Genomic DNA, 144,179 nt, shown 5'->3' with positions numbered 1-144,179 from the left:
CTTCTTGGGTTCTTCACATCCATCCCATTTCCTGTACATCCAGGCTATCTTTTGCCTTATTTCCACTCTCTAGTCTACTCTTTAACTCTCTCTAGCTCAATAAGGATGAAGCTTGGTATGAACTTGTTAAGAGAGATTAAAAATGCATCTAGGCACTGCATGGATCTTTATACAGACAACAATTTTAAGAAACTTCCAATCTTAGTTTTTGTGCATCTACACGACCTCGGCCCTTCATTCTGGTCAAACTTTACCTTTCCCCTGGGACACTGACACTCCACTACCTCCTATTCTAAAAAACTAGCTTCCCACCCCAGCTCTGAAAGTCATTTTCCAATCAGCTCAATATAGCTTTTCCCTCTGCCTAGGTGCTGCCAATAGCTCCTTATTCATCACAGGTTTCTAGGTTTACTTGTTTGTCTGTTTGACCCTGATGAAAGGTAGAAATAAGGGCAGCTTTTCCCAGGGAAAAGTCAATCAGGTTATTTTTGCACAAGCTGCTTAAAGACAGTGTTGTTTCATATCTTGGTTACATTTGAAGAAAGGAGAGAATGAATATTGCTCATCTTCAGTCTTATTGTTTGCATCATTGGAGGTAAGAGAGGATCAATAAATAATATCAAGTTCTCAAGTTAAGAATATATTGAGACTTTCTGTTTGAATAAAAAAAAAGAATATATTGGGAAACAAGACAAGGAAGACAGACAAACAGAGATCAAAACATCAGCTTTATTATTATTACTAATAAAACTGATTTGAGAATTTGGCTTGATGTTTGGGCACAAATGGACTTGCTAACACTACTTCTCGACTAGGCAGATTTACCCACCAATCACAGGCATCGCTACACTACTGTAGAACCCTCCCCACCCAGGCAGGAGCTGCTTCTGTAAGTTTCTAACATGTGTCAGTACCCTGTAGAATGGAGACCTCCAAGAAAGAAAGGTCTGAGTTAAGTAAGTTTAGTTCTTTCTCCTATCAGAAAATGCCAGGAATGTTATGATTGTTATGACAAAGGAAATCCATCCGTCATGAAAACATAAAGGCAGGAGAGTCCCTTGCATACAGCAACCACTCAAATCTATCAAAGCTTCCACCAAAGTCCCTAGTATTGTCCCAAGATCTGATAGCTCTGGATTCCCTTGGTGATTGCAAGTTTACCTTTTCATGTTGTTATGAAACAATATTTTAGGATTCCCATGAGGTGTTGTGGATCTGTTTGGCTTCATATGAGACTAAGGTAAGTTTTCCTTTAGCATTCAAACTAAGCCAGAAGGCTTGGAAATGGGTGTACTGGTTACTTGAATTCCCTGATGAGGAAGAAAGTCCTTTTTTTAAAATTTCAAACCAGATTCAAATGACAGTCTTTAAAAAAAGTCATCCATTTATTTTGCTGCTGCCATAAGCACACTAAATGTAATTTAATCTTTCTTTGATGATTCATGGTCTTTGAGAACCTCACATCATCATTATTCCTATGAATTCTCACAGTTTGGTACTGGATACACAGAAACACAAGATACAAAAATTGGATTGAATGGGCAAACTGTGGCTGACCAGGAAGCTCTCGGATGAGGTCAGACTCTTTAAATATATTTGAAAGATCACAAGAATGCATTAGAAATGATTATGGTGGTGCTGGTTGTGATAAGCACTTACTATGTACCAAACACTATTCTGAGCACTTTATGTGTATTAAATCATTGACTCTGAAGTCCTAGGAGGTAAGCATTATTACCTCCATTTTACAGGAGTGGTAAATCAGGTTCGGAGAGGTTAACTAACCTGCCCATGGTCTCACTGCTACAGGAAGTGGAACAGCCAGGATCTGCCCTTGGACTGTGTGGTTCCAGAGCCTTCGCTCATAACTAAATGCTAAAACAAGAGAAAATGTGCATAGGAGTGTTGAACTGAAAGAACATGATAGGAGAGTTAATCCCGCAATGCACTGTAGTGAATATGTTTATGTGAAATATGCTTAAGCCTTTCATCCACAAACTCAGAAACACACACACACCCCTTATCAGCTACAATCAAAGTAAAAAGGATGAATCTAAAAATCACACTCACTGCTTGGGGCACATGATACAACATTAACAAACAACAAAGAGAAAGTCATATATCTCAACTTCTGTTGTATTTCCATCTTCTTTATCAAGGAGAATGATCTTTAAACTCAGGAGGGTTGAATAAATGTAGTTTAGAAGGAATTGAAGTATGAGATAAGTAAGGTGATAGCAAGAGAACATCTTGCTGTTTTAAATGAGTTCAAGCCTCCAGGCCTAAACAAATTACATCCCAGAGTATGGAGAGACTTTGCAGATGTAATCTAAGCGTCACTGTCAGTAATCTTTACGGGAACATAGAGACTAAAAAAGGTACCAGGGCAATGGAGCTAGAAAAACAGTATTCCAATTTTTCAACATGAGAAGAACGGTGTATTCCGTGATGTACAGATCCACAAGCTTGACTTCGAAACTCGGTAATACTCTAAAATGTTTATATAAACAATTTGTGAGCCTTTAGAAGTGGTAATCACTAGTGGTAGGAAGTGGTAATCACTAGGATTCAGGATGAATTCACTGGGGAAAAGTAATAAAGATCCTGCATTCCTCTTCTTTATAGGTTTAAGGACTGGTGAAAGTGGGGATGCCATCTACACCATGAGAGATGTGAGAGCTACCTGGCTGAGGCTCCTATAACTCTTTGGGTTACCAGGGTTGACTCAGATGATCTGGCTGGCTGATGGGGTCCCCTTTGCTTTACATTCCATGAAGTCGTACATCTTCTCAGAGAGAAACACCAGAGAGAGAAAAACCTTCATATGAACAAGGGAATACAAATACTGTGCCTTCCCAAAACCCCCAAACAAGCTCAGATCCATCTGTGGTTTATATCAATTAGGGCAAGCATATTTACAAAGTCTCTTAATACTCTTGGCATCTGATGGGTAAGTAAGACATTGTTTTTAAGAAAATAAATGTCTGGTTGACCATTCATACCAAAAATGCTTGAATTTATAAATCAGTGTCCTTCTGACTAGAGCCTTTCCCTTCAGAGAGTAGCATAGCTCTCATCCTCCCTCCAACAGGACTCTCCCCAATGTCTCCTCCTTAGAGAGGTCTTCTCTAATCATCTAAGATAGCATTTGCCCCCTATCATACTCTGAGTACCTTGTTTTATTTGTCTACATAGTTCTTGCAATTAGCTAATGTCACATTATGCATTCTAGCTCTTACTACCATCTGACATTGTATTATGTACACTATGAGATGTGTGTGTGTGTGTATGTATGTATGTATATATTTATGTATGTATGTATGTATGTCCCCTCCTTTTGCAGAGCCAACAAATTCTATGTGAATGATGTCCCTACGTTATATGGTAGCCCTGCCCTTTTGAATGTCAGCTCCATGAGGGCTGGGATTTTGCTGTTTGTTTTTTTTTTTTTACCACTATACCCCTAATCACTAGAATAGTACTGAAGTATAGCTGTGCTCAATAAATATTTATTTCTCAATAATATTTGTCTAATTAACGGATGTCAACCTAGAGAATGGTCTCTAGAGGCTCTACTGCTCTGTTCTTAGCCCTATCCAACATATTAAATTTGACTCAGATAAGGAGAAAGAAAATAAGAGAATTGATTCTGAGTCCATGTCACAAAAACATTTATTATTATTATTATTACCAAAACCATCACCTACTCAGCAACAGGTACTTATATTATTGTGAATGCTCACAACAAACCTAAAAGGTAGAAATTGTTATCACCTTCATTTTGATATGAGGAAACTGGGCTTGGGGAGTTTCAATAACATGTCAACATTAGACAGCAAGTACAGGAAGCTAGGATTAAAAACCAAGATTGTCTCACTGCAAAATGCATGCTTTTTTTACAATACTATGATAACACTTACAAAAACATGGAAAAACCTACTTAAATGTGCAGCTGACAGGAAAGCCAGTACATTAGATGAAGAATCAAAATTTTACAAGAGTTTGACAGATTTGAATGGCAGGTCAGAATTCCAAAAATATATATATTAGGTATAAAGGTAAAGACCCATATGCCAATTTTAAGAGTCAAATGCAGGTACATGGTGCGGGAAGGAAGAGATGGGGAAAATGCTCATTTATTTGAAACAGACCAAGAGGCATCAATCGACCACAAGCTTAATATAAAACAACATTAAGATGTGGCTGTCAAATGAACTTAAATGATATTAAACTGTATTATTCAAGACTTTTTAAAGGGAGGGGGGATGCAGTTCTATTCTGCAGAAACTAGACTAGGAAAACCACAGCCAAAGTAGAGTGTTAAGGCCACTAGAATGGTGAAAATATTGTTATGAACATAAGGCTTGGTGAAGCTTGGCCTGGGGGAGAAAAGACTCACAGGGATAAAATAACCATCTGCCTATCTGAAAAGGACCATCACGACAAACAAAAGGACATCCTCTGTTGATCCAGATGAAACAGGTTTGACTAAAGATACAAAGCTTACTAATAATTAGGTGCCTTCTCCCCAGTCTATCAGGGAAGATATTCAAGCAGAGGCTACACGACAACCTGGCCCAGATACTTTAGTATCTCCCCAATGAGGTATGAAATTTAGTTGATTTTGTGTATTTTTGTTCAATCACCTCCTTCTACATACAGTGACATTATTTTCTGAACCCCAAACCAAGACCTGTGGTTCTAAACAGACTTTTGTGTTGTTTCTAGGTTCGAAAGACAGTCCAGCAGATATAGTGCTATTAGCTACCAGAATACTGAGTTTCTGGGAGATGTCAATGATTGAAATAATGGGGAAAATATTTGAAATTAGGACTTTCCTGGAAAAGGGAATTTGTAAAATCATTCTAGGGCAGGCATTTTTCTCTCCTTGAGTACTCATCTTTTACCCAAATAGGCAGAAACTTTTGGTTAGCGTTCACTCGTTTATTTCCTAGTACAGCAAGTTTTCTTGAACTATGGCCCCTTCTTCCAAAAGCTTAGAACGAAAATATAACTACTTCAATTCATTCATATTTAGAAAATCAAGCAGCCCTCAGAAAAGCTTCTTGGAGCATAGTAAAACTCCAAGGCCCTCCTACAGAAGCTATGCCAACACTTCCCTCATGATATCACTTCCACCATTGTGGGGATACTCTAGCCTGTGCAGCTAATCAAGCTCCCAAACTATCCTGGTTCCTCCAGCCTCCAGATCAGAGTGCCGCCCAACCAACTCCCCACCTTGGGATTCTTGCTTCAGAGGCGGGTGGGGCAAAAGAACCCTCACCCCCACCCTTGGCCAAATCTGGGCTCTCTCTCCTTCTGGAATTACAGTTCCAGAACTGTTCCCTACTAGACACCACGTTCTTTTCAAGAGACTACTTTGTTTCACACTGACAGTCATTTTTCACCCTGCATGGCAGAATTTCAAAGCCAAGAATCCTGTATTACACAGTAAACAATCAAAATTAGACTCAAAATTGCCTTTTTTTTAAACATCTTTATTGGAGTATAATTGCTTCACCATGTTGTGTTGGTTTCTGCTTTATAACAAAGTGAATCAACTATACGTATACATATATCCCCATATCTCCTCCCTCTTGAGCCTCCCTCCCACCCTCCCTATCCCACCCCTCTAGGTGGTCACAAAGCACCGAGCTGATCGCCTTGTGCTATGCGGCTGCTTCCCACTAGCTATCTGTTTTACATTTGGTAGTGTATATATGTCCATGCCACTCTCACATTTCGCCCCAGCTTACCCTTCCCCCTCCCCGTGTCCTCAAGTCCATTCTCTACATCTGCATCTTTAGTCCAGTCCTGCCCCTAGGTTCTTCAGAACCATTTTTTTTTTTAAGATTCCATACATATGGATTTTTTAAATAAGATTCCATACAGTATTTGTTTTTCTCTTTCTGATTTACTTCACTCTGTATGACAGTCTCTAGGTCCATCCACCTCACTACAGATAACTCAATTTCATTTCTTTTTATGGCTGAGTAATATTCCATTGTATATATGTGCCACATCTTTATCCATTCATCTGTCGATGGACACTTAGGTTGCTTCCATGTCCTGGCTATTGTAAATAGAGCTGCAATGAACACTGTGGTACATGACTCTTTTTGAACTATGGTTTTCTCAGGGTATATACCCAGTAGTGGGTTTGCTGGGTTATATGGTAGTTCTATTTTTCATTTTTTAAGGAACCTCCATACTGTTCTCCATAGTGGCTGTATCAATTTACATTCCCACCAACAGTGAAAACGGCCTTTTCTGATTTTGATATATTAATCAACTCTTCATGAAAGCTTCTAAACATTTTCAATTATATCAAAAATAGGCTGACAACATTTTCCAACTTCAAAAAAAAACAGGCTTAGTTAAAGGTTTGTTTTCTATTCCACGGATACTCTATATTACATATTTGCAACTGTTTCTGTTTTAGGACAGATTGATTAATAGCATCAGTTCTAAAATCCCAGCATGTCTGCAGGGGGAAAAAAAGTATTTCCATCTGTGATCTTTATTAACCAAGGCAGATACATCTATTCTGGTGTGTTTGTTTCTTCCTTCAACTGTAGCCTTGGGTACCTGCATCTCTCTGAGACTATAGGCTTCATTGTTGCCATTAAATGCCAATTGTTGGTCAGTTGTGCACTCTCACAGATAGTAGGCAAATAATGGGTCAAATGAGCCCAGGGGAAAGAGCAGTCTTGATACCCCAAAGACCCAGCCTCCCTCCTGTACTTTATGTCTTACTTGACTGGGCAAGAAAACTGGCATTTGAACTAACAATGAAAAGATCCTGAAAAACAAAACAGGAAGTAAGGTATAGTCAACAGAGATGTAAAAAAGAAAATGTATATAGCACAATTATATACTTAATAGATTAGCAGCTAAAGTGCTTAAATTATATAAGTCTATTACTTTAAGAAGTGGAAATCACAGGCAGAATGCTACTAAGGCTACTGAAATGTTTACACATCCTTCCCTAAATGTATTCCTTAAAAAAAGAGCTTAAGGCTGCTCCTGCTGTTAATTGCTAAAGTTTTTTGGTAACCTCTAAAGGACTATCTTATCTACTAATTAAAACTGGCAAGTTATAAGGATTTACTGAATCCCTGCAGTTTGCAGTATATCATGTGCAAGATACAAAAGAATTAGAATACAGAAGATTTGTTCACAAAAAGGCTTACATTATAGGATACAAACTGGACAAAAACACTTGCAAAACATGTAAGAATACTCTGAAATGTGGAAATGAATGTGATCTATTATATAATTAGATGGGGCTTTATGTGACCCTACATTGGAATTTCACCTCCCTTATTGAAATGAAACACAGAACTTAAAAGCTTTTAGCATTTGAAAAAGTTTCTCCCAGAGGACAGAGGGGCTAACAAGTGATCACTGCTCTGCCCTGTGATTTTTCACAGACACACACACACACACACACACACAGTTTTCTTGGCACTCCTTAATACAAATGAGACACACTAAAATTTTCAAAAAGACTTTACTATTTCACTTTGTGTAAGATGCATAAAAAGCAGTCAAGCTTATGGAGTCCATCATAATAGCTACATAAACCCCTTGGTCCCAACAAATATTCACATTCTTATTCCCCAAAGGAGCTAGTGATTCAACACTAATCTGAGGCTGTGGGCCTCATGGACACCATTAAAGACAGAATTTTTAGGGCCTGTCCTAATATTCTCCCAGATTATGGAAACCTCTCATCTCCAGCATAAACTGTACTTTAATTCTTTATATCAAGATGGGGTGGAAATTTCAGGATGCCAGAAGATTGAGACTCACATGATTTTTATTTCCTATCAAATGAAATGCCAAATAATATCTCAATATTACTCATAGTACTTCCAGAAGTCTGCCTGAAAGTGAAAGAATTTTAATCATCCAAAGCTGGTATTGCTCAATTAGGGAGTGAAGCAGAAAATGAAAAGACATTTCACCCCTACAGGTGAGTTTCTATAGGGACTGAATTGGAGGAAGTTTTCCCAGAAAGTAGACAGAATCCTGAAAAAGGTTTTGACTTGTCTATGGACAGAAATCGAAAACCCACAGTGACATCCTTCACACCTTTGTTTTGCCTTATATGGAACAGGAAAGAACAGTTTCTTCCCAGTCTCTCTCTACAGACATACCTACTAAAAGTGCTGGCAAGCAGGTGTTCTCAATTAACAGGCTTTAAGCAGGTATTTCTTAAGCTTTATGCAGATATTTCTTTTCTTCCTCCTCATTCTAAATATACAGCAGCCTTTCTACCAGAAAGGGGAATAGCGGTGCTGTTCTTTGATTAAGAACAGTGATCATAATCTATTAGTCTACAGAACACCAAGAAAAGAAGAAATCACTATACTGCAATGCCAAGGGCCCGGGTCCCACGTGAGTACTTTCCTAAGGGTCTCTCTGAACAGGCCCCATCTGTGCAGCTCATTCACAGTTTACTTTGCCTAGATGACTGATAAAATACCTAAGGGTACACTGTCACCCTTAACTGAGACCCCCATCCTCTAAATTCGTGGTCTGGTTGCTAATGACAAATCTCTTCATGGAACCTCCTTAAAAGAAAGGTTATTCCCCCTTTACTGTGAAACGGGGATACTACTCGGTCAGTAACTATACACAGTAAGAGTGTGTAAAGAGATAGTAGCCAAAACGGAGTGTCTTATTCAGGAGTGAAATTAATTAAGGAAGATTTCCTAAAGGTGGTAAGGCCTCCTTATAGAGTTGATCATTATCCAACTGTATTTATTTTATAAGGCTCCTATAAATTGTAACCCTGGTGATTTACATGAATGAATGAACACCTATGTCTAGTAATCATCCAGCAGAAAAATTAAATATATCTGAAATATATGTCAAGTTAATTTTTTGTTTCATTTATCACAACATGAATCCCAATTCACATATGTTCAGTCTTCTTAATCTACAGCTGCTAGTGCATGATTTTGTCCTCATGACTTTAAAAAAAAAGGAGGAAAGTTAATTTTAAGACGCCTAAGACACATTTTTAAGACCTAAGACACATTTTAAGGCACATTTCCGTTAGGAAAACACTATGTCAATTCAAAGGCGATGGCTGTGCTAATGTAACAAAAGATCTATAGCATTCGTTATACTATCTGAAGTAATCCCCCATTCAGGTTGGCCCCAGAATGACGATATCCAAAGAACTTAAGAGAGGAAATGAAATTGCAGCAAAATGCGATCCTATGAGATTAATAATTTTATAATTTAATATTTACATAATTGTACCTAAAACATTAACTCAAGGTATAAAGAAATATAACTGGTTAATGTAAGTTCAAATACTTACAGTTATCAAGATAGTGGTCATTGGCAAGTGAAACAACAAGAGAAGAGGCCCATGCTATGCCTGGTCCTGTGGAGCAATTTTCAGACTTCAGCTCATTCTGGCAACTACGATTAAAGAATACACAGAAACCAGAATTACAATTACATGACTTTACATTGTATCAATTAGCATGTTTCCATTAAAAATAGTAGAAGGCTGAGTAAAATTGGCTTAAACAATGACTTTTACTATATCACAAAACAGGACGTCCAGAGGTAGAATAGCTCCAGTGAGTTCACTGAGTAATTCAACAGCATCAAGAAGGACTCAGGGCGGAGCTTCAAGATGGCAGAAGAGTAAGACGTGGAGATCACCTTCCTCCCCACAAATACATCAGAAAAACATCTACATGTAGGAACAACTCCTACAGAACACCTACTGAACACTGTCAGAAGACCTCAGACCTCCCAAAAGGCAAGAAACTCCCCATGTACCTGGGTAGGGCAAAAGAAAAAAGAAAAAACAGAGACAAAAGAATAGGGACGGGACCTGCACCAGTGGGAGGGAGTTGTGAAGGAGGAAAGGTTTCCACACACTAGGAAGCCCCTTCGCGGGCGGAGACTGTGGGTGGCGGAGGGGGGAGCGTCCGAACCACGGAGGAGAGTGCAGCAACAGGGTGCGGAGAGCAAAGCGGAGAGATCCCCGCACAGAGGATCGGTGCCGACCAGCACTCACCAGCCCGAGAGGCCTGTCTGCTCACCCGCCAGGGCGGGCGGGGGCTGGGAGCTGAGGCTCCGGCTTCAGAGGTCAGATCCCAGGCAGAGGACGGGGGTTGGCTGCGTGAACACAGCCTGAAGGGGATAGACCGTCACAGCTACCGGGAGGGAGTCCAGGAAAAATTCTGGAGCTCCCGAAGAGGCAAGAGACTCTTTCTTTCTTGGCTCTTTGTTTCCTAGTGCTCGAGGAGACGGGATTTTAAGAGCGCCACTTAAAGGAGCTCCAGAGATGGGCGCTACCCGAGGCTATCGGCGAGGACACCAGAGACGGGCATGAGATGCTAAGGCTGCTGCTGCCGCCACCAAGAAGCCTGTCTGCAAGCACAGGTCACTCTCCACAACTCCCCTCCCGGGACCCTGTGCAGCCCGCCACTGCCAGGGTCCCGTGATGCAGGGACAACTTCCCCGGGAGAACACACAGTGCACCTCAGGCTGGTGCAAAGTCACGCCGGCTTCTGCCGCTGCAGGCTCGCCCCAAACTCCGTACCCCTCCCTCCCCCCCGGCCTGAGTGAGCCAGAGCCCCCTAATCAGCTGCTCCTTTAACCCCGTCCTGTCTGAGCGAAGAACAGATGCCCTTAGGTGACCTACACGCAGAGGGCGGGCCAAATCCAAAGCTGAACCCCAGCAGCTGTGCGAACAAAGAAGAGAAAGGGAAATCTCTCCTAGCAGCCTCAGGAGCAGCGGATTAAATCTCCACAATCAATGTGATGTACCTGCATCTGTGGAATACCTGAATAGACAACGAATCATCCCAAATTGAGGAGGTGGACATCGGGGGAAATGATATATTTTTTTTTCCGTTTTTCTCTTTTTGTGAGTGTGTATGTGTATGCTTCCGTGTGTGATTTTCTCTGTATAGCTTTGCTTTTACCATTTGTCCTAGGGTTCTGTCAGGGTTTTTTGTTTGTTTGTTTGTTTTTAGTATAGTTTTTAGCACTTGTTATCATTGGTGGATTTGTTTTTTGGTTTGGTTGCTCTCTTCTTTCTCTCCTTTTTTTTTTTTTACTTTAAAAATTTTTTTAATAATTATTTTTTACTTTAATAACTTTATTTTATTTTACTTTATTTTATCTTCTTTCTTTCTTTCTTTCTTTTCTCCCTTTTAATCTGAGCCGTGTGGGTGACAGGCTCTTGGTGCTCCAGCCAGGCATCAGGGCTGTGCCTCTGAGGTGGGAGAGCCAAGTTCAGAACCCTGGTCCACAAGAGACCTCCCAGCTCCACATAATATCACATGGCGAAAATCTCCCAGAGATCTCCATCTCAATGCCAAGACCCAGCTCTGTTCAACAACCAGCAAGCTACAGTGCTGGACACCCTATGACAAAAAACTAGCAAGACAGGAACACAACCCCATCCATCAGCAGAGAGGCTGCCTAAAATCATAATAAGGACACAAACACCGCAAAACACACCACCAGACGTGGACCTGCCCACCAGAAAGACAAGATCCAGCCTCATCCACCAGAACACAGGCACTAGTCCCCTCCACCAGGAAGCCTACACAACCCCCTGAACCAACCTTAGCCACTGGGGACAGACACCAAAAACGACGGGAACTACGAACATGCACCTGCGAAAAGGAGACCCCAAACATAGTAAGTTAACCAAAATGAGAAGACAGAGAAACACACAGAAGATGAAGAAGCAAGGCAAAAAGCCACCAGATCTAACAAATGAAGAGGAAATAGGCAGTCTACCGGAAAAAGAATTCAGAATAATGATAGTAAAGATGATCAAAAATCTTGGAAATAGAACGGAGAAACGACAAAAAACGTTTAAAAAGGACCTAGAAGAACTAAAGAGCAAGCAAAAAGTGATGAACAACACAATAAATGAAACTAAAAATTCTCTAGAATGGATCAATAGCAGAATAAATGAGGCAGAAGAACGGATAAGTGACCTGGAAGATAAAATAGTGGAAATAACTACTGCAGAGCAGAATAAAGAAAAAAGAATGAAAAGAATTGAGGACAGTGTCATAGACCTCTGGGACAACATTAAACACACCAACATTCAAATTATAGGGGACCAGAGGAAGAAGAGGAAAAGAAAGGAACTGAGAAAATATTTCAAGAGATTATAGTTGAAAAATTCCCTAATACGGGAAAGGAAATAGTTAATCAAGTCTAGGAAGCACAGAGAGTGCCATACAGGATAAATCCAAGGACAAACATGCCAAGACACATATTAATCAAAATATAAAAAATTAAATACAAAGAAAAAATATTAAAAGCAGCAAGGGAAAAACAACAAATAACACACAAGAGTATCCCCATAAGATTAACAGCTGATCTTTCAACAGAAACTCTGCAAGCCAGAAGGGAGTGGCAGGACATATTTAAAGTGATGAAACGGAAAAAGCTACAACCAAGATAACTCTACCCAGCAAGGATCTCATTCAGATTCTACGGAGAAATTAAAACCCTTAGAGACAAGCTAAGAGAATTCAGCACCACCAAACCAGCTTTACAACAAATGCGAAAGGAAATTCTCTAGGCAGGAAACACAAAAGAAGGAAAAGAACTACAATAACAAACCCAAAACAATTAAGAAAATGGTAATAGAAACATACATATCCATAATTACCTTAAATGTAAATGGACTAAATGCTCCAACCAAAAGACATAGACTGCCTGAATGGATACAAAAACAAGACCCGTATATATGCTGTCTACAAGAGACCCACTTCAGACCTAGGGACACATACACACTGAAAGTGAGGGGATGGAAAAAGATATTCCATGTGAATGGAAATCAAAAGAAAGCTGGAGTAGCAATTCTCATATCAGACAAAATAGACATTAAAACAAAGACTATTACAAGAGACAAAGAAGGACACTACATAATGATCAAGGGATCAATCCAATAAGAAGATATAACAATTGTAAATATTTATGCACCCAACATAGGAGCACCTCAATACATAAGGAAAATGCTAACAGCCATAAAAGGGGAAATCGACAGTAACACAATCATAGGAGGGGACTTTAACACCCCACTTTCACCAGTGGACAAATCATCCAAAATGAAAATAAATAAGGAAACACAAGCTTTAACTGAAACATTAAACAAGATGGACTTAATTGATATTTATAGGACATTCCATCCAAAAACAACAGAATACACATTCTTCTCAAGTGCTCATGGAACATTCTCCAGGATAGATCACACCTTGGGTCACAAATCAAGCCTTGGTATATTTAAGAAAATTGAAATCATATCAAGTATCTTTTACAAACACAACGCTATGAGACTAGGTATCAATTACAGGAAAAGAATATGTAAAAAATACAAACACATGGAGGCTAAACAATACATTACTTAATAACCAAGAGATCACTGAAGAAATCAAACAGGAAATCAAAAAATACCTAGAAACAAATGACAATGAAAACACGACGACCCAAAACCTATGGGATGCAGCAAAAGCAATTCTAGGAGGGAAGTTTATAGCAATAAAATCCTACCTTAAGAAACAAGAAACATCTCAAACAAACAACCTAACCTTATACCTAAAGCAATTAGAGAAAGAAGAACAAAAAAAACCCAAAGTTAGCAGAAGGAAAAAAAATCATAAAGATCAGGTCACAAATAAATGAAAAAGAAATGAAGGAAACAATAGCAAAGATCAATAAAACTAAAAGCTGGTTCTTTGACAAGATAAACAAAATTGATAAACCATTAGCCAGACTCATCCAGAAAAAAAGGGAGAAGACTCAAATCAATAGAATTAGAAATGAAAAAGGAGAAGTAACAACTGACACTGCAGAAATGCAAAGGATCATGATAGATTACTACAAGCAACTCTATGCCAATAAAATGGACAACCTGGAAGAAATGGACAAATTCTTAGAAATGCACAACCTTCCGAGACTGAAACAGGAAGAAATAGAAGATATGAACAGTCCAATCACAAGCACTGAAATTGAAACTGTGATTAAAAATCTTCCAACAAACAAAAGCCCAGGACCAGATGGCTTCACAGGCGAATTCTATCAAACATTTAGAGAAGAGCTAACACCTATCCTTCTCAAACTCTTCCAAAATATAGCAGAGGGAAGAACACTCCCAACCTCATTCTACGAGGCCACCATCACCCTGATAACAAAACCAAAAATGTCACAAAGAAAGAAAACTACAGGCCAATATCTCTGATGAACATAGATGCAAAAATCCTCAACAAAATACTAGCAAACACAATCCAACAGCACATTAAAAGGATCATACACCATGACCAAATGGGGTTTATCGCAGGAATGCAAGGATTCTTCAATATACGCAAGTCAATCAATGTGATACAGCGTATTAACAAATTGAAGGAGAAAAACCATATGATCATCTCAATAGATGCCAAGAAAGCTTTTGACAAAATTCAACACTCATTTATGATAAAAACCCTCCAGAAAGTAGGTATAGAGGGAACTTTCCTCAACGTAATAAAGGCCATATATGACAAACCCACAGCCAACATCGTCCTAAATGGTGAAAAACTGAAACCATTTCCACTAAGATCAGGAAGAAGACAAGGTTGCCCACTCTCACCACTATTATTCAACATAGTTTTGGAAGTTTTAGCCACAGCAATCAGAGAAGAAAAAGAAATAAAAGGAATCCATTTGGAAAAGAAGAAGTAAAGCTGTCACTGTTTGCAGATGACATGATACTAGACATAGAGAATCCTAAAGATGCCACCAGAAAGCTACTAGAGCTAATCAATGAATTTGGTAAAGTTGCAGGATACAAAATTAATGCACAGAAATCTCTTGCATTCCTATACACTAATGAAGAAAAATCTGAAAGAGAAATTAAGGAAACACTCCCATTTACCACTGCAACAAAAAGAATAAAATACCTAGGAATAAACCTACCTAGAGAAACAAAAGACCTGTATGCAGAAAACTATAAGACACTGATGAAAGAAATTAAAGATGATACCAACAGATGGAGACATATACCATGTTCTTGGATTGGAAGAATCAATATTGTAAAAATGACTATACTACCCAAAGCAATCTACAGATTCAATGCAATCCCTATCAAATTACCAATGGCATTTTTTACAGAACTAGAACAAAAACTCTTAAAATTTGTATGGAATCACAAAAGACCCCAAATGGCCAAAGCAGTCTTGACGGGCAAAAACGGAGCTGGAGGAATCAGACTCCCTGACTTCAGACTATACTACAAAGCTACAGTAATCAAGACAATATGGTACTGGTACAAAAAGAGAAATATAGATCAATGGAACAGGATAGAAAGCCCAGCGATAAACCCACACACCTATGGTCAACTAATCTATGACAAAGGAGGCAAGGATATACAATGAAGAAAAGACAGTCTCTTCAATAAGTGGTGCTGGGAAAACTGGACAGCTACATGTAAAAGAATGAAATTAGAACACTCCCTAACACCATACACAGAAATAAACTCAAAATGGGTTAGAGACCTAAATGTAAGACTGGACACTATAAAACTCTTAGAGGAAAACATAGGAAGAACACTCTTTGACATAAATCACAGCCAGATCTTTTTTGATCCACCTCCTAGAGTAATGGAAATAAAAACAAAAATAAACAAATGGGACCTAATGAAACTTAAAAGCTTTTGCAAAGCAAAGGAAACTACAAACAAGATGAAAAGACAACCCTGAGAATGGGAGAAAATATTTGCAAATGAATCAACGGACAAAGGATTAATCTCCAAAATATATAAACAGCTCATGCAGCTCAATATTAAAAAAACAAACAACCCAATCAAAAAATTGGCAGAAACCTAAGTAGACATTTCTCCAAAGAAGACATACAGATGGCCAAGAAGCACATGAAAAGCTGCTCAACATTACTAATTATTAGAGCAATGCAAATCAACACTACAATGAGGTATCACCTCACACCAGTTAGAATGGGCATCATCAGAAAATCTACAAACAACAAATGCTGGAGAGAGTGTGGAGTTAAGGGAACGCTCTTGCACTGTTGGTGGGAATGTAAATTGATACAGCCACTATGGAGAACAGTATGGAGGTTCCTTAAAAAACTAAAAATAGAATTACCATATGACCCAGCAATCCCCACTACTGTGTGTATACCCAGAGAAAACCATAATTCAAAAAGACACATGCACCCCAATGTTCACTGCAGCATTATTTACAATAGGCAGGTTATGGAAGCAACCTAAATGCCCATCGACAGATAAATGGATAAAGAAGATGTGGTACATATATGCAATGGAATATTACTAGGCCAGAAAAAGGAACAAAGGTGAGTCATTTGTAGAGACGTGGATGAATCTAGATACTGTCATACAGAGTGAAGTAAGTCAGAAAGAGAAAAACAAATATCGTATATTAACGCATATATGTGGAGCCTAGAAAAATGGTACAGATGAACCAGTTTGCAGGCCAGAAATTGAGACACAGATATAGAAAACAAATGTATGGACACCAAGGCGTGAAAGCGGTGGGGGAGTTGGGGGTGTGTGTGATGAATTGGGAGATTGGGATTGACATCTATATACTAATATGTATAAAATGAATAAATAATAAGAATCTGCTGTATAAAATAAAATAAAATTCAAAAAAAAGGAATAATAAAATACTATCTGAATATACTCAGACATACATCATTTAATTTTTTCATTTCATTCCAAATTCTTCATTTATTACATAGCCATCTCTCACACGGAAAAAAAAATAGTCATGATACTTGTTAAATATGTGTTCTTTTAAAAAATATTTTATCAATTCTAATGAGAAATAACACTAATGAAACATTTTGAATGCTATATCAAATATATTTAAGGGATGTCAGGAGAAACAATGTGGCACAACTATAAAGCAATCAACTGAGAGGTAAGAAACCTGAATTCTAATTCTAACAGCATTTATTCAGTACTCAATGTACACCAGGCACTGTACTAAATGTTTAACTCATATTCATTTATTTAATCCTTATAATATCCCTGCAAACTATGTACTAAGACTATCCCATTTTCAGATGTGGAAACTGAAGCACAGAGAGGTGATTTGACTTGCACAAGGTCACACAGCTAATAAGTGGCAGGGGTGCACTGTGGGACTTCAGAGCCAAAACACCTAGCCATGGTTCAACATGATCTCTCTAGTCCTGGAATTGCCACTAGCTGCTTAACTTTGTTGGAGCCACAGTTTCCTAATGAGTTAAAGAGTTGAGTAGAGATCTTTAAGAAAATTTCCAGTCCTAACACTTAAAACATCATGAAAACCATGACCTTACAGAATCTTCCTCTGCCAAATGCTTTATATTAAAGTTACATTTATCACACAACCAAACACCCATATCTGGACACTTACTTTCTAGCAACAACTGCAAGATAATCCAGAGGAAGAATTAACTAAAAAACCAATCATGGTATGTAAGTCACAGGAAAAATACATCTCCTTGGAGGAATAAGGTTGCAGTTTATCAATCCTAAACTCACGAATTTCCCCGGACACTGATGTGATACCTACCTAGAGGGCAGGTTAGAGAACTGGCTTTCCTACAATATGGTTTCTGAACTAACTAAAGAGCTTCCAAAGCATGTACATTTCCTGACATTAGGCGGCGGAAAATTCTTCCCCCTTCAGAGCAAAACGTCCCCCAGGACCTCCTAAAGGAGTTATAATTGATTTTAAACCATCTCACCAAACATAATTATAAGTACTTGTGTGCTCGCTTCGGCAGCACATATACTAAAATTGGAACGATACGGAGAAGATTAGCATGGTCCCTGTGCAAGAATGACATGCAAATTCGTGAAGCGTTCCATATTTTTATGTATATGTAGAGCGGATTCACGTTGCTATAAAGCAGAAACTAACACACCATTATAAAGCAATTATACTCCAATAAAGATGTTTTTTAAAAAAAAAGTACTTGTAAGATTCCTCAAAGTACCTCTTTGGAGTATCCATACAGAGACACAGAGTAGAGCTATACATTTGGAGAAGAATTAATATTAAATTTATTTCACCAAACACTGTGAACTACCCACTAGAGTGACCTACCATTCAGCTTACCTGAAGAGCAAAAATTTAAATCTAAATGATTAAAGTCTCAAATCTTATTTTAATAATACAAACAGGATTGGACAGTATCTTCCTGCAGTGTGTGAAGTAGTTCATACTCGCTGTACTTTTTCACTGTGTGTAAAGAGGGACATCAAGTGGTCTAAGTTCTGGAAGACGGGCATTTTCTCAAAAATCTTTTAAGCTCCTATGGCTCCCTGACAGGATGGATAGAAAAAAGGAGTGCAAAGGATAGAAAGTTTCAAAACACTCACCTTTTTAAAAAATTACTTGAATAATTTCAGCCAATTTTTGTAAGGATCAATTTTCCTTAGTTAGAGACAGTTTTCTTTTGGATACTCAGTCATATCTCAATTATCCCTAGTAGGTAAGGGATATAATACTGTTTAGAAAACATAAATAATTTATGTATCATAGTATGTGTGTATGTATTTTGTTATATAGGCTATTTTGCTTTCCTATTGCATTTTTTATGTTACATAATAAAGTTAATTTGTTATTCCTGAACAACAACAACAAAAAGACTTGAAAAAGCCCAAAGCATCGTGAATACTAAGGTAAAGTTGTGAAAAATAAATTTGCTACAGTATGCAAGGACTAAACCATACAACTTTTTTTAAAAGATAGTTATAGCTTGTCTACATCTATGATTTGAAATGTATCCCAAATAAAAGTGCTGGGCACTTCTATTCCCATACACTTGTAATCCCTTTGTCCTGTTTATGGAACAGATAAATGAAGAAGAGCTTTATAACAATTTTCAGCAAGAAAGAAAAGTTAGACTGCTGGATAACTGCACAGAAAGCCACTATTGACAAGAACCACCTGCCTACTATTATTTAAATGTTTCTCATATCAGAAAAGCATGAAGTTCTTTTGAGGTTGTTTCTCCCCTTAGTCCTTCAGGCCAGACTCTACAGATAAGGGGGGAAATGAGAGGCATTACTACTTGGTCTTGCCTGAGCTATTGAGTTTATAGTAAAATAAAATAAAATATAGTAAAATAAAAATTAAGTAAAATAAAAATAAAATATAGTAAAATAAAAATTATAGTGAAAAAAAATAAAATTTTATAGTAAAATAAAAATTAACCACTGGTGGCGCAGTGGTTGAAGAGTCCGCCTGCCGATGCAGGGGACGCGGGTTCGTGCCCCGGTCTGGGAGGATCCCACATGCTGCGGAGCGGCTGGGCCTGTGAGCCATGGCCGCTGATCCTGTGCGTCCAGAGCCTGTGCTCCGCAACGGGAGAGGCCACAGCAGTGAGAGGCCCGCGTACCGCAAAAAAAAAAAAAAAAAAATTAAGCTAATGTGGACACTAAGCAACAAAAGAGTTCAACAAGTATAAATTGAAATAACAAAACTCATTCTATAACAGTGACTCCTTCAGTTCTAAGTGTAGTGGAATGATCAATGAAGTACATGGGCAGGGGAGTCCCACCACCTCACTTCCAAGCCAGGTCAGCCTCTTCCAAACTCTACCAAGCTATTTAACTGATCAAGATCATGTTTCTTCCTATATGAAATGGGAATACCCACCTCAACGGGTTATGGTGAGAAACAATCAGATTGAAAGCATTTGTCAAAGTGTCTGGCACATAGCCAACACTCTGTACATGCTAGCTGCTACTCTTATTAACCCAGGAGTGAGATTATCCAACTGAAGGACAATATTTGGACAGGACATCCTGATCTGAGAATGTCTCTCATTTCTCATACTGACATAATTTAAGTTCTCCCTTTCATGAATTCTTTTTTGAAAACTTAATTCCAAAAGTAATACACATATATTTTATAAATAAAAAACACTAAAGAATAGGTTCAAAGTGAGTCCTATACCCATCTCCAATACCAACTGTGATTATTCTTATTTTAAAAGTCACAACTGCTCTTGGTTTGAGAAACAGTTTTGTTCTTCATTTTATATGTGTCTATCCCTTTATATGTTTAAACAAAAACAGATGTAGTTATTTATAATATGTTAAAATAGAAATTGAACCATGTTATAAAAATTATTCTAATATTTGCACTTTCACTTAACAACATATCCAGGATATCCTTCAGTATATGTTAGTGTGTGAAGATTTATGCTGTTGACATAAATTTAATAGTAAATTTTAAATAAAGAGACAAGATAAGGACACAAAGTGTTCTTTCATCACTGTTTAACTTTTAAGAGCAATGACTGCGTTAAGATTATGTTGATTTTTTTAAGTCCTTTACCATTTAGAGATATCTACTGAAATATTTACAGATAAATTATATGATGCCTAGGATTGGCTTCAGAATAACTGGAAAAGGGATAGAGAGAAGGAAAATGAGGGGATAAAAATAAAACAAGATTGGCCATGAGTTAATAATTAAGCTGGTTGGTGAGTATATGAGTGTTAGACTATTCTCTTCTCTGTACTTTTAAATATTTCTGAAATTTTCCATATTAAAAATTTTTTAATATTTTCTATCCTTAAAATTTAGCTATTAAATTCCAAACAGCTATGCATTTAACTTACAGCAATTAATTTCTGATTAGTTTAATCAACAAAACCAATGGTTCCCAACACCCATCCCCTAAACAGCACAAACAAAAAACAACTTAGCTTCCTTGTAGTTTGAATGTTGCTATAAAAATCCAAATACAATAACCAGCCCAGAGAAGCAGTGTTCACTAATGTTATGGGGATATTTATCAACAGGTGTAAATTATAAACTATTATAATTATTGCTTTTTAGAGTTAATGAAGAAGTGTTTTTTCTCTTATGTTGAAATTATAGCAGCTGGTTGAAAACAGAAAAACAGTTTAGTCTATGTACAGCCAAAAAAATCAAGAAGATAATGTTGTGTGCTTTATTCACCCAGATAAAAAGACATACAATCTAGAGTGTACTCACCAAAAGTCTGCCCTGCTGAAGCCAAGAGGAGGCCTTTGTTATGCCACTGGAGTAGAATAATTTTTTGAATCTTTGATTTGTATTTTGCTCTATGTACACCTCAATAGTTTCAAGAAGGCAGACAAACGCTTAATATCTTAAAGGGCACAGAACACAAGCTGCTTGGATTCTACAGCTCTTCCTGACTCTTGGCAATGTCTACACTCACTGAAGAGGTAGGTCCATGTGGGCTGAAGGCAGATGGGATAGCCAGAGTACCTTCTAGGGCAGCAAAAGGGAAAAGGAAAAGTTTTCTCAATATTGGAAAGAGGTCAGGATTCAGAAGGTGCAGTGAGACACAGAACCTGGCAAGACAAGAGGGTGTCTGTGTGGTGCACCCAGAGAGGCTGAATGGTTGGCCCCCCAGTCCTTTCAAAGATTCCTAACACCAAGCATGAACTAGAAACAGTGGAGGAGCAGAGTCTAGTAGGACCAAGCTAGCTGGACAATGGCCATCTCCATATTATCCAGTGAGAGCCAATGATCAATGACAAGAGCTATGATCTTCACTATGGTTTGGCACCATTTAAGATCCTGAATCTTTGCACAATGTTTGGGACAAGAGAGCACTACACAAATATTTAGACTTAATTCCTGCCAGCCCAGAAGTATGATGAGATTTTACCTAGATTTGGGTTTAAGTGACTTTAAAGAAAATAAACATGTGCAATAGTTTTTACAGATCTGGGTTTGTGTTTGTTAATTCACACAGATGACTCCATTTAAAAAGCAACCATGCCAATAAAAGTGGCTATAAAAGCAACCTGCATCCATGCTGTAATAATAACCATCTTTCACATCTGCACAGCTTTGTACATTTGGTAAGGTGTTTTCACATGTTATCTCATTTGATCCTCACAGAGTTAAGAGGGTTCAGTGGCTCTCAAGCTGTTGAGAGTAGATGCGCAGGAGCAAATGGCTTAATGGAAGAGAGGATTTTTCTCCCAGGCATCTGTCTGGTCACTAGATATTTCCTTTGCTCAGCTGCATTCTCATTCTCTCTCTCTGTCTCTCTCTGTCTCTCTGTCTCTCTGTCTCTCTCTCTCTCACTCCCTTTCTCTCTCTATCAGAACAAGAGGAAAAATTTATTCAACTCTTCCTTTAAAAACATCTGTACAAAGTTGTCATTTCTCAGATGAATTTCACAGAACCCAATGCCAAGGATGACTTGACTTCTTAAGGGGTTGCAATTTAGGCTGCCACCCAATGGTGGTAGTAAGTCATGGTGAAACCTTCTCATGAAACAGAAAAACAGAACAAAACAACAAAACAAATACTATTTGAGAAGGAAAAGAGATTATAACACTTTGCAATGCCTTCTTACTATCAGAAACAGATACCTTTCTTAAAACAACTCAACAGATGTAAAGGTTATTTAAAAAGTATTTTCCTATTGCAAACTTTTAAAGCCAAAGGATTTAATAGAAGTTGCCTCTGAGGAATGGGAGTTGGGGGAATGAAGCAAGTAAGACTCATTTCTCTACTTAGTACATTTCTATATTTTTGTATTGGTTACAATAAAATATATTACTTTTGTAATACGCTTAATTTGAAAACTAAAGAATTTTTTAATCAAAGGAATCTAATCTCTAATTCACTTCTTTTCCTCTTTATCACAAAACATCATTGCTAGTTCTCTTTTCCTTCTATACCTTACAGGGAATGAAAAAGAAAACCCTCATTTCTTTAATTGTTCACTTTTGTCACGAATAACCCTGCCCTGGCTTGTCCATGTTCTCTAGCCAGGAATTTCCAACTGTGGCAAGAACACCAGAGAAGGACTCAGAACCAGCATCAGAATTAAAATTTCACTCTCCATCAACCTACACCATCTGGTGAGGGTACAAGGCTGAATGCATCTGTCATTGCTTTTTCAGGCATACTCAGAGCAAACAGGCAGTAATCTAGGAGAGCAAGTTTTTTTGTTTCTTTTGTAAAGTTGTAAGAGGAAAAATTTCTCCAAAAGGCAAAATGCATTTTAACATCTGCAAAACTTACTACAAATAATAAATAAAATAACAGAATAGCTACAAACATATAACTGTCCTTGTAAGAAAAAGAATGGGCTTTTTATTTTTGTAATGTGGGACTCATATTCTTAAGAGTGGTAGAGGGATATGAAACAGTGAAAGACGCTGATTTGGCTTGGTTCAAAGTCCCAGCAGACTCCTTTTCAACTACTGGCTTTGACTTCTATAAGTTTTCTTTGTACGTAAGAACTTGTCGTAGGTAAAAAGAAAACCATTCAGTCTCTCCAGCCCTCTGATTTAACTTTTCTTTTGTTCCTCCTTATTATTAGTAAACACACAATTTCCCCTAGAAGAAAATAAACATCCATCTTAGCTGTGTCTTGACTTCCACAACCATAACATGTTCCCCTACCAATTCATTTCCACATTATTTTTCTTTCTGAGAACCCCCTCCATCCTTCAAAAATGTCTTCCAGGTTTAGACATGGTAGCTTCATTTGCATAAATTAATCATATTTTTAAATTTTTTCTCTTCACAATCCCCATAGCAACTGGCTTCTTTAGAAACTTCTACAGAGAGTCCAAAGATATCATATCTTTTAACTGAACAGAATATTTTGAATAGAATTAGTAGAGGAAAATAAGATGGTTTCATTACCACGTCCTTGGCCTTTCATTCCTTTTATTTTTTTTCTTTTGTAAAATAAAACTTTGTCAATTCCGCTATACAGAATTGGTTAGGTATTCTGGGGCTTATCCGTTATTAAAGAATGTGTATTTTAAAAGATGCTATCTCACCCATTTTAAAGAGCAGTTTTTCATGTATTCATTCTGTAAGTATTTGAGTATACTAAGAACCGCTTGAAGCTGTGATTCAGGTAACTATAAAACTCAGAACTGCCCTCCTGCACCTGCAATCATGTTAGGTGACAATAAAAAGCAGTGTACAATTAAACACTGAAACTGTAAAACAGCCCTATCAGCATTCAGGAAAAAAAAGGAAATCATTTTTGGTTGATGTAAGAGGAAGATGAAATTTGAATTGGGTTCTGAGAGATAGGCAGGATTTGAAAAGTTGAAAAAAGAAAACATTATTCCAGGCATCACTCCAGAAATAGAAGGCAGTATGAATATTTACATGCAGGGTAAATATGGAATGTTTGGAGGCACAACGAGTAGATTAGTTTGGCTAGAGGAGGCTAAATTGAGGCATACAAGACAGGGCTAAAAAGCTAGGAGATAAGGCTAGAGGGCAGGTGTAGAAAGCCTTGACCATCAGCCTGGATTTTATCTCATAGGTGATAGGATGAACTAGTTAAAATAGGAAATTAAAAGAAATTAGGAAGAGTAATCTAAAAGAATGTTTGAGATTACTTGAGGGCCAGACTTTCTCCCTACCTTGTTTTTTTCTTCCTCCATTTCCCTACTCCACTTTCAGTCAGAGTAATTTTTTAAAATTCAATCTCTAAACACTTTTTATTGAATTATAATTAGCATTAAATATCATATTAGTTTCAGCTGTACATGATTTGACATTTTTATTCATTATGAAATAACCACAATAAGACCAGTGACCATCCATCACCATACAGTTGTTACCATATTATTGACAATATTCTCTATGTGTACATTACATCCCCATGGCTTATTTATTTTATAGCTGGAAGTTTGTACCTATTAATCCTCCTTCACCTGTTTAGTCCATCCCCTGACCCCCTTTTCCCCCGACAACTACTAGTTTGTCCTATCTATAACTCTGTTTCTGTTCTGTTTCATTTGTTCATTTTGTTTTTTAGATTCCACAAATAACTGAAACCACATGGTATTTATTTTTCTCTGACTTATTTCACTTAGCATAATACCCACCAGGTCCTTCCTTGTGGCTGCAAATGACAAGACTTCATTCTTTACTATATATATAGAGAGAGAGAGAGAGAAAGAGAGAGAGGGAGAGGGAGAGGGAGAGGGAGGGGGAGGGGGAGGGGGAGGGGGAGGGGGAGGGGGAGGGAGAGGGGGAGGGAGAGGGGGAGGGAGAGGGGGAGGGAGAGGGAGAGGGAGAGGGAGAGAGAGAGAGAGAGAGAGAGAGAAAGGAAGGAAGGAAAGAAGGGAGGAAGGAAGGAAGGAAGGGAGGAAGGAAGGGAGGGAGGGAGGGAGGGAGGAAGGAAGGCAGGAAGGAAGGAAGGAAGGAAGGAAGGAAGGAAGGAAGGAAGGAAGGAAGGAAGGAAGGAAGGAAGGAAGGAAGAGACCACATCTCTATCCATTCATCTGTCAGTGGACACTTAGGTTGGTCCTATATGTTGGCTACTGTAAACAATGCTGCAATGAACACAGGGATACAAATATCTTTTCAAATTTGTATTTTCTCCAGACAGATACCTGCAAGTGGAGTTGCTGGATCATATGGTAGTTCCATTTTTAGTTTTTTGAGGAACCTCCAGTTTTCCATAGTGGCTGCACCAAGTTACATTCCCACCAACAGCGCACAAGGGTTCCCTTTTCTCCACATCCTCACCAACACTTGTTTCCTGTCTTTTTGATAACAGCCAATCTGACAGGTGTGAGCTATCTCATTGTGGTTTTGATTTGCATTTACCTGATGATTAGTGGTGTTTAGCACCACTCCACGTGTTTTGACCATCTGTATGTCTTCTTTGGAAAAATGTCTATTCAGGTCCTCTGATTTTTTAATGGAGTTGTTTGGTTTTTTGGATATTGTGTCGTATTAGTTCTTTATATATCTTGGACATTAACCCTTTGTCAGATATATCATTTGCAAATACCTTCTCCCATTCCTTGGTTGCCTTTAGATCTGTTGGTGATTTCCTTCACTGTGCAAAAGGTTTTTAGTTTGATATAGTCCCATTTGTTTATTTTTGCTTGTTTCCCTTGCCTGAGGAGATTGCTAAGACCAATGTCAAAAAGGTGACTGCCCAGTTTTCTTCTAGGAGCTTTGTGGTTACAGGTCTTACATTTAAGTCTTTAATCCATTTTGAGTTTATTTTTGTATATGGTGTAAGAAGTGGTCCAGTTTCATTCTTTTGCATGTAGCTGCCCTGTTTTCCCAACACCATTTATGGAAGACACTATCTTTTCCCCATTGTATATTCTTGTCTCCTTTGTCACAGATCAATTTACCATGTGAGCAGGGATTTATTTCTGGACTCTCTATTCTGACCCATTTTTCTATGTGTACGCTTTTGTGCCAGTACTGTACTTTTGATTACTAGAACTTTGTAGCATGCTACACATGCTGAGCGTGTGATACTTTCAGCTTTGTCTTTCCTTCTCAAGATTGCTTTTGCTATTTGGGGTCTTCTGTGGTCCCATACAAATGTTAGCATTGTTCTAGTTCTGTGAAAAATGCTATGCATATTTTGAAAGGAATTGCACTGAATCTGTAGATTGATTTGTGTAGCACAGACATTTTAAGGATATTGATTCTTCCAGTCCATGAGCACTGTGTATCTTTCCATTTATTTGTGTCGTTTTCAAATTCTGTCGTCTATATGTTATAGTTTTCAAAAGTACAGGTCCTTCACCTCTTTGGTTTAATTTATTGCTAGGTATTTTTTTCTTTTGATGCAATTGTAAATGGGACTATTTTCTATGTTTCTCTTTCTCATAGTTTATCAGTGTATAAAAATGCAACAAATTTCTGCATATTAATTTTGTATCTTGCAACTCTACTGAATCCATCTATTAGTTCTAATAGTTTTTGGTTGTTGGTCAGAGTGATCTTAAGATTAACACAATTCTGTTGTGCCGTTTTTTTGTTTTTTTTAATTTATTTTATTTTTGGCTGCATTGGGTCTTTGTTGCTGCACACAGGCTTTTTCTAGTTGCGGCGAGTGGGGGCTACTCTTCATTGTGGTGCGCAGGCTTCTCACTGAGGTGGCTCCTCTTATTGCAGAGCACAGACTCTAGGCACGAAGGCTTCAGTAGTTGTGGCACGCGGGCTCAGTAGTTGTGGCTCACAGGCTCTAGAGCACAGCCCCAGTAGTTGTGGCGCACGGGCTCAGTTGCTCCGCGGTATGTGGGATCTTCCTAAACCAGGGCTCGAACCCGTGTCTTCTGCATTGGCAGGCGGATTCTTAACTACTGCACCACCAGGGAAGTCCCCATATTGTACAGTTTTTAAATGATGCCATTCTCCTGGTAAAACAGTTCAATAGCTTCACAGGAACTTTCAAAATCCTACCAACTTAACATATGGCCTTTAAGATCTGGCCCCAGGTTGCCTCTCCAGACTTGTCACTTACACAATAGCCATCGTTCAAACACCCTTCCATCTGAATTAAATTCTCCTTCATTACTCCTGCCCCTTTCCCTTTTTTGTCTGGTATATACTTAATTCATCTTGAGGTCTCAGCTTAGGTGTCACTTCCCCAAGGAAGGCTCTCCAAGCTCAAATCCAGATTAGGTTTCCTGCCATAAGTCTTACCCCTGACAGCATTTAAGACCTATATCCTCGTCTGTGGCATACCATCAGGGAAGGGGTATTTTCCCCACCACCTACCAAAGGGCCAGGAACATAAGAAATGCTTTAAAATATTTGTTAAAGAATGAAAAAGGCAGAAGGCAGAAAAAATAGGAGTCTATGACTATTAGTCATAAAGTAGTAACATTTAGTAGTAAGAGGGAACACATTTTGTGAGAAAGGGAGGTTTGATATTGTATGTCAGTTTCCCAACTGATGCTCCTTATTTGTCCTCCATGGCTGTGTCAACAGAACTCTCCTCCTTCCTGCCTTAAATAGATACTTAACCTTGGCTTTGCTGTTTTGGCTTGTAAAATGATTATCTCTTCTTTGGTTATAGCACCCAATTTCTCTTTAAAGAATTACCCTCGGGCTTCCCTGGTGGCGCAGTGGTTGAGAGTCCACCTGCTGATGCAGGGGACACGGGTTCGTACCCTGGTCCGGGAAGATCCCACATGCCGCGCAGCGGCTGGGCCCGTGAGCCATGGCCGCTGAGCCCGCACGTCCAGAGCCTGTGCTCCGCAATGGGAGAAGCCACAACAGTGAGAGGCCCACGCACGGCAAAAAAAAAAAAAAAGAATTACCCTCCCCCATTCTGTATAGTCCTAAAGGGACTATAAATCAGGTCTTGACCTCTCTTAGCTAAGACTCAATGAGATTCTCTCCTTGACTTTGAAAAATTGAGTGTCCTAAGAGCAATCACCTGATGCTCATCATTCCTACAGTGGCACTTAGTTCCTGCTTCCTAGATACCTGGGCTGCCCTGGTTTCTGTGCTTTTAACTTGTCCTTGTTCTCAAACCTTATTATGAACTAGTAGAAATGTCCTTCTAATAAATCACCATTTTATTCAATAAGCCATTGTCAATTTCTGGTACTTGCAAAAAACAAAAGAACAAAAGCTAACAGGAAAAGAGAAAAAGAAAGAAGAAAGGGGAAAGGGAGGGGGAAGGGAGGGAGGGAAGAGAAAGAAGAAAAAGAAATGCAAGATATATATATAATTTTAAATTTTGTAGCAGCCTCATTAAAAAAAGAAACATGAAATTAATCGTAATGCTAGGTTTTATTTAGACCAATACTCAATATTTCAACATGTAGTCAATATGAAAACTATAAATATTTTACTTTTTTCAAGTCTTTGGAATGTGGTATATATTTTACACTTACAGCCCATCTCAATGCAAACAATAAATTTGCAAAGGCTAAAGTGAAATGCAGTCCTTTCAAAACAATGAAATGTGTATAACAGGAAAATATTTTACACTGCTATAGTTTTTAAATTTAACTAAATTTAAATATTCTGTTACTCAGTCACATTAGCCACCTTTCAAGTGCTCAGTAGCAACATATGACTAGGCTTACTGTACTGGGCTGCACAGCCTTAGACATGATCAGCTCCAAGAGTAAAGACACTCAAGGGATGTGTTCTTGATGGATCTAGTAACTGGAAGGAATTGGAGGTTCTCACACTTCCAACAAATTCCATTATGAAAGGATTCAGAATTGTGTGAAGACCTATGAAAATATCTCTTCCCCCAAAATGATGTTTCCTTGGCTGTGTAACTAAAACAGGTTAACACATTATTGAGTGTGAAACCAATCCTCTGTATTCTACAATTCAACAGCATGGAGAGATCAAGGAGTTATCTTCCCTGTCTGGGAGTTTAATTCAAAGTTAAAATTACATTATTACTTTTAAATCACTTCTCATTTATTACATTTTGATGGGTAGAAAGAGACTTTGGGGACTAGCTTTAATTATAAGTATTTTCTATGTCAAATAAAAATGTAGAATTTTGAAGTTTGAAGAATTTGACCTTCATCCCTCAGACAATGATAGTCATTGTAAATTGTGGAGTAGGTCAGTGGCCATGATGAGGCCAATGTTTCAGGAAAAGGAATCAGAATCCAGTGTGAAAGTAGACTGGTGACAACAGAGGTCCAGAGGGAAGGTCTGGAGCTTCTAGCATCCTTAGCTGGTGTACATATGCTCTTACTTCTGTCAAGAATTGTTTTCCTCTTAAGCTGATAAGACATGTGCCTATCCTTCAAGATCATATTCATAGTCAGCTCTGTTTCCCAGATGCAGACTACAGCATGGATCCCTTCTTCATCTTTGCTCCCACAGAACCTCTTTCAAAATCCTGAACAGAAGTCAAATTCACAGAGGCAGGAAGTGGTATAGTGGTTACCAGGGGAGGAGGGAATGAGGAGTTATCGTTCAATGGGTAGAGTTTCAGTTTTGCAAGATGAAAAGTTTTCTGTGGATATATGGGAGTTACGGAGGCACAAAACTAAATGATTGGAAGGCCTTTCCCCAGGCTAACTCCTCCCCTTTCAGATCTCAACTTAAATGTCCCACTTTTAAGAGTCCTTCCCTTTTCCAGGCCAGAATGGTTTAGGTGCCCTTGCTATACCCTCTCATGAGCCCCATACTTTTCATGTAGGGCTCTTATTATAACTGTAATTAATACCTAATTTTGTGTCATATTAGTTTGCTAGGGCTCCCATAACAAAACAGTTATGACCAGGTGGCTTAAACCACAAAACTTTATTTTCTCACAGTTCTGGAGGCTGGAAGTTCAAGATGAAGGCATAGGCAGGTTTGGTTTCTTCTGAGGCCTCTCTCCTTGGCTTTCAAATGGCCACCTTCTCACTGTGTCTTTCCCCCTGTGCATGTGCATTCCTGGTATCTCCCTGTGTGTTCAAATTTCTTCTTATAAGGACACCAGTCAGATTACATTGGGACCCACTCTAAGGGCCTCACTTTAACTTAATCACCTCTTTACAGGTCCTGTTTCCAAATACAGCCACATTCTGAAACAAAATTCTGATGAATTTTGGAGGGACACAATTCAACCCATAACATGGGATCACCTCTACTGTTTCCACTTGGTCAACTCTCTGACAACTCATCTCGTTCTCATTTCAGGACCTTTACAGTCGCTATTTCCTCTTCTTGGTACACTCTACCTCCAACCCTTCATCCAACAGGTTTTTGTCAGCTTTCAAGCCTTGGCATCTATCACATCATCATTTTCTTTCTGCCATGGCACTCAGCAGAATGTCAGCTCCAGGAAAGGGAGGTCACGTGTTTTTACGCACTCGTGTAGCTCAGAGATTAGCCCAGTGTTTCACACGCACACGTGAATGAGTACGTTTCTATAACCACTTACCACATTATCATGACTTTCTGAGAAAACCTGCCAGGGCATGGCCATGTTTTATTCATGTGTCAGCTCTCTGGTCAACCTCAGCTCTAACACCTACTAGCTGTGTAAACTCTGGTAAGTCCCTTAACCTCTCTGGGCCTCAGGTTCCCAGACGAATACCTTCTTCAGAGTTCTTATGAGGATTAAATAAAATAATACACGTGGGATACCCAGCGTAAGAATTCGGCATACAGTGTACGCTATCAGCTGAAAAGCTACTAGGCTGGGTGTTTTCCAAAGTGTGGCAGCTGTGAACGGCGTGAAAACTGTCTTTAGGTGATACACGGAGCATTAGAAGTATCAAGTTGGCAACGTTCTTTTAATTCCTCGGATTAAAACAAGGTCATGTTCTCATGGTCATATGTCTTTGACATCTACCTCTTCCTATTCTTCCTCGTTGACAGATCATTCAGGTTCAGAGACGCACACACCAGTTAACAGGTGGATTTAACACTGTCTGTAAGGGCCATTCTGCGGCCAGGCCGCCTGGGTTCATCCCCCACCTCCCTCCCTCTGGCTTTGGGCTAGCTCTGGAACCTGCCTGTACCTCAGTTTACTCAACTGTAACAAGGGGATAATGACCGCCCCATAGGGTTATCGAGGATATAAAATGAACTTATGACACGTAAAGTGATGCAGAACTTAGAAAGCCCGCCAGCCACGTTAGAAACACGTGAAAGAAACGGTCGGGGGCGTGGGGGCGACGGCTGCTGTGGCAACTATCTCAAAGGTCTCACCAGGGTGACAGGGTCGGCGAGGCAGGACTGGGTCCGTGAGGCGGGCGGCGCTCAGCCGGTGCGCGGCCTGAGGGGCCCCTCGGGGAAGGCCGACAGCGGCCAGGACTCCGGCCTTCTGCGGCTGCGGCTGCGGCCTCTTTGGGGTCTCCCTCCCGGCGTCAAGTCGCTGTCACTCCTGCTTTGGCGGCCGCGCCTCTTCCCTGAGCTTCTTCACTAGGCGAGCGCTCCCTGAGGCGACGCGCGAAAAGCGCGGGCCAAGGTGAAACGCGAAAAACGGGGGCGGAGCCACGGGGCGGAACGACGCGATGTACGTAAGCAGGAGCCGACGCGCACGCAGCATCGCGCATGCGCGGCGGACCTAGTGGCGGAGCGCGGCCGCAGCGGTGCTCAGTATGGCTGCCGAACGCAAAACTAAGTTGTCCAAGAACCTGCTGCGCATGAAGGTGCGGGGACGCGAGGGATGCGGGTCGGGCGGCGGGAGTACCCGGTCTTCCAGACCTGGCTAGAGCCGAGGCGGCGGGCGTATGGGGGCATTCGAGAGGCCCCGGAGGACCTCCTGCTCTCGCGGTCGTTCACTCACTTAGCGCCTGCTCTGAGTTAGGCACTGGGAACCGGATTATAAATCCGTCGGATTCTCTTTTAAAGCCCGGGGCCGGATAGGAGAGACGCCTAAGCAGGCAGTTAGGATGCAGTGTACTAAGTGCAGTGATGCTAGAGTCGCCAGAAGCCCCTGGAACTTATTTGGGCTTCTGAGGGAAATGGCGTCTAGTAGAGACTGAAGGGTAGGTGGGAGGGTTGGGTACATAGCGGCATAGACTGTGGGGAAAGCGAGTTCAGAAGTCTGAGAGGCAAAACCCAAAAAAGCCGTTATTTCCAAGAACTAGAGGTCGTTCAGTATGTCTGGAAGGCAAGTAGCAAGAAATGGGCCCGGAAAAGGAGACAGTAATCACAAAATGCAAGAAATTTTAGGCCAGGTTAAGGATTTTTTTCTTTATCTTGTGAGCGTTGGGAAGCAGTTGCGCACCGGGGAAAGTATCATGAGCTGTGCTTTTTACTTTTCACCGTTACTTTAACTGTCCAGTGGAGAATACATTGGTGAAAGAAAGACCCGACAAGGGACCAAACTGCAGTCATAACGACCAGCTAGAACTAATGATCTGGGTGAGGGGTTTCAGGTGATGGTGGGAATGGAGAGAATTTTAACAGTTGAGGTGAAAGTGAATTATGTCACCCAACTTGAAAGAAAAGTGATTTTCAGATTTGAAATTGAATCAGTTTAACCAAATAATTTCAGAGTTGTGTGGGGGAAGACAAGGGTGTATGAAATGAATACAGGAATTAAAACAAGAGAAACACCCAAGCCTTAAAACTTAATAGTAGTGGCAAACATACTATGTGGTAGACATTCAGTGCTTTGCATATTATAACGTGTGAAATCCACGTAATAACCCTTTGCGGTGGGCACGATTATTATCCCTCTCTTACAGCTGAGGCACCTGAAACAAGAAGTAGGTAACTTGCCCAAAGCTACACAGCAATAAAGCATATTGGCAGGACTTAAACTCAGGCAGTCTGGCTTCAAAGCCCCTGCTCTTAATTACTATCTGTACTGCTTGTTGCTGAACACCACTCATAGATGCAGACTGTTAGCTGTCATGTTTACAGAATAATGGAATTTCCAGTGAAGGGAAGCAAGGCATGAGTAATGTTTTGAAAGATTGGAGAGTAAATGTTGCATGTGCAAGACATGAATGGAGTTGAGCTAGGGTGTAACTAGGGATGAATAGGGAGAGTGAGGGTGCAGGGTAAATCATAGCATAATTTATCATTTCTAAAGTACTTCTTTCAAGCATATTAGCAACATTTGGATCTTTACTGAACAGAGTTTTTATTTTTGCTTATGGTTTGTAACATGTAAGTTTCAGAGAAGTGGACTGGCAAAGCAGACATTGAAAAGATTTTAGCAGTTGTTTTAGCTCTTGGAATAAGTCAAGTGAAGATGTGCTGGGTAATTAGGGCTCAGACCAACTATCTGACTCTTCAATTAGGAAGGAAGAAGTTAACTTAAAAAAATTATCCACCCCTACTTGAGTGATTGGGGAGGACACAACTGGACATTGGAAGCAAAAGAGAGAGAAAAAAATTACCCAGGTTCTCTATGTGGGTTAGCAACTTCAGCCATTGATGAGAAAGAACTTACTGGCAGGATACCAGGAGACACAGTGTATACAGATAGAGTGGGGTATCCTTTGAGAAGCAATGGAGCAGCTGCATTCGGTTTCCTTATCTAGCGTAGCTGTTCAGCCAGAGCTAATTGTAGAGTAAGAATGAGAAAGTTGAGGATTTAATATTGACTTATTTGTTTTCTAGCGTACTCGAATTCCTCTGTCTTGGTCAGCTATTGGGGGCTGGAGGGTGATCCTGAGCAGAAGTAGAAAGTAAAGGAGGTAGGTGGAAGGGCTGTCAGTATGATGGAGCGGTTGTAGGGAGGGTACTTACTTGTGATTTTAGCTCTTTTGGACTCTTAAGACAGAAATGAGTGAATTTTTTCTGTAAAGAGACTTCAGTCTTGTGGGCCAAACGGCCACTGTTACAGCTACTCAGCTCTTCCATTGTGGCTCAGAGGCAAATGAATATGACCTTGTTCTAGTAAAGCTTTATTTACAACAATATACATCCAGCCTAAGGACTGTACTAGTTTGTGAGACCTGCCGTAGGCCGTCAGTTGTGAGTAAAGTTAAATCACTATCTTTAGAGTATGTTCTTAGATGCTGTAGAGTCAGGAGAATTGGGGAGTTTCTTGATTCATATTCACAGGATGATCTGTCCTTCCATGTGTACAGAATGCGTATGTGTGTGTGTGTGTATTTTGTATACCATAAATAATATCTACCTGACTAAAATTAAGAGGTAAAAGGGCAGTTGGGCAGGACCGATGAGTTTCACCACCAAGAGTATAAGTGATGAAATGAAGCATCTAGGTTTAAAGAGAGCCATCCAAGAAAGGGAGTCTGGAAAAATAAGACAAGTCTAGACTCACGTTCAGAGAAAATTTATTGAGTTCCTCTCAGGTACCAAGTACTGCCTGAGTACCAGTAATACAAGATGAACAAAAGACATGGTCTACTATTCATAATTTTAGTCTTTTGGGAGGCACAGAAAAAGCATAATGAGCCAGTGTTCATAAGGCTGTCTTAGAAGTAGGAAAAGGTATTCTTTTATGGGAACAGACCTGAGAAGAGCTTGGCCAAAAAAGTCAGGGAAGACCCAAAGGACACATGCTCTGGGCCTTCCCAGAGAAATATTTTGCCAGGCAGAAAATTGAAGCATGATGTTGAGTAGCAGAGGCAGAGGAGTGGGAAGTCCAGGGTATGCATTACAGAAATTGCCAATTCTTCTTTCCTATGGTGAGGCTATAGACACAGAGGTGAAAGGATGAGGACTACAAAACACTTTAGATAGATTGCAAACATTTATGTTTATTTAAAATAATGATAGATTCACAAGAAGTTGCAAAAAATGTAGAGAGATGCCGTGCACACTTCACCTCCCTGTCTTATATTGCTAGAGTACAGTGCAAAGCCAGGAAATGGACAGTGGTACAATCCACAGAGCCTGCTCAGATTTCACTGTTTTACATGCACTCCTTCATGTGTGGGGGCAGGTGTATGTGAGAGTGTTTATCGTGTGTAGATTCATGTAACCATTACCACATTCAGGATACAGAATTGTTCCGTCACCACCAAGTTCCCTTGAGCGACCCCTTTGTAGCCACGCCCACTCCCTTCTATCATGCCTAACCTCTGACAACCACGGATCTGTTCCCCATTCCTATAATTGTGTTACTTCAAAGATGTTTTATAAATGTAATCATTACAATGTGTAACCTTTTGAGATTGACTTTTTTCACTCAGTGTAATTCACTTGAGATCCTTCTAGGTTATTGAGTCAATCAGTAGTTCCTTTTTATTGCTGAGTAATATTCTATGCTATGGATGTACCATATACTTAACCATTCACCTCTTGAAGAGTATTTTGGTTGTTTCCAGTTTGGGGCTGTTGCATATAGAGCTGCTGTGAATATTCTTGTATAACTTTTTGAGTGAATGTAAGTTTTCATTCCCTGGGATAAATGCCCAAGAGGACAGTTGCTGGGTTCTATGGTAAGTGGATGTTTACTTGTGTAAGAAATTGTCAAGCTATTTTCCACAGAGGTTATACCATTTTACTTTCTCACCAGCAGTGTAGGAGTGGTCCAGTTTCTCTACATCATCATCAGAACTTGATGTTATCACTGTATTTGTGAACATTTTTCAAGTCTTGTCATTTCATTTTGTAGCCTTTGGTAAAGCCCTTATGCCTAAAAATGCTTGTGTTTTTGGAAGAGCTGGAGTAGAGGGGAAAGTAATATGGCGCCTGGATAAGGGAAATAAATGGGGATTAATGGAACCCAGTGGAACCCTAGACCTAACTTCTGGGGTGCTCCTGGATGTTTTCTGAATTTATTTTTTCCCATATTGATACTTCATCATTTTGCTGCAGTTAACTTCTTGGTTTGTTCATCTGTCTCCTGAGGAAATATAGTTATTGTTTGTGCTAGGAAGAGACTAACAGCAGGACTGGCCTGTTTTGAGTTGAGCTTCTGCAGATTTTAGAATAAAGTGCAGCCGTAGAGTTGATGAGCGTTTCAGAAGATAGATGTAGGTGAAGAGCAGTGGGGTTACAGATACAGCTTTGCGGCCATCTGTGTTCACAGAGCCCTTACAATGCATCATTCGGCATGCTGGTACTGATGGAGATAATCCAAACACAGTCCCTGCCCTGAAGGTCTTCAGAAAAAACAGATACTCAAGAAATTAAAATGTCCTGAGACTAGTTGAAGCTGCCATGGGAAGCTTCTAGGAGAGAGATGCTGATTTCTCCTGCAGCTGTCAGGGACGATTTTACAGAGATGGAGTAGCCTTACCTATGTCAGAAGGGCTAGAAATTGGCCAGGTGGAAGAACTTGAGAAGGGCATTACAAATCCAGGTCAGCAGGTGCAAAGGCCGATGGGCTTCCCAGGTCAGAGAGACGTTCGGATAGTACTGAGCATCCTCTCTTTTGTGCCCCCCTCACTTTCTGTCTCAACCTGCCTGTCCTGCTCTGTGGATCAGTCTTTTGTCTTAGCCCTTGCTCACTGGCTATTATGTAAAACTGAAATATTTAACATGATACTTATTGAATACAGTTGGGGGTTTTTGCCTGTTCTGTTAAATCAGAAAAACTAAAATGTGGTAAAGCTCTTTTAAAGTCTTCTAAAGGAAGTACATATGTTGCTTTTTATGTGCTCTAGCAGGCTCCCTCCTGAAGTGGTGTTGTCAAGGGCAGGGCTAAGCTGCTTGGTCACCCCACCCCCACCCATGAGACAGGATTTCCAGAGAAATGAGGGAGGGCCGGTTGAGTTTTCCTCAACTGTAAGCTGGGAAAAATAGTTGCTGACACTGATTTTGTTTCGTTTTGACAGTTCATGCAAAGGGGACTGGACTCAGAAACCAAGAAACAACTAGAAGAGGAAGAAAAGAAAATCATTAGTGAAGAGCACTGGTACTTGGATTTGCCCGAGCTTAAAGAGAAAGAGTAGGTTTTTTATGACACTTTGGGCGTTCAAAGGGAAATCCCTGTAAATGTGATTGATCATTGCATGACATAAAACCCATGAAATAGTATCTATTCAGTTTCTTGAACTAGACTTGCAAATTTTTTTAAATTATTAAGTCTGTAAGAGTTCTAGTTTGATTTATACATTTTTATTGGTCCTCGGCCATCATTTATAACATCGTTCTTTTTTTTACATTGAATAAAGGAATCCAGCCTGTATATCTCTGGTAATAACTGGAGACCTTTTATGAGAATCAGTAATGTGCTCTGTATCATATTAAGTTCTGAAGATTAGATGTGTTCTTCAAGCCTCTCCAGTTTTGTTTCAGTAACAGAGTTCTCCATTAGGCTGAGCTTTGTAAAGGCAGGTCAAGAATGTTTTATTTTCTTTTTTTTAATTTTTGCCGTTAATACCAGTCATCTTAGCTAAGATGAATTGAGTCTATAGTGTGTTCTAGGAACTGGGCTAAGCACTTTACATCTCTTAATTATTTAGTCCTCATAGCAAACTTGAGAGCTGGCTACTATCATTCCATCCATTTTATAGTTGATGAAACTGAAGCTTAAGGGAGGGTAACTAGGCCAGGGTCACCAGCTAGTCGTTACTGAAGCTTGATAACACACTAGATCATTTCTCTTCCACATCTAAGCTTGGTTGAGGCATGATAAATTTTGAATGAAGGAGTGAAGGATTCACATCATCAATTAATTTTTCTAAGTTCTTCTGGAAGCTACTTATCATTTCTCCTTGATGCTTTTCTTACCTTGGTAACCTCTGTGGTGTGGCAGTTTTATTTAAATTTTGTCAAATGACTGAAGATGCTGCTTATTGTCTCCAGGCCCATTTATGTCTTTCCTTTCCATACCTCGTAATTTATTTTCTTTTTAACACATTGTTTTCCATGGTTCATTTGGCACGCTTTTTCTGAATCTTTTCTGGAAGGTTAGACATGCTTCTCTAAAGATAGAAAGTACGTCCCACCAGGAGGGATGGAAGGAAGGTATTTTGTTTTCTCTGCTTGCTTCTCAACTTGCTTTTCTCTTGCTTCTCAGAGGAAGCAAGATGTTAGTGAGGAAGGCAAAGATGATGCTGAAGATGGTATGGATTTGGGAGCAGGGGCTGGTAGAAAGGGACTGTTACTGGTAAGGAGCTATAATTTAGTTTTATGCCTTGGCTAAACTTGCTCGAAGTTTTGCCACATGTTTTGTTACTTGGCTTTTATTGAAAAGCAAGACAGTTTGTATCCTGTTTTCAGTATTGTTTTTTTTCCCCCCACACAGCATGTTAGTCCCAGAAAAATGACCTCTAGATTCCTTTCCTAGGGAGGTAGGTGTCTCGGTCTGTTCAGGTACTATAACAAAATACCACAGGCTGAGAAGCTCATGAACAACAGAAATTTATTTCTCACAGTTCTGGAGGCTGGAATTTTAAGATCAGGATACCAGCATGGTCATATTTTGATTATGGCCCTCTTCCTGGTTCATAGCCAGCGCCTTCTTGCTGTGTCCTCACCTGGTGGAAGTGGCTAAGGATCTCTGTGGGGTCTCTTTCCTAAGGCCCTAAACCCTTCATGAAACCCCACGCTCATGACTTATGTACTTTCCAAAGGCCTCACCTCCTAGTACCATCATCTTTGAGGGTTAGGATTTTAACATATGAATTTGGGGGTGGGGGGGGACAAACATTCAGACCACAGCAGCAAATAATAACCTTTTGCCATCATTCAGTGTCCTATTTATGTATAGGAACGAATTATCAGTTTAGGATGTTGGCAGGAAGAGATGACACTGTCAAATTGGGTAATTTGAGGAGCGTATAACAGAGACCACCAAAGTGTGAGCAGGTGTAGGGAAGCCACTGTGGACAGTGCATCACCTTGGTGGCTTGTATAGTAGAAATAATTTCCACTCCAGGCCTGGAGGATCAAGGGGAGGGAATGGTTACTGAATCTCAAGACAGGCTGTGTGGAGAGAGCATCTTACAAGAGTTGCTACCTTTATTTGAGGGCACGGCCAGCCCAAGTAATCCCATAGGAAGGGGGCCAGCCGTTCCAGACAGCAAAGGAGCCCTTCCATGTATTACATTCAGATCAGCCTCCCAAGGCATTGATGGGGGGCGGGGAGAGTGGGGAATAGATCTGGAGGGGTAAATGGATGGTATGTCCCTGGGGTGTGTGTGTTTTAACACCCCAAATAGGGAGAGAGTGGAATGGATTGGTTAATTAAGTGCATGGGCTCTGGAGACAGGCAGACCTGGGTTTGATGCCCATCTCTGCTACTTGCTTACTTGGGATCTTGGGCAAGTTATTGAACCTGTCTTGTCATTTGTATATTGGGTGTGACAATAGTATCTGTCACTTACATTATGAGAAGTAAATGAGATAATGTATGTGAAGCAGTGACCACAGTGCCCGGTATAAAGCACAAGAAATGTTAGCAGTATATGTGTTTCCTTATACTTGAATATTATGAAATTCACCCACTCTTTTTGCTCATTTGTGTCTGTGAATCTTTACTTGGTATTGTCATCTGAATTATTGCAGAGGGTTACTGCTATCTGTGAAACTGGAGATTCCATTGTGTATATGCTCTGGGAGTCTAGAGGTTGCCATTCAGCTGCACTGGGCTATAACTCAGTGACTGTTAGGGCTGTTCAGTGTTCATACCTCCCCTTATAGGACACCCCTAGCCAGTGACCAGGCTATGTAGGCGGCTGAGGGTCTGGCTTCTTTGTCTCAGCTTGGAACAACTGCAGGGCTTCCTAGAGTTTCTTGTAGGGGCTGAGGTCTTGGCATAGCCACGTTGCAAGTCAGCTTCTCCCTCAGCCCAGTCTTGAAGTCTTCGTTTCCATAGAGGGGCATCTGCCACGCAGCACTCACCAGTAAAACTTCTGCACGTAACTGTCTCAGAGACTGTTTCCAGGGAACCTGACATAAAATACTTAGGAATACTAGGAATAGAATTTACCAGATCCAAGTTTTTGCTGTGTTGTGGCTATATGGTTTTTCTCGAAAGGATGTGCCGTGGTATAGAGGATGTGAGTATAGCCATTTTAGTTACTCCTTTGCCATAGGATGTTGTTTAAAAAGTATTTTTGCCTTCTGTGCTTCTCGTGCTTGTGCATTGTGGCCTGATGAACTTTAAGAACTGTGAACTCTGAGATTGACCCTACTTAGCAAACTGACAAGTTAGCCTGCCACAGTTTCATGGATACTGGTGGAAGGTACGAGATTCCTGAGTCAGAGACAGAGGACTTTATTACTCACAGCACAGCAGGCAGCATGAGCATCACATTGGCATCATTTCCCCTAATCCCAGGGAGGAGGATGTGGCACCCACAGTAGGTTTGCATCACAGCAAAGTCCTGAGCTTAGGAAACCTGAGTCTTTGATACTAGACTGCAAACAGACTTGCCCTTGGCTCCAATGGAGGCATTATCTTTATTATACTGGGCATTAAGCAAGTCTGCGCTTTGCTCCAGAGGAAGAATGAAGGCAAAGCTCTGCCTTTCAAAGCTGTTCACTGTGCATATATCCTTAAAAAAATATTTCGGAACAAAAGGGCATTTAGTGCCTCACTCACAAGGTGTGCTAAAATGAGAGAGTCCCATAGAGAATTATTTCTTAGCAGTGAGTTTTTGCCCTGTTTTGCCTTGCATATTATTTGTGGCATATTATTTTAGGCAAGTTTGTTTATTTTTTTCTGAGCAGTAGTTTCTCATCTGCAAAAATAGATGAATATTTCCCTTATTTGCTAACTGAATTAGTGTCGCTCATCATTGAAACTATGCTGTAGATAACAAACCACTTATGCTCCTTTTTGTATTAATGTTACAGTTATTGGGCCAATAGAAACCCATGGGAAAGCCCTCTGAGGGGCCAGTGGCCCTACTATGAATCCTTTCCTGGCCTTTGGGTCCACCTCTTAACTTAAGTGAATGCTTAAATGCATATGTATGGTGCTTTCCTGAGGGAGATGATTTACTGGGGACATTGGTGATGTTTTATCACCTGTACTTCACAAGAAACGAGATCGGCCGGTTGAAAGGGAATCCCTAGTTTATGGAAGAGGCTGAACAAAAAGTTCAAGAGAACATGTGCCTAAATTTTTTGGTTACAGTTGGCGGGCTGGTTTGGTACCAGTTGCTCCCTTGTGGCCAGGAGTGGAATAACCTTCTTCATGTTTATCCATTGTATAAGTCTGTTATTTTTTATCTGGCCCCCCTCTAGAATGTAACCTCCATGAGAGCAGAGCCTCTCAGTAATGGCTGTCTCCCCAGCTCTAGAACAGTGCCTGGCACACAGTTTGGTTTAACAAGCGTTTGCCAAGTGAGTGAATGAATGAGCGCATCTTGACAAGAAGCAGGGCAGGATTGCTTGACAAGGAACAATCTGCCGTAAAGGCCCAGTATTTGCTTTCCTGGCTTGCTTTATGGTTGATTGCTGGGCTGTAGTCGGATATGCTTACCTGGAATTGGGGTCATACACTGGTGACTCACGGGAGAATCCCTTTTGGAGACTGAAACATTCACACTTGCATCACATTTCCAGGGCAACAGTGCCTCCTGGATGCCCTCTCAGCAGCAGTGTCATTTTTACCAGGGTGGTTTTGTAGCTTGATTTTGGTTTGGAGCCAGCCACCTAGCTACCCTGTTTCTGCCCATTTTCCAGTTCTGCTCATCCAGCTCTCCCGTTGATTCTGTGAGATACCAGTATCCTTATAATAAATTACTTCTCTACTTAAGTCATCCAGGGCCAGTCGTTATTTACAGCTAAGAGCTCCAATTAAAACACTCTTTTAAAGCTACCTAGGACACTAACTAATTTCTGCAGATTTAATAAAAACTTGGTGGGGGGTATAAACGTCAACGAACCTTTGCTTCACTTTTGGAAAATTCAGGTGCCCTGCCGCTCTTGCCTCCTAATGCTTTTGTTGACCAAATTAATCAGTTTTTATTTCTAATCCTAGGTCAGAAATATTACTGTATTTTTTCTTGATTCCGCTGAGAACCATAAGATGTATTTTTCATTTGAAATCTTGACTTTTATCTGCTGTGCTTTGTTATAAGTAGTCATGGTATTAATACAGGTTTATTTTCTCGTCTAGGAGTTTCATAATAGAAGAGCAGAGTTTCTTGTTATGTGAAGATCTTCTCTACGGAAGAATGTCATTCAGAGGATTTAATCCTGAGGTTGAGGTATTAAATATAATTGCTTCACATTTAAGATTTTTCCAATTGAATTCTTTCTGCTTATAATTGGGTTTAGGTTTTTCCCCACCAGATACCATTTCTCCTCATTATATAGAAAATAGCAAGTCTTGAACTATTGCCGTAGCTATTTAAAGAAATTATAGGCATTGCAGTCTAGTTTTATGATAGAATTGAGTAGATAATTTAATATAGCAGTATATAGTCCCGGAAAGTGCCACTGTTAAGTGTTAGAATTTTACCTCAGTTCTTTTGCAGGAATGTCAGGATTTTATTCATATGATGCTATTACAAAAAATTATTTTCTGGCATCTATAAATGTATCTTTTCTAGTGGAAAAAATGTTACTTAAAATTTGAGTAATTTGACTTTTTAATGGACAGGTTTTAATCCAAGCTTGTAAATAGATTTTTAAATGAATCTTTGAAAAGTTTGTCTGAAAACGAAATATTCAGCTTATAACTGAGACGTTCATTTTAATTTTCCTGCCTCGGGTTTGTAGAGAAGCACAGACCTTCGTTTAACAAATAACTATTACAACTCTGGCTTATATATTGAAAGCCATCTGTCAGGTACTTGACCAACCAAATGGAGGTTTGTGGTATAAAGCTTTAGTTTTGTAACTATCACTTGAAGCCACGGTTTCTTAGCCCTGGCACTTTTGACAATTGGGGCCAGATTATTCTTTATGGTGGGGGCTTTCCTGTGCACTGTAGGATGTTGAGCAGCATCCCTAGCTTCTACCCTCTACCCACTAGATACATATATACACCCCAGTTGTGACCCCCAAAAATGTGTCCAGACATTGCCAGAGGTCCCTTGCCAAGCAAAATCATACCCGGTTGAAAACCAGTTCTCTCAGGATGCTTATAGGAACCACAGTTAACCAAACTAAATGCCAGAGTTTATTTAAAGATTGTAGGTTGATTTTCTTTCTCTTCCTTTTTTGAGGGGCTATGATAATTAAGGTGTTAAATTTACTTTACACAGAATCAACACAAAGTGTTTGTTTTTAATATATTTCCTTGTTTTGGCCTGCTTACGCTTTAGATTAGGAAGACAAAGAGGACAGTGGGGTAAAAGGGAAAAAAAGATAGCAAAGATTATGAGTGGATGATGCCCAGAGACTAGGGTATTGGGCAGGCAAGGACTCCAAAGTATGTCTGATGCAGTGGGAAAAGGAGTTGATCTGGCCCTCCAAATTTGACGTGGGAAGTTATTAGAAAATGACTCTAATCACTGGCACTCTGTAACACTGAATATATTCTCTCTGGGAAAGGTTTTGAACTGTTTGGCTTGCAGGTCTGAGCTGTCATAAATTGTGAGAAAAGTTCAATGTACCTGGTTATAAAAAGAATGATACCAACTTGAGAGTACTTACTTTATTATAAGCAGGATGAACTTAGAACACATTTTTTTATATCTATGTGTTTCTAGTGATAAGAGGTAGTGTACTTTTTTTTTAAGCCTGTCAGAGGACAACTATCAAGAAAAGGTTAATGTGAGAAAAAGAAATGAAGGAGAGACCCATGATGCGTGGACATCATGTAGAAATCAGTGCGTTATCCACCCGCGTGTTCAGGGGTGAGGAAGGTCTCCTAATTATACCAGAGCCAGCCTTCCAGTTCTTCCAGCAGTTTGCTGCTCCCCTTCCTCAACCACCACCAAAAACTACATTTACAATTACTCTTGACTGTAGTGTTTCTCCCATTTGGCTCAAAGTTGGGAAGTTCAAAAGGTATCTGAAAGTTTACTTCTTCTTTCCCCCAGTCACTAGAGTGTGTCAGCAGTGTGCCTGCTTTAGATACAAGTAACTAATAAATTTATGATCTAAAATACATTTAAATTCATTAACAGTAAGTCTAATCTAGTGGAACTTTGTCTTATTATTATTTTAATTCAGAGCTGGCTTCTATCTGCTTATTGTAGAATAAAGTATTATAGAGAATCCCTTATAAATTTTGGTTAGTCCTGTAGATTCTGTGGCTTCTGTGTCTCTACCTTCAAATACGTTTGACACCAGTTCCTTTAACAAGCTTTTTCCAGCCCTGCTAGTCCCCATTGTTGTATTTTTCAGAAATTAATGCTTCAGATGAATGCTAAGAACAAAGCAGAGGAAGTTGAAGAGGAAACAGTGGAGCTCGATGTGTCAGATGAAGAAATGGCTAGAAGGTAACTATTACCTTGGACCAGCTTTATAATCTGAGCCCAGCATTCACTGTCTCACATGTGCACTCTTTCCGCATGGTGACTGGACTACCGTACCTTTGAAGGGAGTACCCCAGCAGGGAGTCATCTTGGCTTAGTCATCTTCTAACATGGCCTGGGGTGGATTTATACCTGTCACAGGCTGGCAAATTGAGGGCTTATTTCTAGTGCTGCTTCTAATACATATTTTAAAATATACATCTCAGTTTATTTAGGATAATGGAAAACCAAAACCAAAAACAGTGAAGAATTTAATCGTTCATAGAGAAGTTCATAAATTTTAAATCAGATGGTTTCTTTTAATCAAAGTTTTGATTTTTCTTATTCTTTGTTACGTACTTGGTTTGATATTCTTGACAAGTCTTGATTCCTACCTTTTTTATTTGAAACTAAACTTGTTGTGTATATCATCTTAACAGATACGAGACCTTGGTGGGGACAATTGGGAAAAAGTTTGCCAAAAAAAGAGACCGTGCCAATTATGAAGAAGATGAAAATGGAGACATAAAACCAATTAAAACAAAGAAGATGTTCTTAAAACCCCAAGATTAAAACTGATGGCTTAAGATATGGCTCAGGGATGCCTTGTGAGAATTAGCACATTTTGGAACTCATTCTGTTGGTTCCTCTATAGTTATTAATGCTGTAATGTTTATTTGTAAAGAAATGTATAACTTTGGAAACATGCTGTTTTTGGAACAGATGTGTGTTGGATGTTATACATCCTTTGCTTAATGGTATTCATCAAGAGTGGATTTTTAACCCTTGATCTTCAACTGTACATAGGTACGTGGTTGCTTCGTAAAAAATTTTTTATGTCAGATTTTTTTAATATAGTTCTCCAGTCACTGACCTTGAATTGACTCATGTAAACTGATACCAGTGTTTAAATTGCCCTTATGTTTATAATCATGTCAAGTCAGTTCATACATATACTTCGGAATCAAATGTCATGAGAATTTATTATATGTAAATTCATCAAGAACAAACATGCCTCTCCAGGCTGAAATATTTCCATGCTACCAAGTCAATGTCAGTGTGTGGAGTTATGTTTTTTTGTTTAAAGCCTTTAATTAATTAAGAAAAAAAATTGTTCTGTAATAAATACCTGTTTTCATGTACTTTTTCATTCTCTTATACTTTCAAATAATAATTTTAGTCTAATTCAGTATTGGAGCTTTTGTCCAATTAGTAACTTTTAAAAAACAGCCATTAATATAGAATATGGTGATGTATTAGGTTGAACCGTAAGAAATTGCCTTGGGCCTCCCTGGTGGCACAGTGGTTGAGAGTCCACGTGCCGATGCAGGGGACACGGGTTCGTGCCCCGGTCCGGGAAGATCCCACATGCCGCGGAGCGGCTGGGCCCGTGAGCAATGGCCGCTGAGCCTGCGCGTCCGGAGCCTGTGCTCCGCAACGGGAGAGGCCACAACAGTGAGAGGCCCGCGTACCGCAAAAAAAAAAAAAAAAAAAAGAAATTGCCTTTCATGGGTCAAAAACAATTATCGATTTTTGATAGTTCAGCCCAGTAGAATTTACCGCCAAGCAGACCATCTCCTAATCTGAACCTTATTCTAAGTAGTAAATACAGAAGCCCATGGAATTAAGTGTGTAGGTGTGTCTGTCCGTCTGGAGATATGTACCTAGGACATCTAAGAAATACTGATTTCATCTAATTATGTTCCCAGCAATTAAATGAGGTGCATTTCTCCTCTCTCTCTGAATCTCCTTAGATTCAGATTGCTCTGTGACCTCAGTTCTCTGGTGAGTTATGAAGAGGTTGTGACTTTGAAGTTAATCTGACTCTAATTCATTGTGAAGGTGAGGACAGTGCACCTTCTGGCTCCCTACATCCTGGGGCAGAAGCTCGAAGTTTTTCACAGTGCTTCGCTGGCACCACAATCCATGGATTTGTGGAATCCCTCAAGATATTCTGCACAGCCTTACTTCCAATAGCTGAACCCATTTCCCAATAGAAGAAGTGGAGCAGTGGGCTTGTGCCTCTGGAATTCACTGGTCTTAGCACATACCCCAACACCCAGGAGCAGTGGGTGTAATAGGATGGTGGAATGGTCTACTGAAGACTCAGTCATGGCCCTAGGTGGGGTACAACACTCCATCTTACAAAATGTAATTTATGTTTTGAACCACTGACCTCTCAGATGGGGCTGTCGCTCTCATCATGGTCAGAATGTATGGTCTGGGATCAACAGAGGCAGAGGGAGTGGCTCCTCTCACTGTTACACCCAATAACCCACTTAGGCATTTTGCTTCCTGTCCCTCAATTTTGACCTCCATTGTTTGGAGATCTGGGTTCCCAAGGAAGGTGTGCTCCCACCAGGGAGGACAACAGTGGTCCCATTAAGACAGAAATTGAAACAATCTGGTCATTTTACCAGTAAATCAGTGGGCAAAGAAGTTTACTCTCCTGGCTGGTGCATGTGATCTTGGGAACAAAGGGACATGTGTTTTGTTCCTACACAATGGGTGATGAAGAATGCCCAGAGCATTCTCCAGGGCATCTTTCTTAGCACTTCCCTGTCCAATGACAAATTTTAATGAAAAACTACAACCTCAGAGGTGGGAACTATTTCAACCCTTTAGGTTATGAAGTCTTGGGTCACCCTAGCAGGCGTCAACCCTGATCAGTTGAGATGCTGGCTGAGGAAAGAGGAAACATGGAGTGTGTAGGGAAAGAATGAAGTTTATTAACTTGCGACCCTTACAGCCTTGCGACCAATTACAGGAACAAATTACGGAGCAGCTTCACATCTTTTCTTCCTTGGTGTGTGTGTGTACTAACTTCTTTCTCCTCTGTCCTCTTATTATTGTGTACATTTTTTTAAAGAGGGTTAACTTTGCTCCTAGCCTTGAGATAATAGAATATTCAGATGGGTCTATGACTAAAGTCCAGGTGTAACTGACAGGAGATAAGATGAATAGTGTAACTGTTTCCCAGAAACGGATAAAATGTCTGCTGGGATTTTGGAGAACGAGTGAGCACATCTTTTGTACAAAGGATGTTTGCAATTTGTTAGGTAGAAATGGAGTTTTTCTTCTGGGAAGTTTAATCACGTTTAGAAGTGGGTGTGCGTGCATGTGTTCACACGCACGTGTATGCTGAATGGCCCAAGAGACAGACTGTTGCAAATATTAACCTGTTGTTTCTCAGATTCAAACACTCTTCTATACTCAGCTTCTGATGCTGGGCTGGCACTAGGCAAACCCCGTTTCTCATTCGCCAGCTGCCTCCTGACTAGGATCAGCCGATGGAGCCCAGAAGGAGACAGCAAAGCTAGAGGGGGAAGAAAGGGCTTGGCCCTTCCTGTCTGCTTCCTCTTCCTTTGCCCACCCCCCACCCCCCCAAACAATACCTCTTCACCCCAGCAAAGGATGGCGTTCCAGCCACAGTTGTTGATAACACTTGGTGTCCCTCAGATGTCTGCCTGGTACCCTGGCCCACAGGGCCCCCCACTCAGCTCAGAGACACTGGTTTTACGTGAGCAGCAGCTTTTTTAAGTTGTTCTTGTTTTTTTTTTAATGTGGACCATTTTTGAAGCCTTTATTGAATTTATTACAGTGTTGCTTTTGTTTTATGTTTTGGTTTTTTGGCCTCAAAGCATGTGGGATCTCAGCTCCCCACTAGGGATCAAACCCGCACCCCCTGAACTGGAAGGCGAAGTCTTAACCACTGGACCGCCAGGCGAGACCCTGAGCAGCAACTTCTTGTCAGAGGTCTTGAATTTCAGCTCTCCAGGGCCCTCCAAGCTTCTAAAATTGAACAATTTCAGCCTCTTCCCTAAGAGTGGCAGCTTCCTGCATGATAACCTTAAACGTTCTCTTTTTGCCTTTTTAGCTTTTTAGTACCCCATTAACAATTTTTTATATTAGATTTCCCCTGTTAAAATAAGGATGGCTTTTATCTCCTGACTAGATTTTGACAGATACAGACTCATCCTACAGCAGTAATATCTGAAATCATGGGCTCGGTACGGCTTGAAACCCTGCTTTTTCTAATCTGCATTCAAGTTTACAACTATTAAAGTAAAGGCGTTCAACCCTTTCCACTTCCTGGAAGTTATCTCGTGTAACCAGAAGTTAGCAGACCACTTTTTGGAGAACACTGCCCAGCACAGTAATGCCCATCGGCTTGGTTGCTGAGTCATTCATGTTCATCCCCTTAGTTGTCAAGCTACTTACTGTCCTCTAGGGCAGGAACTATATCTTACCTTTTTTTTATTTACTCCTGCACCTAGCAAGGGATATGGCTCATATTAAAGGCTTTGATAAATGTTTCTTAAGTGAATGGATTTGGGAACCAATTGACCTACAGAGCATGTTTAAACCACACTGCTATGGAAGTAATGACCAACCAAATGAGAAAAAACAAAGACTTTTTTCTGAGCTTGCTGTATAGCTAGGGAGTCAGCCACCATCACTTGTGCCTTAGCAGACTCAGGCAGGCAGGCAGACAGTGGGAAAGCTTTACAGTGGGAAAAAGGGAAGGGTTAGGCGTGCCTTGATTGGAGGCTGTTGGGCATGGGAAAGTTATAGGCAGCCAACTAGCAGCAGGGCATCCTAAGTCATTGGTTAGGGTCTTGTATTTTACTTTCTCTAGTTGGTCCCAAATTGGAAATAGGGAGAAAAATTAAGCAAGTTGTCAGTTATTAACCAAGTCCTGACCATTTGGGGCTGATTGTTACAAAGTTATTTTTTAGCTTCCTGGATTGTCCCTGGAGATAGCCATCTGACTTCCTGCCAAGTCTGGCTTGTAGCAGGCTGGATTCCTGAGTTGTTTATTATGAAGGTTTGATTTCTTGGGCAGGTTGCTGCAGGTTATGAATCAAAATTCTGTTTTTATATGTGGTCTGGCCATTGTCCATTTGTGTATTCAGTCTCAAAATGCTCAGGTTTATTTCTAATCGTACTATAAAATACAACCATTTGATCATGTCTCTGAGGAAGGCTGCACCCAATTTAAGAAGAGGATGCCACCAGTGGGATCAGGGATGTTTGTGCTCCAGCCATTAAGGGAGCTGTCTGTGCTGGAAGCAGACCCTTCAGTGGTTAATGCCACAGAGACAAAGCCACCAAATCAGGCGACTGCAACTTTTTGCCCTCCCAGATCTTGGGGAAGAAAACTGAATACCACTGGCTAATGGATACAAAATTCAATTTAAAAGATAATCATCATTTCACTCATATACAACCAGCCATTCGCCAACATTCAAGTTGGTTGACGAACTTTATCAAAGTGGGCTATTTGGGGAGGGAGAGAAGATATAGCTATAATAGTAATTGCAAGAAAATCTCCAGAGAACTTCCCGTGTATAATGTCTTTTATGAAGATACCAGTTTCTCCACTTGCCTACCAAAGCACTCTTACATTTTCCCAATCCTGGCTTCAGAGAACACGTAGGTGCCTTATCATTTGAGTCCAAGGTGTATTGGCAGCTTCTTAAAAGAGAGTCTGTGGTCTGACTTCCCCTCTCCCTGTAGGCATAGCCTTCCATAAGCAGTTTACTAAAATTATTTGGTGTCTCTGTAAGTTTTTATAGAGCTATAAGCTTCTCACTACACGGTGAGTTAGTGAACTAGAACGGTAAGTTCTAATTTTAATTTTAATCATTATGAAAGTCATTATTCCATAAATGGGCCCTGTTTAGCCCTCTTTGGACAAAGAAACTATTTACACAGAGAGGATACTACTTTCCAAGCCAGCAGCTCAATTTTATATCCTGGAGTTTCCCTCCAACATATTTAGCTTGTTTTCCATGTGGCCCTGTGTTTTCACTTGCCCCAGGAAAAAAGATGCAAAATCACACTGTTCTCCATAAGACGTATTTAATCTGGTTGCTGTCCCTTGCTAATTTCTCTTCCATCCGCATTGTCTGGATGGGAGAAAAGCCTGTCTGCCCATGAGTAGCAGGGGTAATCGTGTGTTGTTGCAAAATTGCAGCAGGATCAAACAAGACCATCAGGTAATGAAGATGACAACCTGACAAATATTGGCAGATTACGATTCCCGGCGACTTGTCTTTCTCCTCTCCCACTCATGGCAAGCTCTCACACCCACGTCCCCATCTCCGACCTCTGCTCTGATCATTGTTCCTGATGTCGCTTTACCACATATGACACCCACGTCAAGTGGATGGGTCCTTGAACCTTTGCTACTCCTACTTCAGATTCTCATTTAACCTCATTGGGATGGGAGCAACTTAAAAATGGATAATAACAAGTGTGCTGTTTGAGCCATAGACCAGATTCTGGAGTCCATGGTAACAGAAAACCTGAGCTACGTCAGGAGTACAAAGCAGAAACCCACACTTGATCATCAGAAACCCTAGCAGGTATTTAACCAAGAAGGGAGCTGGTGATGGAGGACCCAGATGTTACCTGGAGGAAAATGAAGCAAGGTAGAAGCAGTTACTCATACCACTGCAACAGGCATGCGAAGATTTGTCATTAAATGTCAGCCAAGTGCCGGGAATATTTCTGATATTATTCGACTGTTTGTTTGTTAAACAAATGTTGAGTTCTGACGCTCAGCCAGCCACTGACTTGTGGACTGGAGATATAAGTTATTGCCTCCATTTTATCCATGAAGAAACTGAGGTACAAAGACATTCTGTAACTCACCTGATGTCACACAGCTTTTAAGTGATAGAGCAGTATATGAGCCCAGATTTACTGAACTCAAAGCCCACACTCTTTCTCTCGTGTCACACTACAGGGGAAAGCAAAAGACTAGAATTGGGAAACAGGCATAAAACAACCTAGCCCCATAAGACCCTAATTGTTCCCAAACAGAATCTCACAGAATTATATTGTACTACCTGGTATTTTTTTAATATTTCCTTTTTTCTAAATTTACTTTTTCCAGATGGTATGGGTTAAATTCACATTAATAATCTGTTTTCAACATAAACGATTAATTTCATAAATAGGGTATTCTCTATATTAGCGATCCCGTATTAAGAAAGATTTCACATGTCAATCTATGGTAACAAAAAAATTGGAAAAGCAATTATTTGATGAGTGCTCACTTGGAGTATAACTGTGTCATCACATATTCATTTAGGTCATATTCTATGATATATTACCTAATTTCAAAGCAGGGATTATGCCTCACTGTTCTTTGGTTCCAAACCAAGTCCCTCATGTAGGGCTTTGTAAAGAAGTAGGTATTTAAAGATAATAGTGAATTGAATGGGAAAAAAATTTTTTTTCTGTTTACCTACCCTCACATAAATGTTTTTAGTGACTCTCTGTGAATTTATTTAATAAATATTGGCTCCTCAGAGATTTTGCATACTTCACTGTTTTGTGAGAATATTCTATCTGCAGGCATATATTCACAAATTCAAAGTCTTTAGTTGAAGTTTCAAGAGTAATGGAGTAGAATTTCAGTACCTTCCCCAGGAGGTTAGAATTATAAAATTCTTAGTTTGGGATTTACTTCTCCCTTCTGATTTATTCCAGGCACCAGATTCTACTCTCTCTGTCAAACAGAATATGCAAGGCATCTGAGGCTGATTCTTCCCAGAAATTAACTCCAGGGCCCACCCCATCTGGTAAGATCTGGCTGGGGAAATTCCCAGGTAGAAAGTTACAAGCAACAAATGGCTTCTTCTGGCTGCCTATGGTAAAATAGGTAAATATGGTTTTAAAAAGCCAGAGAGATGAACTACAGAAGGAACTGTTTAGTTTTGTAGCAGAATTTAGAGGAAATGTGAGGGACAAGGGTGGTCTTTCTAGCAAGCAAAAGGTCCTCAAAGTAAGAAAACGCAAAGATCAAATCTGGAGTGTTGTCAATAAAATTTGGTCTTAGAATAATTTTCAGGTAAATCGTCAAAGTCAAGGATGCAGCTGTAGACCATTTTCTGATTTTGAGATGTCAGATTTAAAGGTATGTCTCCTAGATCTTCTTTGTTATGTAAGAGAGATTCCAAGAATCTTAAGGGGGGGCACTTTGTTATGCAGCAATACCTAATGAAAATACCAACTTTAAAACGTTTGCCAATCTTATCTGTACAAGGCGTGGCACTTTGTTTCTTTCATCTGCATTTCCCCGGCTGCTAGTGAGTTCGGGAATCTTTTTTTTTAATTATTATTTATTTATTTAGGCTGCTCCGGGTTTTAGTTGTGGCACACAGGATCTTTAATTGAGGCATGCGGACCCTTAGTTGCAGCATTCATGCAGGATCTAGGTCCCTGACCAGGGGTCGAACCCGGGCCTCCTGCATTGGGAGCGTGGAGTCTTACCCACTGGACCATCAGGGAAGTCCTGGAAATCTTTTTTTTTTTTAATTGAATTACAGTTGATTTACAACGTTGTGTTAGTTTCAGGTGTAGAGAAAAGTGATTCAATTATATATATTTTATATATATCAATATATATATTCTTTTTCATTATAGGTTATTACAAGATATTGAATGTAGTTGCCTGTGCTATACGGTAGGTTCTTGTTGTTTATCTGTTTTATATATAGTAGTATGCATCTGCTATTCCCTAACTCCTAATTTATCCTTCCCCCCACCCCTTTCCCCTTTGGTAGCCATAAGTATTTTTCCTATGTCTGTGAGTCTATTTCTGTTTTGTAAATAAGTTCATTTGTATCGTTTTTTTAGATTCCACGTGTAAGTGTTATCATATGTTATTTGTCTTTCTCTGTCTGACTTACTTCACTTAGTATGATAATCTCTAGGTCAGCAGTCCCAAACCTTTTTGGTACCAGGGACTGGTTGTGTGGAAGACAGTTTTTCCAGGGATGGGAGGGGGGATGGTTCAGGCAGTAATAGGAGCAATGGTTCAGGCAGTAATGCGAGTGATCAGGAACGATGGGGAGCAGATGAAGCTTCGCTCGCTCGCCTGCGGCTCACCTCCTGCTGTGTGGCCCTGTTCCTAACAGGCCGTGGACCAGTACCGGTCCTCGGCCTAGGGGTTGGGGACCCCTGTTCTAGGTCCATCCATGTTGCTGCAAATGGCATTAGTTCATTCTTTTTTATGGCTCGGTAGTATTCCGTTGTATATAGATACCATATCTTCTTTATCCATTCATTTGTCGATGGACATTTAGGTTGCTTCTCTATCTTGGCTATTGTAAATAGCGCTGCCATACATGCATTGGGGTGCATGTATCTTTTCAAATTAGAGTTTTCATGTTTTCTGGATATATGCCCAGGAGTGGGATTGCTGGGTCATATGGTAATTCTATTTTTAGTTTTTTAAGGAACCTCCACACTGTTCTCAATAGTAGCTGTATCAATTTACATTCCCACCAACAGTGTGAGAGGGTTGGGAATCTTTTCTTGAATCCCTGTGAATACCTCCTACCACTGTAAATTGGATAATAAGGTTTGGAAAGGGAAAAAACATGTTTCTCCGAATTAGCCAGGAGAAATCAACTCTGTGGGATAAACTGCAGTGCAGGTATTGCTGGAGAGAAATTTGAAGGGAAGCAAATAATCCCAGAATGTTAGGTTGCTGGCTGGCCAGTTATTACGCAGGATGGTAGTTATTGCACAAGCTTGTGGTAAGACTGTAGCTGATTTCAGAACTGTTCAACAGATTATGGCCTCTATGCCCTTGATTCTGGGAAAGCTGGCATCTGGATTCTTAGACATTACAATCCATATGGCCAAATGTACAATTCTGAGGTGAATTCTATCCTCTGTATAAAGTAGCAGAAGCCCTAGAGCTTCCAGCAGGAATCGAGTAGGAAACCACGGGGCCAGAAGGCTCGCTGGTGAAAGAAAGTGAGGCTGAAACACGTGTCCTCATGGTGAGGCAGACAGCTGGGTGGCGGCAGAGGGTTTCAAAACACCCTCCAGCATCCATGGATTGACAGTCAGTAATTTTCAAATCAGAAACGGTGTGTTTCCAAGTGTTTATAGCTGGGAGCAGAAGAGCAAAACTAAGAAATGCCTGAAGTCTCCCTGAGCTTACTTCTCCCGGATGAAGAGATTACAAAAAAATGAGAAATAGATGCCAGTGATTCCAAAGGTGTGAGGAAGTAATAATTATGAAGCTAAGAAAAGCCGTCTCGTGAATGTGAATTATGCGTGTTGGAAGCTTATTGGCTTTAATACTTAAAAGTGTTAGAACTAGTACTGTCTTATTCCAAAAATTCTAATTCGTATTAAATCAACTCTGAATGTAAAAAATCGAATATAAATTCACTCTTCATTTCCTTGATGAGGAATAAATACTTTCTTCCTTAGGAAGAAAATGAAGAGGTGGAGGAAGTATGGAAAGCTGTTTCTTCACTGAACTTCCCTGAGAAGGGGCCAAGGAAGAGATTGGCTTCAAGCTGAAGATTTTAAAAGTAACTCTTTTTAAAGGTCAGGTCATTTTATGTGTCTCTTTTATTTTGACACTCTATCAACTGGTAAAAGGAATTTCTGTTTTTAGTCAACGCTGAGGTATAATGTGTATGTGATAAGATGCACCCATTTTAAATCTATGGTTTGATGACTTTTGACAAAAGTATTCACCTGGGTAACCATCACCACAATGGAGATGTAGACTGCTTCCATCCACCCTAGAAATTCCCTCATTCCTCCCTGTGGTCAATTCCTGATCTCCTGTCTTAGGCAACCACTGATCTGTTTCTGCCACATTATGTTAGTTTTGCCTGTTCTAAAATTTCATATAAGTGGAATCTTATAGTACATATTTTTTTGTACCCAGGTTCTTTTGCTCAGCATAATGTTTTGAGATTTATCCATGTTGTTTGCATGTTTCCTGCACTTCCAAAATAAACTGCTTGCACTTGAACCTTCATTTCAGGGTCTGCTTCTGGGGGAACCCAAATGGAGACAGCAACTCTGAGTCAGACTTTGGAACAATTGTTATTGACAATGTATGGGTAGATTGGCAGGCAGACAGATAGATGATAGATAGGTAGATAGATAGATAGATAATACATAAAATCAAGAAAAGGATGATTGGAAAGGAGAAGGATCACAGACTTTTATCTAGAAAATTTGTATTGATTACATTCATATTTCTTACTGAATGTTTAAAAATGGCAAATTTCTTTCAAAGATTTTTATTACGGAATTTCAAATCTATACAAAAAAGTAGACTGAATAGTATCATAAGTTTCCATGTACCCATTTTCCAGCTTCAACAACTTACTTACAGCCATCTTGTTACATTTATACTTCCATCCACTTACCCCACTCTATATTATTTTGAATGAAATATCATGTCATACCATTTCATCTGAAAATATTTTAGTATATATGTCTAAAAGATAAGGGCTTTTAAAATAACTATTATCACGTGTGAAGTAACATTTTCTTAATATCATAAAATATCCAATTCAACTATCTAACAAATGTCATATTTTTTTTTTTACGGTTTGCTTAATTCAAGATCCAAATAAGTTCTCCACATAATCACTCATTGATATTTCTCTCAAGTGTCTTTTAATCTATAGTTTCCCTACTCCATCTCACTCTTTTTCTTGCACTGCATTTATTAAATAATTACTTGATATATTTTAATTTACTAAGATTTGGCTAAAACTAATGCAAATTACATTTTTGCTTCCTTTGAGTCATGCAATTCATAACCCAGTACTAGTCCAGTTCTTTACCATGATTTCTTCTTTTCTGCAGACTAATGTTGGAAACTTTTATTTATATTTTGGAAGGCATTCTCAAAATGTAAATGCTTGGAGGCTGTGGAAACAGCCATATGTATATGAAAGTAAAATCAGGAGCTCTCAGAAGCTAGATAAGTAAAGAGAATGAGAAAGCCAGCAATAAATGCCAAATTACTTTTTAAATCTCGAAATCAATCATGTCACTTTGTCTACTTAAAATGTTTCTATGGTTTTCCACCACACTGGGAATAAATTCAAGACTCCTTACCCTGGCCCTGTGTGGTTCAGACCTGCCTTTGTAATCTCACCTTACTAGCTCTCAGTCTCTTATGGCCATACAATCAGACGGCCTTCTCTCCAAACCTCTCTCCTCAGTAGGGTTTGTACACTTGCTTTGTCCTCTGTCTCGGTAGTGCTTGTTCCTGAGTGTAAACAAGTCTGCCCAAGATGGAGGACTAAACAGATACAGACGACTACGCCCCAAGTTTAAAAACATATAGCCAAACCTGAAAACAAAAGACAAAATGTTCCCGTGGCCACCAGAGGAACTTAGCCCCAGTAACAAGCAGAAATCAGAACCGTGTGGCCCGGGAATGCAAAATGGTGCAGCCACTTCGGAAAACAATTCGGCAGTTTCTTACAAAACTAAAACACATTCTTACCATCTGATCCAGCAATCACGCTCCTTGGTATTTACCCAAGGGTGTTGAAAATATGTCCACACAAAAACCTGCACACAGATGTTTACGGCAGCTTTATTCATAATTCCCCAAACTTGGCAGCAACCAAGATGTCCTTCAGTAGATGAAGGGATAAATAAACTGGTCCATCCAGACAATGGAATGTTATTCAGTGCTAAGAAGAAATGAGCTATCAAGCCATGAAGAGATAGGGAGGAAACGTAAATGTACGTTACTGTGTGAAAGAAATCAATCTGAAAAGGCTACATACTGGATGATTCCAATTCTGTGACATTCTGGGAAAGGCAAAACTATGGAGACAGTCCAAAGATCAGTGGTTGCCAGGGGAGGGAGGAAGGGTGGATGAATAGGCAGGGCACAGAGGATTTTTCGGGCCGTGAAACTATCTGTACGTTACTACAGTGGTGGATACATGTCATTACACACTTATCCAAACCCGTAGAATGTATGACGTCAGTAAAACCTGAGGCAAATTCTGTACTTTGGGTGATTATGACGAGTCAACGTAGGTTCATCATTTGTAACAAATGTACCACTGTGGTGGGGGATATGGATAGTGGGGGAGGCTATGTATGTGTGGGGACAGTGGTTATATTACAAATCTCTGTACTCTCCCCTGAACTTTGCTATGAACCTAAAACTTCTTTCTAAAAAATTGTCTTAAAAAAAAGAAGAAAACAGCTGTGTGACTCATGTGAGGCTGTCTATAAGATAAATCCTTTGGGAACTAGACCTTGAACTCATGCCCAGAAATGGAATCACTCGTGATGATAACTCATTTGAGCATAGAACTCTGGATTGAAATTCATTTTCAGAAACGCAGAGATCAAGAGCTATTATTCTTCACAGACCCTCCCTGAAAAAAGTATTAAAAAATGGAACTAGGAAAATAAAGACAAATGTTGTGTCATGTAAGAAGAATTAGTGAGGACAGAAATCAGCAAAAATTGATTGGACAGCCTACGTGTGCATTGATTGTAAGTTGTGTAATTATTTAAAATTTTTAAATATGCATTGATTGTAAATAGTCTAATTATCTGGTTTAAAAAATAACACCCGGGGCTTCCCTGGTGGCACAGTGGTTAAGAATCCGCCTGCCAATGCAGGGGACACGGGTTCAATCCCTGGTCCTGGAAGATTCCATATGCCGTGGAGCAACTAAGCCCGTGTGCCACAACTACTGAGCCTGTGCTCTAGAGCCCGCAAGCGACAACTACTAAGCCCACGTGCCACAACTGCTGAAGCCTGCACACCTAGAGCCTGTGCTCCGCAACAAGAGAAGCCACAGCAGTGAGAAGCCCGTGCACCGCAACGAAGAGTAGCCCCCGCTCACCGCAACTAGAGAAAGACCGTGCGCAGCAACAAAGACCCAATGCAGCCAAAAATAAATAAATAAATATATTAGAAAAAACCCTTAAGTGTACCTGTTAAAATTTTGAGTAACCACCAAAGGAATTGAAGTAGAATATAGTCAAGTTGAAAAAAGGAGGTCAAAAATAAAAGACAGAAAAAGAGGGGGAGAAAAGAAAAAGCACATGGTATTGGCATAAGATAGACAAATATATCAATGGAATAGAGGAGAATCCAGAAATAGACCCATAACTGTATGACCGGTAAATTTTTTACGAAGTATGACAGCAACTCAGTGAGGAAGGTAAAGTCTTTTCAACAAATGGTTCAGGAACACCTGGATGTCTGTATGGACGAAAGTGAACCTTGATCTCTACTCCCACCAGCGTGGGCTACACAGCTCTATTCATTTCTCAAAACTCTTTGAGCCATGTGCTTAAGGGGCGTGTGTGTGTGTGTGTGTGTGTCTCTCATACATGAAATAATACTCAATTTTAAAAATCTCTGTTTGAAATGATTATGTCCACTAATTCCTCTCAACCTTTGCTCTTAGCCTAAATGTAACCTTCTCAGAGAGGTCCTCCATTACCACTCTAGACCTTCAGCCCCTTCAGCATTCTGGATTGTACTGACTTCAACCTGAGAAAGATAGAATGTTATCCAGCCAAGATTCCTCATCCCCCTGCTCTACAACCGACCTCCGTCCCCCCCGCCCCCCGCTTACCCTCTCTTCTTTTTCTTGTTGCGCCCCTTCCCCTATATGTTTGCTCCATTCCCTCCCACCACCTCCAGCCTCTGCTCCACCCATCATCTCCTTGCTTTCCCATCCCAGTCTCCTCATCTTCTTCCCCTAGAAATGCTTTCCAGGCTGCCTCCTCCAAGATGTTGAGGATCACAAAGTAAGAGGTAATAACAACACACCTGATTGTTAGTTTGGACTTTGAAACCCCAAACTTGCCCTGCCTTCTGGGTGTCCTATCAGAGTCTCTGTGATTTTTCGGTACCTGTTCAGGATCCAGAATCATTTCTGGTGCCCCTAAAACTGAAGGCTTCGCCAGGGAAGTGGAATTGAAGCTGGATTACTACCTTTTGTTCTCTGATTGCTACTTGCTCATCCCCTTGGGTCTGATGCTAACTCTGTCCTTGCAAGGTGCATTTTTTTTTTTTTTTTTTGCGGTACGCGGGCCTCTCACTGCTGTGGCCTCTCCCGTTGCGGAGCACAGGCTCCAGACGCGCAGGCTCAGCGGCCATGGCTCACGGGCCCAGCCGCTCCGCGGCATGTGGGATCTTCCCGGACCAGGGCACGAACCCATGTCCCCTGCATCGGCAGGCGGACTCTCAACCACTGCACCACCAGGGAAGCCCCCAAGGTGCATATTTTAAGGAGGGATGATAGAAACTGTCCTTGGACATCATAAAGCTCAGCAAGGCTGACATGCACGGTTACACAGGTTGTACATTTCACAGCACATCCTGCTAAGGCAGTAAGAGGGACCTGAAACCCAGCCTTCACTCCCCTTAACAAGCCATACATCCTTGGGACTGTGTCTGTCTAGTGGACAATTAGTAAAATTGTGTACTAATTTGCAAAAGGTACTAAAGAGTCTAGCATCCACCCTGAAACTTAGCCTGGGGAAGACAGGAAGGGAACTGACTTTGGCTGAATTCAGAAGCCCTGCAGCCATTCAGGGCCCTGATTTACAGGATTTTCTGAGAAGGTATGAAAGAAACCGCCTAAAGGCATGAGCCAGTTTTCAATGAGGCCTGTTATCTGATGTTAAGCAAGTTACATGATGTAAAATCAGCCACAACCCCTGCCCGACAATTTCCATCCATCCACTCAGCTTTGGCTAGAGAGGCCCTCACTCCCTCATGGGCCTCCGCCACCTGGCCTGTACCCAGGTGTTTCAAAATCCGTTACCAGATCAAACTGATTCTGCAGTTTGTCACCTCAAGCCAGAACACAGTTTCCTCCTTGTGGCCCAGGGCCTGCAGACCTGGGTGCTGAGGCCCCACATTGGGGCTAACTTTACAATCAGCCCCCTGAGCAGAGCCAAGCGTTCCCCACAGGTGTCAGATGGGGATGGTGGTCACTTCTCAAGAGTCTAGGAGCAGCAGACATCTGAGTTAGAGTTGACCTGAGCAGCCTGAAACATCAAGCACTTATTCAGGAGAGGGCTATTATCCTTCTTACACCTCCTGGGGCTGATTGTCAAGGGTTTCATCCTCTACTGGCATCTTTTCAGAAGAGCCAGTGGTAATTGGCTTGGTGGTTGGAGCCCTGGTGGGAAACAGCTAAAATCAGGAACCCCTTGTCATAGGTCAGTAGAGCTCCCTGTGCACTCAAAAGTAATAGCAATGACCACACGTTTACCTCAGACTCTTTAGTCGCTGTTTGTCTTCCTCATTATACTGTCAATTCCCAGGAGAGCAGGGATCCATCTATCTCGTCCCCAGATGTACCTGGAACAGCGTGGGAACTCAAGAAAAACTTGTTGAGCAGGAGAAGGAGTTGGTAATGCAGTGGGTGAGAGATGAAAGCGAAAACCTAAGGTTCAGGGTTGAGGCAGAACTCCCTCCTTTTAACGGTGTAGGACGGATGGGCAAAGCGGACAGCCACGATCTGGCTTGACATTCACACCCCAGGGCAGACCAGAGAAGGCAGAGTGGCCAGGAGTCACAGAGCAGAAACATTTCGGCTCCAGTTGGGGTGTGCAGGATATAAAATGTATGAAACACTCTTTCCCCTAGAGTCTACTTTGTCTGGCATTGGTATAGTTATGCCAACTTTTTTTTGATTAGTATTTGCATGGTATAATTAATCTTCTTACCTACTATCTTAGGATGTTTCTCTTGTTGACACCCTCTAGTTTCAATGTCCTTGTGGACGTTGACCTTCAGAAGGCTGATAGTCTTGGTATATTTCTGTCTCCTACATGGTGAGTTCTGGGAGGGCAGGGGCTGTCTTCTTTGCTTTGGACCCACCCCACCCTCCCATAGCTTCTCACCCAGTGCAGTTGCTTCATGGTCTACCAAAGTGGGGTTGTCTCCCATCTCTCAACAAGGTAGGCATTTCACTCGTAATGAACAGTGAAGCAGAAGTCACAGGACACCAAGACACAGAGATGGGTCACATCTTCCACTTTCCCTTTACTGCATAAAAATCACAATGCCAGGTATCACCTGCTCAGCTTCCAGCCTCTGCCTCCTTGTGCTGTTCTTCACCTGACCATTCACAGCTGTCCTGGGAGGGGAAATTTCCTGCCCCTTTTTATCATTTCACTCAGGACAGAAATGAAAGACCTATGATGACACTGAATTAGTGTTCTCTTACCTTATTTGAAACATTGATGAACCACCTTCTTCCCAATTTTGCATAGAAATATAAATGTCAAGTGTAATTTTCAAGCAGGAGTTTTTGTTGACAATTTAAACACTGTGTCATTATAAGAAAGAACACTCCAAGGAAGGACACTGACACAGTACTTAAGTCTTCCCTCTAGCTGCAAATAGACCAGAAGCACGTGGGCCTTGGTGTAGCTCACAAAGGAAACTTGTTCTATGGTAGCATCTCATGGTCTTTCTAGGGGAGAGACTCACTGACAGCTTCCAATGGACTTCAATAAAGCTTGGCACATAGTAGGTGCCAGGGGATGCCTTGGAATGAATGAAGGATGATTGCTTCTCCTCAGGGGCCTAATCTTCCCATTTCTCTTGATTACAACAAGTCCGTTGACTGGATGGATGGACCATACGCTCTGTAAGGTCATTAGCAGCACCCAATGTAACTAAGAGCAAATCTCCCATCCCCTTCCAAGCTCCTCACCCATTAACACACAACTCTCTACACTAGGAACAATCAAAGCATCCCATCAGCCTGACGTAAATGGCTCTGAAGCGATGTAGCTTATCTATGAAATCCTGACTTTAGGAAGAGCAAGTGAACATTCATCTAGGATGAAAATAATAGTTTCCTTTGACCTCCCACTTCCTTTGGCCTCTCACCTTCTTTCATTGAGAGATGATGCTTGTTTAGGTCTTTCCTCGTGGCTAAGCCAGAGCTTTGACTGAGTCATAGGAATAGCCCCAGCCAGCTGTGGGAGAAGCTATCTGGAACTTCTAAACCAAGCCACTGTCATCATCAAGGTGGATGGCAAGTCAATTTCGTCCCTTGCACTAGTTCCCATCAACTGGTAGTGGCTGTATGGAGCACAGTTCTGGAGAAGCATCTGAGGCCTTATCTAAGGCTTGGTGGAAAACAATTTCTGATTGCTCATCAATCCCTACCTTGGTTATTATTATGAAAAATGTCACCCAAAACTTGGAAATAAGGCACAACGACATCTGTGATCTTTCTAGTATCAGGCCAGAGCATTGTCTAAAAGCCCTCTAAGAACCACCTGACCCTCCAAGGAAGTGTGAACTTACATATTGACCAGGGACCCAGTTCTGCAATGGTAGATAGTAACTTGGAAAAAACTTGGAGGGTGCAGATTACAATATTTTTATGCAGTAGAGACGCAGATGGTTTCTGATCAGCCGAGAATATAGACCCAAACAGTATGAACATATTGTTTGTAGAACCTTAACCAGTCTTGCAGTTTTGTATTGCATTTAGCAGTCTAATTCTAGCATCCTTCTATTATTTTAAGAGCGCTATATTTTATATATCAGTTCTCATATCCTCTTTGAAGCCAGCTCTGCCATCCCACTGGTTCTCTCATTATGAGTTAAATAAAACTTTGGTGCATGCTCACTCTGCATTTGTTTGAGATTTTATATATATATAAACAACTCCCATTTTGTTCAGAGTCAGAACTCAGTTTCCATTGCTTACAACCACAAGTATTTTAATTATCTCCTCCTCATCGCCACAGTGTTTTCAAAGGCCCACTCCCAAAACACAGCCCCACATTTTCATGTGAATGGCTCCAGAAGGATGCACCCTCTACAAAGAGGGACAGAGTGTGCATTTCCCCTTGTGTACCATCCCAAAAGCCCACTCCTCCTCTCGCTGTGTCTAGGACTCTGCCTCACCTGCAGGGACGCAGTAGCATGGGGACCCAGGCAGGCCCTGGATGCCCATCTCTTCTTTTTTGGTTTCTACTGAGAAACAACTTCATAATCCCAAGTCATTAGGTGGCCTCCCGTGGACGGAAGGCTTCAGGCTATAATGTAAGGGGTGAGACTAAGATTTGACCTGGGCATGTTGGGAGAGGAAAGGGAGACTGGTGTTTGAGGGAACACTTTTCCAGGGAAGCTTATAAGAAGAACTGGGGAGACTCTACTAGTCTCTCCCATTTTAAGGTCAAAGGAGAACTCTCTCCTCCTCCTGCACAGTGGTTCGTTTTGTTTTGTGTTTTGAATTCTGGTTAATATTGCTCCAAACACGTCACACTCTTGGTAGCAAAGCAGCATGGTGGTATAATATGGGTATTTTGGAATTATTTTTAGAGAGTGTTATGAGCTGAATGCATCCCCTCCAAATTCATATGTTGAAAACCTACCCCACAATGTGACGGTATTAGGAGTGGAACTTTTGGGAGGTAATTAGTTCATGAGGGTAGAGCCCTCATGATGGGATTAGTGCCCTTAGAAGATAAGAAAGGAAAGAGCTTGCTTTTCTCTCTCTCTGCCACATGAAGATGCAAGAAGATGGCCATCTGCAAACCAGGAAGTGGGTCTTCTCCAGACACCATATCTGCCGGCACATTGATCTTGAACTTGCCACACTCCAGAACTGTGAGAAATAAATGTTTGTTGTTGAAGCCATTTCGTGTATGGTGATTTGTTATAACAGTCAGAACTGACTAAGATGCATAGACTGGGTCTCAAATCTTGGGTCTGTTGTTCAGCAGCTGGGTGACCTTAAGCAAGCTGTTTAACTTTTCTGCATCTTAGGGATTTTCTTCTTCTTCCTCTAATGCAGGTGATAATGCTGATTTCATACAGTTACCATGATAACAGGATGATAATGCAAAGGGTTTAGCTGGTGCCTAGCAGTTAATAAGGGCCCCCAAACTTAGGATAATAGTAGTTGGTTTTTTCTTCTTTGTATCTGAGCACATTTGCTGTGGAGATGAGGTTACCTTGGTGTGTCCAAGAAGATGGCCATCTGCAAACCAGGAAGTGGGTCTTCTCCAGACACCATATCTGCTGGCACATTGATCTTGGACTTGCCACACTCCAGAACTGTGAGAAATAAATGTTTGTTGTTGAAGTGTGTCCTTGGTGTGTCCTTTCTAGGTTGAGGCTGGATGGTGGGGTGGCTGATGATTGGCTAATGCTTCTTCCTCCCACAAGAGTACAAGGTAGTCTTTCATGGACAAACAATGAAGATCACACCTCCTATTCTTCCTGATAAGAATCTTTACTGCCTTTATTTATTTATTTATTAAGCTAACAATCATTTCTGTCTTCCTATGTGCCAGGAACTCTGTTGAGCAATTTACTTGAATTAACGAATTCCATCCTTACAGCAACCCCATGACGCTGAATTCGATCCTTACAGCAACCCCATGACGCTCGTACTGTTATCATCTCCCTTTTTAGATAAGAAATCAGCTTAGAAGGTTAATTTGCCCAAAGTCACACAGCTAGTATGTAGTAGAACTGAGTTCTTTAAAAATTGTGGTAAAATATACATACCATACGAATTTATCATTTTAACCACTTTTAAGTATGTAACGCAGTGGCATAAAAAGTACATTCACAGTGCTATGCAACTATAACGACTATCCATCTCTGGCACTTTTTCATCATCCCAAGAGTTGAGCTTTTTAAGTTGAATTTGTGCAACTTGTTCAACTCTTATTCAAGAGTTGAGCTTTTTAAGTTGAATTTGTGCAATTTGTGCAATCTCATATATATATATATATATATATATATATATATATATATGAGATTCACTCAATCAAGGCAAGTCTGGAAGACTAGGTTTGAAAAATAGAATTGATGGGACCAAGTGCCTCCAAAGGGTCAAGAAACAGGAAACGCAACAACTGTCATTTGTGGGAGACTGCCATCATCACTCTTCATATCCCTCAGTCGACATTCCATGTCCTAGGAAGGTCATACATTTGTTCACGATGCCCAAGTCCTAGAGGTTAAGATTCTGGGAGAGGCAGGCTTTAGATCTCTGGCTTCCATAGTTGGAGGAAAAGCATTGCTTTCCACCAAGATCTCACACCTGGGGAATGACTTCCAAATAGGAAGGTAAGTGGATGCTGAACCACAGAACGTCCCCCTTACCCCCACTCCTGCCAAAAAATTCCAGCCATTGCAATAGCAATGACACGTATTAATATCAGTAGCCCTTTTAGGATCTTTTCCAGTCCCAGTTTGCCTGAATACCATGAATATTCAAGACGAAAGTGTAACTTTTGTGATCATCAATGAAAATGTCTTGCGCAAACATTTGTCTTACCTAAAAATCATACCCAGTCTAAAAAATAGCATGTTTCCAGTTAAGACCTTCTCTATATGGAATGAGTTCATCTTGGATAGTTAGGAGAGAGAGCACAGGACAAAGTCAAAGAAAGAGGTTACATGATATCCAGCAGTGAATCATTACCTATTATCAAAATAGGAGGAAGAACAGAAAGTAGAGCTAAACAAAATTATCTCTCTGGTAAAATTCCCAGGGCAATTCCCTGGTGGCCAGAACACTCTCACGCGGATGGAATAACCTGAGAAGAACAAATAACTTAGAACAAAAGTCTTGAGTTTCTTTGTTGATCTTCCTGCTTCCCATGGTAAGCTGGGATTCTCACTTTCGTCATCTTCATGTTTTGCAATATGGTAAATAAGTTTTGTGATGATCCAGGACAGGGTGCCTTACCACACTAGACGCACTGTACCTACCACTGTTCTTTTAGCCAAGTGTGATTTCAATAGTCTAGAATTGCCAGTGATCAGCTGAAATCTTTGATTTCCACCATGGGGCTCAGCAAGGATTTTGTGTCACCTTTTTCCAGAGGGACCATGCTCACAGACTTTGGGGATAAAACCCCAAAGGAAATTTTAACAGAAAAGTTGCTTTTCTATGGAAGAGGGCCACTAAACAGTAATATCACCCACCCTAACCTCCTTTATTTTTTTCTTTAGTCTCATCTTTCTTCCTCTCCTAGGATATTGTGGCATTGCCTATTTTCTCCATCAAGCATTATTTTACTTTTCATTCTTCACTGAATCCTTCCGTAAAGTGTATATTTGTCAGAAATTAATTCTGTTGCAAAAGATAGAAACCCAACTCAAAATAGTTTAAAGGAAATGTATCCGCTCACACAATTTGGAAATCAGTCCAAACAGTAGATCAGCAGGTATAGCTAGATCAAGGGACTCAAACTATGTCATCAAACTTTGGTTTTTCCTCATCATTCTGACCCACTTTCCTCTATCCTGGCTTCATTCTCTACCAGGCTCTCCTCTTTGTGGGCTCTAGAGGCTTCAGTTTAACATGGACATTATAATGGAAAAGGATACCCTTTTTCTCCCAGAGCCCATTAGCAATCCTCCCACCATCGGGAGCCACGACTGGTTCTTCTTGGGTCATGTGCCCCCCCCGCCCCGAACCAGTCACTGGAGCCAAGGGTATGAGTTGATTGGCCAGCCTGGGTCACATGCCCACCCCTATGATGGGGATGTAGAGTCCGTTGAGTGACAGTCTCACTAAAATCCTCCCCCAAAGGAATGCTGGGCAGGCAAGAGTAAGCAACTTCAGACTACAAACATATCTTCAACCTTTACATTAGTTCCCAAACTCTCTCCCTTCCTTTTGCTTCTTATTTATTGCTGTGGAATTCTGAGCTGGGTATTAAGCTGAGACTCTGAAACACCCACCTGGTCCTGCCATGGACACCACTACACGTGAGATCCCAGAGGGAAATATTGGCTTATAAGATAAATCAGTAGAGAAACATTATTTGGAGCCACTCCAGAGCAGGTGTTCAGGGGTCCTAGGTCCCTGAGTGGACGACTATGTGTGAGTTGGACTGGGAAATTTTACTAGGCAGGAGATACCAGCACCTCGTCAGAGCTGTTTTCATGGAATTACTCTTCCTCAGAATTACACCATCCAGAATGGCATTCCAAAACATGGTCTTTATCACCAGTATAATGAAACTGATGAAATTTAATGTTCCATTCAATAGTAAAGTTTATTTGTAGGCCTTTATCAGCTCCCTATGTAATAAAAGAAATCATATTTTCCCTGGATGCTTTTTTCTAATTCCTTCCTCTTATCCTGGGTTGTGAGGATGGCCCACTTGCCTCTGCCAGCATTGGGTAAATACAGAAAGGGAAGAGATAAAGGGGAGTGGGTGAGGGTTTGCATGCAATTTGCATGTGATGCTGTGTGGCCAGGTATTAAATGTACCTTGTATCCTGCCCTTGAGCAGAAAGCAGGACTGGGGAAGATAAAATACTTTTTGCCAGGAGTCCTGTTGTTGAATTACCTGTTCATCATGCCTTCCGCCAAGAATACGACGAATTGTGGATATATTGGGGGCTTCCCTCTGCCATTAGCTCTTACTGGTTTCTTACAGTAAACCAGGGACATCATTTACTGTGCAGACATGGTCAGGGCCTGGATTTCATATGTAATACTTGTCTCTTGTTTTCTGAGAACCTATAGGTATTGTGCTAAAACTGAAATATATTTTAAAGCTTATTAATACTTTCAGGTAACTTAGTCTCTTCTGGTTTAAAACAGGGTCTTCCAGATGAATGTGCAGTGGAATTCAAGATCCCCTCCCCTGCCATCTCTTCTTCTTTTCCTTGCCCTAATCCTAAGAATCTGGGTTCGTAGGAGCTGGTGTATTTTCCTGGCACCAGGAGAGCAGCGTTGTCTCATCTTCATTGGTCTCTGGTTGCATTTCTCATCCTCGCTTTAGCCCCTAGCTCAAGTGGCCTCTGCTACAGTATTCCCCTGAACCACCCCACAGGTGCACTGGGTCTTCATTCTGGAGCTCTTCGCTACTCTCTCCAGTAGTACTCTCTTCAGTACTCTCTCTCTCTATCAAGGTAACCCGAAGGTAGTGTGGAAGCACTCCTATGGGAAACCAGCTAGTAGCTTCTCTGATCCAGGATTCTCAGAACCCCCTGGGTCTGTATTCAGCACCTTCTCCCCATGCCTCACAGTGATTTCAACCCCTGGGAGGCTGCGGAACAGAAAGTAGACCCTGTTTGATGTCTCCAGCTCTCTCCCACTGTCCTCAAAGAGATTCCCTCTCCTTCTGTGACCTGACCACAAATCCCGCAGCTTGCTTACTCTATGGCTTAGAGCAATGGTTCTCAAACTCGGGTGTGCATCTCCTGGAGGGCTCATTACAACACAAGTTGCTGGGCCCACCCCCAGAATTTCTGATTTAGTAGGTATGGTCGGTAGAATAATGGTCTGATGTATGGCTAATGATAATGGCAAAAGAATTCCTGGAGCCTGTGAATATGTGACCCTCACATGGCAAAAGGGACCTTGCAGACGATTAAGTTAAGGATCTTGAGATGGGAGATGATCCTGGATTACCTGGATGATCCTGTCCAATGTCATCACAAGTTCCTTAAAACAGTGAGTCAGGAGGGTAAGAGTCAAAGGAGATGAGATGAAGGAGGCAGAGGTCAGAGTGATGCAGCCACAAGCAAAGAAATACAGAAGACCTTTGGAAGCTGGAAAAGGCAGAAAATGAATCTCCCCTTGAGCCTCCAGAAGGAACACAGCTCTGCTGACTTTACCCTTTTAGGACCCGTTTCAGAATTCTGACCTCCAGAACTGTAAAATAATAAATGTCTGTTGTCTTAAGCTGCTAAGTTTTTTTGTGATTTGTTACAGCAGCCATAGGAACCTAAAGTACGATTGGGTTGGCTCCTGAGAACCTGCATTTCTACTAGGTTCTCTGGAAATTAATAAAGAGAAACCTCATTTTAAATGGAGTCAGGAGGCCAGAAGGGGGTCCTCTCATGCCCGACCACTAGAGGAATTGCAGACCCATCAGGAAGAGAGGTACTTTGCATCTCCAATAGGAAGAAGGTTATTACTTTATTACCCAGCAGGAGGAAGAACTCCTTGCTGGGCAACATTCCAGCTAATGAGAGACTGTCACAGCTCAGCCAATGAAAAGCCACTACACTTTGAACTCCCAGTTTCCTCCAATGGACTCTGTTTATAACAGCTCCTCCCAACTCCGCCTTCTCCTCTATAAAATACCTCTCTGTTCTCTAGACTTGCCTGTGGTTTGCCATAGATTGCCTGTCCCAAGTTGCAATTCTGTGCTGTTTCGAATAAACTCATTTTGCTGGTAAAATAATAACTGGCTGTTTTATTATTTTAGGTCAACTGTTCTCAGGTGACGCTGACGCTGCAGGTCCAAGGACCACACTCTGAGAACCACTGGCTTAGAGTGAAGCACACAACCCTCAGTCCTCCAAACCTTGGACAGCAGGTTGTATAAAAACTTTGTTCTCTCAACATCCAAATCATGCAGATGGAAGCCTTGGGCTTCATAACTCTTATCTACAAAAAGTGCCTATTTTGGAAATCAACACTTAACACTTGATTTTTTTTTCTTTTTTTTTTTCTGTTCTACCCTAAAACAATGGTGTAGAACCAATGGACAGTCAGCATGACCAGCCATTAAAAATGTATCATAGGGCTTCCCTGGTGGCACAGTGGTTGAGAGTCCGCCTGCCGATGCAGGGGACGCGGGTTCCTGCCCCGGTCCGGGAAGATCCCACATGCCGCGGAGCGGCTGGTCCCGTGAGCCATGGCCGCTGAGCCTGCGCGTCCGGAGCCTGTGCTCCACAGTGGGAGAGGCCTCAGCGGTGAGAGGCCTGTGTACCGCAGGAGAAAAAAAAAAAAAGTATCGGTATTTTATAACTATTTATCTCACTATATCTTTTTTTATTATTTTCTTTGGGGTAAAATCACAGAGCATTGTCAGTTTATCTACTGTCAGTTTATCTACCCAAACCTCCATGGGGTTGGAAAATAGAAAACCTGCACATTCTAGAAAGGATATGGGACACAGGGAGGTTTGCAATGAGCAAGATATCTGGACCTCTGCTTCCCTCATGTCAAGCTGGGTTTTTTTCTGGTTACTTTCATGGCCCCTCTGTTCACCAGCTCCTCCCCTTTTGCCTCTACCAGGTGAACTTGGCTACACCTCCCTTAGTATCTGACGTTGCTCCTTTCAGCTGGCCTTCTCCAAGTGATAATGCTGCCTTTTCCATCCTGGATGCTCAGATGGAGGCCACAGGGATGGTTACTATGGACACCAAACCCAGACAGTCACATGCCCCATGTCTGCCAAAAGACCTCAGGGGCACTGCTTGAGATGGGAGGCCTCATCCTATTATCCCCAGGGCTCCTGGTAGAGGAAGGGAGAAGAGGGGCATGGAGCGCTGGTTACATACAATGAATCCAATACCTTGGAAGCAGTAGTTACAAGAGGATATCAATGCACAGTGAGAAAGACTTGATTTGACTGTGGTCCTTACCATTTCCTCCTCCTTTTCTCCCTTTCCTCTCTCTTTTCCCTCTTCATCTCTCTTTCTCTTCTGCCTCTCCTGGCAAGCAGTGGAGTCCAACCTGGATTTCAATTCTAGCTCTGCCTTTTGTTGGCTGTGTGACAACGAACTAGGAACTTAACTTCTCTGATCCTTAATTCCCTTACCTATGAAGTAGGGGTGAAGATTCCTACCTCCATTCTCAAATGAGAACTAGATGAGAGAATATCTGAAATGTATTCAGTGTAAACACCCAATTAATGCTCTCCATGGTGATCATTTCCACCCTGCAGTAAGTCCTACTGAAACCTCACAACCCAGACTGAGACTCAAACCCGCTGTCTTTTAACTGAAATCGCACACCTGGTCTCACGACTTAATGAAGGTCAGGTTCTCTATGTCTCATCACAGAAGGAATTCAGTGAGAGACAAAGTGATAGGTAAGAAGTAGATCTACTGAGAGAGATACACACCCCATAGACAGAATTTGGTCCATCTCAAAAGGCTTGAGAGCACCCCAAAATATGGGGTGGTTAGTTTTTATGGGCTGGGTGATTTCATAGGCTAACGAGTGGGAGGATTATTCCAACTATTTCAGGGAAGGGGTGGGGATTTCCAGGAATTGGGCCACCGCCCAGTTTTTGGCTTTTTATGGTCTGCCTCAGAACTATTATGGCGCCAATGGGTGTGTCATTTAGCTTACAATGTGCGTATAATGAGGCTGAAGGTCTACTGGAAGTTCAATCTTCTGCCATCTTGGGCCTAGTCGGTTCTAACCAGTTTTATGTCATATGCTCAATGTCTATGTCATTCTTTTCAAGTTTGTGCCCTGCCCTCTTCCCTGCTGTCTCACTATTCAATCAACAGAGTTCACAGGGGCTGCAAGGTAGGAAACCACAACTTTAATGGGAAGCTCGAGATTCCCTTTCATTCCAAGACTCTTAACATTTCCCACTGATTTGCCTACATGGCCTCATTCTTCCAGTTAGGCATGCTTAACGCTCTGGGCATGCTCTTTCTATGGCTGTTCATTTTTTTGCTAAAATAATCAAATATGCCAGTAGGGCTAAAGGAAACAAAACAGAGCCACAGATAAGACATTTTCCCGGGTGCATAAAATGCAAAGGGGCTCTTAGCAGAGATGGCATGCTGGACGTCCAAGAGGACTGGGGAGACGTCCATTACAGAGTAGGTTTGCATGAACATGAGAAAATTGCGTTCCCTAAGGATATAGTCCTGGCCGTAGTCCTCTTGCACGTCAGGGGTGAGGTGGTCCAGGATGTTTTTCTCCAGCTTGTCCCACATGTCACTCGTGCCTGCGATGTCTGAGGTGCAAGAAAAAGAGAGGCTCAGATGCTGGGAAGGCTAAAACAGGCATGTCCTACCCCTAATTGGGAAGAAGGCCCTTGTGAATTGGCCTCTGTTGGGAAGGATATTCCCAAATGCCTTTTAAAGTATGTGCTTTATAATGGCAATTCTATTCTTTTAAACATATATACAGAACAGTGCACAGATGAATAGGTTTCCACAAACTGAATAGCTCATGTAACCAGCAACCAGACCAAGGAAAGGACAAACCAGCCTCGGCCACCTTTCCAGGAGCCACTGTCAGATGAACAGAGTAGAGTAGCTTTGCCTGACTTTAGACATATGAATACATGGATGCATGTATTGTGTAGTCAGTAGCTTTCCATTCTGTAAATATGCCATAAATTATTTATCTATTATACTATGATGGGCGTTTGGGTTGTTTTCAAGTTGAGGCTTTTACGAATAGTGCTGCCACAAACATTCTAGTACATATCTTTTCATGACTATTATATACAATATAAAATATAATGTATATAATATATATTATCTACACAATATGTGTATACCTACATATACATGTACACATATAATTTTTTAAAATATAGCAGTAACGCCTGCTTCTGTGTATAAAATTAAATATATAATGTTGGGAGTTCCCTGGTGGCCTAGTGGTTGGTATTCCGGGTTTCCACTGCCGTGGCCTGGGTTCAATCCCTGGTCAGGGAAGTTCCTGCAAGCCACGCGGCCAAAAAAAAAAGGTTAAAAAAATATGTAATGTTGAGTATCATGCTATCTATTTTTTTTAAAGTCTTTCTTGAATTTGTTACAGTGTTGCTTATATTTTATGTTTTTGGTTTTTTGGCCCCAAGGCATGTGGGATCCTAACTCCCTGACCAGGGATCGAACCCATACCCCACCCCTCCCATCCCCCCCAACCCCACCCCGGCACTGGAAGGCGAAGTCTTAACCACTGGACCACCAGGGAAGTCCCTCATGTTATCTATTTAACAAATATAATTTTAATTTCATTTTAAATAATACATTAAATTTTAACATAAATTATATGTGATTAAATATATAACCATATATTTAATATAGAAGTAAATTCTTGCTTATTATATAAAATCTAATAGTATCTATATAATTACTTTAAAATATAGTAGCAATGGCTGCTCATTATATAAATAATGAATAATAAGGAGATGCATATGTTTTAAAAATTAATCTCCTCTGAGGAAACTTACAGTATTGTGTGTCATTCTACACTCCCTTCTTGCTCATACAAACATATAGATATGTTTGGCTTTGGCTTAATTTTATTTTACCAGAAGCAAACAAAACACAAAAAGGATCATACTATACGTATTTTCCAGGAATTTGCTTTTTTGTTTGTTTGTGGGTTTTGATTTTTGTTTGTTTGCTAAGTAATGAATCACAGACCTGCCTCCTGGTCAATGGCTATAGTTTGAAACCAGAGCAGCAGAATTTTCCACTGAGCAGCTTTTAGTCACCATTTCTCTATCAAAGGACTTGCCAGTCGTTCCTAGGTTTCACCATTTCAGGGAACGCTGCCGTCACCAGCTTTGCACAATGTATCCTTTTGTTTTTCGGCATTCACTTCTTTAGGCTACAGTCCCCAAAGGGTGGCTGTCTGGTCAAAAAACACATTCATTTTGAATTTTAACAGCTAGTGCCAGATTACTTTCCAGAAAGGTTGCAGCAACCCACACTCCCTCCCACAAAGTGTGTGATTGCTCAGGGATTGCTGTGGGGATGAATCTTTGCTAGCTTGGGTGACTCCTGGATACCAGGACTGCAGGGGAGCCTCACTATGAAATGTAAGCCAGTGAAATCCAATTATACTCATGGAAATGCAAACGGAGTTTCAATTGCTCATTTCTCTTCATGAAGGCACGACCATACTCAAAGAAATGATTACCCTGACAGTTACTACTCCAGAGGCTTCTGCATCTTAAAAAACATGTTCGCATGAACTATTGTTCCTCCAGCTACTTCTGCCCCAGTCTCTGCTCTCACAGGGGATTCCTTTTCCTCTCCACTTCCTCCCTCTTTAAACACTTCATGGACTTTCAAATCACTCTTGTGCCTACCCTGTCCAAAATCCCCAAAACTCTCTTTATTGATGACAAAGCCACCACCCTTTTGTTAACCTTCATCTGCCACTTTTTTTTTTTTTTTTTCTGTGGTACGCAGGCCTCTCACCGTTGTGGCCTCTCCCATTGTGGAGCACAGGCTCCGGACACGCAGGCTCAGCGGCCATGGCTCACGGGCCCAGCCACTCCGCGGCATGTGGGATCCTCCCCGACCGGGGCATGAACCCGCGCCCCCTGCATCGGCAGGCAGACTCTCAACCACTGCGCCACCAGGGAAGCCCCATCTGCCACTTTTGATACACACTTGCCCATCCCCTGCCACTTTGGGGCTACACACAATAAAACTGGTAACATGACGTGGATCCAAATCCCATCTCTGCCTCATATCAGCACTGTGGCTTGAGAAATTCCTTAACTTCTCTGAGCCTTGGTTTTCTACCCATAAGATGGGAATATTATGATGCCTACCTCATAGGTGAGGATTAAGTGAGATTGTACACATAAAGTCTTAAAATCTGCGAAGCGTGCAATATGCTTGAGCTAGTTTTTATTGCAGGGTACCCAAAAAATCTGATATGTTTCCCTGAATGTCTTCAGGAGCTCTTTGTGTCCCTAAAGATTCCTTTCCTCATCCCCCACTTCAAATGTCATTCTCCAAACTTAAGTCCTCAGCCCTCCACTGTCTGGCCTCTTGCCTTTAGAGAGACCATCAAATAACAGCTTTAAACTGAGGACATCCTGATATAAAAGAAAGAACCAGACTCTGCACCTAGGGATCTGGTTTCAAATTCCCCACCATCGTGGTGTCACAGATGTCCATGCTGAGCTATATATTACCCATCCTACTTCAGTGTCCTCACCTGGTGAATGATGTCAATTAAACCTACTCCCCAGGGCTGTGATGCAGATTAAGACATATATGGAAAGGATGGGAGTAAAATTGGAATGATAATTAAGGAAACAATATGGAATTATCCAATAAAGTTGAAGATAATTAAAATCTATGATCCAGTCATCCCATTCCTGGGTATGTGTCATAGGAAAAATCACACACACATACGCCACAGTAGGTGTGCCAGAAGGTCCACAGCTGAATTGTTCACAGTTGTCCAAAAGTGACCCAAATATCCCATCGATAGTAGAAAAATTGTGGCATATTCACAGAATGCTAGCAATGAAAATGAATGAACTACAGCTACACACAATATAAATGAATTGTGAAAGCATAATGTTTGGTGAAAGAAGCCAGACGCAAAAAAAATACATACACATTGATTCCATTTAAAGTTCAAAAACCAGTAAAGCCAAACTATTGTTTGGGGATGCCTGTATGCATGGAACATTGTCAAGAACAGCAAATAAACGAATGTTACAAAAAGTATGACAGGTTACCTGCTGCAGGGAGGAGAGGGCTAAAACTGGAGAGGACCATGTGAGGGCTTCTGAGAGCTGGCAATGTTTTATTTTTTGATCTTGATGTTAAGTACATGAATTTTTATAATATTGATAATTTATTAAACTATGTGTGTATATGATATATTTCTCAATTAAAAAAATAAGATCAACAATATCAGGAAAGAATGTACGGAAAATGGCTAGTGCCTGATAAGAACAGCTGCCCAAAATGCTAGCTATGACAATTTCAGCGAGTCCTTGAAACTGTAACTTAACTGCAGGGTTGCTCTCCGGTCCAAAGGGAATCTTGCATCTGTGTGTTGGAAGTTTTCGTTGGCTGTGTCACCAAACTCTGAATCCTCCTGCCAGGTTCAAATTCAAATTCATCATTCTCCCCTTCCACTAGCTGTCAGGCAGCTTTCTGTGCTCTGTCTCTCAGGCTGCCATATTCGGCATCATCTTGGACCCACCCTCCTTCTCCATCAACTCCCCTCAACTCTCCCACCTGCCCAGGGAGTCCCCAAGTTGGAAACTCCTCTCAAGACTTCACCTTCCCTCCATTCCTGCTGCCCTGGTCCCGCCTCTCAACCTGAGTGGCCCAGGTCTCGTTCCCTCGGTTTCCTTCCCAGATGAGCCCGTTCACCGAGTCTTCGTGTTCCTCCTGGACAGCTCTGGGAGATCCTGGCTGCTAAATGCTTCAAGACAAAGTTCTGCTTTTCTTTTAGATTTTTATCTGGTGCATTTGGGTTAATATTCAGACCTCTAGGGTTTGTTCTTTAGTGTGTTAGGCATCCCTCCCAGTGTGTGGCCTTTTATTAGATATGCTCTTTTACACCTTCATTTAGATCACCGATTACATGGTTGATGACCCAGAACTAAGAACTGAGCCATGGGGGTCGTCTACATCCGCTCAGAGTCCAGAAATTCAGGGAGCGGAGAGGAGAGGATGGCCATCTCCTCCCGGGGTAGAAGGATGTGGGTCATGTCCTTCAGAGGGGAGGAGGTTGTGTTTGAAAAATATATAACATCAAAACTTAATTCCTTGGTGAAAGGCGGCAGGAGAGCAACCGTACACTGCACAACCTGGCACCTGCCCCTCTATACTTAGAAGAAGGCCACCCATCCCAACCCCTCTTTGGTCCACCACTGAGGGGTTTGGCTTGAACTCTGTCAAAACAAAGGACCTTCAGCATCCCTTCCAGAATGAATATTGCAGGGCTCTTGGCCTCAGACACCTACTTGTTCGGAAGCCTCCAGGCTGGATGACAGAGACTTTAACTCCCCATTTGGAGAGCTCTTGTCTCATGACTGCTGAAAACATGGTCAGAGCTGCCTTGGATGAGCTATAGGCTGCCAACTTCTCCATTGGAACCCCTCCTATGGGAACAATGGGAGAAAAAAAAATCAGGTCTGATGTTTTCATTTGTTCATCCAGTAAGTATTTAGATGGCACCTATGTCATGCCAGGAACTGGTATCAGTGGTGACTAAGGCAGAGGAAGGAAGACAGACGCCCTCTGTATGCAGGTGAATGCATATTCTTGGTCACATCATTGTCTGGCTTCCTTTGCTTTTGCTTTTGCTTCCCATGCCGGCTTCATCACAGCTGGTCCAATGGCAAACCAACCATAAGGCTCAATCTCTCCCAGCTTCTAAGCTAAATGTGGTTTAGGTGGGATAAAGAGCATCTGCCCCAGCCTCTGACCTTCCAGTTTGGCCAACCTACATTCTGAGATTCTGGGTAGACATATCTTTGGGGAAGTGGGGACAGAGTGGGCACTGTTCTCTCCATTATAGAACTTGTAGTTGAACAAATTGGGTTTAATACTTGTTGCAACGAGGAGTAACTCAGGCCATAGGGAACCGTGGGGCATCCCTGTAGGAGGGTATGAGCAGTCAGAATGGCTGTCATCAAAAAGTCTATAAGTAATAAATGCTGGAGAGAGTGTGGCAAAAAGGGAACCCTATTACACTGTTGATGGGAATGTAAATTGGTGCAGCCACTATAGAAAACAGTATGGAGATTACTTTAAAAACTAAAAATAGAGCTACCATATGATCCAGGTATCCCACTCCTGCATATGTATCCAGAAAAGATGAAAATTCTACTTTGAAAAGATACATCATACACCCCAATGTTCATAGTAGCACTATTTACAATAGCCAAGACATGGAAACAACCCAAGTGCCCATCAACAGAGAGTTGGCTTAAGAAGCTGTGGTATATACATATACCATATATATGAAATGGAACAGTACTCAGCCATAAAAAGTAATGAAATATTGCCATTTGCAGCAGTATGGATGGACCTGAGACTATTAGTGAAGTAAGTCAGACAAAGACAAAATTATATGATATCACTTATATGTGGGATCTAAAAAATACTACAAATGAATCGATATACAAAACAGAAACAGACTGACAGACATAGAAAACAAACATGGTTATCAAAGGGGAAAGCGGGGGGAGAATAAATTAGAGGTATGGGATTAACAGTTACAAGCTACTATACATAAACTAGATAAGCAACAAGGGTTTATTGTATAGCACAGAGAACTATATTCAGTATCTTGTAATAACCTACAATGAAAAATAATCTGAAATATATATATGAATTACTTTGATGTATACCTGAAACTAACACAATATTGTAAATCAACTAAACTTTAAAAAAAAAAACTCAGTAGAAAAATTAGATGGTAGTTCAAACACAGTTGAGAATTTGTTACCTAAAAGCTAGATCTGAGGAAATCACTAGCGATACAGAGAAAGTGGAAAATAGGAAAGAGAGGTATGGTAGGCAGAATAATGGTCCCTCAAAGATGTCCAGAGATGTCTCTGGAACCTATGAATATGTTAGATTATATGGAAAAGGGGGGACTGAGGTTGCTAATCAACCTTGATCATGAGCTTAGCCTGGATTATCCAGGTGGGCCCAATGTAATCACAAGGGTCCTTATAAGTGAAAGAGAGGAGAGAAGGGCATTGGAATGAGAGAGATGGCCCGATGTTGCTGCTTTAAAAACAGAGAAATGGGGCCATGAACCAAAAATGCAGGCAGCCTCTAGAACCTAGAAAAGACAAGGAAATGGATTTGCTCGTAGAGCCTCCAGAAGGAATTCAGCCCTGCCAAAACGTTGGTTTTAGCCCAATGAGACTCATTTCAGACTTCTGGCCTGTAGAACTGTAAAATAATAAATTGGGGGTTAAAAAAAAGAGGGTGTGAGAAAGGACTTATTCTAGGAGGGCTGGCTAGGGCTGGGGGCAGATGCTCTTTATTCCACTTGAATCACATTTCTTTTAGAAGCTGAGAGAGATTGAGCCTTAAACTGCGTCTCTCATTGGACCAGCTGTGAGGGATGAGCTATGGAAGGCAGAAACAAAGGAAGCCAGAAAAGTGGTGTGACCTTACTTGGAATAAGGTTCTCTGCAGATGTAATTAAGGTACAAATCTCAAGATGAGACCATCCTGGATTAGGATGGGTCCTAAATCCAATGATGGCTGTCCTTGTAAGAGACAGAGAAAGAGAAGACACAGAGAAACGAAGGAGCAGACCATGTCAAGATGGAGACAGATTTGAGTGACGCTGCCACAGACCTAGGAATGCCTGGGACTACAGAAGCTGGGACAGGCAAGGAGGCATTCTCCCTTACAGCCTTCAGAGGGAGGTGGCCCTGCCAGCACTTTGATTTCAGAACTTCTGGCCACCAGAACTGTGACAGTATAGATTCCTGTCGTTTTAAGCCACTAATTTGTTACGGCGGCCCTAGGAAATGAATACGGGTGTGTTCCTGGTGTTCTTTCACTGGAAGACACGAGATTATGAAGGGGTTCAGAGCACCCAGGAGACCTCATGGGGAACCCAGGATGACTGAGCCCATGACATTAAGGGTCCCAGGTTTGGCAAAGATTTCCCTGGTCAAAGAAGCATCCACTGGCTGAATTGATGAATAAACTGTGATACAGCCGTACAATGGAATACAACTCAGTCACTAGAAGGAATGAACTTGATACACACAACAGCATGGATGAGTCTCAAAATAATTATGGTGAAAGAAAGAGCTGGACAAGAAAACAGTATGTATTGTATGATTCAATTTATTTATAATTCTAGAAAATGCAAACAAATCTATAGTGATAGAATGGATCAGTGGTTACCTGCTGGGGGGCCAGGGTATGGGTTAGAATGGGGGACAAGGAAGTCTGGGGAATGAAGGTCATGTTCACTATCTTGATTGTGGTGATGGATTCCTAGATACATATCTATGGACCTTGAGGGCATTATGCTAAGTAAAGTAAGTCAGACGGAGAAAGACAAATACCATGGGATCTCCCTTATATGTGGAATCTTTAAAAAAAAAAAACTACAAAAAACGCTAATTCATGGATACAGAGAACAGATTGGTGATTACCAGAGGTGAGGGGTGGGGTGCTGGGGAAATGCATGAAGGAGGTCAAAAGGTACAAACGTCCAGTTATAACAAAAATACATTCTGGGAATGTAATGTGCAACATACTGACTATAGTTAACAGTACTGTGTTGTATATTTGAAAGCTGTTAACAGTAAATTTTTTTTTATAAATTTACTTATATTTTTTATTTTTGACTGTGTTGGGTCTTTGTTGCTGCACGTGGGCTTTCTCTAGTTGTGGCGAGCGGGGGCTACGCTTTATTGTGGTGTGCGGGCTTCTCATTGCGGTGGCTTCTCTCGCTGAGGAGCACGGGCTCTAGGTGCACGGGCTTCAGTAGCTGTGGCTTGCGGGCTCTAGCGCCAGGCTCAGTAGTTGTGGCGCACGGGCTTAGTTGCTCCGTGGCATGTGGGATCTTCCCAGACCAGGGCTCGGACCCCGTGTCCCCTGCATTGGCAGGCGGATTCTTAACCACTGCGCCACCAGGGAAGTCCAAGATAGTAAATCTTAAAAGCTCTTATCCCAAGAAAAAAAATTGTAACTGTGAGGTGATGGATGTTAACTAACCTTATTGTGGTAATCATTTCGCAACGTATACATATAGCAAATCATGCGGTACACCTGAAACTAATACAATGTTATATGCCAATTATAGCCCAATAAAACTGGGGGAAGGGAATATAGGCATTGAAGTAGAGATACCTAGAATAGCTAATGTCAATTATCATCATTATTCTTACATGATTATTAAAGCTTTGGTCTGGGACTTCCCTGGCGGTCCAATACAGTGGGCGCGGGTTTCATCCCTGGTGGGGGAACTAAGATCTCACATGCCACGTGCGGTGTGGCCAAAATGAAAAAAAAAAAAAAGCTTTGGTCTGGCTCACATAACTTCCGTTTGAGAAAAACTCATCCTTACCTCCCTGTCTTTGTAGGAAGGCTGTCAGTCAACAGTTCTGTCCTCATTCAGAGAGGCAGCCTGACCGATCATAATACCCCATCCCCTGGACCTGGAGATTGGTTTGGGGCTGGGCACGTGACCTCAGCTGAGCCAGAGTCCTGATCTAGATCGTGGAAGGGAGATGCTTTTATGGTTTATTCCTGGCTACTTAAGTGTGATAATGGTGCAACACCGGCACTCCCAGGGGCCATTTCTGCCCCCACACAGGAGAAGGGAAGCAAAGGGAAGCAGAGGAGCGAGAAGGGAGTTCAGAAAGCTGGAGGTAGGGGTTGAGGACGGAAACGGGGAGTGGAGGTGGGGGAGAGTCACGATGACTCGAAACTTGGTTCCAAACAGTCGATGAGCTAATCAACTCCTTCTCCCTTCTTTAAGTCAGTCTGAGGTTTGGCCCTGTCACTTAAAAGGAAGAGTCCTGAGGCTTAACTGCTGAAATTTCAGTATAGTATCTGCCATCAAACATTCAGCTCTGTTCCCATCTTGTCACGTATAACCAGCTGATGCTTGTTTAAGTGATCTTTAGTTTCACCAAATCTTAGTTCAAAATCCAGTTCCTTCCTTTGACTGGGGAGAAGGGCCAAAGAAGTTGCAGCAACTTGTTCAAAGTTTCAACCCAGTCTGTGCGGTTAGACTATGCTCATTTCTCCACGGTTTTTAGAGGTGAGGTGAGCTTGGCCAGTTGGAAGGAAGGTTAGCAGAGGGCAGCAGGTAAAGAGCCAGCTTCTGGAGCCAACACTGCCTGTGTTCAAATCCCAGCTCTGCCATTGATTAGGAAAGGCAGTTAAAGTTAGAAAACCAGTTTATGTTTATGTGCCTGTCTTTTAATCTGTAAATTAAGAATAATGATAATACATGTATCACAGGGTTGTTGTGAAAGTTAAGTGAATTAATATATTAAAACAGTGTTTGGCACAAAGTAAGCTCCCTATTAGACCTTCCTATTATTTGCCAAGGCACTGGGATTTTTAAAGGCTCCCCCAGGTGATTCCAACGGGCAGATAGGGTTGTTAAACACTTCGAGAGAACATCTATGATTTTTTTCCATTTATTTCTGTCCTCTGGACATGTAAATATTAATACAGCTTGGGCTCTGGAAAAACTGAGATCTCTGTTTTGGTTGTGGAAGTTGTGATCTCAGAAGTTGGATAGTAACCTGGCAGTGCTGTTTGATCCTTGATCCAAGTCTCACAGATGTGGGGCATAAGGTATGTTGTGTTTCAAGAGACTGAAATTAAAAGAGACTTTCTAGTGCTATGCTGGAAGAAAGATTTTCTGCTTATATGTTTGGTTTTGCTTGTTTGTTTTTGAGCTACATATGCCTTGGTCAAAATATATTTCCTTTAAATTATGTTGAGCAAAAGCCGGTTTCAAAAGGTTGCATACTGTATGATTCCATTTATATAATATTCTTGAAAGAAACTTACAGAGATGGAGAACAGATTCGTGGTTAACAGGAGTTGGGGATGGGGTGAGTGTGTGGATGTGGCCATAAAAGGGGTATCTCAGGATCGTTATGGTGCTGGAACCATTCTGTATTTGATTGTGTTCATAGTTACAGGAAGCTATACATAGGATAAAACTGCACAGACCTATAAACACACACACATAAATGGGTGCAGATATAACTGGTGAAATCTGAATAAGTTCTGTGCATGGTACCAATGGCTTTGACATTGTACTGTAGTTATGTAAAATGTTATCATTAGGGGAGTCTGGATGAAGGGCGAACAGGACTTCCCTGTACATTTCCTTGCAGCTTCCTGTGAGTCTATAATTATTTCCAAATAAAAAATTTAAAAATGCATACTCCCTTTAAGACACGCTTAGGTGGCTTCCCTAGTGGTGCAGTGGTTAAGAATCCACCTGCCAACGCAGGGGACATGGGTTCGAGCCCTGGTCCAGGAAGATCCCACATGCCGCGGAGTGACTGAGCCCGTGAGCCACAACTACTGAGCCCGTGAGCCACAACTACTAAGCCCACGCACCTAGAGCCCGTGCTCCGCAACAGGAGAAGCCACCGCAATGAGAAGCCTACGCACTGCAACGAAGAGTCGCCCCCACTCGCCGCAACTAGAGAAAGCCCGCGCGCAGCACCAATGCAGCCAAAAATTTTTTTTAAAAGAAAAATTAAAAGACACGCCTAGGTCAGGAGAACTGCCTAGCTCCCATGTAGGTCTTCGGCCATACCAAGATCATATGGGCTCCTAACATTTTGGTAAATAAAACTAAAAAATTAAGTTTATTGAAGTTTGGCATGGGAGGCCCAAAAATCAAGGCCTGGCTAACTTGAAATGTTAAAACATGAGAGAAGCACCCTAAGCAAGCTAGAGCTTTTGAAACATTTTCTGCCAAGGCTGCAACCAAATTTAAAGTGACAATATACTTCTTCCTCACTCCATTCCACGCTCACCCCCATCACTGATGGACGTGGCTAATGCAAAGGCAAAACTTTGCCCTTAGAGCAGTACTCGCTTAGGAGGTACCAAAACTGAATGCTGGGGTTCCCTCCAATCGATTCTAAGTAGCCAGTGCCGGTAAATGGCTCAGAATATGGGGTGACCTTGTTATTCAGCGACTTAATGGAACACCCAGTCAACAATGGGACGTGTTTTAACCAACCACGTACAGACCTATGGACTCTTTCCATCCTTCATAACTGCAAACCATCTAGCCCTACTTGGTGTAGCTACCATGAAGGCAGCATCCCCCCCTTTTCTAGAACATACCAGTCCCCCCCCCCACCCAGCTTTTCTGCCTCGGGGAACTACTCAGTGAATGTGTTCCCTGGCAAGAATAAACTCAGCATTCATGTTTCTGATCACTCTGGTGGTCCTTGTCTTTCTGGTGGTCCTTGTTTTGACCTTATGGCATACTGTTGGCCGTGGCTAACACGGAGGGAAACTTGAAATTACAGTCCTGGAGCTTACAGAATTGTGAGGCCCTTTCCCCACAGCCCCCTCAGGGGACTCGGTCCTGGTCTTTGCCTGACTCCTTTGGTGTGACATAAGCAACAAGTTAGTAACATTTCCCAAGGTTCTAGCATTCAAATATTCTTGATGTCCTCTGAGGTAACACAGGGCCTCAAAACACTCCTCCTAGCCATAATGATCAGCACCTACCAGGAGATCCTCTTGTTCCTGACCTAAAGCTAACATATGACCATATAGGAATTACAGAAAAGAAAGGGCTTTCCAAGCGAGTGCTCTATTAACAGGGCAGAAATATTGCAGCTTTTCAGCCTGAGGCTGTATAGGTAAGGTGTGATTTTTTTATTTATAATAAATATGTATTTGGTCATGGTTGCTGTTTCTGGCACAGGGCTTCTAAAACCCTGGGAATTTCCTAAGAGATGAGAGTGGCAAAGGTTAAGGAGGACTTTTGTTATGTTAATGGAACGCGAACCTCTCCTAAGGACAGGCGGAGGGCTGGTTCAGGATCCAATTAGAGGGGTGGAACTTTCAGTCTCTCCCCCGGGAGGGCAGAAAGATTGAGATCAATCACCAATGACTAATGATTTAGTCAATCACATGCTATAAGGAAGCCTCCATAAAAACCCCAAAGGACGGGGTTGGGAGAGCTTCCAGGTTGCTGAGCAGGGAGATTTGGGGAGAGTAGGGAGTTCAGAGAGCGTGGAAGCATCACACCTTTTCCCTGTGCCTTGCCCTATGTATCTCTTCATCTGGCTGTTGATTTGTATCCTTTAATATCCTTTGTAATAAACCAGTGAGTAATCCAGTGAGTAAGCAGGTTTCCTGAGTTCTGTGAGCTGCTCTAGCAAATTAAGCGAACCCAAGGAGGGGGCAGTTGGTACCTCTGATCTATAGCAAATCGGTCAGAAGCACAGGTGATAACCTGAGCTTGCCACTGGCATCCAAAGTGGGGATGGGGGGCAGTCTTGTAGGACTGAGCCCTAACCTGTGGGATCTAATGCTATCTCCAGGTAGAGAGGTAGAGAGCTTCAGAATTGAGTTGAATTGTAGGACACCCTGCTGGTATCTGAGCATTGCTTGTTGGTGTTGGGGTAACTCCTCTCTCCAATATGGAACCAGGTGCAGGACACTTTTATAGGGGTACCAGGGTCCCATGCCCACAGCAGCTTTCTCATTTTCTAATACCTTTGCAAGCCAGAACACCCATGACCTTGTCTCAGGAGAAAGTAATGAGGGCTCCCAGCTGGTTTCTGCCTCCTCCAAGGTCATCTGGACTCAACTCAAGTAACAAAGTCCCGGGAATTCCCTGGCGGTCCAGTGGTTAGGACTCCGAGCTTTCCCTGCCGAGGGCCCGGGTTCAATCCCTGGTCCGGGAACTAAGATCCCACAAGCCATGCAGCGCGGCCAAAAAAAAAAAAAAGAGTAACCACCACCTGGTAGTCAGGTGGTTAAGATTCCGCGCTTCCACTTCAGGGGGCGTGGGTTTGATCCCTGGTTGGGGAAGTTCTACATGCCGCGTGGTGCAGCCAAAAAAAAAAACAAAAACTTTAGGCATGGTTAGCAGAAATTGGAGACTAATAGCATCTGGTTGTTTCCTTGTAATTTGACAATCTCTGGGGATTCGACAACTGTTTGGTATCAAGATCAATGTCTGGGACCTTGTTCAAAGTGTGATTGAGAAGCAGCAGCTGGGAATCTGTTAGAAGTGCAAGCCCTCAGGTCGCACTCCAGACCCCTGAATCAGAAATTCTTGGGGTAGGGCAGAATTTTTTTCTTATTGTGGTAAAATACATAAAACATAAAATTCACCATTTAACCCTTTTAAGGTGTACAATTCAGTGGCTTTTAGTACGTTTACAATGTTGTACAACCAATAGCACTATCTATCTAATTCTGTATTTTCAATGCCACAAAAGGAACCCCCATACCCCAGCCCTTGACAACCACTAAAATGCTTTCTGTCTCTATGGGTTTGCCTGTTTTGGACATTTCACATACATAGGATTGTCCCAAGGTATGGCCTTTTGTGTCTGGCTTCTGTCACTTAGCACAATCTTTTCAAGATTCACCCTTCAGAGTATCAGTGCCTCATTCCTTTTTATGGATTAATAATATTCCATTGTATGGATAGACCACATTTTGTTTATTTATTCATCAGTTGATGGACATTTGGGTTGTTTCCTTCTCTGGCTATTATAAATAATGCTATGAATACCTATGTACAAGTGTTTGTTGGAGCACCTGTTTTCTGTTCTCTTGAGCATACACTTATGAGTAGAACTGCTGAGTCGTAACTCTGTGTTTAATTTATCGAGGAACTGCCAAGTGTTTTCCAAAGAGGTTGCACCATTGTACGTTCCCACAAGCAACTCAGGAGAGTTCCAGTTTCTCCAGACCCTTGCCATCAAGTGCTGTTTTCTGGTTTTTTGATTATAGCCATCCTGGTGGGTGTGAAATGTTATCTCATTGAAGTTTTGACTTCCTGCAGTCGTTATTAAGTAGCCTCCTGGTGTATCAAATGCATCTGAAGTTTGAAAAAATTGTCCAGGGACCAGTAGCAGTCACTTAGGAACTAGTTATAGAAATACAGAGTCTTGGGCCCCCCTCAGACCAGCTCAGTCAAATTCTGCATGTTAACAAGACCCCCAGCTGATCACCATACACATTAATGTTTGAAGCACTGGTGTAGGAGGCAGCCCTAAATTGCCTACACTTCCTAATCTTTGCTTGAACGTACTAGCGTTAGGGTCTGTGTTTTTTTGCCCTCCCCCCCGCCCCCCATTTCCCTGGTGTGTTCTTGCTTGGTAATCTGGAAAAGTGAGAGGAACCCAGAATTTGGAGTTAAATAGACCCAGTTACCAGCACTGACTTCATTGTTTACCAGTTGGATGATCCTGGGCTAGAGTGTGCTTGATCTAAAAAGGAATCAGTATCTGCACCCTGCACATGTTAGAACTGAACGACTTCAGGGGTGTAAGCGTCAAATTCAGCTCAGCATGAAGACGTTCACTCCATCTTGCTCTCCCCTCTCCCCCTTACCCTACGCTAAGCCCTGGCTAGTGTGCGAGTTTTAAGGAAACAAATCTCAGCTTTGGCTTCCTCTCACGTCACTGAGCAGCTGAGACTGGCTGAATGATTTGCCAGATGATTCCCTTAAGGCAGCCAACTCGGCAAGAAAAAAAATCCAGGAATGATCCCCTTGTCAACTCCTCCGGACTAAGTAAGACCAGGCTCAAGTTTGGAACTGTGAAATCTGCCGGATACCTAAAATCTGTAGACTTGTAAGACTCTCTGAGGCCACTTACTTTGGTGTCAAGTAATTTTCATGCATTTTAAATAGCTCGATGTGATGGGCAACCATTACTATCTCTCAGTAGAGAGGTCCCTGTTACTAGGGTACTTTCTGTGTACCAGTAACTGTGCTAAACACTCAGAATCCACAATGCATTTAGATCTACAGTTGAGACCAGAAGTTCTCAACTGGGGCTGACTTTGCATCCCACCCCCACCCCAGTGGACACGTGGTAATACCTGAAGGTCAGCGCTGGGTGCTACTTGCATCTAATGGGTCAAGAACACAGATGTTGCTAAACATCCTACAACGCATTGGACAGCCCCCCACAGAAAGAATTAGCCTCCCCCAGATATCGATAATGTTCAGGTTGAGAAATGCTGCCTTAGACTCAGGAGCTGTGTCACCCTATCACGACAGAAGATGAAATGGACACAGACAAGTGGGGCTACTTGCCCCAGATCACCCAGCTAGTAATACAGGAGCACGATTCAAAGCACAACGGCCAAAATCCCTGAGGCCTTAGTCGTTTTATAAGGTTTGCTTTCAGCTGTTCTCATTCAATCACAGCTTATGACATAACATGGGTATTTACTCTGCAATTTCTTAAGAAGAAAACTGGCCAGAAAAGACTTTTAGACCTCTCAAACATAAAGATTTTTCAAGTGCCCTTCGTACAATCAATCAAAGAGTCATCTCCCACTTCCTACAATCCTTGGTTAAATATTTATCAAACTTCCTTGCCAGGATTTAGGTTAAAGAGCTATTCTATCTCTGTGGGAGGGATGATAAACATGATTACAGGGGGGTGGAAAATCCTCCCAGAGGAGATGTGGTCAAATGTGGAAGTAGTGACCTGTTGGGCTTATTTGCCCAGGAGCTAGTGTGTGACAGCAGCAGGATGGAACAGTCCCAGGTGGCAATGCCAGCAGTTGGCAGGATAAAAAGCCACAGGTGCACACAGAGCCAGCCTCTTCATGGCAGATGGCTTTTGGGTCTCTAACTCTACCACATGCCAGGTGCAAGGCTGATGCTTAAAACCGTGTCATTTCATCTCATCTCACCACGGCCCTAAGAAGAAACGATCATTATTATCCCCATCGGAAAATGCAGAAGCTGCAACTCAGAAGTTCAGGACTTTGTCCTAGGTCACTCCATTGTCAGTGGTAAAGACAGGATCAAAACCTAGGCAGTTTATCCCCCCTGAATTTTCCAGCCTCTGGAAGTTACCTGCATTCTTTGGCTCATGGCTTCTTCCTCCATCTTCCAACCTCTCTTTGAGTCTGACCTTCCTGCCTCCCTCTTATAAGCATTCTTGTAACCGCATCAGACCCACCTAGATAATCTAGGATCATCTCTGCCTTTCAGATCCTTAACTCAGTCATACCTGCAAAGTCCCTTTTGCCAAGTAAGGTCACATATTCCAGGTTCCAGGTTTTAGGTCATGCATGTATTTGAGAAACCACAATTCTACCAGACCAGTTGCCTACTCACAGTATCCTGAGACACGTGCTTTGCGGTTATTTACTGCACAGCAGTGGATAACTTGAACAGAGTCATCAGTTCCATCTCAGCTCCTCCTGGCTCATGCAAACTTCCACGATAAATCTACACCACTGAAATTCTTGTCATGCAGAGGGTGGCCGAGGTGCCAGACTCAAGACAACCTGTGGGTCAGGGCAACCATGAACTCCTTTTGGAGAACACTTACTGGCTGTCTCCCTCTCTCTCCATACCTCCATCTTCAAAATTAGAAAAAGACCAGGGTGAACTCCCAAATAAGTACGTTTTCCAAAATTACTATTACATTAGCTTTGCCAAGAGACACATCATCAAGTTGGCATCACATTGGATGTGAATTTTGTGGATTGGTGGTTGGTTATATAGTGTCTTTTACACATGCCATGACTTTTCTGATTCTTGTGTTACAGTCTAGCTTCTTATCCGCTTGCTCAAAAATCTTGTCCATTGTTCTGCAAAACGCTCATCAGCAAAATGCTAGGGATTCTGCTGAACTCCTCTGCCCCTCATCCATGAGGGAAACTATAAGCATGATTTAAGATCTTTGGCTCCTGTCCTCTTACAAACACCTGCCCTGTCGAGTACATACGCTTCCTTTCTGTTCTGCTTTCATGCTATTGTTTTAACAACTTTATAAAATTCCCTGAGTGGTTTCTGAGTCCCGCAAATGAACCTATTTCTAGAGTTTCCTTGAAACATAAGGGTTCAAAGCTGGATGTGATGAAGGAAGACTCCATACATCTTGGTGACTGACTGGGTGGGAGAAAAGGAGAGAAAGGCACAGGGAGAAACAAATCCAAGAAGGCTCAAAGCTCTGAAACCTAAAAGACTAGGAGATGAACAGAAAGAAGTCAAGAGAGGAAGCTCTGAATGGCTGATAGAAAGTTTAGCTTCAGACATGTTGACTTGGTGACGATGGTAAGATACTGGAATGGAACTAGTAAGGCTGAGTATAAAAGATTATGCATGTCCAGTGGTGAGAATAGGAGTGAGATGTGTGATTTATTTTAACGTTCAAACATTTTCCTCCAGTGGAAATATGTGACAAGTCCATTCAAAGTCTTGGCTTAGAAGAAGTTTTAGAGGTCAAGTTGAAGGTGTATGAATGGGCATCCTCTGTAGCGTAAATTCGTCACTTGCCCATTCATTCATCTGCACACTTGCATTTTTTCATTTATTAATTGAGCTTCTACTGCACGCCAGACACTGGGCCTATAGCAGGTAGTGTGCATATCAGTGATACATAAGTAAAATCTTATGAACGAATCTTATGCTCAAAGTTGAGAACCAAGAGAGGAAGAGAAAAAACTTCCTTGTCGCTGTGTCAAGGAGAAGGCAATGATAAGTCTTTTCAGTAAATATTTGTTGAATGAGTGAGGCAAAGGAGCATGTGAGACTTTTCCAGATGTACCAGATTGTACCAGGGAACTGAGAAAAGTGAGGTTTCTACAGAGGTCAAAACTGTAAAGGCTAAGTTCAGAAGAAAGTTAAGGGTGAAATATTGCAAATGTATTTTCTCAGGATTTGTTTGCTTTAGCAAGGTAGCAAAATAATTGGAAATATTTTGGGGTTCTCATAAAATTTGAAATACAGTACTCATTGCTCTTAACCATCTTAGACGTCTCTCTCTCCATCCTTTCTCCTCCTCCCTCCCTCTTTTCCTTCCCTTCCCTTCCTTCCTCCTTCCCTCCCTCCATCCCTCCCTCCCTCCCTCCATCCCTCCCTCCCTCCCTCCCTCCCTTCCTTCTTTCCTTCCTTCCTTCCTCAGGCCAACCAGCAACACTAGTGACACACTCACATAGCTAGTAAGTTAGAAGAAGTTGCTAAGTTAGAACCAGGGAAGAAAATATGAGGGACAACAATGATTGTCTAGAAAATACACAAAAATGACTCCCTTAAAAAAAAAATACAAAGAAACCAAAACCAACCAACCAAATAGTTGGATCCTTTATTTAAAAAAAATATATATCACTCAGAACCAACTGATCCAACAGTGAAGAGTGGTATTCCTCAATGTGAAGGCAGGATCCTGGAGTCCAGAGCCCACCCTCTTGGCTTCCCTCTCACCCGTGCAGTGGCCCAAAAGACAACCCCATGGACACCACTCAAAGCTGAGTAAGGCTCTGAGGAACCCCAGTTTGGAAATATCTGTTCTAGAAGAAACAATCAGACATCACATGCATGGGCATTTTTTATGGAAGGGAGATCGTTAAACCCTTGACTTGTTGACTATCTGTTCTCTGAAATGGAGAGAGATGAGTTATCAAATGTCACACCCTGCCCCAACTGCCTTGAGATTGCAGAACGATGGGAATTGTCTTATGGAAAATCCTAGCAGGCAGCCAACTGAGACACAGGGCTCTGACAGTGCCAACAGGTGAAGACATTTGCTATTCATCTCACAGGGAACAACAGAGTGTGCAGAATTCAGGGAGGGTTGAAAACAGGTTCCCTGTCACGATGACGTGAAGTGTATGCAGGGTTTCCTTTCCAAATCTAGGAAGCTTGTGCATTAGCGGTCGCACTGTGAAGATGTGTGAGAGCCCTAAATCCCCAGTGATGAATAGATGAGTTAGAAGGTAGGTAAGAGTCAGTACATGCAAGGATTTGAAAGGAAAGAAAGGTTTTATTGTGCTCAGATCAACGGTAAACACACAATTTGACTATTCTTCACCCAGCCCTGCGTGAGAGTGCCCTGCTTTCTCGTTCAGCCCCCAGGGAGCACTGAGGGTCACATCTTGCATGACCAGCACCCACGACCTTGTGGGGAAAGGTCAACTCACCTGCCATGCTGCTGATGTTCACCAGCCTCCCCTTGGATTTCCTAAGAAGAGGCAAAAATGCCTTTGTGACTTCCACGGCCCCGAAGAAGTTCACGGCCATGCATCGTTTGTATTCGGTCATGGGAATGAGCTCCCCGTCAGTTGGGAGGCCAAGGATCCCAGCATTGTTGACCACAGCCCACAGTCCTGAGGACAGAAGGGAACAACTCTGAGGCCAGGCAAGATGGGAGAGTGGGAAGATTTTTAACCCTTCAAGCTCTGAAGTCAAAAGGGTCCCTTTGAGATTTAGGATCTAGGCAGATCACTTCAACTCTCAAACCTTAATCTCCTTGATTACTTGTGAAATATTAAGCAATGGTTTTTTGCAGGAATATTCTTTTGCCTCAAAGCCCTTTCCTACATCCGAGCAGCTAGATATTTGTTATACCTGTGGAGGGATGACACAGCAAGGAGGAGATTTAATCAAAGTCTACCTCATGTTTCTCCCTCAAAGGAGTGTGTGGAGACAGAATGATACCTTTCGGACATGCAGATATAAGACGATATATCTTATATGCAGTGCAATGATATAAGATCCTGTCTTCCCTTTTCCTTCGACTAGAAAAGATTCCTTGGTCCGGGAAAACTAGAGCAGAATTGCCAAGAGCGAAAAAGATTGCAGAGTCCCTGAGCTCTAGGCCCTTCCCCAGCCAGCCTGATCCCCTTGACTGACCAGGATCACCAAGAGGTCTTGTTCACACACAGGTCGCCAGGCCCCACCTCCAGAGAATCTGATTGGGGGTGTCTGGGGTAGGGCCTGAGAATCTGCATCTCTAACAAGTTCCCAGGTGATGCTGATGCTGCAGGCCTGGACCACACTTGGAGAACCGCTGTCCACAACTAGTGATTTTTCATCTTTGACTTCACATTAAAATCACCTGGGGAGCTTTTTAAAACCCCAATGCCCAGGCCACACCCGAGCCAATTAGATCAGAAATTGTGGGGTGGCGAAGAAAGGGGACCTTGGCATTAGTAGTTTTTAAGTCCCTACCTAGGTGATTCCAATGTACAACCAAGCTTTGGAATCATCGCCCTAAACGGTAGCAGACAGGTAATACAAAAACTCCAGATGTTTTGGGGGAGGGGGATCTGGAGCAGAAGGGAGTGACCTGGGTCCTCTTTATTTTCTAATTTCTGGGCTTTTCAAAAAAATTAATTTATATATTTTTGGCTGCGTTGGGTCTTCGTTGCTGTGCACGGGCTTTCTCTAGTTGCGGCAAGTGGGGGCTATTCTTCGTTGCGGTGCGCGGGCTTCTCATTGCGGTGGCTTCTCTTGTTGCGCAGCACGGGCTCTAGGTGCACAGGCTTCAGTAGTTGTGGCGCACGGGCTTAGTTGCTCCGCAGCATGTGGGATCTTCCCGGACTCGGGCTTGAACCTGCGTCCCCTGCATTGGCAGGCGGATTCTTAACCACTGCGCCACCAGAGAAGTCCCTGGGTCCTCTTTACAGAGGAGCAGCATCCGGGGTATGTTCAGCTAGATAGACCTGAAGCAGATTCTCTGAGTTCCCTGAGCCTCGGCATGGTTTAGACCAGCTGTTTCTCAAGGTGTGGCCCAAAACCAGCAGCATCAGCATCAACTGGGAACTTGTTAGAAATGCACATTCTGGAGCCCCACCTCAGACCAGCTGGATCAGAAACTGATGATCAGAAATTGTTGTTGAAGCTCAGCACTGTGATATAACGTGCCCTCGAGGTAATCCTGATGCACACCCAAGTGTGAGAACCAGTGGGCTATGCAGAGGAGCAGAACGAGCCTCAGTGCTAGCAAAAGCACAGAAATGGCAGGAGGCACCAACCCTAACAGTGCCTTTCTGATGGCTTCCAAGAAGTAGGTAGCAGCCAACCTGCATGAGGACTGGACAGAGCACTGGACATCTCAGCAGAGTCCAGCATGAGGCACTGACCATTGAAGATGAAATGTCCCATCCCCAGGAATTTAAGATGCTACCCTGGGGAAATGGGATAAAGCTCAAAATGACTGAAACAGTTTTCGCCACGTGGCAGAAAGATGGCTCAAAATAGAAACTGCGCTGACTTATAGAAAATAAAATTACAATTCTTGCACAGCTGAGTTGGTGGTCTGACATTTACATGTAATAGTGATTGGGAGCATTAAGTGAGATGATGCCTGGCATGTAGTAAGAGCTCAACAGCTATTACAAGGATGGTGATGGGAGGAGAGGATGCCTCCACTCCCACCTCCAAATGATGGTTTTAACTCACTCAGCCTGATGCACACCTTTGACCAGTCCACATGCAGGTGGCAGCTCGAGAATGCCCTAAAACAGGGGCCAGCAAACATTTTCTACAAAAGGGTGGATAGTAAATATTTTAGCACTGCACGTCCTACTCACTGAACTCTGCCATTACAGACAATCTGTAAATGAATGGGAGTGGCTGTGTTCCAATAAAACATTATGGACATTGACATTCGTATTCCACATAATTCTCATGCGTCAAAAAAATCTTCTGATTTCTTTTAACCATTTAAAAATGTAAAAACCATCCTGAGCTCACAGGCTACACAAAAACAGGTGGCAGATCTATAGAATATTCTTTAAATGACAAAGTTAAAGAGATAGAGAACAGGTTAAGGATGAGAATAGGGCTCTAAAAAGGTAGCATGAGAAAGCCTGGTGGTGACGGAACAGTTCTGTATCTTGAGTGATGTACATCTCATTTCTCAGATGTATATTGAGCACTTACTATATGCCAGGGGCTGTGCTTAATGTTGAATGAATGGAAAATAGGGGTTCTTACTGACTGCTTGCCTCATGTCAGGGACTCTTGTAAGTGCTCTGTATATAATAACTCCTTCAACTACCAAATGAAGCAGATAATATTACTCTCTTTTTGCTGGGAAAGTCAGCTGTAAAGAGGATGTAAGCAGGAAGTGCTTGAGGCCTCCACGGAAAACCCCCAAGTGAGGGCAAAACAGGAGAAAGCAGAGCTAAGAAACAGAGACTGGGTGCTGATGACGTTGCTTAAGTGCCTGGATCCAGACATGCCTGAAATCAATGGGCCTTTTTAGTTATATAAGCAAAATACATTCCCTTTATGCTTTAGCAATTTTGAATTGGGTTGTGTCACTTGCCTCTGAAAGGATCCTGTTGGAGACATGGTTCTGGTTCTCAAGGAACCTTGTGGTGAGGAATGAGAGATGGACAGATTTGTATAATTGGTAATACCAGTGTGTGCAACGGATATCAGGTGAAGGTCTAGAACAGGAAGTGAATGATGTTACCTGGATTACCAGGAGGGTCATGCAAGAGATGTTTGAGCTAGGTCTCCTTTGAGAGTAGAGTCTGCAGCTGGACAAAAGCAAAAGTCTAGAGGAATGGAGTGAGGCAAGAGGGGAATTTGGGTAAGAGGAAGCTGGACGTGCAAAGATGTAAACTAGTACATTCTGTTCTGGAAACCATTCCAGAATTTACTGAGTGGACCAGCAGGTATTGCAGACTAAGGGTTTGGCAAGCGCCATTTTCCTGAAGGACCTTCGGATCCTTGTTAAGGTGTTTGGTGGTGGATGGAGAACCACAGAACCATTCAATGAGGCAAAGCATAGGCCTTGCTCATGGGAGGAATGCAAGACATGGAAGCTCTGATTATCAAAAGGTTTTCAGGATGGGCTTCCCTGGTGGCGCAGTGGTTGGGAGTCCGCCTGCCGATGCGGGGGTCGCGGGTTCGTGCCCCTGTCCAGGGGGGTCCCGCGTGCCGCGGAGCGGCTGGGCCCGTGGGCCGTGGCCGCTGGGCCTGCGAGTCCGGAGCCTGTGCTTCGCAAAAGGAGAGGCCACAACGTGAGAGGCCCGCGTACGGCAAAAAAAAAAAAAAAGGTTTTCAGGAAATGGATGACACTATAAGATGTGCACATTGTAAAGACCACTCTCCATTTGGAATGGGGAAGGAAAGCCTGGTTGCAAGGAGACCATTGTGGGAGTTCAGGAGGGAGATGAGGGCCCCAGTTAAGCCACAGCTGCCTGGGGATGATAGGAAGGGGTGGGATGATAAAGATGTAGGACGTAGAATTGACAGGACTCTGGACCAATAGGATGCAGAAATCGAGGGTAAGCGGCAGGTCTAAGTGACCCACCCAGCTGCTGACTTGAATGACAGATTAGGTGGCAGTGCTGGTGTTTGAGCCAATGTCTGAGCCGTCGGATGCAGGAGGGTAAACTGATTTGCAGACCGGCAGCAGAGAAAAAGATAATGAGGTCAGTTTTTGACAAATTGAGGTGGGATGTCTGCTAACCAATTTTATATGCATATAGGTCCTGACGTTTAGAGGAGAGCTAGGTTGGTAATACACATTCAGAAGTTATCGTATTAAATCGCAGTGTTTCTCAACTCTGGCAGAATATTAGCATCACCTGGGGAGCTTTCAAATGTATTGATGCCTGGGACCCCCAAATGGGATCTTCTTTACAGTGGACATTCTCAGCAAAAGGAGAACAACAGTACTGGCCTCACTGTGGAAGTATTAGCTGAGTTATTGTCTGTAGATACTGATTTAATCTGTTGGGGGAAGGTCCCAGGTTGGGTGGGTATCACGGGTGTGTGACCTGTGTTTCAGAAAGGTCTCATGTTTGGTTTAATTTTCTGCTGGCACCACCTAAACATCTTAAACATTTTGTAAACAAGGAGCACCACATAATTTGCATTTTGCCCTGGGCCCCGTCAAGTTACATAGCCCATCCTGGGCCCAAGCACAGGTATTTTAAAACACTTCCCAGGTGAGAATTCCTGGTATAAGGAGAGAACAGTACATCCCGGGAAACATGGAGTGGGAAGTTTGGGGATGGAGCCCTCAGTAACATTCACATTTAGGGGAATGGGGGGAGGAGCAGAGGAAGAGGTTCACACAGGAGAAGCAGAAAGAGTGAGCAGAGAACTAGGAGGGCAAGAGGGGGCTGGAGACCCCAAAGCCCAAGCAGGGGCGGATAATCAACACACTGAAACACAGCAGAGAAATTAAGAGCTTGGTGTTTAGGATAATACTGATTCGCTTGGCCAGGCCACTTAGGAGGCATGGTGAGAAGTGAGAACAGGGTGGCAGGGTTCCAAGGAGCTTGGATATAAAGGAAGAGGAAGAGAAAGGCAGTGGCTAAGGGAAGACCGTGATTATGACGCTATTTTCTTAAGTCTAATACAAGTTAATATCGGTGAGAGGAAAGAAATGAGGAGGGGCAGTAATTAATGGGAGCGTGGCCAAGCAGATGCTGGAGGGAATGGGATGGAGAATTCTGTAAGTTCTGAGGACGGACCACACCTGACTCATTCCTAATGTCTTCATGCCTGCAAAAGGTGCCAGCATGTGGCAGGTGCTCAGTACAGGGGTCTCCAGGTGCCAGAACAGACTAGAGGACAATGGTAATTAGAGGCCGGAACCAGTGTTGGGCGTCTTCAAGGAGGGTGGAGGGCACTCGAGGGCGCGGGTGGCTGAAGGCAGTACCTCTGTTCTGCAGCTTTTCCTTCACTTTGCTGTGGGCATCTTTTATCTGTTGCGGGTCGGTAATGTCCAGCTGGAGCACGGAGAGACGCTTGGAGCAGGTTCTTCGTAATTCCTCTGCTCCAGATCCCTTTTCATCCAGAACTCCAGCAAATACCGTGAAGCCCAACTCGTCCAGATACTTGGACAAAGCATGGCCAATCCCAGAATCGCCACCTGCAAGGGGTCAAGGCAATACAAAGTGGGCTCAAACCACAATGGCAGGAAAAATCATTGAAGAAAAAAATCACTGCATGCTATTTATGATGGTCCATGTTCTCTGGAGAGAGTAGGTCTTGAGGAAGTTTGATTTTTTTTTTTTTTTTTTTTTTTGCTAAGTGAGAAAATGGGCAGAGAAGCCACAAGAGACAAAGTTCTCTGTATGAAAAAGAAAGGAGGTGAGGTAGAATTTGAGGTGGGGGCATAAGTGGGAGGAGAAATGCTGATGAGGGGGAGGGGTCCAGGAGTGGCTGGTGGCCAAAGAACGTAGGAGGGAAAACTAAGACATCTAATGGAAGCTTTTTTATTAATCTCCGCATGTAGTATTTTATGTAATAACCTCCATCACTGCATAAAATCTTCGGTAAAACATTCATTACAAACTAGTACTTTGCAGTTGTTTTCTTCATTTTAAAGATGTAGCAAAGTGTCGTGTCCTGCTTCATAGTGGACCCAGGACAATAGCAGAGGCTGCCCACAGGGGCCACCTCCTTCTGGATTATGAAAGATGAAGGCTCATAGCCACCTGCCCTTCTCACCTCTTCAGAACTTTTTCCCTAGCCATGGCCTTCTCCCAAACCACTGAATAGACATCAATCCTAGGAAGACACCTGCAACAGAAACCAGATAGAAATCCCTAAGTGCACTGCTTTGTGAAACCAAAGGATAAGATCATATGTAAAATACATGTCAAGCCTACCAGAATTTGAGATGGGAGTTTACCCAACCCACTCTGGAGGATATTACGGACCCTAGAGAAATTGTTTCACGCCCACAAGTACAAACGTAGATACCTGAAATTCCGAAGATGAAGACAACGTGGACATAAAATTACCCTTTGAGCCATACCAGAATAAACGTGTAACAATTAATATGTTTCTACAGCTCTAAAGACGAGAGATCATCTTCACATCGGCTGTGTGAGGCAGTCTTTCCTGTAAACCTTTAGGGAATCTGTCTTGTCAGCAGTTGGGGGCTACAGTCAGGCATCCCCCTAAGAATCAGAAAATTCAGGAAATCAGCATGCTGACAGTCAACTCAAGGTTCAGTATGTCAGTGATCAGAAAAGATGTCTGACTTCGAAGCTAACAAGACCTGCCTGGAATCTGACCAGAAGTGTTACTGTCTCCAAAGAGAAGATAATCACCATCAAAAGGGAAAAGGACAGAGAAACAGGCATTCACAGATATTGCTGATAAATGTGAAGGGGTGAAATCTATGACCATTTTAGATACTGAGACCCAAAAAGTCTCAGTATCTATCCTAGAGGAAAAACTCACATATATTCAGAGACAAAGGATGTTCTTTACAGGACTGTATGTAATAGCAAAAGAAGGAATTAACCTTAACATCCATGAATTGGAGAATGGTTGCATAAATTATGGTACCCATGATGGAATATGACACAGTGATTTTAAAAGATAGGGTAGAACTATATAAACTGGAATAGATACTGCTCCAAGATGCTTTGTTAAGTGAAATAAAATGTTACAGTACAGCAATTATTATAAAGAATCCAATTTATGACCCAAAACAGGGGTGGAAGAAACTAATGCTCTACCTACCTGTGCATGCAAATATAAAAGGAAAGATTTAGAAGGAGAGACACCAAGATGATAATAGTAGTTGCCTCTAGGAGGAGAGGCAGAATGGACAGAGCTTTGTTTTACAATGTTTTCCATTTTTGCTGCAAGAGAGTACTGATTTTTCTTGTGTAATTTCTCTTCTTTTAAAGGTCGTGCCAATTACAACGAAGATGGGCCCTGTAAGTATAGGAAAAGGTATCACCAAGAGGCCATTGCAGGTGGTGTCCGCAAACACTGCCCAAGAGAGCGCAGCCTTAGGAAGAAGTGCGGGCACTTCTGCCCCTCAGACAGAAGATGCGGGCACTTCTGCCCCTCAGACAGAAGATGTGGGCACTTCTGCCCCTCAGACAGAAGATGTGGGCACTTCTGCCCCTCCTAACACAAGATGTAGGCGTCTGGTTACCATAGTTGATTGCACTTTACTTTGTTTCTTGTATGTCCACATCTACCTGTGTGTGCATGGTTTCCTGCCTGGTCCTGGTCAGAGGAGGAGACCGTACCAATCGAGGCAGACCTAAGCGTCTGGGCCACGTGACAGATCTCTGCTGTGCTGTAAATTAGCACATTAGAATTCTGGTTTTAAAATATAATACTACATGCGTATAACAATTTTGCGAGCCCTGCAAATGTAGCTTTGCCCTGTAGAAATGGACCTGACGTTGGACAAATCCAGCTTCAGGGTCTGCGTGGAAAGATTGTGAAGGAGTGTGTGTCTTGCATCAAATCTTCTTATTTATGATATGTAAGTAGAATAGAGCAAATGTTGTTTGAATCTTTGTTATTTTTAGTACCATTTCTCTAATAAAGCTAAGTATTTTAGAGGAAAAAAAAAAAAGATCTGAGGCCAGATCTTTGACAGTGGCGAGTTCACCAGGTGGCAGCTGCAATGCATGTGGCCTCTCCCTGGAAACCACCAAATGTCACTGGTGGTCAAATCTGTCTTGTAAAATTATTCTCCCCATGTCTCCAGTAGAGATTATCATTCCCATTTTACAGATGGGGAAAGTGAAAATGAGAGAGACCAAGGTCACAGAGATAGAAGGGATGGACCTGAATCCCAGTGCATGACTCTTCATTATCCTGGACCACCTTCTCCTTTATCTGTGAAAGCAGAGAAGGAAGGTCTGGGGAAGCCAGCCTCTGAATGAGCCTCTTGTGGCCCAGCAAGGAAGGATAGGAATTAACCTGGAAATAACTAACTCAGAGCCAGACTGGAGTGAAGCGTGACCCTGGAGCCAGATGATACACCCTCTGCTGGGTGAGAGCAGGTGTTCACAGAAGGCCCCTCCCATTTGCGACGCACCACACCCTGTACTTCTGCCTCCTGGGTGGTGTGGCTGGGCATATTGGGGCCATGGGTTGTAGAGCTCCCAGTTCCCCTGAAAGGTTTGTGTCATATCAGGATGCCAGCATGTTGCCTCTGCGCAGAGAGAATCATCCTGTGGTGCGGAGATGCAGGCTGTGGCCTTCACCTCCACGCAGCAAATGAACTCAGCCAGGGTGCCTACCAAGGAAGGCGAGAAAGGGTCATCTATCAGTGGCCGGGTGGATAAACAAAACGTGGTCTAGCCGTACAGTGGAATATTATTCAGCTGTAGAAGGGAATGGAGTTTTGATACACGCTACAACAAGGATGAATCTTGAAAACATTATGCTAAGTTAAAGAAGGAAGAGACACTTTGATCCTGACCCCATTTTCTCTGAGTAGAGAATGATCCAAAGACAGTTTCCAAGGTAATGCCTTAGACCAGCTTAAGCAGCTTCGTGAATCCAGGATCTAACTCTCTTCGGAAAGTTCCTAGGAAGAGCCTGGCCTACGGGAGATGCTAGCCACAAAATGAGAGATGACATATTGAACTTTACCGAGCCCTGTGGTCCTTGAAAACAGCAAAAGTTAAAAAACACTTCCAGGGCTTCCCTGGTGGCGCAGTGGTTGAGAGTCCGCCTACCGATGCAGGGGGCGCGGGTTCGTGCCCCGGTCCAGGAAGATCCCACATGCCGCGGAGCAGCTGGGCTCGTGAGCCATGGCCGCTGAGCCTGCGCGTCTGGAGCCTGTGCTCCATGGCAGGAGGGGCCACAGCAGTGAGAGGCCCGCGTACCGCAAAAAAACCACTTCCACTCTTTGTGTTCTGGGAAATAGTTTCCTGCAAAGGAGTCACCTTCTCCACGTGAATTAGAGAGGATTCAAGGATGCCCTCCTTGTTTACCAATGACAAGGCCAGACCCAGGCCCTCCAAATTCCAACCCTTTGCTTCATAAATGACAAGCTAAACTGTTTGTCCCCAGAGAGTCACTGGAACAAAATGCTCGTTAACCAAACTTTGGTATAGATTCTTTCCTTCCCCCAGGTCCTGGCCCACCATCAGCCTGAGGCAGCAGATAGCCCCTCCTGAGAACAGGCTGGCCTCAGAGAAGATGGTCCCTCCTCTGCCGTCTGATCACTCCTGGCCTATCCCCATTCCCCTCACCTGGTTCTTTTCAGACTTGTTCACCCTCCCCATGAAAGCAAAACTCTTTTTTGTCTAACCCTTGAGATACTTGCAGACCTGTGGTCAAAGTGTTCCCTTCACTGCAACAGTCCTGCCCCTGGCCCCATAGTAATACTGTAGAATAAAGTCTTTCCATACAAAATCTGGATTTGTTTTTTTTATTTGACAGTGAATTAAGAAAGCCAAAGTTCACGGGAGGCCATCTGTTTGTCCTTACCAGTGAGAAAAGGTAGCATAGAGGCCTGGTTTTGAGCCTGGCCCCACCATCCCTACCTGTGCAACCCTGGTCAGGTTATTTAACCTCTCTGTGCCTCAGCTTCCTCATCTGTAAAATAGGCTTGATAATGGTGCCTACACCAGTTGATATTTGTGATGTGCTTAACAGTCCCTGTAATTGCTATAATAGATCTTTTTTTTTTTTAAATAATACTAGGCACATGACATCCTTCTTGACTTACAGGCCTTTACATTCATGATATTGGTAGATGGGGAGTTTGCCTCTACTGACAGTCAGCTAAACATCTTGGTTAAGACTCAGACTGCTTGATTCTGCCTCTCCCATGTCTGAGCCTTGGGAAATGTTACATATAGTCATGTGGATCCTCCACTTCCTTATCTGGAAAGTGGGGTTATACCAGTACCTCCCTCCTAGGCTGACCTTGGAAGTCAATAAGACAGAGGATGTTCTGCACAAGGCCCCGCCTGTCATATGTGACTTGTTATCAGTAGCGTGGCTCTAACCCAGACATCATTTCTGATCTCCTGTTAGAGATCAGGCTATGCTAGCCCTGGTTTTCTTAGGGCTGTGCAGGGTTAAGAGGGCCTTGGGAAAATATGTGTCTGGGGAGCCGCTCCCTGTCTAAATAGAGTAGCCCTTGTGCACTCCAGAAACCCAAAGACAAGGTGGGGGCCTTTGTGAAAAGGCAAAGTGTTTCATAAGTTACCCAATAGTAACCTCTGAAAAGTATCATACCTAGTATGACTCTAATGCCAGCCTCACACATATTAACTCCAACCACCCTGGGAGATAAGTCATTTTACTATCATCGCTTTACAGAGGAGGAAACTGAAACACAGAAGGGTTAAGTCATTCAGCTGCACGTGGCAGAGGTAGGTTGGAACCCAGGCAGGGCTTGGCATATAAACATCTGGAGTGTAAAATATTCAAAGCTTCCAGAGCACAGGGCCTAGCATATAGTAGGTGATCAAAAAAAAGCATGAGTTGGCTAAATGGGCATTTAAGAGGGCGTTGGCCTTGGGACTTCCCTGGTGGTCCAGTGGGTAAGACTCTGCGCTCCCAATGTAGGGGGCCCGAGTTTGATCCCTGGTCAGGGAACTAGATCCCACACACATGCCACAACTAAGAGTTCACATGCTGCAGCTAAGAAGCCTGCATGCCGCAACTATAGATCCCGCATGCCACAACAAAGATCCTGCGTGCTGCAACTAAGACCTGGTGCAGCCAAAATAAATAAATGTTAAAAAAAAAAAAAAAAGAAAGAAAAAGGACATTGGCCTTAATGCCTTAAAAATGCAGAGAGAGAGAGTCCTATGGCACTAGGGCTCCTGACTCAAAAATGAGTCCCAGCAAACATATTGAGTTGGATGTCTACCCCAAGAGAGGGTGGGGAAAATGCTGGGGGTGGTTTTAAGCTATGCCCTTTGAGATCATTCTATCTCTAGTGGCCTGGAAATCCATCAGCTTGGAGCAAGCAACGAGTACTAGAGTCCCATTTTTGAAAAATAGGAGTGAATGTGAAATAGTGATTTATTCTAAAATATTAATAAAGTCAATTTGTGTGAAAAACGAAGACGTGAATCACTTTAATTCAGAAGAATTAAGAATTGTACAGTTTCAGAGCTGGTGGGCTAATTGTTAGTGGATTTACGCTATTACCACATGGGGACGCCGGATTAGCTGTTGAACAGAAACACATCCCGTCATTTGTTGGGTCAAGTCTTAAATTAGGCAAGATGTGAATAATTCAACTTCCGAAGTTCTTCAGGGCTAGGTCCCTTGAATGAAACACACCCACCCTGTAAAGACAGACTGCATGTGCTCTTGGACACAAGCTGGTCCCTTGGAAGCTGCATTCAGAAAGAGAGATGAAGGGGGAAGAATTTGCAAGCCTGTAAACAATTTCTAGACATTAGTAAAACATCATATAAGTAATAAAACTTTAAGAACAAAAAGATAAAAAGAAGAAGAAACCATCCATAACCTCACCAATCTAACATAACTTTCATAACTTTCGTACTTTTTCTTCTAGTCTTTTTTTCCTATACAGTGTTCTTTAACAATTACAGTTATAGCACACATATGATTTGACAACTAATTTTTAAATTAATATTACATAAACCAGTTTTAGCTATTTCTACATAGTCTACGAAACCATAAATCATCATTTTTCACTATTGGATAAAATTCTCCCTGTCAAAATGCAGTAGAGAGAGAAATGATGAGAGCCTGGATTCCTGAGCCAGGATACCTGGGTTCAAATCCTCGCTCTGCTACTTACCAGCTGTGTGACCTTGGCCCGTTAACCTCTCTGTGCCTCAGTTTCCTCATCTATAAAGTGAGGTGATACTAGGACCTGCCTCATAAGATCGTTAGAAGGATTAAATGATTATATATACTAAAGTAATTGGACCACAGCCTGGCACATGGCAGTTACTATCCAGGCGTTAGTTAAGTAAATGGCAACTGGGTATTTTTTAAATTGTTAATCCATGCTACTCCTTTCATTGGCTACTTCTAGTTCCTGGAACCAAAAGGATTTTCAGTTCAGTTCTTATCTCAGAAGGTCATCACAGCTATTCTAACCACAGTGATGAATTGGCCAAGGACTACCCTCTGCTTTCTGCCAGTGGTCCCGTGTCTCCCAGACCCTGTCCCTAAAGCTCCTCCAAGTCTTCCCTTTGTCAATATCTTTGAACAACAGCAGCTTAAAGCAGAGCTTCTCAGTGGATGAGTGTCTTCAGAGGTATCAAGGCCCATTCTCATAGTGGAATTTCAGTTTAGACAAACACAAATTGAGGACCTGCTATGTATCGATACCAAATAAGAGGACACCGTCTGAATATGTGTTTTGCTTGGCCCACACACTGTATTTCGTAAAAAATTTAAGTAAACACTTAGAGTCCAGCTATTTCACCTGAAAAGCCAGATCGATGGTTTCTCTTGATTAACCAGGAGACGGGCCAACTCCGGGCCTGCGTTCCTACAATGAACTCAGGAGCTCAAGCTGAGGATCCCAAAGCTGCCTCTTCCCACGGGTCATACTCTCAGGTCAGGACTCACCACTTCCTAATGCACATGCGCATTTCTATGGGCAACATCCTCACCACTGGGACTCACCACCACCCACCCCCCTGCCCGCAGCCCAGCACACAGGGAATTCTTTGTCCTACTTAACAAAGGTCATCTGGGGCTAGCCCTGTTTATCTGGAAACCTGTGGAAAACTAAGGAGGAAAGGACTTTCCCCTCCCTTGTTTAAGATTTAAGCAATCCATCAGATTGCCACCCTCATGTTGACACAGCCTGTTCCCTATAAAATAGATTGAGGTATAATTAAATGGTAGATAAATAGAATAAAACTCTAGTGCACTTAAGACTTCCCTGAGAGCCATACAAGGCTCAGCTCCTAATCCAGGAAGAGAAAATACTTGACAGTTGTACTACTGACACCTTTTGTGTTTCCATACAAACTGTGCAAGTTTTTTGTTCTAGTTCTGTGAAAAATACCATTGGTAGTTTGATAGGGAGTGCATTGAATCTGTAGATTGCTTTGGGTAGTACAGTCATTTTCACAATGTTGATTCTTCCAATCCAAGAACATGGGATATGTCCCCATCTGTTTGTATCATCTTTAATTTCTTTCATCAGTATCTTATAGTTTTCTGCATACAGGTCTTTTGTCTTCTTAGGTAGGTTTATTCCTAGGTATTTTATTCTTTGTGTTGCAGTGGTAAATGGGAGTGTTTCCTTAATTTCTCTTTCAGATTTTTCATCATTAGTGTATAGGAATGCAAGAGATTTCTGTGCATTAATTTTGTATCCTGCAACTTTACCAAGTTCATTGATTAGCTCTAGTAGTTTTCTGGTGGCATCTTTAGGATTCTCTATGTCTAGTATCATGTCATCTGCAAACAGTGACAGCTTTACTTCTTCTTTTCCGATTTGGATTCCTTTTATTTCTTTTTCTTCCCTAATTGCTATGGGTAAAACTTCCAAAGCTATGTTGAATAATAGTGGTGAGAGTGGGCAACCTTGTCTTTTTCCTGATCTTAGTGGAAATAGTTTCAGTTTTTCACCATTGAGAATGATGTTGGCTGTGGGTTTGTCATATATAGCCTTTATTATGTTGAGGTAAGTTCCCTCTCTGCCCAGTTTCTGGAGGGTTTTTATTATAAATGGGTGTTGAATTTTGTCAAAAGCTTTTTCTGCATCTATTGAGATGATCATATGGTTTTTCTCCTTCAATTTGTTAATATGGTGTATCACGTTGATTGATTTGTGTATATTGAAGAATCCTTGCATTCCTGGGATAAACCCCACTTGATCATGGTGTATGATCCTTTTAATGTGCTGTTGGATTCTGTTTGCTAGTATTTTGTTGAGGATTTTTGCATCTATGTTCATCAGAGATATTGGCCTGTAGTTTTCTTTCTTTGTGACATCTTTGTCTGGTTTTGGTATCAGGGTGATGGTGGTCTCATAGAATGAGTTTGGGAGTGTTCCTCCCTCTGCTATATTTTGGAAGAGTTTGAGAAGGATAGGTGTTAGCTCTTCTCTAAATGTTTGATAGAATTCATCTGTGAAGCCATCTGGTCCTGGGCTTTTGTTTGTTGGGAGATTTTTAATCACAGTCTCAATGTCAGTGCTTGTGATTGGTCTGTTTATATTTTCTATTTCTTCCTGGTTCAGTCTCAGAAGGCTGTGCTTTTCTAAGAATTTGTCCATTTCTTCCAGGTTGCCTATTTTATTGGCATAGAGTTGCTTGTAGTAATCTCTCATGATCCTTTGTATTTCGGCAATGTCAGTTGTTACTTCCCCATTTTCATTTCTAATTCTATTGATTTGAGTCTTCTCCCTTTTTTCCTGGATGAGTCTGGCTAAAGGTTTATCAATTTTGTTTATCTTCTCAAAGAAAAAGCTTTTAGTTTTATTGATCCTTGCTATTGTTTCCTTCATTTCTTTTTCATTTATTTCTGATCTGATCTTTATTATTTCTTTCCTTCTCCTAACTTTTGGGGTTTTTTGTTCTTCTTTCTCTAATTGCTTTAGCTGTAAGGTTAGGTTGTTTATTTGAGATGATTCTTATTTCTTGAGGTAGGATTGTATTGCTATAAACTTGTGTCTTAGAACTGCTTTTGCTGCATTCCATAGGTTTTAGGTAGTCGTGTTTTCATTATCGTTTGTTTCTAGGTAATTTTTGATTTCCTGTGTGATTTCTTCAGTGATCTCTTGGTTATTAAGTAGTGTATTGTGTATCCTCCATGTGTTTGGATTTTTTACAGATTTTTTCCTGTAATTGATGTGTAGTCTCATAGCGTTGTGGTCGGAAAAGATACTTGATATTATTTCAATTTTCTTAAATTTACCAAGGCTGATTTGTGACCCAAGATATGATCTATCCTGGAGAATGTTCCATGAGCACTTGAGAAGAAAGTATATTCTGTTGTTTTTGGATGGAATGTCCTATAAATATCAGTTAAGTCCATCTTGTTTAATGTGTCATCTAAAGCTTGTGTTTCCTTATTTATTTTCATTTTGGATGATTTGTCCACTGGTGAAAGTGGGATGTTAAAGTCCCCTCCTATGATTGTGTTACTGTCAATTTCCCCTTTTATGTATGTTAGCATTTGCCTTATGTATTGAGGTGCTCCTGTGTTGGGTGCATAAATATATACAATTGTTATATCTTCTTATTGGATTGATCCCGTGATCATTATGTAGTGTCCTTCTTTGTCTCTTGTAATAGTCTTTATTTTAAAGTCTATTTTGTCTGATATGAGACTTGCTACTCCAGCTTTCTTTTGATTTCCATTTGCATGGAATATCTTTTTCCATCCCCTCACTTTCAGTGTGTATGTGTCCCTAGGTCTGAAGTGGGTCTCTTGTAGACAGTATATATATGGGTCTTGTTTTTGTATCCATTCAGGCAGTCTATGTCTTTTGGTTGGAGCATTTAATCCATTTACATTTAAGGTAATTATAGATATGTATGTTTCTATTACCATTTTCTTAATTGTTTTGGGTTTGTTATTGTAGGTTTTTTCCTTCTCTTGTGTTTCCTGCCTAGAGAAGTTCCTTTAGCATTTGTTGTAAAGCGGGTTTGATGGTGCTGAATTCTCTTAGCTTGTCTGTAAGGGTTTTAATTTCTCCATCAAATCTGAATGAGATCCTTGCTGGGTAGAGTAACCTTGGTTGTAGGTTTTTCCCTTTCATCACTTTAAATATGTCCTGCCATTCCCTTCTGGCTTGCAGAGTTTCTGCTGAAAGATCAGCTGTTAACCTTATGGGGATTCCCTTGTATGTTATTTGTTGTTTTTCCCTTGCTGCTTTTAATATTTTTTCTTTGTATTTAATTTTTGGTATTTTGATTAATATGTGTCTTGGTGTGTTTCTCCTTGGATTTATCTGGTATGGGGCTCTCTGCACTTTTTGGACTTGATTAACTATTTCCCATATTAGGGAAGTTTTCAACTATAATCTCTTCAAATATTTTCTCAATCGCTTTCTTTTTCTCTTCTTCTTCTGGGACCCCTATAATTTGAATGTTGGTGCATTTAATGTTGTCCCAAGGGTCTCTGAGACTGTCCTCAATTCTTTTCAGTCTTTTCATTCTTTTTTCTTTATTCTGCTCTGTGGTAGTTATTTCCACTATTTTATCTTCCAGGTCACATTCATTTTTCTGCCTCAGTTATTCTGCTATTGATTCCTTCTAGACAATTTTTAATTTCATTCATTGTGTTGTTCATCATTGTTTGTTTGCTCTTTAGTTCTTCTATGTCCTTGTTAAACATTTCTTGTATTTTCTCCATTCTATTTTCAAGATTTTGGATCATCTTTACTAACATTACTCTGAATTCTTTTTCAGGTAGACTGCCTATTTCCTCTTCATTTGTTTGGTCTGGTGGGTTTTTGCCTTGCTCCTTCATCTGCTGTGTGTTTCTCTGTGTTCTCATTTTGCTTAACTTACTGTGTTTGGGGTCTCCTTTTCACAGGTGCAGGTTCATAGTTCCCATTGTTTTTGGTGTCTGCCCCCAGTGGCTGAGGTTGGTTCAGTGGGTTGTGTAGGCTTCTTGGTGGAGGGTACTGGTGCCTGTGTTCTGGTGGGTGAGGTTTTTCTGGTGGGCAGGACCATATCTGGTGGTGTGTTTTGGGGTGTCTGTGACCTCATTATGATTTTAGGCAGCCTCTCTGCTAATGGGTGGCATGTGTTCCTGTCTTGCTAGTTGTTTGGCATAGGGTGTCCAGCACTGTAGCTTGCTGGTCATTGAGTGGAGCTGGGTCTTATCGTTGAGATAGAGATCTCTGGGAGAGTTTTCGCTGTTTGATATAATGTGTAGCCAGGAGGTCTCTGGTGGACCAATGTCCTGAATTCGGCTCTCCCACCTCAGAGGCACAGGCCTGACACCTGGCCAGAACATCAATACTCTGTCAGCCTCATGGCTCAGAAGAAAAGGGAGAAAAAAAGAAAGAAAGAAAGAAAAAAAAAAAATAAAATTATTAAAATAAAAAATAATTATTAAAAATTAAAAAGAAATTAAAAAAGAAAAAAGGATAGAAGAGAGCAAACCAAAAAACAAATCCACCAATGATAACAAGCGCTAAAAACCATACTCAACAAAAACAAAAAAGAAAAATAAAAACGGACAGGCAAACCCTAGGACAAATGGTAACAGCAAAGCTATACAGACAAAATCACACAAAGAAGCATACACATACACTCTCACAAAAAGAGAAAAAGAAAAAAAAAAAGTATATATATATATCGTTGCTCCCAAAGTCCACCGCCTCAATTTTGGGATGACTTGTTGTCCATTCAGGTATTCCACAGATGCAGGTACATCAAGTTGATTGTGGTGATTTAATCCGCTGCTCCTGAGGCTGCTGGGAGAGATTTCCCTTTCTCTTCTTTGTTTGCACAGCTCCTGGGGTTCAGCTTTGGATTTGGCCCTGCCTCTGCGTGTAGGTCGCCTGAGGGAGTCTGTTCTTCACTCAGGACGGGGTTAAAGGAGCAGCTGATTCGGGGGCTCTGGCTCACTCAGGCTGGGAGGAGAGAGGGGTACGCCGTGCGGGGCGGGGCTGCAGCGGCAGAGGCCGGCGTGACGTTGCACCAGCCTGAGATGTGCTGTGTGTTCTCCCCGGGGAAGTTGTCCCTGGATCACGGGACCATGGCAGTGGCGGGCTGCACAGGCTCCCGGGAGGGGAGGTGTGGATACTGACCTGTGCTCACACACAGGCTTCTGGGCGGCGGCAGCAGCGGCCTTAGCGTCTCATGCCTGTCTGTGGGGTCCGCGCTGATAGTCGCGGCTCGCGCCGGTCTCTGGAGCTTGTTTAGGCGGTGCTCTGAACCCCCTCTCCTCGTGCACCCCGAAACAATGGTCTTTTGCCTCTTAGGCAGGTCCAGACCTTTTCGCGGACTCCCTCCCATATAGCCGTGGCATACTAGCCCCCTTCAGGCTGTGTTCACACCGCCAACCCCAGTCCTCTCCCTGCGCTCCGACCAAAGCCCGAGCCTCAGCTCCCAGCCCCCGCCCGCCCCGGCAGGTGAGCAGACAAGCCTCTCGGGCTGGTGAATGCTGGTCGGCACCGAACCTCTGTGCGGGAATCTCTCTGCTTTGCCCTCCGCACACCTGTGGCTGCGCTCTCCTCCGTGGCTCCGAAGCTTCCCCCTCCGCCAACCGCAGTCTCCGCCCGCGAAGGGGCTTCTAGTGTGTGGACACCTTTCCTCCTTCACAGCTCCCTCCCACTGGTGCAGGTCCCGTCCCTATTCTTTTGTCTCTGTTTTTTCTTGTTTCTTTTGCCCTACCCAGGTACGTGGGGAGTTCCTTGCCTTTTGGGAGGTCTGAGGTCTTCTGCCACCGTTCAGTAGGTGTTCTGTAGGAGTTGTTCCTCATGTAGATGTATTTCTGATGTATTTGTGGGGAGGAAGGTGATCTCCGCGTCTTACTCCTCCGCCATCTTGAAGGTCTCTCTCACGTAATTTTTTTAATGAAAATAGATGCATTTTTCCTGGAATGTAACCTTTATGAATAATTCTTCTATACTATTGATATTCCTATGTTAAGATGGGTAACTGAGATGCCACGAGTTTATATACTCATTCAAGGCTACACAGCTGGGATGTACTAGAGTTGGTTCTCAAACCCACACTTGCTCTTTCACGTTCTTTTACTGCTATGATTCATTCATCGTCTCCTTGAGCACTTGTTGGGGGTGAGGGGTGCACAAAGTGGGGACACCAAAGATGAAAGCTCTCTGCCTGAGAGGGGTCCCCGTCACTGGTCCCAGCTCCCTTCACAGAGGATGGAGTCCCATCATCCATGCAACAGTGCAAATGACTTACAACGGCTCTTCCAGAAGGAAAAATGCAATGGGTTTGTTCTCAGTGGTGCATGAGGGAGCCACTCCTAGACGTGCAGCAAAATAAGCAACCAATCAAAGTAGCTCTGCTGGATGTAGAGAAAGGACTTGAGGACACGGGGAGGGGGAAGGATAAGCTGGGACAAAGTGAGAGAGTGGCATGGACATATATACACTACCAAATGTAAAATAGATAGCTAGTGGGAAGCAGCCGCATAGCACAGGAAGGTCAGCTCAGTGCTTTGTGACCACCTAGAGGGGTGGGATAGGGAGGGTGGGAGGGAGGCTCAAGAGGGAGGACATATGGGGATATATGTATACGTATAGTTGATTCACTTTGTTATAAAGCAGAAACCAACACAACATGGTGAAGCAATTATACTCCAATAAAGATGTTTAAATAAATAAATAAAATAAAATGTATTGTTAGAGGGAAAAGAAATAATGATTATATCCTGTGGGTAAGATAAAAAAAAAAAAAAAAAAGTAGCCCTGCTGGGTTTGAGCAAGTGGCTGGATTTCCAGACCACAGTCCAGTCCTGAAACCTCTCCTGAGCTCCACCTGTTGCCATTCCAAATTCAAACAGAATTCATCACCAATTGCCCCCAGTTGCTTCACCTTCTGGAACTTCTTATTCTCCTAAATGGCATCACCCTCCTTCCAGTTACTTAGGACCAAAACCTTCTCTCCCAATCCTCACCTCCATTCAGTTCCCATGCCTTTCATCCTAAGACATTGACATCTATCTATAGCTCCTTTTCTGCATTTCATGACCAAAAAAAGCCAACTCAGCTCAGCCTCCCATCAGATTGCCACCAAGTTAGGGATATACATCCTCAAATGCCACAGAAAATAACATCATAATTGTCCAAGATTTCATATTACATGTGTTAAGAGTATGCCAGTTAAGAAACACTAGACATGAGACTCAGTACTGACATCCCGGAAACTGATGCTGATGGGCATGATGTTCAGTCAGCTGAGATGGCCAGAATTTCAGAAATCCTCAGCCAAGACCAGAAGCCATTAGAAACAGGTGAGTTAAGTATCTAGACAAGAGTGTGAAAACTTCTTGGCAGTACTAGGGGACTCAGTCAAACCTCCCCAGACCATTTTCTCCTAGGGTGCCTTTGTAGAGAATACTTTTTAAAAAATCTATTAAATGCCCATCTCCTCAAAAAGAAGTAGGAAGAATCTATTCAACAGTTGGTGTCCATGACCATAAAAAAAAAAGTGGTGCTCTGGCTTTCCCTAAATGCTACATTTAGCTTCTGACACGTCTTCCTGCCTCTCTTCACCTTTATTCATTCATTCATTTATTCATTTTTCATTCACTAAGGGATCACTGTGTTAGGTCCTAGAAATAACACCGTAAAAGAAAGATATGTCCCTGCCTTCATGAAGCTTACTGCCTAGAACAGCGGTTCTCAATCGTGAGTCCCACTAGAATCACTGAGGTACTCTAAAAAACGTCAGTGCCCAGACCCCATCCCCAGAGAGTCTTAATTAGTTGGCCTGGGTTGGGGCTTAGTATTGGCAATAGCTTCTAAAGCTCTCCAAGTGATTTCAGTGTACAGCCAGGGTCGAGAATCACCTAAGGCAGGGATCTCAATCACGGGTGAATTTGTCCCCCTGGATGCATGGCAATGTTTGGAGACATTTCTGGTTGTCATAACTCTGAGAGTGTTGTTGGCCTCCAGTAGTAGAAGCCAGGGATGGTGCTCAACAGCTCACAGCACTCAGGGCAGACCCCACTACAAGGAATGATCCAAACGGCAATAGCGCTGAGGTGAAGAACCCCTGGTTTGGGGGAAGACAGACATTAGGTAAATCATTAAAACAGAGAGTAATGAATGTTATAAGTAGAAAAGTCCTGGGAAGTACAGGCCATAGTTTTTGTTTACAGAGAACTTAGAGTCCCTTCTTTAGTGAACACCCCGTTGGAGAAGAATACAGGCAGGAAAGAGAAAGAACTAGGTCACCTCCATCAGGGCAGGAAATCTACTGGGTTATCTACTTCGCTGTTCAGTCCTCTGTGCCTAAAACAGTGCTGGGATCTAGGTCCCAAAAGTCTGAGAGCCTTATGTTTATAGATGTTACCTTATTTCGTGCCCAAGATCTCAAGGTAAAGTGGGTCTTTTTTAAAAAAATAGATTTTAATTTTTTAAGCAGTTTTAGATTTATAGAAAAATTGGGAAGAGAGTATAGAGAGTTCCCATACGCCCTGCAGGTAGTTTCCCCTATTATTAACATCTTACATTAGTATGCTACGTTTTCTATAATTAATGAACCAATACTGAATCATTATTATGAACTAAATTCCATCCTTTATTCAGATTTCCTTACTTTTTACTTAACGTCCTTTTTCTGTTCCAGGATCCCATCCAGGATCCCATATTATATTTATTCGTCCTATCTCCTCAGGCTCCTCTCAGCTGTGACATTTTCTTAGACTTTTCCTTGTGTTTGATATCTTTGATGGTTTTAAAGAGTACTGGTCAAGTATGTTGCAGGATGCTTTGTTTTCACGTGGTTTGGTTAGTGGAATTTTTTTTCAAAAGGTTCCAACCCCGTATTTCACAAGAAACTTTACAAGCAAAGTAATACTTGTAAAAACATGTTAAGCAACTCCGTAAAAAAATAGCACACTACTACATAAAAAGTAAATTTACTTAAGATTAACATAACACAAAGAAGGGAAAACTACCTGGACATGTCGTTAAATTGCCCTATTATCCCAGAGTGGCTTAGTTCCTCCTCCGTATGATTATCTATAGTTTCATCTGCAAAGGACTGCCTTAATAATGTCTCTGTGTATCTTTTGCACAGGAAAGGTGTTTCCTGACTGACAGGATGTCCTTCTTGCCAACATGTAGCCAAAAACTCACTTGGCTGCTTCTAACATATAATGGTGCAAGATGCTACCTGCCAAAGTTGACTAAAATCCTACCGAGAAATCTGAGAGATCTCCGATTTACAGAAGTTCTCTATTTTCTGTTTCATTAACCATCACCGTCAATGACTTAGTTCCTTCCAGCAGGGTTGGGATGTCCCTGCCACCACACCCCTCTGATGCCACCATGGACGTTGTTCAATCAAAGCCCTCTCTCCCTTAGAACCCACTCCCCCACATACGCCTAACCAACCAGAGACAGCAAAGAGAGGAAGCTATTTGCCATCCCTACTCACACACAAAACATTGTGTAATTTTCTAGTTGGATCCAGGCTTTCATTCCATTGTTGTTTATCCATTCTATACATACCAGTTTGCATCTGCTAATCCCAAATTCCCAATCCATCCCTCTCCCACGCCACTGCCTCTTGGCAACCAGCAGTCTGTTCTCCATGTACATGAGTCTGTTTCTGTTTCATAGATAGGTTCAGTTGTGTCATATTTTAGATTCCACATATAAGTGATATCATATGGTATTTGTCTTTCTCTTTCTGACTTACTTCACTTAGTATGATAATCTCTAGTTGCATCCATGTTGCTGCAAATGGCATTATTTCATTCTTTTTTTATGGCTGAGTAGTATTCCATTGTATATATGTACCACATCTTCTTTATCCATTCTCTGTCGATGGACATTTAGGTTGTTTCCATGTCTTGGCTATTGTGAATAGTGCTGCTATGAACACAGGGGTGCATGTATCTTTTTGAATTATAGTTTTGCCTGGGTATATGCCCAGGAGTGGGATTGCTGGATCATATGGTAATTCTATTTTTAATTTTCTGAGGAACCTCCATACCGTTTTCCACAGTGGCTGCACCAACTTACATTTCCACCAACGGTGTAGGAAGGTTCCATCTTCTCCACACCCACTCCAGCATTTGTTATTTGTAGACTTTTTAATGATGGCCATTCTGACTGGCGTGAGGTGGTACTTCATTGTAGTTTTGATTTCTCTAATAATTAGCGATGCTGAGCATCTTTTCATGTGCCTGCTGGCCATCTCAACAGCTATTTATTAAGTACCTACTATGTGCTATGCACGTAGTAGATCATGGGGGTACAGAAGTACACAAAACCATCCAAGTCCCTGTCCCATGGAACTTACATGGTAGAAGGAGATGGGATACATCCAATAAACACACAAACAAATGCATATGATATTAAGAGGTGATGAGTGCTGCGACCGGGGAGGAGGATGCCAGGTTCTGTATGGAGGCCAGGGAAGGCACCTCTGTGCAGGAGCAGTTGAACAGATAACCCAGGGAAGGCTGTATAGGCACAGGGAAGAGCTCTTAGGACATAATTATTAGAGGAAGAACAAGGAGGCCATTTTGACCAGAGCAGAGTAGGTGAGGAAGGGAATAATAGGTAAATCAGAGCAGTGGTTCAAGGCCAGCTCATGTGGGGCCATTAAGCCAATGGTTCTCAACTGGGGCGATTTGGCCCCCACCCCAGGGGACATCCAACAATACCTGGAGGCATTTTTAGTTGTCACGGTTGAGTGGTGCTACTGGCATCTAGTGTGTAGAGTCTAAGGACGCTGCTTAATATCCTGCGATGCACAGGGCAGCCCTACAACAAGGAAGTATCCAGCCCCGATGTCAGTGGTGCCGAGATAGAGAAACCCTGCTTTCAACCATGGTGATGACTACAGCTTTTATTCTAAGTGTGATGAGATGGCATCAGAAAGTTTTGAACAAAGGAGTGACATGAGCTGACTTTTATTTTAAAAGTATCTCTTTAGATACTGTGTAGTAAATCATAACTTGAATAGCAAGAGTGATATAAAAGCTACTATTTATTGGCCCCTTATTATATTTGAGACACTGTACTACACACCTTAACTAGGATATCTCAGTATTTTTATTCATTGTTCCTACCAGTACCTGACATTGTATGACATATTGGTACGTTAAATTTTTTTTAAATAAATTTATTTATTTATTTATGGTTGTGTTGGGTCTTCGTTGCTGCTCACGGGCTTTCTCTAGTTGTGGAGAGTGGGAGCTACTCTTCATTGCAGTGCACGGGCTTCTCACTGCAGTGGCTTCTCTTGTTGCGGAGCACGGGCTCTAGGCGTGCAGGCTTCAGTAGTTGTGGCATGCAGGCTCAGTAGTTGTGGCACACGGGCTTAGTTGCTCTGTGGCATGTGGGATCTTCCCGGACCAGGGATGGAACCCGTGTCCCCTGCATTGGCAGGCAGATTATTAACCACTGTGCCACCAGGGAAGTCCCGGTACGTTAATTTTTAAATATTTGTCTCTCCCAGTAGAATGCAGACTTGATGAGGGCAAGAACTTTGCTTTGTGACCTGTTGAATCTCTAGCACCTAGCACAGTGCCTGGAGTACACTGGGAAGTCTGTGTTTGTTGAGTGAATAAATGGCTCCTAGGGTCAATCTGCTTATACCCATTTCACAGACAAGAGAACTGAGTTTCAACATTTGTTGCCTGAACCACAGCTATGAGTAAATCTCATCTGCGTTTTGTGGGCCATTCCCAGGAGGACAGTCTCCAAGTTTGGTGACAATTCCCAGAAAGAAAAGTTCCCAATGGATACTATTCTAGGTGACTTGTCTAAGTAGCTATCGCTACATCTTAATAATTTTTGACATCCGTATCTACTTATTCATTCATTCGCCAAGTTTTTACTGAGATCATACTGCGTGCCAGGCACTGTGGTAGGGACTTGGGATATATTGATGAGGAAGATAAATGTGATCCCCATCTGTATTAGTCAGCTCAGGCTGCCATAACAAAATACCGTAGACTGGATGGCTTCGACAACAGAAATCCATTCTCCCACAGTTCTGGAGGCCAGAAATCAGAGACCAGGGTGCCAGCATGATCAGGTTCTGGTGAGAGCTATCTTCCTGCCCTGCGTGAAGAAAGCTCACTGCAGGCCTCCTCACTGTGTCCTCACATGACACAGAGGTATCTCTTCTTGTAAGGATGCTGATCCCATCATGGGGGCCCCACCCTCATGAGCTCATCTAAACCCAGTCACCTTCCAAAGGCCCCATCTCTGAATACCATCACTTTGGGGGAGTGCTAGGGCTAGGGCTTCAATATATGAATTTTGGGAGAATGTAATTCTTTTTTTTTTTTTTGGCTGCATACGGAGCTTGTGAGATCTTAGTTCCCCGATCAGGAGTCGAACCTGTGCCCCCTGCAGTGGAAGCATGAAGTCTTAACTACACCAGGGAATTCCTGGGGAGAACGTAATTCAGACTATAGCACTGTCTTCACAAAGTTTACAGTCCAGTGTGGGATACAGACATTACCTGTATGATATAAAAAAGAAAATGATGAATTGTGTTAAGTGTTACAGAGGAACTAAATGAGTGCTGTGATGAATAGCTGAGGCAGAAGGGACCAGCCTTGAGGAGGCAGATCGTGGAAGACTTCTCCAAGGAAGTAACATACAAGCAAATCACCAAAAATTTAGTACAAGGAAAAATACCTCATTAATAACTTTTACACCAATTACATACTGCAGTGATAACATTTTGGATATATTGCATTAAGTAAAATATATGATTAACATTAATTTTACCTGTTTCATTTTTTAAAAATGTGACTACTAAAAAAATCTAAATTACTTATGTGGCTTGCATTATATTTCCACTGGACAGCACTGCCGTGTACTATTCCCTTCCAGCTAAAAACACTAATAGAAAGGGAGAATGAGTAACACCCCAAAGAGATGAAGTGGAGGTGGTGGGGATGGAAAGCAACATGTCGGGAGGTTGAGAAGTGGAATTGGCAGAAATGACTAAGTGACATTTTCAGAACAGAGCAGTCTGCTAATGGTTCCAGGTGTCTTCTGGGGGTGATGAAAATTTGGGATTAGTTAGTGGTGATGGTTGGATAACCTTATGAATATACTAAAAACCACTGCCTTGTACACTTTAAATGGTGAATTTTATGGTATGTGAATTATAAGTCAATAAAAAGTAAGATATAAAAAATAATAGGGCAGTCTAATATCTACCGTGTCTGCTATGACAGAAGAGCCTTGAATTTTCTGGAAAGCTTACTACTTTCAGCTGATTTGTGTGTGTGGTGTTTGTGGCTTTTTTTTTTTTTTTCTGGTAGGTGGTTTGAGGGTGAGTATTTAAGGAAAAGGGGCTCTTAAATGTTTTGATGGAAAGCAGTGTGGAGAGCAGGAGTTCACCTTCACTGGAAATGAGAGTCAGAGCTGACTTGGAGGAAGATTGGGGATTTGCAAACACGTTTTACACAGCATGGATGGACCTCTCACAGGGCGTGTGAGCCCCTCATATAGGGGCTCTAGCAGACGATATCTTGACTTAATGGGGCAGGGTGCCCCTCCCTGATATCTGAGTCACTCTGATTATTGGCTTGATTAAACCAAAACGTGAACTTCTATCTATGGTTATATATTCTAGGTTAGAACCTCCTTGCATAGTGCCAAGGGGATACCCTGCCCATGGGTGACTCTCCACGTCCAGCCTTTTGTTGGTTCCCAGCAGCAACCAGAGATGAAGCTTCCTTCAGGGACAAAAACACACACAGTCAAGTCTTCTCTGTGCATAGTCTCAGAGTTGATTTATAACACCTTTAGAAGCTAGCCCCAACCAAAGAGTCTCACTCATTAATTCACTCAGCTTCTCTCTGCCTCACACTGGGCTGGATGCTGGGGGTTGAATGATGACCGAGATTGACCCCGTTACTGCCCTCAAGGGGCTTACAGTCTGGTGGGAAACTCAGAGTCCATGGCTGGCACTATGGACTTTTCCTATTCCTGCTAAATTTATCATTGGTTATGTTGGTGTTTGCTGTCTTAGTTTGCAATCCCTGTCATTGTTTTTAACTCAGGAGAATGAAAAATGGTGACGATTTCAAGGATCTCTGTCTCCTCTGTAGACTCTGCACAAGGGGCATGTTAATCTTAGCCTGTTTGGAATGCGTGCCTCTTCCAAATCTCCCCTGCTCTTAGTGCTTTTTGGCTTGGCTTCTTTTCTCTGTGGTCCAAGTCACTAACTCCCTGATCTGCACGGGTTCTGATCGGCATGGGCGCTGTGGATCCTTATGTTTCTGCCAAAGCCTGTGCTGCTAGGAAAAGTTCTTAGGAAGCACTTTAGCTAATGAGTTATGATTAGATGAAGGATCAAAGAAACAAGGAGAACCGGAAGTCGTGACTAAGAGATGTCATTTAGCAAAGTGTTTATTTAATCAAGAAATAACGGTAGATTGGGCTTCCCTGGTGGCGCAGTGGTTGAGAGTCCACCTGCCGATGCAGGGGACACGGGTTCGTGCCCCGGTCCGGGAGGATCCCACATGCCGCGGAGCCGCTGGGCCCTTGAGCCACGGCCGCTGAGCCTGTGCGTCTGGAGCCTGTGCTCCGCAACGGGAGAAGCCACAACAGTGGGAGGCCCGCGTACCGCAAAAAAAAAAAAAAAAAAATTCTATCTCTGCTGCTTCTGAGGCTGGCTGAATTCTATCTGTCAAAACAATGAAGTGCTCAGTCTGGGATGTTCTTGTGTTACCTTCAGTTCCAAACCCTTTGTTCTGAGACTCTCGTTTATAGCAGTGTCAGTCTCCTGGTAAAGCCCCAGGGCTGCTTCATCTCTTCCATTCCATTGGGGATAGAATATTTACAGTCTCCTTTGTGAACTTCTTTTCCAAACAACTCCCAGCACCCTCTGCCACTGTGTACTTAAAGCAGAGAAAAATACATTCAGACCTGGCCTATTCTTCAAGCTCCAGTTCAATCCCCAATTTCCTTTTTTTTTTTTCCTTCCTTTTGACTGCCTTTATCCAATTCCTCCTTCCCCGCCTCTGGTAACGGCAAATCTGATCTCTTTCTCTATGAATGTGTTTGTTTGTTTGTTTTTGAAGTATAATTGATCTACAAGACTATGTTAGTTCCTGTTACACAACATAGAGATTTGGTCTTTCTATACATTTCAAAATGATCACCACAAGTCTAGTTATAATATGTCACCATAGAAAGATATTACATAGTTACGTTCCCCACACTGTACATTTCATATCCGTGATGCATTTATTTTGCAACTGGAAGTTTTGTACCTTTTAATCTCCCTCACCTATTTCTCTCATCGGCCGCCCCCCTCTGTTTGTTCCCTGTATCTATAACTCTGCTTCTGTTTTATCATGTTTGTTTATTTGTTTTGGTTTTTAGATTCCACATATAAGTGAAATCATACAGTATTTGTCTTTCTCTGTCTGACTTATTTCACTTAGCCTAGTACCCTCTAGGTCCATCCATCGTATCACAAATGGCAATGTTTTATTCTTTTTTTATGGCTGAGTAATATTCCTGTGTGTGTGTGTGTGTGTGTGTGTATCTCACATCTTCTTTATCCACTTCCTTTCATTTCCTTTTATTATTATTGGGTACCCATCATGTGACTTGCTCTGTACCTGGCACTTGGGGACACCGTGATCAATAAAAGTGATATGGCCCGTGATCTAGGGATCTCACACCTTAGGACAGGGTGTCTCAACCTCAGCACTATTGACATCTGACATCAAGTAACTCTTTGTTATGGGGACCATCCTGTGCATTGTACAATGTTTAGCAGCATCCCTGGCTTCTACCCATTAGATACCAATGGACTGTTCCCATGCCCCCAAGTTGTGACAACCAAAAATATCTTCAGACATTGCTAAAATGTCCTCTGGGAAGCAAAATTGCTCCAGTCAAGAGCTATTGCTCTAGAAGGAAGAAGACATCAAACAAATACTCATAAAGGTTGGCAAATGTGATGACAGGAGACATTCTGTTTAACTTGGCGGGAACAGAGAGATAAGAGTCCAACATGGAGACTACCTGTTCCAGCCCAGAAAAATAGCTGGTATTACTTCCAACATGAGGCTTTCTCTGATTGCTTTATTGTCTTTTGTCTTCTCTAGTTTCCTGCCGTAGCATTCACTGATTTTGTACTATGCAGCAGGCACAGTACTAAGCTTCTGGCATGACTTATATGATTTTATTCTCGTAACTACCCTATAACCATAACTGGCACCACAAACCATTGATGATTCACTACATAAGTGAATTGAAATAAAGTAAATTGAAGGAAAGCTGAGACAGTGACTGCTTGTACTTCTTCTTCATCCCCTGGGCAAGAGCCTCCCACTTCAGCAATTACCACAATCTTTGTTGCACTTTCAATGTCTTCTTCATTGAGTCCTTCCTTTTGGGGCTCCAGAACCACTGCCCCAAATTTCTCCCTCCCCAAAAGTTCTTTTGATCTTACTATTCCCTAGAGCTAATCTCCCATCTTGCTCCTTCCTTTTTCCACCAGTGTTCTCAAAACTTCAGAGTTGCTCACCAACACCATCCCCTCACTGTCCTTGCATTGGGGCTCCTTCTTATACCCTTTCCTGAAATCTCTCTAATCAGTTTCCCCAGAGAGCTGAATCCAGGGGTATCTTGTCATCCCACTCAATCTGTCCTCCATACTGGAAGTTGTTTATAACTTTCCTCGTTGGAACTTTCCTCTTCCTTGGAACCCTACACCACCATTCAGATCTACCTTCTACCTCCTCTTCTGTAGATTTGGGTGGCCTTCACTGCCCAGTTCCCTGTTCTAATCTCTATCTACACTCTTCTCTCAGGCATTGTTTTAGCTTTCAGAGCTTTATTTATCCTACCTATGTGGAAGACTAACCTAACTGTATCTCCAGTCTTGGGCTCCTTCTGGATTTTAGCCTCACTTTTCCAATTCATCTGGACACTCCACCTGGATACAACCTTGGCACCTCAGATTTGAAGTGTCTCAAACAAAAGTCTTTATCTTTTCTTCAAAGTCAGTTCTTTCCCCTCAGCCTCTCAAAATCTATTGTTTCTCTTAGGAGGAAGAATCATTCTCAGTGCCTCAGAATCATGGTCTACATTCATTTGTTCATGAATTCATTCCTTGAGCTTGTCGTGGCCACCACGCTTTACATATTGCCTGCCCTCGTGGAGCTCACCGTCTGTCTAGCAAGATAGATTGTCCAAAGAAATCACCAAGAGCTTTGCTGAGGGTTATAGTAGGGAAAGTCTAATGTGCAGTGGCTCTCTCCTCTTCTCTACCTAGACCCGATGAGCTAGCAAGTCCTCTGATTCTCCCATCACAAGGTCCCTCCAAAGAGCTGCTGCTCTCCAAACTCCTGGCCTCTGCCCCAGACTCCCAGGGGGTCTTATCTCCTCTTACTTCTTCTCCCTTCTCTGAACACTCACATGTTGCATTGCCTTGTAATGTCCTGTTTCTTATCTATCCCCCCAACTACACTGTAAGTTTATTCAGTGTAATGAATGCATGCTATTTGTCCCTGTATTCCCAGTACCCAGCACAGAGTGCCCAATAATTATTGGTGAAATAATGAATGGATTCTAATCCCCTTTGCACACTACCGAAAACTTCACAAAACTCAACAGCACACAAGGTAGGTGTGAAGTAATAACCTAGAGGCAGCCAAGTGACAGCCCCAGGGCACAGCTGGAAATATTTGGAAAATAGGAACTGACTCCCTGTGAGAAGTCACCTTGCACAGGGCATTAACGGCTTCTCATGGGAAACATAACAACCCTACTGTTGGAGAGAAACCCCAGGGAAGTCCCTGCTTGTTCAGTCCTCCAGGTCTTCTGGAGCTGCCAAGGTGAGCCTTGCTGGGTGATAGAGCTCTCCTTCCATTGCTGAGAGTCTGCTTTACCATCACACCCTAGGCCTGAATGTGGAAGCCAGAGATACTTGAGACAGCTTAGCAGGTCTGAAACATTTGACCATCCTTATCCCTTTCCCCCAGAAGAGGCACACCTGCCATTCCCCTGTCTGCACTCCTCTATCACCTGCTTGAACTGAAAGAAGGATGGAATACTTGCATTTAAATTCTGGCACTGCCACTTACTTATTTTGTTATATGACCTAAGTTGTATAATCCCTCGAAAGCCTCAATTTCTTCATTTTTGAATGGGATTAATGATAGATATTATCTCATCGATCTCTCCATCATGATTTTAGAATATGGGTATTGGGCATGTTGTGACTATTTACCCTACTTTCATATATTTAAAGCTTTGCATATATTTAAAAAATTGTCTTAGGAGGCATTGTGAAAACGGACTGAAATTAGGCATGGAAAATGCTAATCGCAGCGCCTGACACAGTTTCTAACACACAGGAAGCCTCCAATACAAGGTGGTTCTGAGCAGTATGGTGAAGTCACTATCCCTGCCATCAAAGTCTTGCCATGCCGGGATTAGTTTATTTATTTATTGGTTGGTTTGTATTATGTTTTTCTCCACTGGAATTAAGCTTCATGAGGGCAGAGACCTTGTCTGTCTTTGCTCCCCATTGTATGTCAGGTGTGCTCAGGGGGCCGTTGACAAGTGGTGATTGGAAACGTGAAGACAATGGCCAGTCGTGTTTCCCAACGCAGCTCAAGTCAATCCCACAACGTCATCACTCTTGACACCCCTCACTCCCAGCCTAGGGTTCTCATATAGAGGCGGAGGCTCAGGAGGAGAGACAGCAGCTGAGCCCTACACCCAGAGCAAGGGCTCCCGATCCAGTGCCCTCCAAAGACTCTCTCTCCGAGAGAAGAAGCAAAAAGACAACGCAGAGGGAAGGATCAAGGCTGAGAAGAATCATGGGAGAAAACTCAAGAGGCTAGAGTGACCGCATAGGGAGCTCTCAGATGTGGCCCGGGCTTAAAAGGGCAAGAGCCATAGGTAGGTACAGCACAGAACTAAGGGTCCTGACACGGGAGAAGCCCTACCCATGTAAGAAAAGCATCTGTAAGTGAAAACCTAGATGAGTCTGAGGCCTGCAGAAATGAGTTAACCACAGAAAGAAGGCTTGTCTTTCAAGTGATGGTCATAATGCACAAGAACAAAGGAGCAGGCAAAATGGAGGCCAATGAGGTAGTGTTCATGAGTGGTACAGGAGGCAGAATTACCAAACTCCTATTTCGTTTTTATCTCCTTTGCCAAGGGGATTACTAAACCAGACAAGACGGGGAAGGGTAAAAGTTATTATATTTCAGGAAGCATCTACTATGTGCCATGTAGCATACATATATATTTGTAATCTTATGTAATCCTGAGAAGAGATATCCATCATGATTCCCTTTTTCCACAGGAGGAAAACTAACCTCAGAGAGGTGAAGCAACTTGTTCAAGGGGCCAGAGCTAGTCAGTGGTCTAATACCTCCTTTTAGATATTGTGTGTGTATGTGTGTGTGTGTTGGGATGGGTAGGGGGGTAGGTTGTGGGCAAACTGCCCATTATTGACCCCATTTAAGTTTGTAGTCAAACCTCCCTGGACCTCTATCACATAAGCCACAGTTTAGATACAGCATCCTCCAGAGAGCCGGCTTCCTGAGCCTAATATTAGGGCGAACGAACACTTCTTCCTCACTGCCTATGCTTCCTTCAGTATAGAGGGATATCTATCAGTGTGACACTGGACCTCCTCTGTCTCTCACTCCTCCCTCCCCCTCGGGAGGTGGAGCAAGGCATCTGCTTGGTGGTTTTGACAGAAAGAACTGTACAAGGCCGTTTCACTGGATGCAAAGGTCTTTTCTCTCTCTAACAGAAGAACCAAAAGGACAGTTCAGGGCAAATGATCAGGGCTGAGAAATAGAGTAGAAAACTCAAGAAGGCACAGTGTCACATGGAAACTCTCCTCTCCTCCTCAGCATCGCCCAGCCTGCAAAACGCCTGTGCAATTAGGCCGTGACAGCCTAGCTGTCCAACCCAAGCCCTACCTTGTGGGCAAGGCTTGAGTCTTTTCAACCTGCCTTGACTGGGTGCACCATTAGTCCTACACATCTAAGACACCTTCTCCAAGGCTCCTATCGGGAATAAAGCTGACATCTTGATTTCCACTTGCCCCAGTCAGCTGGGGATATTAAAAAGGGAGTTGTGGATTGACCCCACCAAACAAAGCAACAACGTCCAAGAAGAACCTTGCATGTATACTGATTTAATTTCACCGCATTAGTTCCAGTCTGGTGTGTATTGCTCATACCGAGATGGCACCTGATGTTAAAAATGAGTTGACATCTCAAAGGAATGTCAAGAAATTGGAAATGGTCCAGAGGAGACTTAGTAGAATGGTGAAAGTTCTGGAAACCAGGTCATGGGAGGAATGATAAAACGAATGAGAAGATTTAGTTCAAAGCAGATTTGGCTATGATACGATGCAGTCTTCGCACTTTTCAAGGGCTACCGTGCAAAAGAGTGGTTTAGTCAGATTACGTGACTTCCAAGGGCAGAACTGAGTGCACTGTTGGATATTTCAGGGAGGCGTATTTTGGCTCATTATAAAGAAAATATTTACAATGATTAGCATTGGATAAAAGTGAAGTGATTTCCCTGAGAAGGTAATGAGTTTTCCATTACAGGGGTAACCCCAGTGGATTAAATGGATGATCCTGAAAAGGTCATTCAGGCATTGGGAGATGGCTGGTGGAAATAAAATTTATCCATAGCTTGTGTAAATGCCAAAGTGGCAGAATGAGATGTTCTTTCCTCCTCATGATTTTCTCCACCCAGTATCACAACGGGCTTGACACAAATGAGTCAGGCCAGGGGCCCCTTGCATGTGACCAGACCCTGCCTGGGGAACAGGATGCAGTGGAACCCCAGCCAATACACCATTGTCCCTACAATGATATTTCCCTAGGATGACTTATCGGTTTACTATCTGTATGTGAACACCCACTTTCTGTGGCTTCTAGAAGCTTCTCTCAAACTTTAAGTGGGAAAAGGTATTGGTATTGGGTGGGAGGATCCTAAGAAGTGATTCCCTCCATCTCATATTCCAGAGCCTATTGCAATCATGCTCATTCTTCTCTTTCCAGAGTTGGAGGACTCTTTCAGCAACCTTGTCCTTTGACTATGTGGTCACCACCCCCATGCTGCCCTGTTTGGCTAAGAATGAGAGTTACCATCTACACATAGCCCTTTATGGGTGTTATTTCTTTCCATACTGGCAACAATCCCAGTGAGATCACTACTATGATTATCTCCATTTTACAGATAAGGAAACTGAGGTTCAGACAGGTTAATTAATTTGCCCTAGGTCAGAAAGCTAGTAAGTGGCAAGGCAGGAACTGGTAGCCATATCTGTCATTGTCCTAAGTGTCTGGTGTTAACCACTGCAACCTACTGCCCACCCTGAATGACAGTGACCAGACCTGCACTTAGATGCACATGTGTTGTTTCAAGAGAGGAACATAGTTTTGGTTTTGTTTCTATTCCTCTCCTTAATGATGCCCAGGTTTGGTTTGACTCTACAGGCTCCAAGACCTCGGTAGATGTGAGCCTTTAGAAAATAGAGTTCAATGAAATCCAGATCCCTTTCCAGTGTTTCAACTGCCCTATCAAAGCCTTTGATCCATAAAAGTGGAATTTGGGTTCTATTCAACCTAAGACCATGCTGGCCACTGACTGTTTCAAATTAAAATTCATCTGGCCCAGTTCCTGGACCTTGAGTCCTCTGCACACAAAGGGCATTCAAGGTTCCTAATGGCTTCTGTTTTTGAATTTTAGAATTGTTTTTCAGTACCTTTTCATGGTGGAAATGAAGTTTATCTGTAGCTTGTGTAAATGCCAAAGTGGCAGATGAGATGTTCTTTCCTCCTCATTATTTTTTCCACCCAGTATCACAACGGGCTTGTTACAAATGAGTCAGGCCAAGGGAGACCCCTTGCATGTGACCAGGCCCTGCCTGGCGAGCAGTATATGTATCTTTTCAATGTCCTGTTTATGGCATGAAATCCATGGGAGATGGCAATTCTGAGCACAGAGGAAGGATCTCATGATGCAGACTAGTGGGCAAGGGGGTGGGGGTCAGGGAACACCAGGGTGCTGCATGTAGTGAATTCCATGTTAAAGAGGAGATGCCACTTTGTGACAGTGGTGAATGGGACAGACCCAGGGGTCCCTGTATCATCCAAGATAGACGTGTTTCTCCATTCCACTCTGTCTCTGCCCAAGACTTCCTCATGCTCCCTGCTCACCTTGCCCCCATCTTGTCCTCTTTGGCCCCTGGATTTACTGACGTGTGTCATCCCCAGGTGTCTGTTTATCTCCATTTGTTTCAGCTAAATGGAACTATCTGAACCATCTACCCATTAACCTGACATCTCCGGTCTTGCTTCAGAACCTTTGCCCACACCATGTCCTAGCAGATACATATTGACACCCTACGATCTAGTGTAATCCCCAACTCTGAGGCTCAGCATTGAACCCCAATGCTGGAAGGTATAGGCAAAGGAATAGCATCTGGGAAGGGTTCATCTTTAGGAGCATAAATAGGGGATGCCAAAATCTGTGGGGTAATCAAGGTTCACAGACTGAGATAAACAAATGGACAAGGCAGCTTTGGCCATGAGGGGGTAAGCAAGGATAATCTTTGATCACTTTCAGGGGTAAGAACTTGTTTGTACCATGAACCCTTCTGAAGAGGGCTAAGGACAGAGCCGTAGAGGCCACCTAGTGGGAGGGGTAGGAAGAAGGACCCGGAGGGGTCAAAGGATGGAGACGTGGGGGAGAAGCATGGAAATGTAGTATCCCAGCAGGCAAAGGAGGCCGTGTCAAGAAGGAAAATATGTTCAGCAGTGCTGGAGTAGAAACCAAGCTCTGGGAACTAGGAGGGCACCAGTGACCCTTGGGAGAGCAGCTTCAGCAGCCTGGTGGGAGGGGTTGGGGGCATGACCAGAGGATAGTCTGTTCGTGCCACTTCCTGGGTGAGATGCTTAGAACCAAGTCATCACAAAGCCCTGTCCAGAGCAAGCCAACAGTGAAGTCACTGCAGAACAATGGGGCCTTCAGAGCTCGGCCATGTCACTCTGCCCTTTCTACACAGGTGACCCCAGCAAAAAGAACTGGCAGAGATAAGTACCTAAGCAGGTGGGCAGATTGGCACAAACCCATTGTGTCTAACCAATGACCACGAAAAGGGGAGGACATTTCACCAGCTTGGTTCGTTCACTCAGGGCTCACTCACTCATTAACATTGTATTGGATCTAACGTGCTCAGAGACTGAGGAGGGACTTGGTTATAAAAAAAGATCTGGTCCCTGCCATCAAACAGCTTACGATACATTTGGGGGACTTCATTCCATGAGAGTATCCACCAACCTAAACATGCCATCTAAAATGCCTAATGAAGTCACCGTTCAAACCTTTACGAAATTGCCCAAGTTAGCAATACCTTTTTTATGCCTCTCTGTAGAGGGCTAAGGTTAAGCTCAAACTGAATGATAAAAGAGGATATGTGCTCATAAAAAAAAAAAATCTGACAGACCGACTGAATTATAGACTCACTGAGGACAGTATTGATTCATACAATATATACCAATGATCTCTTCCTTTGTAGTTTTTTTTTTTTTTAAACATCTTTATTGGGGTATAATTGCTTTACAATGGTGTGTTAGTTTCTGCTTTATAACAAAGTGAATCAGTTATACATATACATATGTTCCCATATCTCTTCCCTCTTGCGTCTCCCTCCCTCCCACTCTCCCTATCCCACCCCTCCAGGCTGTCACAAAGCACCGAGCTAAATATCCCTGTGCCTTGCGGCTGCTTCCCCCTAGCTATCTACCTTACTACGTTTGTTAGTGTGTATATGTCCATGACTCTCTCTCGCCCTGTCAAAGCTCACCCTTCCCCCTCACCATATCCTCAAGTCCGTTCTCCAGTAGGTCTGCGTCTTTATTCCTGTCTTACCCCTAGGTTCTTCATGACATTTTTTTTTCCTTAAATTCCATATATATGTGTTAGCATACGGTATTTGTCTTTTTCTTTCTGACTTACTTTACTCTGTATGACAGACTCTAGGTCTATCCATCTCATTACAAATAGCTCAATTTCATTTCTTTTTAAGGCTGAGTAATATTCCATTGTATATATATGCCACATCTTCTTTATCCATTCATCCGATGATGGGCGCTTAGGTTGTTTCCATCTCCGGGCTATTGTAAATAGAGCTGCAATGAACATTTTGGTACATGACTCTTTTTGAATTTTGGTTTTCTCAGGGTATATGCCCAGTAGTGGGATTGCTGGGTCATATGGTAATTCTATTTGTAGTTTTTTAAGGAACCTCCATACTGTTCTCCATAGTGGCTGAACCAATTCACATTCCCACCAGCAGTGCAAGAGTGTTCCCTTTTCTCCACACCCTCTCCAGCATTTATTGTTTCTAGATTTTTTGATGATGGCCATTCTGACTGGTGTGAGATGATATCTCATTGTAGTTTTGATTTGCATTTCTCTAATGATTAATGATGTTGAGCATTCTTTCATGTGTTTGTTGGCATTCTGTATATCTTCTTTGGAGAAATGTCTATTTAGGTCTTCTGCCCATTTTTGGATTGGGTTGTTTGTTTTTTTGTTATTGAGCTGCATGAGCTGCTTGTAAATTTTGGAGATTAATCCTTTGTCAGTTGCTTCATTTGCAAATATTTTCTTCCATGCTGAGGGTTGGCTTTTCGTCTTGGTTATGGTTTCGTTTGCTGTGAAAAGCTTTGAAGTTTCATTAGGTCCCATTTGTTTATTTTTGTTTTTATTTCCATTACTCTAGGAGGTGGGTCAGAAAGGATATTGCTGTGATTTATGTCATAGAGTGTTCTGCCTATGTTTTCCTCTAAGCGTTTGATAGTTTCTGGCCTTACATTTAGGTCTTTAATCCATTTTGAGCTTATTTTTGTGTATGGTGTTAGGGAGTGTTCTAATCTCATACTTTTACATGTACCTGTCCAGTTTTCCCAGTACCATTTATTGAAGAGGCTGTCCTTTCTCCACTGTACGTTCCTGCCACCTTTATCAAAGATAAGGTGTCCATATGTGCGTGGGTTTATCTCTGGGCTTTCTATCCTGTTCCATTGATCTATCTTTCTGTTTTTGTGCCAGTACCATACTGTCTTGATTACTGTAGCTTTGTAGTATAGTCTGAAGTCAGGGAGCCTGATTCCTCCAGCTCCTTTTTTCATTCTCAAGATTGCTTTGGCTATTCGGGGTCTTTTGTGTTTCCATACAAATTGCGAAATTTTTTGTTCTAGTTCTGTGAAAAATGCCAGTGGTAGTTTGATACGGATTGCATTGAATCTGTAGATTGCTTTGGGTAGTAGAGTCATTTTCACAATGTTGATTCTTCCCATCCAAGAACATGGTATATGTCTCCATCTATTTGTATCATCTTTAATTTCTTTCATCAGTGTCTTATAATTTTCTGCATACAGGTATTTCGTCTCCTTAGGTAGGTTTATTCCTAGATATTTTATTCTTTTTGTTGCAGTGGTAAATGGGAGTGTTTTCTTGATTTCACTTTCAGATTTTTCATCATTAGTGTATAGGAATGCCAGAGATTTCTGTGCATTAATTTTGTATCCTGCTACTTTACCAAATTCATTGATTAGCTCTAGTAGTTTTCTGGTAGCATCTTTAGGATTCTCTATGTATAGTATCATGTCATCTGCAAACAGTGACAGCTTTACTTCTTCTTTTCCGATTTGGATTCCTTTTATTTCCTTTTCTTCTCTGATTGCTGTGGCTAAAACTTCCAAAACTATGTTGAATAAGAGTGGTGAGAGTGGACAACCTTGTCTTGTTCCTGATCTTAGTGGAAATGCTTTCAGTTTTTCACCATTGAGGATGATGTTTGCTGTGGGCTTGCCATATATGGCCTTTATTATGTTGAGGAAAGTTCCCTCTATGCCTACTTTCTGCAGGGTTTTTATCATAAATGGGTGTTGAATTTTGTCGAAAGCTTTCTCTGCATCTATTGAGATGATCATATGGTTTTTCTCCTTCAATTTGTTAATATGGTTTATCACATTGATAGATTTGCGTATATTGAAGAATCCTTGCATTCCTGGAATAAACCCCACTTGATCATGGTGTATGATCCTTTTAATGTGCTGTTGGATTCTGTTTGCTAGTATTTTGTTGAGGATTTTTGCATCTATGTTCATCAGTGATATTGGCCTGTAGTTTTCTTTCTTTGTGACATCCTTGTCTGGTTTTGGTATCAAGGTGATGGTGGCCTCGTAGAAGGAATTTGGGAGTGTTCCTCCCTCTGCTATATTTTGGAAGAGTTTGAGAAGGATAGGTGTTAGCTCTTCTCTAAACGTTTGATAGAATTCACCTGTGAAGCCATCTGGTCCTGGGCTTTTGTTTGTTGGAAGATTTTTAATCACAGTTTCAATTTCAGTGCTTGTGATTGGTCTGTTCATATTTTCTATTTCTTCCTGATTCAGTCTTGGCAGGTTGTGCATTTCTAAGAATTTGTCCATTTCTTCCAGGTTGTCCATTTTATTGGCATAGAGTTGCTTGTAGTAATCTCTCATGATTTTTTTTATTTCTGCAGTGTCAGTTGTTACTTCTCCTTTTTCATTTCTAATTCTATTGATTTGAGTCTTCTCCCTTTTATTCTTGATGAGTCTGGCTAGTGGTTTATCTATTTTGTTTATCTTCTCAAAGAACCAGCTTTTAGTTTTATTGATCTTTGCTATCGTTTCCTTCATTTCTTTTTCATTTATTTCTGATCTGATTTTTATGATTTCTTTCCTTCTGCTAGCTTTGGGAGTTTTTTTGTTCTTCTTTCTCTAATTGCTTGAGGTGCAAGGTTAGGTTGTTTATTCGAGATGTTTCCTGCTTCTTAAGTTGGGCTTGTATTGCTATAAACTTCCCCCTTAGAACTGCTTTTGCTGCATCCCATAGGTTTTGGGTCATTGTGTCTCCATTGTCATTTGTTTCTAGGTATTTTTTTATTTCCTCTTTGATTTCTTCAGTGATCACTTCATTATTAAGTAGTGTATTGTTTAGCCTCCATGTGTTTGTATTTTTTACAGATCTTTTCCTGTAATTGATATCTAGTCTCATGGCGTTGTGGTCAGAAAAGATACTTGATACAATTTCAATTTTCTTAAATTTACCAAGGCTTGATTTGTGACCCAAGATATGATCTATCCTGGAGAATGTTCCATGAGCACTTGAGAAAAATGTGTATTCTGTTGTTTTTGGATGGAGTGTACTATAAATATCAATTAAGTCCATCTTGTTTAAGGTATCATTTAAAGCTTGTGTTTCCTTATTGATTTTCATTTTGGATGATCTGTCCATGGGTGAAAGTGGGGTGTTAAAGTCCCCTACTATGAATGTGTTACTGTCGATCTCCCCTTTTATGGCTGTTAGTATTTGCCTTATGTATTGAGGTGCTCCTATGTTGGGTGCATAAATATTTACAATTGTTATATCTTCTTCTTGGATCGATCCCTTGATCATTATGTAGTGTCCTTCTTTGTCTCTTTTAATAGTCCTTATTTTAAAGTCTATTTTGTCTGATATGAGAATTGCTACTCCAGCTTTCTTTTGGTTTCCATTTGCATGGAATATCTTTTTCCATCCCCTTACTTTCAGTCTGTATGTGTCTCTAGGTCTGAAGTGGGTCTCTTGTAGACAGCATATATAAGGGTCTTGTTTTTGTATCCATTCAGCCAATCTGTGTCTTTTGGTGGGAGCATTTAGTCCATTTACATTTAAGGTAATTATCGATATGTATGTTCCTATTCCCATTTTCTATATTGTTTTGGGTTCGTTATTATAGGTCTTTTCCTTCTCTTGTGTTTCTTGTCTAGAGAAGTTCCTTTAGCATTTGTTGTAAAGCTGGTTTGGTGGTGCTGAACTCTCTCAGTTTTTGCTTGTCTGTAAAGGTTTTAATTTCTCCATCAAATCTGAATGAGATCCTTGCTGGGTAGAGTAGTCTTGGTTGCAGGTTTTTCTCCTTCATCACTTTCAGTATGTCCTGCCACTCCCTTCTGGCTTGTAGGGTTTCTGCTGAGAGATCAGCTGTTAACCTTATGGGGATTCCCTTGTGTGTTATTTGTTGTTTTTCCCTTGCTGCTTTTAATATGCTTTCTTTGTATTTAATTTTTGACAGTTTGATTAATATGTGTCTTGGTGTATTTCTCCTTGTATTTATCTTCCTTTGTAGTATTAACCATCACTATATTGCTTGTGTTTCTCCATCCTCCTTCTCCAAACCTAATCAAGGTCTAGGTCTGTATTTCCAACTGCCAATGACTCTTCACCTGCACTGCCCCCTCACTGCCCTCAAACTCAAACCCGAAGTCACATTCACCATATGTCCTCCCTCAGTTATCACCCTTTTCAAAGGTATCCCCATCCATGGTGCCTTCATTTTATCTTCTCTCATGGGCATATCTTGCATCCAATCAATTGCCAAGTTCTGTCTCAAGCAGAGCCTTGTGCACATAGAAGATGCTCAACACTCACTTGCCGATGAATGGACACATTTTCTACCCTGGAAACCTTTATAGGCTACTAGTGACTGTAGCTATAACACTGATGATAACTGTGGTTAAGAAAAAGGCTTTGGATGGCAAATGGGTCTGATCTGGGTTTAGTCCCATGCCTGCTGCTTAGTAGTTCAGGGACTTTGGACACCGTTTCCGCATTCATGTTAGTTATTAGGGTTATAGGGATCAAATATGAAAGGTGTGTAAAGCTCTGAGTGCAGAGATGTTATTTGCTTTAGTCCCTAGTCCACTGTCAATGTTTACCCATTACAATAGTCTACGACTAAAGTCAAAGGAGCCCAAATCCCAAGCTGATGCCAACAGTATTCCATTGTAGAACCTTAATTAGACTACCTAATAAGTCCTAGAAGGGGGTCACCATCGACCTAGGCACTTTGTTTGGAGCATAAGATAAAGACTTCCACATCAAACATATCTTTCTTCCCCTCCCTGATCTCTCCTCCATTGTACCCAATTTTGAAAATTCCAATTAAAATTCTCCAACTCAACAAATTTTAATGAGGGCTGGATGTGTGTCATACCTGATTAACCAGTTAGCCTGGAAGACCTCATTTTCTCTGTAGAAAGCTACTTTTCAGTTCCTAATGAGGCCCCTCCTGCACCCAACAGTGGGACCCATGGCACTCTGGGAACCCTCCTGAAGGCACCCTCTGTACCCCACCTCATGGCTATAGTGAGCTGCGGCCGTATCTGTCCCAGTAGACTAGGAAAGCCTCCAGGTGTCTGCCTTGCACGCAGCAGATGCCAAATCAGTAGTGAACTTTCGAGATGGGCAAGAAACACTGGAGGGACCAGGATGAAAGCCCTGAGGGTGGAACATCAAAGTTACTTGTGTAACTTCTACAAAATTCAAAGGGTAGGCTGAGAATGACAATGCACAACCTCGGAAGAAGATGAAGGAACCCCCAGGGGATGTGGTCCAAGGTTAAGGACAACTGGGAACTCAGATCCCATCACCTAACAACATAACAACTGCATGGTCTTTAACTTTCTTCCTCCACTGCTTCTGGACAATACATGGCACATACCAAGGACTCAATCAATAGTTGAATGAATAAATGGGTGTTTCTTCTTTCCATTTCTTTGTCAGCTGTTCCTTTTTCATTTTGTTCTCTTCTTATTCTCCCTAACCCCAACCCCACCTGGTCAACACACAGAATCTCCTATCTTCCTCCCTTCCTCTCCCTCTCTCATCTACTAACTCCATCTATGAGACTGTGTGTGTGTGTGTGTGTGTGTGTGTGTGTGTGTGTGTATCATTTCCAGTTTACAGAGGAGAAAACAGAAGTTCAAAAGCCTAAAACTGGATACTTTCAGGGATCACACTTCTAGTAAGAGGTATGTAGCAGATGTCATGCTGCCCCAGATCCCTTGACCATTTTTTGGTGCTCTAATCCTTACCACCTTCACTCCCAGCCACCTGCGACTTTGTCCAAGGGCTGCCCAGGATGCTGGGGTCCTTTTAGCCAGTGAGCATGGAGAGCCAGAAGTGCTTGGAGTTTAAGCCTCCCCTCCTACCACCAAAGAGGATGAGGGTGACAGCCCTTAACTAATGATTGAGGTGTGAGGGTATAAGGAGTACAGCTCCCTGGCCCACAATGGGGATGGCTCTCACCTGTGACCTACCAGTGCCTCCAGATCTGCCCCGGGGGATTAAGCCAACATGGGACCCTCAGCAGGCTTCTCTTGATGCTGAACCCGGGCTTGGCCTCCTCCCCTTCCCTGTCCATCTTCCTTACTCTGGGACCTCTGTTCCTTGGAGAACTTCCTAATAAATCCCTTTCACACAGATCTTCATCTCAAGCCCTGCCCCTGGAGAACCTACCCTAAGGCAAAGCAAATGCAAGATTCAAAGCCAAGCCTGTCAGACTTCAACATTCTTTTCACTGCATTGTGCTTGAGACGCTATTGCAATCTTGTGGACCTGCTCTTCACTAATCTTAGAGTTATTTAAAAAATTGAATGGCTGCTATGGCTTCAGGGGCCTTGAGGACAAATGTGTATTCAAATGCCCAGTGCTTGCTTATTTCTTCTTCTTGCTATAAGTATATGTCTCGGAGACAAAAGATCTTTATCTTAGCAAAGTGAAGTAGGGGACTCAAAGAAAAAGATTTTTTTGAAATTGTTCTTGTCATTGTCTTACACCTGGATCCATAATTAACTAGGCACTAAGATGGACTTCACCCTCTTAACATAATCTCTTTGTTAAATATTTTTGTTATATAAGTAATATAACTGTATTAGAGTAATTCTAAGGGAAAAACAAATCCAGGTACTCTGATCCAACCATTCACAGACTGTTTCCTTCCAGTGCTTTTTCCTCTTCATGTGACATAGAGGCAGTCTTATCCAAACACCTAGATCCCCGGAGTGTTTTCTCTTAGTTCAGTTTCCATGTTATAACGCAGTCCTGTGGTTGTCATTTTTAATTGTTGCCTATTGTTACATCCAGAGGATATACCGTAATTTGTCACCATTTCGGGTTTGTTTTTTTTTTCATTTTTAATGACATTTATTGTTTTCTTACTAATTTTACAATGTTGTCACCATTTTGATTGCTTTTGATATTTCACAATTTTAAATAAGGTTGTGTTGAACAACTTTGTGAATGTGCCATTTTGGTTTGCATCTACCCTTTTTTTACATTTCAGATTATTTCTTTAAGAGAAATGTCCAAATCTTGAATTATCAGATAAAAGAATAATATTTATGGTTTTGATGTATACTGAGACATTTCTCTCTGTATTCCCCGACACTAAAATGTGTACCAATTTGTAACATAAGCCAACCTGAAACAAAGGTTATTCCAAGTCACGATGACTTATTTTTTAATGAGTTTTGGTCTAACTAAATGAAGTCATTTAAAATTTCCCTACTTAGTACAAAGGTCTTGAAAGCATCTTTGGAATTATGTGGAATCTATGACATTCTTCATGAAAATGACAAAGAACCTGAGAGGCACATTTCAGTTAGCCTTAATGTACGTCTTTCCTTTCTTAATTCGAAGCTTTCTAATTGTTAAGCATTTCATTGAGAGATTAGTCATTGGGCTCAAATTGCCTAATTGAATCAGTCATTTTCCATGACACTGAACACAAGTCAGGACATTTCAATGGCTGATGTGAACTAACTGAATTGGGTGTGTATTTGGTGCGTTTCTGCATGCCTACATCTTCAAAAGCAGAGGATAAAGAACATTGCCAAGACAAACAAGCCAGAGATAATTCCTATTTTCTCCGTTACCTTGAAGTTTGCCTCTGTTTATCCTAAGCTTTAGTATTCTTATCTGTGAGCCTTAGAAGCGCTGCTCCCTGAAATTGATTTCCCAGGAATATTTGGACCTCCAGGAGATCATGTTCCATTAGTGTCAACCACAGCATCGCTATTATTTTTTTTTAACATGCTTAATTGTTCTGTCTTCTTTCGTACAAGTGGAAAAGTACGAAAAATAAATTTGACCTAGAATTACCCTGAAGACCATGGGTACTTGCTACTACACACAGAACAGAAAAATTTATACTGCTATTATAGCTTTTCACCCAGCTAGCCCCAGAGAATTCAAGTGGAAGAGTGGAAAACACAGCCAGTCTTCTGGGTGCATGATTCCAGGTGATACCAGACATTCACAGAGATAAGCATCCCACGGATCAGCTGAATTTTCTACCTTTGAACTGTTTTGGTTATTTTTTTTTCATCGCAGAAGCTTTATTTCTACAGCGCTTCACAACTCCAGCAAGGGCCAACTTGTGTCTCATTTTAAGAGAGAATTTCACTATTGAGTTAAAGTCAAAGGCAAGATAGACAAGTCACTTTCTAGTCCATTTCTCATTGAACTGGGCAACTGCCTGATTTGCTTCTGTTCACACTCCGTTTGCCTTCACTCCCGCAGGTCACAGCCTGGGGGTGGGGGGCGGGGTGGGGTGGGGTGATGACCTCCCGGCAAACGATTCTGCAGCTGGTATCCTCACCTTGGCTGGGCTTTCTAGGTTAGGATAACACCGTGGTGATCCTAATTAAAGCCCTATCCAAAGTCAAACTTCACAACCAAACAAACCAGTTTTACAACACCCAGGAATTTAATCTGGCCTCACACTTGCAGTGGAAAAAGAAACACAAAAGAAGGAAAAAGCTGGCAGCTCAGCCAACGAGCAGCCGCCTCCTGGACACGCTGCCGGCTTGATCCAATTAATAAATATTAGTGGTCCAATGACAGATCTGAAGACAAAGGTTCAGATGAGATACAAGGTTCTTGACAGCAGTCGGGGAAAACCGCAAAATTTCCAGCCCAGGTAAGTCTCTTCGATCTTTAAAAAAATGAAGCAAAGTACAAGGATAACATAAATTTGACAGCTTTTTTGCGCACCTAGGGAATAAGAGGCCAAGTCTAGAACGCAGCTGAACATTCATCTCAGAACGAAATTTGGTTTAAGCTTCAAAAAACCGAGGCGACAATCCTGGCTACAATGAAACAAACAAACGGCGTTTGCTTACTCTTACATAGGCTGGGAAATTAACAAACTCGTGGCTTAGGTGCACGTCCCTTTCCCAGTCCCTCTCACCATCAGCCCCTCAAGTGCACTTCCTAAAGAAAGCAAACCAAAACAGTGTAGTGAAAGACACTGGGGATGTGCTTTCATTTACTCCATGCCAAGTATTTTCTTTTTAAAACTAATCTGAAAGAGTCCCCCTAAGGCAAAGCAAGTGTCAGTTCCCGCCCTGAGGGGGAATCTCAGTGCCGTCCGCTTACCTGTGATCAGCACCGCCTTTTGATCCGCAGGTAACAACTCTTGGCCAGAAAAGTAAGTATATACGAGGAAACATGACAGGGAGAAGAGGATCAAGCCCCAGAAGAGGGACAGGCTGAGCAGGCAAGCCCCTCCCCAGAGGCCCGCCAGGCAGACCACCTTTCTCCCCACCTGCCCTTGGTTCTTCTTGAGTTTGCAAAAAATTGTTCCTCCCAGCACTGCGGTGACAGTCAGGTAAAGCCATCCTGGCTCAGAGAAGAAAGTGCCCATTCTCAGAGACTCTCTTCTCCTTTCCGTGCTCAGGGCCAGTTGAGTCAAATGGGCAAAGACAGGCTGCAGGCAGCCTGGGTTATTTGAACGGAGAGGCAAGAAGGGAGGGGGAGAAAACAGCACCGGAACACCTTGAATGAGCATGAATTAAGCATACTCATACAGCCACATATTTCCTGGTGGGTAATTTAAACCAGTCTGCAGTTTAATGTAAATACTAGAGCACTTCCTATTTGACTGTTCCCCGCACGCCCGCTTCACACACAACACAGATGCATACTCACCCACAACAAACACACGCATTTTTTTTAAATGACCTCTGGAGAGATAACTAGTTGGGTAATAATTGACAGAATTCAATCTGTCTGAACAGTGAATAACAAAACCTCTAGCTCGCAGGAAGTCTCTTCTGCTTTAGGAGCCTGTGGTGTGTCTATCTGTGCAGCCCTTTTCCCGACTCAAGGGTGTGTGTGTGTGTGTATGTGTGTGCATCACTGATTTTGCCCACATCAGCAGGACTCCTGCCATCCCCCACTAGAGTCAGACTGAAGGGTTAGATGGAAAGAGAATATAGAAGTAGAGGAAGAGATTCTTGGCAGATGAGAAGTGCTTTGGTCTTGCCAGAGGAAAGATAAGCCAGGGAAAGATAACACAATAATAACAATATAAATAACGGTCAATACCTATTGGTACTTATTTGCCCCAGAGGCCATATTCAGCTGAGACCCTATTCTCTGCCAAGCTCTGCTCCAGGCACTGGCACTCAACAGTCAATATTCTCAGTCTCTTTGAACACTATGTCTCTATGAAGTAAGTTCTATTACTGTAGTAATTTTATGGGTGAGCACCCTGAGGCACAGAGAGGTTAAGAGACTTGCCCAAGATCACACAGAAGTGGAAACAATCAGCCTTGTTTCAGAGCTTTATGCTCTAACCACTCTACGGCCTGCCTTAGGAAAAAAGCAAAAGACAGTTTGTACATTAGGTACCGGCCCTTCTTCACTTTAGCCTCATTTGAACCACGAAATATTTCAAGGTGGATGTTATTATGCACATTTTACAGAGAGGAAAACTGAGGCTGGAAGAGGACAAGTTACTTAAGTGACAGTAGTGGGTCCAGACCCACACCCGTGACTTAACTGGATGCGGGATAGTATGGCTCTTTGCTGGGTGCCTCAGCACTTTGTCAGTGGCTCCCATGCTGGGGCTGGGGCCAAACACCCATGTGGGTTTCCTGATGGTGCACGCCCACCAAGGATGAAGCAAATCTCCTGGTGGCAGCCTACATGGCTTCCCAGCTGCTCAGTCCTGGGGCTCCCAAGGAGAAGGCAAACCCTGCCGTGATGTAGAAGTCTAGGTAAGGATTATCCTTGCCTTCTGACGGGGAAGATGGTATGCTATATTAAGAACATGAGCTTTATTTTTTTATTTTTATCTTTTCATTGAATATAGTTGATTTACAATGCTGTGTTAATTTCTGCTGTTCAGCAAAGTGATTTAGTTATACATACATATAGATACATTCTTTGTTAAATATTCTTTTCCATTATGGTTTATCATAGGTTATTGAATACAGTACTCTGTGCTCTACAGTAGGACCTATTGTTTATCCATTCTATATGTAATAGCTTACATCTGCTAACCCTAGCTTCCCATTCCATCCCTCCCCTAACCCTCTCCCCCTTGTCAACCACAAGTTTGTTCTCTATGTCTGTAAGTCAGTTTCATAGATATGTTCATTTGTGTCATATTTTAGATTCCACATATAAGTGATATCATATGATATTTGTCTTTCTTTTTCTGACTTACTTCCATCTGATTGAGTTGAATTGGGTCTCCTTTTCAACCCCATCATTCTGTCTTAGAGCTTTCCTTGAGGTCATCCTTGCTTGGCCAATGTTCCATTTCTGGCAAACTTGCACTTAGCCTTACAGGGGGAAGGAGCCAATTGGATCAACTCATTCTTATTAATGATGCCAGTGAGTCAATGTGTTGCTTCCTTCTGCCAGTGGAGGTGCCTTTTTGAAGGCGCCTTCTGAAGACAACGTATCTTACCCAAAATGGAGGATTTCTCAACCTGGGGAGGCGGGGGGCGGGGGGGAATGCTGAGAATCCTGGAATGTATACTTTCTTAGAATCTATGGCTCTTGAGTTGAAACGGGAATTTGAAGTAACGTCCCATCTAAAACAGGGATTCTCTCTGTAGCATCCCCACCAAGTGGTCATTTTGTCTACTGCCAGTACGCCTCTCATTACAGGCACTGCAAAGCCTTTAAAGGTGACTTTCCAGTTCAGGACAGCTTGGAGTATTAGAAAGATCTCCTCTTGAGAAGTAACAACTGACACTACAGAAATACGAAGGATCATGAGAGATTACTACAGGTAACTATATACCAATAAAATGGACAACCTGGAAGAAATGGACAAATTCTTAGAAAAGCACAACCTTCCGAGACTGAACCAGGAAGAAATAGAAAATATAAACAGACCAATCACAAGCACTGACATTGAGACTGTGATTAAAAACCTTCCAACAAACAAAAGCCCAGGACCAGATGGCTTCACAGGCGAATTCTATAAAACATTTAGAGAAGAGCTAACACCTATCCTTCTCAAACTCTTCCAAAATATAGCAGAGGGAGGAACACTCCCAAACTCATTCTACGAGGCCACCATCACCCTGATACCAAAACCAGACAAAGATGTCACAAAGAAAGAAAACTACAGGCCAATGTCACTGATGAGCATAGATGCAAAAATCCTCAACAAAATACTAGCAAACAAAATCCAACAGCACATTAAAAGGATCATCCACCATCCTGGGTTTATCCCAGGAACGCAAGGATTCTTCAATATACACAAATCAATCAACGTGATACACCATATTAACAAACTGAAGGAGAAAAACCATATGATCATCTCAATAGATGCAGAAAAAGCTTTTGACAAAATTCAACACCCATTTATAATAAAAACCCTCCAGAAAGTAGGCAGAGAGGGATCTTACCTCAACATAATACAGGCCATATATGACAAACCCACAGCCAACATTGTTCTCAGTGGTGAAAAACTGAAACCATTTCCTCTAAGATCAGAAACAAGACAAGGTTGTCCACTCTCACCACTATTATTCAACATAGCTTTGGAAGTTTTACCCACAGCAATCAGGGAAGAAAAAGAAATGAATCCAAATCAGAAAAGAAGTAAAGCTGTCACTGTTTGCAGATGACATGATACTATACATAGAGAATCCTAAAGATGCCACCAGAAAACTACTAGAGCTAATCAATGAATTTGGTAAAGTTGCAGAATACAAAATTAATGCACAGAAATCTCTTGCATTCCTATACACTAATGATGAAAAATCTGAAAGAGAAATTAAGGAAACACTCCCATTTACCACTGCAACACAAAGAATAAAATACCTAGGAATAAACCTACCTAAGAAGACAAAAGACCTGTATGCAGAAAACTGTAAGACACTGATGAAAGAAATTAAAGATGATACCAACAGATGGAGACATATACCATGTTCTTGGATTGGAAGAATCAATATTGTGAAAATGACTGTACTACCCAAAGCAATCTATAAATTCAATGCAATCCCTGTCAAACTACCAGTGGCATTTTTCACAGAACTAGAACAAAAAATTTCAAATTTTGTATGGAAACACAAAAGACCCCAAATAGCCACGCAATCTTGAGAAAGAAAAATGGAGCTGGAGGAATCAGGCTCCCTGACTTCAGACTATACTACAGAGCTACAATAATCAAGACAGTATGGTACTGGTACAAAAACAGAAATATAGATCAATGGAACAGGATAGAAAGCCCAGAGATAAACCCACGCACATATGGTCACCTTATTATTGATAAAGGAGGCAAGAATATCCAATGAAGAAAAGACAGCCTCTTCAATAAGTGGTGCTGGGAAAACTGGACAGCTACATATAAAAGAATGAAATTAGAACACTCCTTAACACCATACATAAAAATAAACTCAAAATGGATTAAAGACCTAAATATAAGGCCAGACACTATAAAACTCTTAGAGGAAAACATAGGCAGAACACTCTATGACATAAATCACAGTAAGATCCTTTTTGACCCACCTCCTAGAGGAATGGAAATAAAAACAAAAGTAAGCAAATGTGACCTAATGAAACTTCAAAGCTTTTGCACAGCAAACGAAACCATAACCAAGGCAAAAAGCCAACCCTCAGAATGGGAGAAAATATTTGCAAATGAAACAACTGGCAAAGGATTAATCTCCAAAATTTACAAGAAGCTCATGCAGCTCAATATCCAAAAAACAAACAACCCAATCCAAAAATGGACAGAAGACCTAAATAGACATTTCTCCAAAGAGGATATACAGATTGCCAACAAACACACAAAAGGATGCTCAACATCACTAATCATTAGAGAAATGCAAATCAAAATTACAATGAGGTATCAGTTCACATGGTCAGAATGGCCATCATCAAAAAATCTACAAACAATAAATGCTAGAGAGGGTGTGGAGAAAAGGGAACCCTCTTTCACTGTTGGTGGGAATGTAAATTGATACAGCCACTATGGAGAACAGTATGGAGGTTCCTTAAAAAACTAAAAATAGAACTATCATATGACCGAGCAATCCCACTACTGGGCATATACCCTGAGAAAACCATAATTCAAAAAGACACATGCACCCCAATGTTCATTGCAGCTCTATTTACAATAGCCAGGACATGGAAGCAACCTAAGTGTCCATCGACAGATGAATGGATAAAGAAGCTGTGGCACATATATCCAATGGAATATTACTCAGCCACCAAAAGAAACAAAATTGAGTTATTTGTAGTGAGGTGGAGGGACCTAGAGACTGTCATACGGAGTGAAGTAAGTCAGAAAGAGAAAAATAAATACCGTATGCTAACACATATATATGGAATCTTAAAAACAAAATAAAGGTTCTGAGGAACCTAGGGGCAGAACAGGAATAAAGATGCAGATGTAAAGAATGGACTTGAGGACAGGGTGAGGGGGAAGGGTAACCTGGGACGAAGTGAGAGAGTGATGTGGACTTATATACACTACCAAATGTAAAATAGATAGCTAGTGGGAAGCAACCACATAGCACAGGGTGATCAGCTCAGTGCTTTGTGACCATCTAGAGGGGTGGGATAGGGATGGTGGTAGGGAGATGCATGAGGGAGGAGATATGGGGATATATGTATATGTATAGCTGATTCACTTTGTTATAAAGCAGAAACTAACACACCATTGTAAAGCAATTATACCCCAATAAAGATGTTAAAAAAAAAAAAAAGATCTCCTCTAGACTGAGCTTGATCATGTCACTTGTCCTTCCTTTTCCACTTGGAGTCACACAGGCCAATTCAGTCCCTGTTTCGTTCAGATATTTGGAGACTACTATCGTGTCTTACCTTCTCCAGGGGGATGGTGCTCAGTTCTCTCAATTGCCCCTTATATATGGTAGAAAATATTTTATCTGGTGCTTAGTGCCTGAAGCAGCCACATTTTTAAGAGTTCAAACATTTAAAAAATCATGTTGTTGCAATAATTGGAGAATATGTTGTTATGATGAATGTAGCATGGTGACAACGTGATTCACCAAGCAGAGAACGACCATGTGTTGACGTCACCATGACCCAAACGTCAAGATATAGATGTGGTGGTACACGTCATAACAGATCATCTCACGGACATCAAGGTGGTCTTGCTGGTAGCACAAGTTTTGTTATGATTTTCAAGCATTTGGATGATAACTAACATTTTAAGTGTTGAGCAGTAATTGTGCAAATATATATCTATTCTCTGTTTCACATTGGCAGGCGGAAAAGACAACCAGATGGTGGTGTTGGATCGCGTCTTTTTTCTGTCACTGAACTATGGTGAAGATGTCTAAATCATTAATTCCAAATAGGTCAGATCTCAATTTATTGTATAGGGTTTCAAGGATCCTTAGCAGTGTGGCCTTTCTTAGAATGGAATCCAAGTATTTACTTCTCCTCCGAAAGGTTAAGCCCAGAAGAGACAAATACAACTGTACAATACTTT

The 144,179-nt window shown here is 42.0% G+C and overlaps 2 protein-coding genes and 1 non-coding gene across 5 annotated transcripts; 2 read left to right on the top strand and 1 right to left on the bottom strand.

The window, feature by feature from the left end:
• The first annotated feature begins 17,780 nt into the window (after positions 1-17,780).
• Positions 17,781-17,887, top strand: LOC115802523 (U6 spliceosomal RNA). Its single transcript, XR_004022986.1, has one exon. It is a non-coding gene; the product is annotated as a U6 spliceosomal RNA (small nuclear RNA).
• A 13,906-nt stretch (positions 17,888-31,793) lies between these two features.
• On the top strand, positions 31,794-45,636 carry MPHOSPH6 (M-phase phosphoprotein 6). Of its 3 annotated transcripts, XM_089903346.1 has the most exons (6): positions 31,837-31,903; positions 33,831-33,907; positions 36,965-37,077; positions 42,205-42,295; positions 44,385-44,479; positions 44,935-45,636. In XM_089903346.1, the coding sequence occupies exons 3-6, from the start codon at positions 36,968-36,970 to the stop codon at positions 45,065-45,067; spliced, it is 429 nt and encodes a 142-aa protein (XP_089759472.1). In that variant the 5' UTR covers positions 31,837-31,903; positions 33,831-33,907; positions 36,965-36,967; the 3' UTR covers positions 45,068-45,636. The 3 variants fall into 3 exon arrangements, with proteins under 3 accessions (XP_022438789.2, XP_089759472.1, XP_022438790.2); XM_022583081.3 differs by lacking the exon at positions 33,831-33,907 and having other exon boundaries at positions 31,794-31,903; XM_022583082.3 differs by lacking the exon at positions 31,837-31,903 and having other exon boundaries at positions 32,245-33,907.
• Positions 45,637-63,233: 17,597 nt separating this feature from the next.
• HSD17B2 (hydroxysteroid 17-beta dehydrogenase 2) lies at positions 63,234-138,427 on the bottom strand. Its single transcript, XM_022582823.2, has 5 exons — positions 137,846-138,427; positions 96,887-97,099; positions 91,398-91,583; positions 76,742-76,879; positions 63,234-72,007 (listed from the first exon to the last, which is right to left on the bottom strand). Exons 1-5 carry the CDS (start codon positions 138,255-138,257, stop codon positions 71,646-71,648), a joined length of 1,311 nt encoding a protein of 436 aa, XP_022438531.1. The 5' UTR covers positions 138,258-138,427; the 3' UTR covers positions 63,234-71,645.
• Between the last annotated feature and the right edge of the window lie 5,752 nt (positions 138,428-144,179).

This window comes from Delphinapterus leucas, chromosome 20 (assembly GCF_059928025.1).
Source record: "Delphinapterus leucas isolate spDelLeu-1000000601 "Yukka" chromosome 20, BTC_Dleu_Yukka2, whole genome shotgun sequence".
Lineage (NCBI taxonomy): Eukaryota > Metazoa > Chordata > Mammalia > Artiodactyla > Monodontidae > Delphinapterus > Delphinapterus leucas.
This window is presented reverse-complemented; position numbering and strand designations above follow the sequence as displayed.

Bases quoted from the DNA above. Each gene is read 5' to 3' on its own strand.
- MPHOSPH6 (XM_022583081.3), top strand. From the start codon at position 31,853: ATGGCTGCCGAACGCAAAACTAAGTTGTCCAAGAACCTGCTGCGCATG. The intron at 31,904-36,964 runs GTGCGGGGACGC...TCGTTTTGACAG, and splicing joins AGAACCTGCTGCGCATGAAG to TTCATGCAAAGGGGACTGGA. The intron at 42,296-44,384 runs GTATTAAATATA...TGTATTTTTCAG, and splicing joins GATTTAATCCTGAGGTTGAG to AAATTAATGCTTCAGATGAA.
- HSD17B2 (XM_022582823.2), bottom strand. From the start codon at position 138,257: ATGCTCATTCAAGGTGTTCCGGTGCTGTTTTCTCCCCCTCCCTTCTTG. The intron at 97,100-137,845 runs GTAAGCGGACGG...GACCCCTTGCAG, and splicing joins AAAGGCGGTGCTGATCACAG to GTGGCGATTCTGGGATTGGC. The intron at 72,008-76,741 runs GTAGGTGTCTGA...CTTGCACCTCAG, and splicing joins GCCTGGAGGCTTCCGAACAA to ACATCGCAGGCACGAGTGAC.